At 46.4% G+C, this 132,643-nt stretch overlaps 2 protein-coding genes across 2 annotated transcripts; both read left to right on the plus strand.

Annotated features, from left to right (window-relative positions):
- The first annotated feature begins 17,795 nt into the window (after positions 1-17,795).
- LOC142774476 (negative elongation factor B-like) lies at positions 17,796-71,885 on the plus strand. Its single transcript, XM_075874814.1, has 12 exons — positions 17,796-18,174; positions 46,198-46,314; positions 47,264-47,584; positions 48,671-48,816; positions 50,526-50,628; positions 55,856-55,951; positions 57,444-57,503; positions 58,625-58,778; positions 60,837-61,075; positions 62,671-62,781; positions 63,408-63,574; positions 71,632-71,885. Exons 1-11 carry the CDS (start codon positions 17,866-17,868, stop codon positions 63,534-63,536), a joined length of 1,785 nt encoding a protein of 594 aa, XP_075730929.1. The 5' UTR covers positions 17,796-17,865; the 3' UTR covers positions 63,537-63,574; positions 71,632-71,885.
- An 8,437-nt stretch (positions 71,886-80,322) lies between these two features.
- LOC142774477 (NADH-cytochrome b5 reductase 3-like) lies at positions 80,323-88,938 on the plus strand. Its single transcript, XM_075874815.1, has 3 exons — positions 80,323-80,767; positions 87,245-87,507; positions 88,258-88,938. The coding sequence occupies exons 1-3, from the start codon at positions 80,615-80,617 to the stop codon at positions 88,469-88,471; spliced, it is 630 nt and encodes a 209-aa protein (XP_075730930.1). The 5' UTR covers positions 80,323-80,614; the 3' UTR covers positions 88,472-88,938.
- Positions 88,939-132,643: the final 43,705 nt, after the last annotated feature.

Raw genomic sequence — 132,643 nt, forward strand, 5'->3', positions numbered from 1 at the left:
GGCCATGGTAAGACCAATTAAAGATAACCAAGGTGCACTAACCATCGGAAAGTGGGCATTTTTGCGCTTCTCCTCTGTTAAAATTAGGCTGCCACAACACGGAATCCAATCCTAGTCTCACAGTTCAGCACCACTCTATAGTAGTCATGTCATGGAGACCTTATGGTAATTGAAAAACGTAGTGTCGCCTTTGGCACAGCTGCTTCTTACAGCCGGAGTGTAAGGTTACAGTCGACGCTCGTTTGACACTCAGGCGTTGGACTCTCACTTAACAATTAACCCGCTCTTCTAAGTTGCGCGATTCATCGGTATGTGCAATGTTTAGGCTTCGTTACAAGAGAGATTCCACATACACTACTGCATATCACTGCTTCATGTATACTATTGCCTTCTATATGTTTGTGGTGCGGGCTGAGGATTTCTTTTTCATACCTCACAAGAATGTCTAAACGCGGGAGCACGAGCAGCTTTTGCTCTGCTGGATGGATGGGCGAGTGTCAAACAATCAAACAGATAAATGGTGCCATGAAGGACTCTACTAGTCCTACTTAAGTTCTGTAGCTTGCTCTACCAAGTTGTGAATTCTCACAATCACCTTCTTTTTAATTTTAATCGTCACTGCAAGCTTCTTTTCAGTCAAAACTTTGCGTAATTTTTCGCATCCGTTCGATTATTTTTTTCTGGTCTCAAGTACAAATTCATTCCTCTTCACAAAACTGTCCTTGCAGCGGTTTACCTGGGGTGGACTTAATCGTCTTTCGGTTATTTTCTGCTATTTTCAATTTCTGCTACAGATACCTAGGCTTCAGTGAATTTACTAAAACAAAACCCTTCAAAAACACAAGTCATTCTATATACGCCTATAGGAAAAACCCTGATAAATAAGATGAGCTTATTTCTGGGATCTCAGCAGTTAGACATGGTTGATTCTGTTAGTATTCTTGGTGTATATTTTTCACGACACCTTACGTGGAATGTACATGTTTATGTTCTATACTCTAAGATGTCATTGGCCATTGGTGTCCTTGCACGCATGCGATCTCTTCTTCCCACTAAGGTCAAAATTATGATATACAATGCACTGGCATCATCTTTGTTACAGTACTGTAGCCTAGTGTGGTGCACAACCGGAGTGACGAATTTGCGCAAGTTGCACTTACTACAGAAAACGGCCGTACGGCATATTGCGGCTGAACACTATCTGTCCTCTACAAAACTTCTTTTTCTAAAATATTATATTCTTCCAGTTTCTTCTTGTACAATTACAGGCTGATGTTACGCTATAAATGGTTAGTCAAACATGGTACCAATACCACAATACATCATGCTAAACTTGGCGTAAACACAAGTGTTCGACTCACCAGGCACAAGGAAGTTTAGACTGTACCCACCCCAAGAACTTTTTATGACAAACAATCATTGTCCTACACACTACCTTCTTTGTTAAACGTTTTAAACTGCGAAGATTTCGATCTGTTCTTAAAACAAAACTGTCAGATTAAACACTTCGCCCAACTGATACATTATCCTCAATGATACATCTCTCAGAATTTATGCCCATTCTTTCCTTTTTATTATTGCTTTTCATGTTCATGCCACTTCATGACCATACATTTGAATTACTCTCTTTTTGTCTTAGCACGGTTTTCATAAACTTTTTGTATTACTTTTTTGTGATGTTATACCTGTATGTTTCTTTCTTATTTGTTGTGCATGATGGACTGCCATTCCTGCTGCTTTGCCAACTTGTGAACGGGGTCAGGACCTCGTCAAGCTCTTGAGCTTTTAGTACTGTACTCCACCTTAACTAAAGTAAATTGATTGATTGATTGATTGATTGATTGATTGATTGATTGATTGATTGATTGATTGATTATTGTGCGGATATATTGACATTCGCCTAGAGTACGCTTCATGCCATTTCGAGGTTGCTTAGCGTGCCGGCAGGTGGTAGCAATAGGAAACCAACTTCACTTTTGGTGAAGTCTCTTGGTGGCCAAAACAATTAGGCAAGACTGATACGATAGCGCTTGGTAGATTCCCTTCTCTCGATAAAAGTTTGTTCTAGCCGCCAATCTGGGTTGGCGATGGGTAGATACGAAAAAGAGCAAAAACTCACGCCACAAGTAGCCAAAGTGGCCATGACATTCAGCTGTAGCATGAAATTCGTAGCAATATAGAAGATAAGCGATATCTGGAGCAGAGTTTCGTTATTGAACAATAAATAATATGACTTTGAATAATGACTGGACAAGATACATAAAGAGCACAACATTTTCCCTTTGCTACCACTTGAAGCCTAAGGTTAGCGAATAACTTTAGGTGAGTTACATGCGCCTTAATGCAGCCCCGCGGCGGTGGTCTTGTGGCTAAGGTACTCTGTTGCTGACCCGCAGGTCACGGGATTGAATCCCGCTTGCGGCGGCTGCATTTCCGATGGAGGCGAAAATGTGCTCAGATTTGGGTGGATGTTATAGAACCCCAGGTAATCGAAATTTCCGGAGCCCTCCACTACGGCGTCTCTCGTAATCATATGGTGGTTTTGGGTCCCTAAACCCCATATATCAATCAATACGCCTGAATGCACCCTCTCAACAATAGATGGCGTTATTGGCAAAGTCGTTTTGGTTGAACCTAACTGAATCAACCTAACGGGTTGATTTTGACAATCCGGGACTCTTTAAGGCGCACCTAACTAATCTAAGTACACAGGTGTTCCTCAGTTTCACCTTCATTAAAACGCGACCACCGGGACCGGGAGTAGAACACACCGTCGAGCTTATCAGCACGACGCCTAACATGACAAGTTATCACGACGTTTAGATAACTCCAAAAGCGGGTGGGCCTTGTCTTTCAGCGACTGGCGAGCGCTCTCAGCAAGCGTCGCTGCTGGGGAACACAAGTCACGCTCCCGCATGCTCTATTTTAGGGGCTGGCTCTATATTGCAGTAGTCGCGTAAGGGCCGTTCAACGCGCTTCCCGCACAGCCGCAACGCACGTGCCGGGACCCCTACCGCACGCAAGCGGGGGACAAATGAGCCCATTGGCGACACTGCGGAGGGTGAAAAAGCGTCGCCAATTGGCTTATTTATCCCCCGCTTGCTTGCGGTAGGGATTGTGGCACGTGCGTTGCGGCTGTGCGGGAAGTGCGTGGAACGGCCCTAATACTGCCCCGAGCCGCATGCGGTCCGCAAGCCAGTATTATGCAGCTCCCGGCACCATGTCGTAGCGCCACCCTTGTCAGGTTCTATCTGAGGTCTGACATGTCAGTTTTGAGCTCCAATACAGATAGACAAGCAGATCGCTTCCTGTTGCATCTTTCACCGTCTCCACAATTTGCGATTGTTGTCATGTGTATTATTGCTAAATCACCCCTTTCGCTGATAATAGATAACGAGACTCATCTAGTTACAACTATAATTATAACAGCTACCTATATCTTTTGATTAAAGATGACGGTTCCCGTCGATTCATTGAACTTTGCCTCATACCATGCAAAGCCCTCTTTCTCCTTTCCCTCCTCCCATGCGGCAGTAGGCTTCGCTGCTCCCGCTCTTCCGGCCGCGACGCTGGAATGTGTCAGCGTATTCGATCATTCCAACGACTATTCACGGCGAGATTGGGCTATAGGTGGCACCACCGTCCCACGCAAGTGTGGATAGGCGGTCGGCGGCGCGGATACAAATACACGCAGTGGCGTTTGGTGCGTGCGGTCTGCGCCGATTGTCGGCAGATCAAATGGGTTGACTGTGTCTTACTGTTAATTGGATTGGATTCGATAAACTTTTATTTGGTCCTCCAAAACACAGATCACTGTGTTGCGGGCAGCTCCCACGTGGGGACTGAGATGCCAAGCTCCTCAGCCGCCTCGCGGGCTTGGTGGACAGCCCAGAGCTGATCTGCCAAGGACGAGCTGCGGATTGCCGCCTCCCATCTGGCAGAGGTGATGTGCAATAAATGAGCGAATTTGGTGCACTGCCAGAGCATAGCTTACTGTTAATGCCTACGCTCTTCTCTACTGAATCGGTTCACGACGCCTATGCAACGTTAACATTACCCACGAGTAAAGTGTATTCAGCCTGTCATAGGGGTGCTCGCCCTGGGTGACTCTCTTCACGCTTTCGCACTATATCACGCCTTTGCTGTGTTGTTTGTACGGGGTTAGTTTGTAGTCCGCCCGCGACGCACTGCTGTATCGTGACTGAATTACTTGCTTACATCTTTGTCATCTGCATACTACAGAAAAAGATAGACATATCGTAGAAAGCCCGCATATCTGTGCGATTCGTTCAGTACCGCCGTTCCCACCTATACGCATCTGATTTTTTCTCTCATTCTGTTCACCATGAAATGTGGGACAGTCGATAAGTCTAGTCGGGAAAGCTAAGTGGCTGACAGCGCTTTGCTCTACACTGCGTTTATCACGTGTACGCACATGTTATTGCACCAGTAAAAATCTTATATAGGAGTTCAGCAGAAAGCTTTCATCGACGGGTTACGTGCATGACAGTGCTACAACAAAGGTCTGGTTAATAGGACAAGCATATTTTTTAGACAAAATATTACCCTTGCCTTCGATTTATATGCCGGGTTTATCGTCCCAAAACCACTATATGATTATGAGAGGCACCATAGTGGAGAGCTCCGGAAATTTCGACCACCTGGGGTTCTTTAAAGTGCACCAAAATCTGAGCACACGGGCCTACAACATATACGCCTCCATCGGAAATGCAGCCACCGCAGCCGGGATTCGATCTCGTGACCTGCGGGTCAGCAACCGAGTACCGTAGCCTCTACCACTGCCTACCACTGCCTTCCGTCGGTCACTAACAATGCCACACAAACGCCGAAAGCAATGTAAAAAAGATGAATTCTTCAGTGAAAATAAACATTATACAATAGGCGTGGCGTCTGAACTAATTTTAAATGTGTGGGCTCATTAAAACATTCCAAAATTTTGAAATTTGAATAAAGTTATTTTTTGATATTTTTAAAAGAAATAAACTTATTATAAAAATAAATACGAAAATTTTAATCCTTTTGTTTTAATTAAAAAATAAATTTATTACCTTTTAGATTATCCCCCAAAAAATTTCTGTATAAGCACACGGCTGCGCACGACCACTCTGTTTTAAGTACAGTGTAAGTACCGAAGTCTCAGAGTTCATCCGATAGTAATATTTACATAAAATAGTAGTAATATTTCTATGTAGTGGTACAACAGCCAGATAAACACAACTAAGGCTCCTGGCATGATCAATAAACTACAGTGCCATAGTTGTACACCTACCAACTGCGCGCAAGTGCATTGCCTAAAGCATGTTATTTAGTCTTTTTTTTTACAATGGAGTTGTCTTGAAACGCTGCGTTCACATAGCGTTTATTATTCCTCATGTTTGGGAGGATGCCAAGAGCATTTTGAGATGTGCTTGAAACAGAAAGCGGAACCCACACGGTTGCGCACAGTAACTGTTTTAAGTGCAGTGTAAGTGCCGAAGTCTCACAGTTTATGTAATAGTCATTTTTTCCTTAGAAATATAGTAATATTTATATGTAGTAATACCACGGCCAGATAAACACCACTAAGGCTCCTGGCATGATCGATAAACTACAGTGTCGTCGTTGTAGTACACCTACCAACTGCACGCAAAACCGTGGCCTAAAGCCTGCTTTTTTTTTAACAACCGAGTTTCCATAAAACGTTGCGTTTACACAGCATTTAATATTCCTGAATTTTGGGAGGACGCCAAGAGCATTTCGCGATGGGCTTGAAACAGAAAGCGGCACCCACATTGTGAATATTCTGGTGAATGAAGGGTACGACAACAATAAACAGCACTCTGGAAAGTCGCACTCGCCGATCTTACTACAATGTATTAGCAGCCGAGCAAGACCAAATGTTTCAGGCATACGTAGAAACAGTTACGCTTGCGCTGGCATGACAGCACAAACCACACTTGCAGAACGCGTATGACGTACGCCAACATATAACACGACGTGGCTAGCAGATGGCGCAAGCAACAATCCACACTTAACCGTTTCGGCCAGTTGCCGCTAGGCGGTGACTCTGCTCGATCTCGTGGTCAATAGGCGGCGCAGCGGAAGGTCGAAATGGTGGGCGAAACGGTGATGTCGCGATCATTTGCGTCAGCGTCGCAGAGCGTGAAAACGCATTCATTTGTTTACGACTACTGAGAGACCGAACTGCGTCTCAGTTTTATCACCGTGTGGCAGCTTCGGAGCACGGCTACATGGCACCGCCTGCGTCTCTGTAATGACCGAATTGGAAATTTCTGAGTGGTGTAGAAGGCTTAGTGAAGTTTGAGAACTCGGGTTGGACGCTAAGTGTGAAAAAGCGGCTTTGTTTTTCGAGGATGGTGAATACTACCCATACATGATGATAAGCTTCCGTCGTCACCTAACCACCCAAGTAGTCATGCTTCAAAATAAATGCCAAATCATAGACTACCCTACAAGATCCACACGAGCCATACTCGGTCTGGATCTCAAGAAAGCATTTGGCAATGCGGCGCTTGAAACAATTCTCAGCCGCATATAGAGCTTAAACATGGGTGAGCGAGCCTACAATTACGTCAGAAACTTCCTAAACGACAGGAAAACAACACGCAGCTTAGGAGGCTTTACACCTTTAAGAATTGGGCTGCAGAGGCACTCCACATGGCTCCGTAATATTTCCAATGCTCTTTAATCTAATCATGGTTGGACTACCGAGGTAGATAAATAAAATCAAAGGAATACATCACTCTATATACGCGGATGACATTACAATATGGGTCAATGACGGCAGCGACGGCTACATAGAACAGAGACTCCAAGAAGCACTAGGAAAAGTTGAGCGATACTTGGAATGGCACAGGACTCACATTGTCCCCGGAGAAATATAAAGTTATTCTCTACAGGCCAGCAATCACAGACAGACCACCCAAGTCAGAGGAAAACAAGCGGCAATATGAGGAAATTAGGATTCATACACAGGATTGCACAGCTATACTGATGATCCCAAAAATAAGGGTACTGGGATTAGTCACCGAAGATAACGGTGAGACCATATGCAGACTAAATGCCAAAGTCACGAAGGCGATGAGACTCATTCGCGGGGTCATGAATAAACATCAAGGAATGAAAGAAGCCCATGCAATTTGTCTAATCCAGGCTTTCATCATAAGCCACATAACGTACGTAGCAGCATACTACAACTGGGAAAACTATGAAACTAACAAAATAAATGCACTCATCCAGAAAGTCTACAAACGAGTTATAGGAATACCTGAGTATACTAATACAGACCTACTTCTTCAGATAGGACTGTACAGTACGCTTGAAGAGATTATAGAAACTCAGCGCATATCCCAGCTTGAACGGCTCACTACAACTTAAACAGGGAGAAAAATGACGAGTAAATGAGGAATCATCTACCATGCACAGCATGTTATCAAACATGACATCCCCAATAGAATCAGAGCTAACATCGTCTCAAACCCGATACCGAAAAACATGAAACCAATTATCAACACGTATCGCAGAAGACATCGAGCAAACACACGGCACGAGCAGTAAATCTCTTTTCATAGATGCTAGCCCATGCCCTTAACGAGAGGCTCACACTGCTGTCGTGATCGACACGTCGGGCATGTTTAATGAGTGCTCTGTCATGACAAACATTATAGTGGAGGCTGAGGAGGTGACCATAACTATGGCTATCACCTCCGACAAACACACATGCATACTAAGCGATTCGCAACTAGCCATCAGAAATTGTTCGCAAGGACGCATTTCACAAAGAGAGTTCCGAATCATTGCTAATAGCCAAGACTTACACAAAGTAGATGAACCCAAATACCTCGTATGGTTCCCAGCGAACACGGAGACGGATACATCCGATCTGAACGAGCTGGCTCACAAGTTGCCACGAGAACTAACTTGGGCGCAACCCGACCACAACGCTCGGTGATCATCCCCGGCGCCACCGACGTACCACACAAACACCAATTTCCAAGTTATACACAGAATGCACGCCAGACTACAGAAAAGCGAGGCGCGTCTTTCCCGCACCTCACGCGAGTCTAAACAGGCAACAAGCATCTAAATACCGACAGCTGCAGGCAAACTCCTTCCCAAACCCTGTGCACCTCTACAGGAGCTACTCACACTTAAACCCGGACAATTAATGCAAAATATGTGTAACGAAAAGGGCATAAACATATATTATGGGAATGCCCCAGCTTATCGATATGATCATCTGAGGCGCTCCGGGAGCGGTGGCGGCTAGTGCTGCTCAGCTCTGAGGTACAACACCGAAAAATTGGCAGATCTTGCGTACAGTGGCAATCGATGATATTCCAAGCATGAATGATAAATGTTGATATGTCACTTTAAAATCAGCACAGCATTACGAGGTGGCGGTAAATGATGCCGTAGATGACTTCCATGTCATGATTATCATGTTTGGATGTCTCGCTTACCTTCGTCATCTGTTCACGTCACGTAATACCAAACTTAGTATATGTGAAGCTAGCGAAACGGCCGCGAGCATGCTATGAGCGTGTTATGTTGTCATGCTCTTACATAACACGCGCATCGTGATTACAATGCTTGCACCAGTCATATACTTTTGTCATACATTCACGTCACGTAACACCAAGTTTGGTATATGTGGCGCGAGCAAAACAGCCGCGAGTGCATCATGAACAGACCAATATGCTCCAATGTAGCATTGACGCGCGTGCACGCTGGGCACAACAACGCAACGTTAGCAATACGCGAGCACTCTATAGTCTGATGCCAGGCGCGACCAGCGTCCGTCGGGAAACGGCGCGAAATGCGACATACTGCATTTCGCGCCGGTGCGTTACACCAACGCCTCCTCTAGGAAGATGCCTGCCGAATGAGAAAAAAAAACAGCTGCCCCACCCTTTCTCTCCTTCATTTTGAAAATGTTCTCGGTCGTTAGCGTCACCTGTGCCGGACGGTATAACAACGCAACACTTTGCATAGCCTCAGAAACAGTGATGCACAGTTGCAGGTCTCGAACAACTCTCGACTGACGCACCCCTATGGGCCGCAGATAAAAAACACTTAGCTGGTACCACCAGTCACCATAATGATGGATGGATGGATGGATGGATGGATGGATGGATGGATGGATGGATGGATGGATGGATGGATGGATGGATGGATGGATGGATGGATGGATGGATGGATGGATGGATGGATGGATGGATGGATGGATGGATGGATGGATGGATGGATGGATGGATGGATGGATGGATGGATGGATGGATGGATGGATGGATGGATGGATGGATGGATGGATGGATGGATGGATGGATGGATGGATGGATGGATGGATGGATGGATGGATGGATGGATGGATGGATGGATGGATGGATGGATGGATGGATGGATGGATGGATGGATGGATGGATGGATGGATGGATGGATGGATGGATGGATGGATGGATGGATGGATGGATGGATGGATGGATGGATGGATGGATGGATGGATGGATGGATGGATGGATGGATGGATGGATGGATGGATGGATGGATGGATGGATGGATGGATGGATGGATGGATGGATGGATGGATGGATGGATGGATGGATGGATGGATGGATGGATGGATGGATGGATGGATGGATGGATGGATGGATGGATGGATGGATGGATGGATGGATGGATGGATGGATGGATGGATGGATGGATGGATGGATGGATGGATGGATGGATGGATGGATGGATGGATGGATGGATGGATGGATGGATGGATGGATGGATGGATGGATGGATGGATGGATGGATGGATGGATGGATGGATGGATGGATGGATGGATGGATGGATGGATGGATGGATGGATGGATGGATGGATGGATGGATGGATGGATGGATGGATGGATGGATGGATGGATGGATGGATGGATGGATGGATGGATGGATGGATGGATGGATGGATGGATGGATGGATGGATGGATGGATGGATGGATGGATGGATGGATGGATGGATGGATGGATGGATGGATGGATGGATGGATGGATGGATGGATGGATGGATGGATGGATGGATGGATGGATGGATGGATGGATGGATGGATGGATGGATGGATGGATGGATGGATGGATGGATGGATGGATGGATGGATGGATGGATGGATGGATGGATGGATGGATGGATGGATGGATGGATGGATGGATGGATGGATGGATGGATGGATGGATGGATGGATGGATGGATGGATGGATGGATGGATGGATGGATGGATGGATGGATGGATGGATGGATGGATGGATGGATGGATGGATGGATGGATGGATGGATGGATGGATGGATGGATGGATGGATGGATGGATGGATGGATGGATGGATGGATGGATGGATGGATGGATGGATGGATGGATGGATGGATGGATGGATGGATGGATGGATGGATGGATGGATGGATGGATGGATGGATGGATGGATGGATGGATGGATGGATGGATGGATGGATGGATGGATGGATGGATGGATGGATGGATGGATGGATGGATGGATGGATGGATGGATGGATGGATGGATGGATGGATGGATGGATGGATGGATGGATGGATGGATGGATGGATGGATGGATGGATGGATGGATGGATGGATGGATGGATGGATGGATGGATGGATGGATGGATGGATGGATGGATGGATGGATGGATGGATGGATGGATGGATGGATGGATGGATGGATGGATGGATGGATGGATGGATGGATGGATGGATGGATGGATGGATGGATGGATGGATGGATGGATGGATGGATGGATGGATGGATGGATGGATGGATGGATGGATGGATGGATGGATGGATGGATGGATGGATGGATGGATGGATGGATGGATGGATGGATGGATGGATGGATGGATGGATGGATGGATGGATGGATGGATGGATGGATGGATGGATGGATGGATGGATGGATGGATGGATGGATGGATGGATGGATGGATGGATGGATGGATGGATGGATGGATGGATGGATGGATGGATGGATGGATGGATGGATGGATGGATGGATGGATGGATGGATGGATGGATGGATGGATGGATGGATGGATGGATGGATGGATGGATGGATGGATGGATGGATGGATGGATGGATGGATGGATGGATGGATGGATGGATGGATTGGACGGACGGACGGACGGACGGACGGACGGACGGACGGACGGACGGACGGACGGACGGACGGATGGATGGATATGGCTATACCTTTGAGATCGGGCGGTGGCTACCGCCACCAAGCCGTAATACTTAATGAACCAAAAACTATATTTTTTTTCCTTAGAAAGTGAGTTTGAAGATTCGTACTTTGCAGTGAAGAGTTTAATTTTCACTCGTGCCTTGACTTTAGCCACCAATCAGATAACCTCCTTCTAGTTAAGTCTACCCGCTTGAAGTCTATTTTGCCCTCCCGGTCCCTAAACCCCAGTGCTTTGAAAAACTCTGCGCCATCATCCTGAACTATAGGGCGAAGCCCTTTACAGAACATTATCAAGTGTTCGGCAGTTTCTTCTTCCTCTCCACATGCACTGCATACTGTGTCTACCCCTTCGTATTTGGCCCGATATGTCTTGGTTCGCAGTACTCCCGTCCTGGCCTCAAACAGTAGAGAACTACCCCGAGTATTATCATACATCCTTTTCTTGGCAATTTCCTGCTTAAAAGTTCAATAGATCTCTAGTGCGGACTTCTTAATCATGCCCATTCTCCACATGTCAGTCTATTTTGCCCTCCCGGTCCCTAAACCCCAGTGCTTTGAAAAACTCTGCGCCATCATCCTGAAGTTTCCTTCACTTTCTTCTTAACCGATAGTTCTTTTTGGCTCAGCCACCTGCTGCTTTCTAAGTATTTACCAGTCAACTTCCTCGTTCGCTTCCTGCAATTTATATCGACATGCTTCATATACAAGTAGCTGAATACCTTCCTAGCCCAACGCTCCTCCCCCATTACTCTCAATCGCTTCTCAAATTTTATCTTGCTGCTTGCTTCCCTGCCCTCAAATGATGTCCATCCCATATCACCTTGTACTCCCTGATTTGGTGTATTCCCGTGAGCTCCTAAAGCAAGCCTAACTATTCAACGTTGCTTAATTTCTAATCTTGCTTGAACTTCTGATCTCATGCACAAGACCACATTGCCGAACGTCAGCCCAGAAACCATGACCCCTTTCCATATTCCTCTCACAACATCATACCTATTGTAGTTCCACAGTGCCCTATTTTTCATGACTGCTGCATTCCTGTTACCTTTAGTCATCACGTATATTTCGTGTTACCTCAGATACTCGGTCCCATTGCTTATCCATACGCCCAGAGTTTTGTATTTATCTGTTATCTCTAGCGTGACCTCCTGTATTCTAAGCTTACTACCTTCGTTGTCATTGAAAATCATGACTGCTGTTTTTTCCATACTGAATCTAAAATCTAACCTATCTCCCTCATTACCGCAGATGTCCATCAATCTCTGCAAATCTTCCTTGTTGTTGGCCATTAGCACTATATCATCTGCATACATTAATGCTGGTAGTGCCTGATCAATAAGCTTTCCTTGTTTGACTAAAGAGAGGTTGAAACCCAGTCCACTTCCCTCTAATTTTGCCTCTAATCCTTGCAGGTACATCATGAATAATAAGGGTGACAGGGGACACTCCTGCCTAAGCCCCCGTTTTAGCTCTGCAGGCTTGGATACCTGTTTTTCTCACTTTATAACTACCTTGTTACCTTTATAGATACCCTTTAAAAGATTAGTGACCTGTTCCACGTTTAGTGTGTCCAGTATTCCCCACAATTACTCTTGAACCACACTATCGTACGCTCCCTTGATATCCAAAAATGCTAGCCACAGGGGCCTGTGTTCCTTTTCCGCTATTTCGATGCACTGCGACAGTGAGAACAGATTGCCTTCCAACCTCCTGTATTTCCGAAACCCATTCTGCAGTTTCCCCATCACCCCCTCATCCTCTATCCATGCCTGCAGTCTTTCCTTAATAATCTGCATCGCCAGCCTGTAGACCACTGATGTCACTGTTATTGGACGGTAGTTGTTTATGTCAGCTTTGTCCCCCTTTCCTTTATAGATCATGCTCATCCTGCTAAGTTTCCATCCATATCCATCGGGAACTTCACCATCGATAATTATTGTGCTCACTGCCTCTCTCAAAGCCTGCTTAGACTTCGGACCTAATGTCTTTATCAGCCTAATTGGAATGCCATCTGGGCCTGTTGATGTACTACTAGGAACCCTTTTCTCAGCCCTTTCCCACTCTCGTTGTGAAAATGGAGCCATTGCACCACTTGATTCGTCCTTGTCTATTGTGGTGCATAAAGTAGTTCTTTGTTGAAATTTTTCTGTCACCCTTGTTCTTATATATTCAATAGCTTCGTCCCCTTCTAGGCTAGCACCTTGGGCTGTAGTTATAAAGCTCTGCTCTAGGCTCGTCTCATTTCTTAGGGAGTTTAGATGGTTCCAACATTTCGCAGCTGCCCTTCTATCTTTTTTATGTACTTCTGCCAGCCACTGAGCTCCCTTTATTCTAATCTTTTCATTGACCAGAAGGAATGCATCCCTTCTACAGCTTAGAAAGGTTTCCCATTTTCTTTAAAGGTTTCCCATTTTCTTTCAACATCATCTCTCGGTTCACCCCGCTGCTTAGCATGTCTGTGTTTCCTAGAGGCTTCCTGACGTTTTGCTATGGCTCTCTTAACTTCCTCATCCCAATAACTTTTGGGTTTGTGTCTTCTTTTCCGGGGTGACTTATCACGCGTCTTAGCAAGCTCTAGCTCAAAGAGTCTAATTAGATTCGTGTATGTCCACACTATCTTATTATCCTCCGTGATTACTTTCTGAATTTGTTTAGTAGCAATTTCAATTTGCCTTTCTGGATAAAAATTTTCCTGTAGTTGCTCATCTTGTCTCCTTCCCACTTTCACTGCTCTTCCAAAACTTAGGTTGATACGTTTGTGATCATTACACAGACTTCTGGAGCCATCTTCATCTATGTGGATTCCCCTGAGCTTATCATACATCCTATGTGACATCAGTGCATAATCTGTTGTCGACTGCAGCCTTCCTACCTCCCATGTTATTTGCCCTTCACACTTCTCGGTACTGTTGCAAATGATCAAATCAAGCTTTTCACACATATCCATGATCAATTTGCCTGTCGGGTCGGTATACCCATCTATATCTTCTATGTGCGCATTCATGTCTCCTAGTATAATTATCTGGCACTCTCTTCCTAACTCCTGAATGTCCTTTGATATACACTCTACCATTGCCTGGTTTTCCTCTCTGGCCTTTGCTTCCATCCACAGGTACACGAAACCAAGGAGTGTCATTTGCCCTGCCACTTCCCCTTTCAGCCGTAAATGTTCCTTGCACTCCTGCTTGACCCTTTGCCAGTCTGTACTTTTAAGAATGAATGCCCCAATACCACCCCCTTTTTGCTGCCTTCTGTTCTATTACAATATTCCCACGCGTAGTCCGGATTGTTCGGAGGTTGTTCCATGTCCCTGAGATGTGTTTCTTCAAAACCGTATACCATCAGCCTCTCTTCCCTTAGCTGTTCTTCTATCTCTTCCCACTTCAGCCTGTTCCTACCACCCTGCATATTAATATACCTTATGTCTGAATTGGCGCGGCGCTCGTGGCTACGTCTATGTATGCCGCGGACTCTACCTATCTTAGATATTGGTGCCACTTTGGAATCGTGTCTGTCCATACCACCTGTCGAAGAGTCTCCCTGGTTTTTTTCCTCGTTACTAGCTATCCTGCACCCCGAAGGGCTCGCTTGCCCCCCAAAAAAGCTACTGCGCGTCCTGAAAGTCGCCAACCCACCTCATGACCTAGCCGCCCATCGAAGTGAATTCTGTCTCGTTGAGAACCATCCCCCCTATGCACCTCTCTGTTTATTTCCACCACCTCAAAGACTTTCTCTCGACTTATCTGCCATATCTCTTGGTATGCGTTGACAACCGCTCTTTCAGGTTGCTATCACGCACCGGTACCTCCGGTATCGTGCATATCACTACCTGTACCTTAGGAGAAGTGGCGCGCATGTCATCGACGCCTTTCGCCAGTGTGGCTGCTAGTCCTGCTGTATCTTCATTTAAGACATCGTTTAAACCGCCTGAAATTATCACGAGATTTCGTCTATCAGCTGTTGTTTTGAGTTTTGCGCTCGCTTGCCTCATGACTGCTTCAAGCTTGCGTCCTGGGAACGCCCCTACTGCAACCCTCTTGTCACCTCTTACCCTGTCTTTGATGGCTTCTGTGCATCGATTTAAATTCGAGTCCCCGGCGATTATCACATGCTGTGACTTTTCAGCTGGAGCGTCCTGCACCTGGGGCCTACTTGCAGCTGTGACGCTGGCTGCTTTGTTCTCTCCCAGCCCCACCACTACCTCGCTGAAGCTGGGCCTTGCGACAGTTGAACCGGCTAAACCTGTTTTTTCCAAACTTGCTAGATCTTCCTTCTCCACCGTTCTGGTAGCCGGTTCCCTGCTGTTCTCTCCGTAGGCCGCTTCTTTGTTCAGCTTCGCTAGTGCTTCCTCGGCGGACTTCAGTCTTTCTCCCATTGCCCTCGTTTTCTCTTGCTCTGTCGCCAAAGCAGTCTCGAGCTCGGCGATTCTCATCAGCAGTTCACTCTGGGCAACCATCATTTTCTCCATTTTTTCCTCGACCTCACATTGCCTACACTTCGCGTCAGCCTCTTCTCCATCCGCTTCTACGCTTGCGTCCACTTTCAAACCCACTCCACATCCTGAACATCCTGAACATAGTGTCGGTCGCGAGCACCACCGCGCGGAGCTTGTTTAAAACTGAAGGCAGGCCAACTCCGCTGGGAGCGCGAACCCTTCCTCAGGCATCTTCCTAGAGGAGGCGTTGGCTACAAAGACATCGAGTCTCCCTCTTATCGTGATGGAGGGACGCCGGACGCGCTGAGACGCGCATGTGTCAAAGCGGCACCTGGCAGGACCGGCGCCTGGCATGGCAACGCCGGCTTGGCGCGACGAAATGAACGCCGGCGAGCGCGTGCACCGCGTCACGTCAAAATGTATTGGCCTTATGACACGCATCTTTTGATTATCATGTTTGCACCAATCGCATAAGTTCGTCATCTATTTGCGTCAAGTAATACCAAATTTGGCATATGTGAAGCTAGCGAAACGGCCGTGAGAGCATCATCATTGTGGCATGTAGTCATGTTCTTGCATAACACGCATGGCGAGATTATTATGTTTGGACGTGTCATTTACCTATTTCGTCCGTTCGAGTCGCGTAGTACCGAGTTTAGTACACGTGAAGCTAGCGAAATGGCCGCGAGCCCATCATGAGTGTAGCATGTAGTCATGTTGTCACATGATACGCATCTCATGTTTATCATGTTTGCACCAGTATCATACTTCGTCATCCATTCACGTACCGCAATACTAAACTTGGTATATGTGACGCTAGCGAAACTGCCGCGAGCGCATCATGAATGTGGCGTGTAGTCATGTTGTTACATGACACGCACGTCATGATTTTCATGTTAGGTTCTATCGCTTCTGTTCGCCATGCAATTATGTCATACCGTATCAGTTTTTCAACATGCAATGTGAACGAAACCACCGCAAGAGAGCTTCACGACCATGAAATGTAAATCGTGACACTCATGACATACATGACATGACTTTCATGTTATGACTAGCCAAATATGTCCATCGTACAGTCATGATATGCCATGCCAAGTTTGCTGTCGATACCGTTATCGAAACGGCCAGGAGAGCTAAAAGTAGTACGCGGCTAGATATATAGATAGATGGATACTCTCAAAGTCGCCGAAGTTCGCTAAGAAATGCTTCGCATTTAAAACGTCACAGCTTTGCTGCAAAGGCGAAGCAATGAACGCGAGAGCAACAAATCGGAAGGTCATTGCCGAATGGCAAGCAGATCAAAACATGCCCGCGTTTCTCACGCAAAATGAGGCACGAAACGTACTCACAGGTACAGATGAACGCGAATAAGTGTCTCAGTTGTTACTTCGTTGTGTCTAAAAACGCGCCCTTTTCGCAAACGATGACTGTGCAACGATTGCAGTGACCTTTGTGCGTCCAGTAACTACAACACAAATGCTCTAGTCAAAGCCCAACGCCAGCCAAGACGTACACATGCACATCCTATGAACGCCGCTGCCCCAACGCTACTCCAATACTCTTTCAAAAAATTACGCCAGCAGCCGCGGAGCGACGTGACAGTCTGCGGAACTTGCGAATAACCATGTGACAGTTTCGGAGCACGGCTACATGGCGCCTCCGTCGCTGGAATGATCGAATCGAGAAGGGGTTACACGCGTTTTCGATACATATCATTCAACGCTGTGTTAAGCTACACAAAGAGCTCTATCTGCAAATTGTGTAACTCCACGCGTCTCGTGGCAGCGTTTCGTCGTTGAAAGTGCTCGTGCGAGCAGAGTGAGAGCAAGCGCGCCATGCGTCACAACGTTTCGAATGAAAACAAAAATAGAAAGCGAACACCAGGAAACGCTACGACATATAGAACCATAGATGCCTAGAACACCACACTCACAGCCGTACAACGGAGTGGCTTATCCCTAAGCCGCAAACACTTCTGGTAATTTGCGTATAGGTGAAATAAATTATAGGGGTGCGAATCAACAACGAACTATTTCTTTGTGCGAACGCATCTTCTGCAAAAGGTGTTGCTAGCCTTCACAGCGTTCATTCCAGCGTATGGAACAGAGTGAAGCTGATCAGCCCGACTGTTGCTGCGCACGCGCTCCCCGCTTTCGTCTTCGTTGAGAGCGTCATCCATGAACAGACGCGAACAGGCCTGCCTTCCCGGGCGGGAGGCCCTCCGCGTGGCTCTGACCAACTGCGTGAACCCTCTGCAAGCCATCCAAGAATTTCAAGAGGAGAACGGCGTACTCCTGCCTTCCTTGCGTCCCGCGCTGTCGCTGCTCGACTTGCACGGTGTCCGGCGACTGGACTTCCACACGTCCCTGCGGGAGGAGCTCAAGGGACGCCTCATGCAACAGATCGAGACCCTGGCCAACGAAAAGGGTCGCGAGCAACAGAAAAAACTCGAGGAGATGCTGGAGAGGAGTTTTCACTTTATCAAGGTAGGAAGACGATGATTTGAGCGAAAGCACCGCTAACTGTATGCTTAGTGAGCACGCTTACGGAGCATAGTACACTTCAAGTGCACCGTATTTATTGGCAATCACTATCATTGCATCCGCCAGGTCTATTCGCAATGTATATAGACTGTCGTGCTGCCTAGCGGAACTCATGAGCGTCCACTCAAGGCTGATCAGTAGGCTGACGCTCCGAATGCTGCCTTGTACGGCTGTGCCGGCCGCAATGTTAACGCGTTAGCAAGAAACGGACACAAGCTACCTTGTTTGTTTCGTGCATCAGTGAATATACTAGATGGTCCGTGACACGATAAATCTGATTCGTTCTTGCGAGACACGAAGTTGTCGCGAAAATGCATGTCAACTCACGGTTTCGATTATAGCCCGCAGAGTACACGTATAAGCTTCGCGAAATTTTCTGCAGCCATTTTGTAAAGTTAAATGTTAACTTTCGACCATTCCAGTTTAAACTCGACTTGTTTTACGTGCGTAAAAAATTCGTCGGTGCTTTTATAGTACATGAATCTCATAACATTCATTTTATGCGAAAAGTAGCGCAGGCTCGCGATTTGCGCTTTCAAACTTTGGCGTACGCTGCGCCATTTGTTTTTTAGGTTCGTGTATAGATGGTAGCACACTGCAAACAATTCCCCCCCCCCTTTTTTTTTGCCAGGTAGCGGGTTTCTGTATCATATCTCATGAGATGTATGGGAAAATTGCGGCGCCAATATTGGCTGAAGTTATCATTTGTTTTCAACAAGCTTTTGTGTTTTTTTTGTTTCTTTTTTAAGCACGATGGCGGCGCCCACAGAATGGTTTTGCGAAACTGGTTTAAGCCGCACGCCGTAGAAATTTGTGTTTCTTACTGACTTGTCTTATGCGCGACTCCACAGATCGTTTTACGATGGACGCAGTGGTGTTTAACATTAATCCGGGAGTGTGTAGTACATGCCCTCTTGGCGTGCGATCATGTGTTTGAAGCCCCGAACGCACGATGGACCGCAGTGGTGTTTAACATTAATCCGGGAGTGTGTAGTACATGCCCTCTTGGCGTGCGATCATGTGTTTGAAGCCCCGAACGCACGAAGCCCCCCTCCGTACAGCCGTCCGTGCGCCGCAGACATGACGTCGACGGAATGTTCGGGCTTTTTGCTGCCAAATGTTTTTGCTGCTGCTGGCAATGTATACGCGGATCATTTTACAATGTACGCCATGGTGTATGTACGGATTGTGTCGCGACGGACGAAGTGGTGCACAACGTAAATCCGGAAGGCGTATGATGGGGGGCTTGTTGGTAAGACATTTACGAAAATTAAACTGCGCTAAAAACTAGACACTTGAACGAATTGGGTCTGCGATCGTCCTCTGCATTTCGTTCTCGTGCCTCGTCTGTAACGCAGCTTAATTTTCCTGAAAGTAAATCCGAGAGCGTGTGCATGCCCCTTGGGTGTGATAGTTATCCTGAGATCGTGTGTTTGTCATGACGCAAAAAACACTAGGACTTGATCTTGCTCGCGTATGAGTGCAGTTCAACTATGGTAAAAAAAAGACGGGAGGTGATTCGTTCATTTATTTTTTTCAGCCATCACAACTCGGCTCGATGCCATTACAATTAAACTTCATGCTATAGAAATGTAAAAAAAAAAGGAATATGTTTTGGGAATAGCGTCATTATAAACTTGTAAGCTGCTTTTGGCAAGTGTACCTCAAAAGGCAGGGAACACAATCTCCCAGCTTTTCAGATGACCTATTTTAATGTTAATCGGTGCTGTGACTTGAGCATGTGGTTGAACACCTTACATGTCTGCGTGCAATGCATCCGTCACAGTGAATGAGGCATCCATAATCAAGTACTAACATCAACAGATTGCCCATCAGGACCATAGTGTCGAAAGGAAACAAAAAGGGGGATAGTAGTACATTTAAGGGCTTGTTTTCTTTGTTAGAGGCAATATTAATGATATCGAACAGACAATCATGCCAAGCAAAACATTTAAGGGCTCTTTTTTTTGTTAGACACAATAAAATCTAATGTACAATCATGCAAAATGGCATGGTGTGGTTGTCTCTTATATTTTCATTAGATTGTCCAATAGATAAGTTATATGGATGCTATAGTAATTTTTTTCAGAAAAATGTTGACTAATTTTGAACAAAATGTACCAGGATGATTCAGAGGTCAGGTAAGCTCTCCTTTGAATAAATTATAATACATTTGGCAATACTTGGCACTAAACAGTGTACTTAGGAGACATATGTATATGAAGGGGGGGGGGTGTCAAAATATGGATTACTCATATCATGCTTTTTAAAAGGCATTTGTATTTCACACAGATAACAAGGTCCTCTATAATTCTCATGGCATGATGAACAATCAGTATGCTTAAGAATGCTTCCAGATTTCATGTTTTTATGTTACCTGTAAAGAATTGGACAATATTATTTCAGGAGAGACGAGTCGGCATTATCCCTAAAATAACAGAGCTGAGCTAGTTTGTTTGTATTGTTATTAAAAAACAGGGCATGCAAACATGGACACCAGAGAAAAATAAAAGTCCCACGAATGCCAACTAACAACTGAAAAGATGCACAGCAGCAGAAAAGAAAGCAGACATGCGAACTTGTCTGTGCATATCTCACGTGTCCGTGTTTGTATGTCGCATATTTTAACTTCGTGCTTCTGATGACTATGAGCCAGTGGTAAAGATTCTAACCTACGCAGTTCAGTTCAAGCACTTAGACATATCTCATTTGATTCAGTGCTAAAATGCTGCTCAAGTTTTTTTTTTTTTTTTGCTAAGAACTATGGAATATGGAAGCATCTCTTAAGAAACATTTGTTGATAAACTGCAAGTAATTCATTACTTCTTACATTTCTTGAGAGCCCTTACCAGGTAAAATGTTAAGCATGAAACTAAGTGCACTTTAATAAAAAAAACAAAGCTTTCATAAGTCTCATTTATACTGCTAGATTCACATACTTGTATAAACTTACTGGAGAATTTGTGTTTATATATAGTCCTATGTATCAATAGATATTGTCAATAGTTATCTATGTCTCAAAAGACAAAAACTTAGTACTTTTCAGCAACTCTATTGTCAGCTAGCGTATCTTCAGGTGCATAGTCGTGTACTTTGTCTTTTTGTAAACTTCATGCTCTTATTACTGCTGTGGTTGCTAATTAACTGAGACATTCTTACGGGTTGGACCAATTCATCTGGTAGTAGCCTTGCTGTGAATAATGGTGGGTGTTGGGCAAAGCAGTATAAATTTGCTGTAACTAGATGAAAAATACATTTAATCTATTACAATAAAAACTGTTAAGTGTGACATCATTATTTATTGCAATCGGGAAAACAGCATTAAAAGACACTTGTGGGAAGAGAAGGGGGGGGGGGCTTGGTGGTACATCGTGGTATGTTCTGCAATCTAATGTTAAATGGAATTCACAGTGGAGTCTACTGGCTCTCTTCTGAACATGAAAATAGGAGCAAGACAAAGGCAATTCAAAGAAAACAGCAGACTGCAGGGTCTTTCCAAGCTTTCACGGCATCAAAAACTTTGTAAGATATTCTTCTTTGAGCATCTTTACAATAAAGCCAATTTCTTTTTTCATGTCATTGCTGACAGTGGCCTTTACACCTAGCGATCCGAAGGGCACATGTTTCCTTCTGAACTATTTTTATTGAAAAGTAAACCCCTACGTGCAAAGTGGAGCACATCGTAACTTGCAGTTTCAAAAATTTCATGAGGCAAGGCCTACAGCAGGCATTATACTAGTGGTAATGATCAAAACCAGACTATTCATAACTTTATCAAACTGTAAATACAGACTGTAAAATTATACCCTAATTTTTAAATGTGTGTTCACTTTGACTATGCAATATTTTCATAGTTAAGTGGTACACTACAGTCACACAGCATAGGGCCCTTCAGGTTGGTTCAACAGAAAGCAACAGATGCCTGCTGTTATCTCTAATGAGATTAGAGATAACAGCAGGCAGTGAGGTATGGTAACATCGACAACATATAAGCCCTTGAGAGGTCTCTTTCTATCGGTACATTTTGTTGAACTGACAAAATGTCAAGATGTGGTTGAAAAAAATCGCCATAAAAAATCACTCACACAAAAACAAGTGGGCTAAAGATGTCATGCCTGTGTGCACGATGCAGCACAATCACAGCATAAGCTGGAGGAGTGTCCTTCCATAAAGCGCTCAGTAAATTCTCATGGGGTGCCTACTTCTGGCACGCTAGCTAGGTACCCACTACACCAATCGCCATCATTTTGCATATTAACAAAGTACCCAAAGTGCCTCGGTAAGGTCTTTATGTAACTTGCACACTTTGTTGACGCTGCGGCTGATAATGATGAGTATGCGAATTATGGTTCAGCCCTTCGTAACGAGTGGGAAGCTTTCGACCATCATCTCATTAAGTAGTTCATATGGAGTGATGTCTTGTAGAAATCTACTCATCTTCCAATAATTAATGTGATTCATCACTTAACATAATACCTACAAAGGGTTTTTTGCAAAGAATATTCAAGCATTTCCACGACTTTATGGGGCAGGATGAATGATCACCATCTAGATTCCAGCTTAGATTTCTCAAACACTGAGCTTCCTTTCTTAGTAAGGATGACAGCTGCAGACCATATTGCCACTAAAACTGGCTATTGTGAGCTCATATCTTACACTGCAAACAGTTTTTTTTTTGTTTTGTGTACAGAAATTATATAGCCCCACCAACGAAGAACAGCTGTGTGATAAGATTGTACGCTCATTGTGAAAGAAATCGCAACTTGGACAGTGATTACAGCACAGTTTCTAGCAAAAGCACATAATCTTCGGTCAAATCAGTCATTTGTTGAAATCAAGTTAGGCCTTAAGGCCATTCTTAAATTGTGTACTTTTGAGCAACAATAAGCCTCACATTGTACGCTGTGACCTTCATGCACGACTTTAAATTGCCAACTTCCTCACGACCCACACAGAGCAGTAGGTTTTAAGAGGCTTGCTGGATGACGAGGAGAATCGAATAAGACTTGACAGAATCAGAGCTGGCTGCTGTCTCTGCAATTATGCACAATACATGCATTCAACACTTTTTCTATAGCCCACGATGAGCATATGTCAATTTCAGTTCATCTCAGCTGGATACCCTTTTCGATTGGGGTGCACTCTTTTAAATTATAAAGTATTCATTATAAATTAAAATATAAATTATAAAGTTAAAAATTCCTAACTTTTTTAAAACCTTGTGTGAGAAGCATCACTTGGATGTTTCTTTGAGTCTCCCATCATCTTACTGGTTAATTTTGGAACTCGTTCTGGAACCGCATTCACTGCTGCTTTTCACTCTTTTGTTTACAGTCTTCAACTAATGCAAGTGTATTCTGGATGAAAGACAGGTGTGGTTGGACACTCTGCATTCTAATTTGAAATTCAGATTTTATGTAAAGCCTTAAGTTCTGTAGCAGTATAGTAATTTCTGGGGCAGTCAGGCCTAATAGTATAGTTCAATATACTATTAGGCCTTGGGGTTTATTCATCACCCTTCATTATTAATAATAAGAGAATTATGCAACACACCAGGCAAGGCTCGGCAAAACCCCAAGGCATGCATAACTCGTCTTAAAACACTTTGCATAATAATATTTTGGACCAACTAGTGCACAGAAGATCCCGGAATTCAGCATAGTGTGCCTGGCAGTGCCACTGCAGGTGCTGGAGCAGTGTAGAAATTTTGGTTAGTTGGTGTTGGTTCATCTTCGTCAAGCTCCATGTTTGGGCAGGACACTAAAAAGAAGTGATAAAAACAAGTGCAAAATTACAAGTTTTTATGAGACACCATTCTGTTTTGTGTGGAGTGATTGCATTATCTTCAGAAAGAAGTACACATATGTCATTAGAACATGTCGCATGTGTTAAGTAATTTTAGAAAACTTAAGATTTCTATTTATTCTTACTTCTATCAGATTTATGCAGGTCACTTAAGTTGTCTTTATCAGACTGCATGGGCTGCATATATAGACAATGCCAGCCACTACAGCGGCCAGAAGATTTTGCTGCTGTAACACAGTGAAACGCTACCCTTGCATATTGTTCCTGCATCTTTGGCATGAGTGCAAGTTGAAACAAAACTGTCTAAATAAAATGCAAAGCCTAGCCTTTCTTTCTAGCGAATATCATATTGCATATTGTTGGATTTTACAATATACCAATTCTTCATTAAGTGCAAAAGAACCAAAAGCTTAATGAGTCTGCCCGTAAAGTGCAACAGCACGTACTGCTTCACGTAACTCATTGTTCTGGTTGCATTGAAAGCACAGACGTCATCACATGGCTAGTTATTTCTGATAGTAAACGTAATATGCGTGAAAATGTATGCCCTTGGAAGCATCAGGGAAAGTTGTACTGATTATCAGATGAAATGTGTATCACAAGAAAATGTCAAGAAGCCTGATGTGAAGACTATACAGAAATCTAGGGCTGTCGGCAAGAAACCGAGAAGCTGTGGGTTAACTTGACTTTTTGTAGCATCATATACAAGTGTGCATGCATATATTTGTTTTATTAAACATGGTAAACTACTCACACTTAGAGACCTGAAATGTGTGTTTGAAAATGTGTGACTGTCAAGTGCTAAAAGAGGCTAATTTGCTGCTCAAAACTGAGGTTTTAGCTGCTCGAGATTGTGCGCCAAATTGCTTAGGATCGATTGCATCACTAAGTGCGCAATAAACCCCAGCATTTGAAATCATCTCATGCGGGGCGTGTGCCCGTTCGTAATTTCATTTTTTTAAATAAGTAATACAAGAGAATTTTATTGTACTACAGAACCTGCCTAATTTTTTTGACATTTCAGCGACTAACACACCGAAATTCAGAGTTACATTGTTGACGTAGATACTCGAAGTAGATAAGAAACAGAACAAGGAGCAGATTAGAAACAATGATTTTCATCACTATAGAAGTAGCAAATCTGGGCCTTTTTTCCAATGAAGGTTAACGAATATCAGCATAAAAGATGTTGATTTGCAGCAGTGCCCATATTTAAAAGGATCCGCTTGTCGAGTTGGTTCAATGCCAGAATAGTTTGCCTCTATTGAGTGCACTTGATCATTCATAATAATTGGTTTTAAGCCTTGTATACGCTTGTCATGCATATTCAATATAGAGTAATTCTATACTGTTTGCTTTAACTAGCCGTAATTTTCTTTGTCTTTACTTGACATACGCAAGGACATTAAGATGCTGTATATGTCAATTATTGACATGCAATATCACACTGCTTGCTGTAATTTATTTGCTCATATCTTTTTACCTGGTTTATGATCAACCAGCTGCATAATTGTATTTTTTGCTTGCTTTTGATTAACTAGCAATGTAATTTAAAAATTATTTTGCCGTGTGCAGTGTTGAATGTTGTCACATGCAGTACTAAGGTTGCGTATACAGTAACTTCTCAGATGAAATCGCATGTTGTTTCATTTATTTTTACATCGTTTTAAATTCACTCCTGCTAAAGACCAGCAGTGTGTACGAGATAACTAAAAAAACAAATTCATCATTAAATAAATCACATATTCAGGCTCAAGTATGTGCTCACCAAGTGGTATCGTACGCCTAGTGCTACTTTTAAGGCAACACTAATGTTTATGAGCAATTTCTAAGGAAAATTTATACTTGCTGAATAACATGATATCATTCAAAAAATCACTAGGAGAAAGATTAAAACTAGCTAAGTTGTGGACAAACTGTAAAGAAAGCTACATTGGGTGAACTGTGCATTCGCATGAACTGAACAAAGGAAGAGACTATTTCAGCAAAAGGTATTGATTGATTAATACGTGGAGTTTAACATCCCAAAACCAAAGTATGATAATGAGAGACGCCTTATTGGAAAGCTCTGGAAATTTCGACCACCTGGGGTTCTTTAACGTGCACCGAAATCTGCCCGCACCTGCCTATAGAGTTTTCACCTCCGTCGACAATGCAGCCGCCGCAGCCGGCATTCGATCCTGCAACCTGTGGGTCAGCAGCCGAGTGTTTCAGCCACTAGAACCACCACGGTGAGGCTTGATGACAGGGTAGGAGCACATATCTTTCTGTGAATGGTGTTCTGGTGCAATTTTATGGCATTTGTGCAAAGAATTAGAACACGCAATTTGCTCCAAAATTCAACACCGCTTCGCATATTGTGGTGTTTTATTCCTGCTTCCAGTAAAATATCATCTAGGTTTGGCTGCTGCATGGTATGTTAAATTGAGAACAGAACAGTCACTTTATTGAGATCATGACATTATGTCTCTCGTAGATAACATGCATCGTGAAGTACTCTTCTTTCACATAGTCATTATTTTTTCAAAACATGTCACAGTCTAGGAATCCTATTTGCAGTGAATGGGTTTGTGGACTAATTGGTTATGAAACACAGTGAAGTGATAAATGGCATGAAAAGACAAAGACAAAAGGAGAGAGAAATCTTCAGTGACTCAAAATTTATTTCATTTTCAGAAGTGCATCAAACATAAACCAGTTTATATTCAACGAGTGAACACATTTGTGTCCTTTTGTCTGTTTTCATACTGTGTATTATTTCACTAATTTCTTTGTAGTTCTTCTTTCTTGCAAAGAAAGAAAATTTACTGCAGTTCATTTATCAATATTTGTATCAACAACATTTTTTGTGTATATATATTCCGTGACAGTAAAAAAATCTGTACAATATTTCCAATAACTGTGTCTGCAAATACCCTGTCTGTATTGTACAGCTTTGTTTCTGAATTCAGTAGCCATGTTTTTGTATCACTATATACTTTTTTTAAATATTCAGATTGCATGGACAACAGTGGACACTACTACTTGACCTGCATGTTTTATTAAACATGATAGAGATATGCATTAGGTGACATGTACCGTTCCCCACCCCCTTCATATTTCAAATTTTTTCAAAACAGCCCAAAACATTTTGAACGTTTGATTACCCATCAGTCTGGCACAACTGCACTATCTACTTTTTATAGTGGAAAGGCCCACGTTATGCGCATTTCAGTATCCTTCTTAAATGCGGAGTTGCATCTGGAAAATGCCTAGCCTCCAACCGCTCTACTCTACTACATGAGTTTCATGAGCACTGTGTGCGTTAACAACGCGCAAGCTGGCAATGCGTCGCGTGATATAAACAGAAATAAGATGGCAAAGAATGGATGCATGGATTGATGTGGCTGTACCCTTTAGATTGGGCGGCGGCTAACACCACCTAGCCGTAATACTTAATGAACCAAAGACTAGTTTTATCTTTTTTTTATTTTACATATAGATGTTGAGGACTGGTACTTTGCAGTGAATGGTTTTATTTTCACTCATGCTTTGACTTTAGCCACCAACCAGATAACCTCCTTCTAGTTAATTCTACCCGCTTAGCTCTATTTCGCCCTCCCTGTCCCTAAACCCCAGTGCTTTGAAAAACTTTGTGCCATCATGCTGAACTATAGGGTGAAGCCCTTTACAGAACATTATTAAAAGTTCGGCAGTTTCTTCTTCCTTTCCACATGCACTGCATACCGTGTCTACCCCTTTGTATTTGGCCCGATATGTCTTCGTTCGCAATACTCCCGTCCTGCCCTCAAATAGTAGAGAACTACCCCGAGTACTATCATAGATCCTTTCCTTGCGAATTCCTGCTTAATAGTTCGATAGATCTCCATTGCGGACTTCTTAATCATGCCTATTCTCCACATGACGGTCTCCGTTTCCTTCACCTTCTTCTTAACCGATAGTTCTTTTTGGTTTGGCCCCCTACTCTTTTCGAAGTATTTACCCGTCAATTTTCTGGTTCGCTTCTTCCATTTTGTATCTACACTCTTTATGTACAAGTAGCTGAAAACCTTCCTAGTCCAACACTCCTCCCCCATTTCTCTCAATCGCTTCTCAAACTTCATCTTGCTGCTAGCTTCCCTGCCCTCAAATGATGTTCATCCCATATCACCTTGTACTCCCTGATTTGGTGTATTCCGGTGAGCTGCTAAAGCAAGCATACCTATTCCACGTTGCTTAATTTCTAATCTGGCTTGAACTTCTGATCTCATGCACAAGACCGCATTGCCGAACGTCAGACCGGGAACTATGACCCCTTTCCGTATTCCTCTGACAACATCATACCTATTGTAATTCCACAGTGCCCTGTTTTTTGTTACCGCTGCATTCCTGTAGCCTTTAGTCGTCACGTATATTTTGTGTTCCCTTAGGTACTCCGCCCCATTGCTTATCCTTACGCCCAGATATTTGTATTTTTCTGTTATTCCTAGCGTGACCTCCTTTATTCTAAGCTCACTACCTTCATTGTCATCAAAAAACATGACTGCTGATTTTTCTTTACTGAATCTGAAATCTAACCTATCTCCCTCATTACCGCAGATATCCATCAATCTCTGCAAATCTTTAATGTTGTCGGCCATTAGCACTACATCATCTGCGTACATCAATGCGGGTAGTGCCTGTTCAACGAGTTTTCCTTCTTTGATGAAAGAGAGGTTGAAGCCAAGTCTAATTCCCTCTGATTTGGCCTCCAATCCTTGTAGGTACATCATGAATAACAAGGGTGACAGAGGACAGCCTTTCCTAAGCATGGAGAGCCTGAATATTTCTAAAAAACTGTATTCTGTGAGCTTGGATACCTGTTTTCCCCACTTTATACCTACCTTGTTACTTTCATAGATATCCTTTAAAAGATTAGTGACTCAATCTTTTACACCTAGTGTGTCTAGTATTTCCCACAAGTCCTCTTGAACCACGCTATCGTACGCTCTCTTGATATCAAAAAATGCTAGACACAGGGGCCTGTTTTCCTCTTCTGCTATTTCGATGCACTGCGTCAGTGAGAACAGATTGTTTTTTAACCTCCCGTGTTTCAGAAACCGATTCTGCAGTTCCCCCAGCACCCCTTCATCCTCTAAACGTGCCTGCAGTCTTTCCTTCATAATCTGCAACGCCAGCCTGAAGACCACTGATGTCAGTGTTATAGGATGGTAGTGGTTAATGTCAGCTTGTCCCCCTTTCCTTTATAGATAATGCTCATCCTGCTAAGTTTCCATCTATTGGGGACTTCACCATCGATTATTATTTTGCTCACTGCATCTCTCCAAATCTGCTTAGTCTTCGGACCCAATGTCTTTATATCAGCATAATTGTAATGCTATGTGGGCATGTTCCAATGTCTTTATATCAGCATAATTGTAATGCTATGTGGGCATGTTGATGTACTACTAGGAGCTTTCTTCTCAGCCCTTTCTCACTCTCGTTGGGAAAATGGAGCCATTGTTCCACTTGATCTATCCTTGTCTATTGTAGCACATAAGGTACTTCTTTGTTGAAATTTTTCTCTCACCCTTGGTATATATTCAATAGCTTCGTCACCTTCTAGCCTAGCACCTTGAGCTGTAGTTATAAACCTCTGCGGTAGGCTTGCCTCATTTCTTAGGGAGTTTAGATGGTTCCAAAATTTTGCAGCTGCCTTTCTATCATTTTTATGTACTTCTACAAGCCACTGAGCCCCCTTTCTTCTAATCTTTTCATTGATCAGAAGGAATGCTTCCCTTCTACAGCCTATAAATGTGTCCCATTTTCCCTTATCATCATCTGTCGGTTCACCCCGCTGCTTAGCATGTCTGTGTTTCCTAGAGGCTTCCTGGCGTTTTGCTATGGCTCTCTTAACTTCCTCATCCCACCAACTCTTTGGTTTGTGTCTTCTTTTCCAAGGTGACCTTTCACGTGCCTTAGCAAGCTGTAGCTCAAACAGTCTAATTAGTTTCGTGTATATCCACACTGTCTTGTTATCCCCTGTGATTACTTTCTCAATTTGTTTAGTAGCTATTTCTATTTGCCTTTCTGAATAAACATTTTCCTGTTGTTGCTCATCTTGTCTCCTTCCCACTTTATCTGCTCGTCCAAAACTTAGCTTGATACGTTTGTGATCACTACCTAGACTTCTGGAGCCATATTAATCTATTTACGTTCCCCTGAGCCTATCATATATCCTATGTGACATCAGTGCATAATCTATCGTCGACTGCAGCCTTCCTACCTTCCATGTTTTTTGCCCTTCACACTTCGAAGTACTGTTGCAAATGATCAAATTATGTCTTTCACACATATCCACGATCATTTTGCCTGTTGGGTCAGTATACTCATCTATAGCTTCTATGTGCGCATTTATACCCCCTAGTATAATGATCTCGCACTCTCCTTCTAATTCCTTAATGTCCTTTCATATACACTCCACCATTGCCTGTTTTAGGAGCGAAGCTCCTTAAGGCGTGGGCTGTGCGTCCCCTGTATATAGCCACCTCTCGTTCAGTTCTAAGTATTACGCTAGCCACCGCCCGATCTAAAGGGTACAGCCATATCCATCCGTCCATCCGTCCGTCCATCCGTCCATCCGTCCATCCGTCCGTCCATCCATCCATCCGTCCGTCCGTCCGTCCGTCCGTCCGTCCAAAAGATGCAAGATGTTATAAACTAGACGGCGGTACGTGTAGTTGATTATGAAAGATGCAAGGTGTTATAAAATAGGAATGATGCCACATATGGCGCGTGTCATCGTTCGATATAGTGCGGCGACGTACGCTAGGGGGAGCGTTGCAATAAAATCGAGTGGGCAAAATGTACGCAGGATTCATGGTTTACCAGGTTTACCTCCGGAGCTTCGCCCACTCATCATCATTCACTTCGTAGATATGGCGGCATTTTTTTCTTTGTGGCCTTTGCTTCCGTCTACAAGTACACCAAACCAAGGAGTGTAACCTGCCCAGCTACTTTCCCTTTTAACCACAAATGTTCCATGCATCCCTGCTTGACTCTTTGCCAACCCATACTATTATGTATGAATGCACTAATTCAACCCCCCTTTATGCTGCCCTTTGTTCAATCGCAATACTCCCATTCGTAGTAGGGATTGCAAGATGGTTGCTCCATGTCCCGAAGATGTGTCTCCACAACCCCATATATCATCAGCTCCTCGTGCCTCCACTTGTCTTCTATCTCTTCAAACTGTAACCTGATAGCTCAGCCCTTGTGCTTACGTCGATTTCTTCTCTCGCGGACTCCATGTGGCTTGAATATTTGTGCCCCTTTAGAACCGTCTTTGGCTATGCTGTTGGCCCAAGGGCTCTGGGTCCCCCTAAAAAAAGCTGTGGCTTGACGACCCGTCCTATAACGAGCCCTCCTGCCCGTCGCGTCACTGTAGTGAATGCCGTCCTGTGCAAAAGGGAGAGCGCCGGGCTCGTAAGCGTCTTGGTTCACCTCCATTACGCTGTATCCGCGTTGCCGGCTCATACCCTTGATCAAACAGTTGGCCTCCACTACCCTCGTTTCAATCCTACGAGACTGTCCCCAGACCTCTGGGACTGTGCATATGGTCACATGCACACTCCCAGAGACTTCTCGGAGCTTACGCATCCCATGCTCTAACTGTATCTGTAGGTTCTGATCCTTGCCCTTCAACACATCATTGAGCCCAGCATGAATAATGACGAGATTTTCGCCCTCCATGCTGTCCTCTCCTACCTCCTGAGCTTTGGCCAGTGCATCCACCATGCTCTTGCCTGACTGGTCTTCCACCCTCACTCTCCCATCTTCCTTTACTGTCGTGAAGACGCTATTTGTAACCCTGGCCACGTTAGAGTCTCCCACCAATAGGAGGGTTCTACGCTCCAATCGCTGGCTTCCTGTTTGTGATGCCGCCCCTGTTTGCTTCACCTGTTTCTCTGCCATCTGTCTTGCGTTCCTGCCCTGCTCGAAGACTGCCGCGCCACCGAGCTGTGTGTTGTCGGAGCCTCCGTGTTGTGGCCAGAATCTGTGGCCTCCTGACCTCTCTTCTCGCCTGTTCCTTCCCGCCTGTCGCCTTCTCCGCTACCCTCGCCTTCCGTCTTCTACCGCTCAAGGCAAAGGCAAAGCGCCATTCGCTCTTTTACCCGCTGCTCGAGCTCGGTCCGCCCTTTCCGTTCTTTTTGAACGACGCCCTTCGTTTTCTCTAATAGGCTAGCATTAGCCTCCTCCCGCTCACGCGGCGCTCCGAACTGTTTTTAGAGTTCTATCCTCTGCTCCCGTTCCGCCCTAAGCTCCCCCTGAAGCCCCTCGATGCTAGCCTCCATGTGCTGCACGGCCGCCTTCAGTGCTTCGCACAGCCTGCACACGAAGCTCGTCTTCTGCGCGTCGGCCTAACTCGCGAATGCTGTCTCGTCCAAGTAGCACCAGCGCTTGCATTTTTCACACTGCACCAGCTCACTTTCGCCCGTGGATTTCCTAGCCTTTTTAGCCATCGCCCGCCCGACAATTGGACCGAGCATTTGACAGCGCTAAGTTCAACCCTTATCCCGCTATCCAGCCGCCACCGCTAACTCTCCTACCTCAACCAGTGTTTGAAGCTGCCGCCTACACCGCACACACACACGTGTTCAATTTCGCTAGTACCCTCTCACTATGTCCACTTCGTGTTCGGCTCTAGCTGTTTAACAACTACCCTGGCGCACCGAACTTCTTCAATACAGCCGCCTACCCCGTTCACGTACGTGGTCAACATCACTGCAACGTTGCCCGTGTCCCGCACCCACAGTGCTCGCAACGCAAGTTATTTATTAGGAGAGAAAAAATAATAATGGTGTTCACAAACACAAACAATTAAAGGAAAACTTATCTCCCGTTGCGCGCTGCTCGTGCACCAACCGACCTGCTCGACTTTGCACGACCTTTTGTTCCAGCCGGTCACTCAAAGGACCCTCGAACGAACGCGTGGCGTAGCAAGAAACAGCACACCGTCACAAAACAACTAACATTGATACAAATTCGTCTTGTCTTAGTTTACGCGAGGAGCACATAAGTACACAGCGTGAATTCCGAGTGATACAACCCACTTACTTTAAAACAACTGACATCCGGAGTAGTTCAAACAGCGTGTCTTCTTCGCCGGCTGGCAGCCCAAATGAACGCGTAATAAATTTTAAAAAAATATCAGAGCACACCAGCTGTGTAAGAACGCAACTCGTTTCAGCGATACTGTTAGCGGAAAGCCCACATGTTTCGGTGTAATTTCTACGGCGTATTGTTTCAACAAGCTTCACCGGGTGTATTGCAAAACTAGCGTTATGCTAACGTCTATGCGTGCCGTCATTTTGCATAAAAAAACAAAAAAGACCCGAAGTACGTTTAGATCACGTGATTGCCTTCAGCCAGTAGCGGTGCCGCATTTTTCCCATACACCTCCAGGGATATGATACGGAAACACGCATCCGGATGTTGGAGTGAAATGATCTCCGCACACCGGGAGTGCCCGGTGAGTGACGCCGTGTGGGTGTTGTGCGTGGTGAATGACGCCTTCTTGGTGATATCAAAATCCTTTGGCGGAGAGAATTCATCAGATTACTTTCAGTAGTGATGTTCAAAGAAACCATCTGGACGTCGAGGATTTTTCGCTGGACGTAGGTGGTTGTCAACGCGCTGAGAGTGACAGCGACGATGAACGATCAGCTGCTAGCACACAAGCAGAGAGTTGCACTTCACGTCCCGTCGTGCGTTAATGTTTTTTTCACGCTCGTAAGTCACTTTGTATACTTTTTCTTTGTATACTTTGTATACTTTGCATACTTTTTCTTGTGCATTGAATGAATCCCAATTACAGTGGATATTACAAAGCACCGCATGCCGCCAAGACGCCCGAGCTCGACCAGCGAAGCAAAATGGTTAGAGCCATGAAATATGCAGTTACGACTACAGTCCACGCTAACTTCTCCTGCACTTCACTGGTGCCATCCGAACGATGTTGTCCTTCGAGAAGTTTTTGGCAATTTTGACGTTGCGAAAAGCGTACGCGTGTATTCGTTTCGATATCCCTCTTTCATAGTCGTATCAGCTGGGGGGGGGGGGGGGTTGAAGGGAGGGGGGTGAGCCTTCCCACTTTCGACAGTGGTCACTCTTGGCTGCACGCTGGGGAAACCAAGTGAGGTTTAGGTTTCCATCACAACAGTAGTCACTTAATTATGTTCCTACGAGAGAATAGAATTTTTACGAGGCTATGTTACAACATAGTGAAATTTTGCCACCAACATTGCCGCATTGATGACTTTCCCTATATAAATATATATATATATATATATATATATATATATATATATATATATATATATATATATATATATATATATATATATATGAGAGCAAAGAGACAATAATGCCAAGGAATAATGCCTTGGCATTATTGTCTGTTAGCTCTCATATATATATATATATATATATATATATATATATATATATATATATATATATATATATATATATGTATAGGGGAACTTATTAGAACGAATGTTATATGAACAAGAAGAAAGAACAGTGGGTGAAAAATAACCTACCTTGTGCAGTAGGTTATTCCTGCTCACGGTAGGTTATTTTTCACCCACTTTTCTTTCTTCTTATTTACATTACATTCGTTATAATAACTTCCCCTATACCTTCCTTGGTATTATTGTCTCTTAGATCGCATTATTATTGTGTCAAAACACGGAAAAACGAGCCCTTAGGTAAACACGTCTTTCTCATATTATATATATATATATATATATATATATATATATATATATATATATATATATATATATATATATATATATATATATATATTGTGAGCGCTTGCACTATATATGTGAGCGCAATATATATATATTGAAACTGCTTGTCGTCGGAACGCTACAACTCCTCCGTCTCGTCCAGCTAATTTACTGCCTGTTTCTGTGGAAGGTGTTTTTGTTGACGCCCTTATAGACACTGGAGCCGCAATTTCAGTAATTGATCGTGAATTGTGTTTTCGCCTGCGTAAAGTGCAAACTCCTTATGCCGGTCCCATGTTATGCGGTGCTAATGACAGTCCAATTCGCCCGACCGGGTTGTGCACTGCTCGTATTCTCATCGATGGAATCCGTCATCACATACAATTGGCTGTGCTGTCTTCGTGCGCTCATCAGATAATCTTAGGCTGGGACTTCTTGTCAGCGGCGTCTGCTGTAATTTCGTGTGGTCGGCCCCTCATTCGTATTACGGACACTGAGCTTTCTTCTGCTGCCGACCTTTCGTCGCCCAACCTTGTGACAGCTGCGGATTTCCTCCTGCCTCCCGGACGAGAACGTGTCCTTACGATCAAGTCACGTGACATTCTAGATGGTGACGCTCTGGTTGCTCCTTGCCAGCGCTGCATTTTTCGAGGGATCACCATCGCATCTTGTTTAGTGCGGTTCTCCCGTGGTTATGCAAGCATCACGGCCTGCAACACGACGCCAGAACCGCTTCTTTTGCCTGAGGGGACCACTGTTGCCAGCATTACCGAAGAAGCACCGCTTTGTGTCGTCACTGGTTCATCTGCTTCGTCATTCTCAAAGTGTATGCCAGCGGAAGATGCATTTCCTGCTCTCAAGGCCACTTTGTGTGAACATCTCAACCCAACGCAAACGGATGCCTTGCTAGCGTTATTAATGAAGCACAAAACTTGCTTTGACGTTTGTTCCGAAGGTCTGGGTCAAACAACAGTGACCGCCCATCGTATCGACACCGACGGATCCCCTGTGATTCGCCGCCGCCCTTACCGTGTGTCGGCTTCTGAGCGCAAGCTTATAGAAGAACAAGTCAACGACATGCTCGCGCGCAACGTCATCAGGCCTTCGACAAGCGCATGGTCTTCTCCTGTCGTACTAGTGAAAAAAAAGGATGGCTCGGTACGGTTTTGCATTGATTACAGGTCACTCAACAAAATCACTCGTAAGGACGTCTACCCAATGCCTCGCATTGACGACGCTCTTGATACTTTACAAGGTGCCGAGTACTTTTCAAGCCTCGACTTGCGCTCCGGTTATTGGCAGATTCCAATGCACGAGTCTGATAAAGAGAAGACTGTGTTTGCTACGCCAGATGGGCTCTTTGAATTCAATGTAATGCCTTTCGGCCTGTGCAATGCCCCAGCCACATTCGAACGGATGATAGACACGGTACTGCGGGGATTAAAATGGAAGACCTGCCTTTGCTACCTGGACGACATTGTCATTTTTTCGTCGAGCTTCTCACAGCACCTGGAACGGCTAGACGAAGTCCTCACGTGCTTAGCTAAGGCCGGTCTCCAGCTCAACACTAAGAAGTGTCGGTTTGCCAGTCACAGCATCAAGGTATTAGGTCATGTCGTCAGTAAACATGGCGTTGAGCCCGATCCCGACAAGGTTGCCGCGGTGCTGCACTTTCCTACACCAACCACACAGAAAGACCTCCGCAGCTTCCTTGGCTTAGCGTCGTATTTCCGCCGCTTTGTACGTGATTTCGCTACTATTGCGGCTCCTCTGCACAAACTTCTGACCACGAGCGCACCCTTTGTCTGGTCGGATGACTGCGAAGCCGCTTTTCACACCCTCAAGCGATGCCTCACATCACGGCCAGTGCTTCGCCATTTCGACCCTGCAGCACCTACTGTGCTACACACTGACGCAAGTGGACTTGGCATCGGTGCTGTCCTTCTTCAGTGGAACCAAGCTTCCGAAGAACAAGTCGTGGCCTACGCGAGCCGTACTCTGTCACATGCTGAGCGAAACTACAGCATCACTGAGCAAGAATGTCTCGCCATCGTGTGGTCCATCCAAAAGTTTCGTCCTTACTTATACGGCCGGCATTTCACAATAGTGACTGACCATCATGCTCTGTGTTGGTTATCGTCTCTCAAAAATTTGTCGGGACGCCTTGGCCGTTGGGTACTACGATTGCAAGAGTATGACTACAGCGTCACATATAGGTCGGGCCGAGAGCACCAAGATGCCGACGCTTTGTCCTGTTGCCCGCTCTCGCAAAGCGCCGAAGTGTCCCCTTCCATCTGTTCGTCACCGCCCGCCAAAGTGACCAAACAGACGGCTGCTCCTTCGAAACAGTTAGTTGCCTCGGCGGACCTTCTTTCGTCCACAGATCTCGCCTCGCTCCAACATGCCGATACCTACTGCCGCACAATCATCGATCGGCTCACTGGCTTATCGCGTGCTCCAAACAGCCGCCTAAGACGACAACTTGCCCGCTTCAAGCTTCAAGAGGGAACATTATGTCGGCAAATTTACCATCCTCTCGGTAACCAATGGGTTCCCGTCATTCCTCGCTCACTTCGTCTGGAAGTTCTACAAGCGTTTCATGACGATGCGACAGCTGGCCACTTAGGGTTCCAGAAGACCTACGACCGCCTCAGGACTCGCTGCTTTTGGCCTGGCCTCTCCACTTCTGTCGCCAAGTACGTCGCTTCCTGCGCGTCATGCCAGCACCGAAAACGTACCACGTCTCTTCCCGCAGGGCCACTGCAACCACTGCCGTGCCCGTCCACTCCCTTTGAATTTGTGGGCATAGACTTATACGGACCTCTTCCGCTTACGTCAGCCGGTCACCGCTGGATTGTTACTGCCGTAGACCACCTTACTCGCTACGTGGAGACGGCAGCTCTTTCATCTGGTGCTACCTCTGAAGTAGCCGATTTTTTCCTTCACGCTATTATTTTACGACATGGCGCACCGCGTGTGCTCCTTAGTGACCGTGGCAAGACATTTCTTTCACATGTCCTTGCTGAAGTCTTAAAGGCCTCTAACACTATCCACAAGACCACATCAGCGTATCACCCAGAAACTAATGGTCTGACTGAGCGTTTTCACCGAACTTTGTCCGACATGATCTCTATGTACGTGCAACCAGATCACAAAAACTGGGACACAATACTTCCTTTTGTCACGTTCGCATATAACACTGCCATACAGCGTACAACGAATTTTAGCCCTTTTTTTCTCGTGTATGGCCGTGTACCGACTTTTGTTCTGGACACCGCCTTTTTGTCCACATCTTCCAATCCATCTTCATCTCTCCCGGAAGAGTTCGCCGCTCGCGTCGCCCGCTGCCGTGAAATCGCCCGTGCCAACACTGCTACCATTCAGGACAAGAGAAAAATCGACATTGATGCGAAGCGTCGAGTTGTTGTGTTCCGCCCAGGCGACGAAGTCCTTTTGTGGACACCTGTTCGTGTACCTGGGCTCTGCGAAAAATTCCTTCACCGGTATCTCGGTCCATACACCGTCCTGGAACGAACATCTGAAGTCAACTATCGCGTTGCTCCTGTCAACGCGGCTTCTGATCGTCGTCGCCGCCACACCGAGATCGCCCACGTCTCTCGACTGAAACGATATATTCGGCGTCCCAACCCTTTCTAACTTGCTGCCCTCTTTCGCGAAGGGGGGGAAAATAGTGTGAGCGCTGACTATGTACTTCATCTTCATCTGCATGACCAAACCATTGTAGTGATCATCATCGTATGTCACGCGGGCTGGCTCTCTGGCTCGTGCGCCTGGATTAAAGAAGGATAACCTGGTCGCTGCCGTACCGGACGTGGTCTCATAATATATATATATATATATATATATATATATATATATATATATATATATATATATATATATATATATATATATATATATATATATACACCATTCTACGTGCAAGTCATACCGCGAAATGGGCATCGAAGCCGCAGACAGTATAAAAGTCGCTTAGTTCATTGCGATGGTTGTCTGTTTTTACGGCAGCTGTTTTATTAATTACGCCAGGTTAAATACTGCACGAATTATTTGCGAGCCACTTTGTTCTACGTTCCATTTGCTGTCTCGTATATTACGTCGCCCTTGCGGTGAAACAGTGGCTTACATGCCAGCATTGTGCTAAGATTCCTACTCGCCTGCAATATATCCTCGCAAGAGGGGACGCATCTTTACTTCTTTCAGAGGCAGTTTCAGCACCATCGTGGCTCGATTGTAAAGGCCACCACACAGATTTCCCAATTGTCACCAATGGTGGCGGGCAATGTTGCCATTGAAATCGGATCTTGGAATATTCCCATCAGAGCCTACGCTGTGAAGAGATTAAGTTTGAATTGTTTGTGTTTGATGAAAGGGTTCAAAACTTCCACATTATATATGCTGATAGAAATATTTGTGATGACTTCAATGGACCTACTCATTTTCGATGTTCGCCTGTAAAGTGTTCCTTGCGTAACCAGGTCTGCTTGTAGGAGAAATAAGTAGATGTGTGACGCCCTGGGTCATCATTGTTTCTGATGATTCTTTTGGAGCTTAAGACTCAAGCTTCAGTAAACATTACCACTTCGTTTTGCGAACAAAAGGCTTACTGTTGAAAGCGCTGTGAGCAATTGAGGAAATGTAAGAACGATTGCGTTCACCTCTCAGTGATGTGGCGATGGCGTCAAAAAGGCAATGAGCAGAAAGATGGCAAGAGGTGTGTCAAGGTAAACGGAGTGAGTCTTCATTACGAGTGTATGTGTACAAATGCCCTAGGATCAGTCATGACCACTGGCTTTTACAAATGCCTCTAAGTTCACTATGATCGGCGCACACGAGTACGCATTTATTATATCTCTCTCTGCCTGGCATTCCCCTTTTCATGAAGGTTAATGAAGCCAATCAAACTTCTTCCTTTTTTCAGGTTCACATTACTCTCTCCTTAATTGTTATCTCTACTTGTCGTGGCATTGTTCAAGAATATCTGCAATGAGTGTTTAGGTATATGATCTCTCCTTACAAGAGTTGTCGTAGCATATGAAGTGCTGCTTACAATTTCTTTCATAAGTTTTGTTATTGAAAAAAAAACTTCGGATCTCTCATACAACGCGAAAATCGGCATCTCGCGTTGGCGGCATCAACACGAGTGGTGCGAAAAGACAACGGCACGTGGTTACGTCATCCTATAACGTCACAGATCGCCCAAATGTGTGACATTATTGTGACGTCATCTGGCGCGATGACGCAGTCGCATGCCGTCGTAGCATTGTAAGAGGTTCGACGATTATGGAGGCATTGCATGACACGAGGTGTCTTCAATCTTGGGGGCAGTAAAAAATCACATGGGACTCACAGGTTTGGTTTGGTTTGGTTTTTGTGGTACATAGGCAGCTTAGGCCATCATGCACCAAACGCATGACCGGCATGATTATTTTAAAATGTTGGGATGCCTCGCCGAGTCCTTGCCTAGGCAAGGGCCTTGAGGATACCAACCAGGTCTAAAAAAACATCGATCGTCTTCTCAAAAGTGGGAAGCTCTACGAGTTGTCCCTGTGTATTTAGACATGCAGTGTATAAGTTTAGAGTTTGTCTAAAACACCTGCTTCTTTTAGGAAGCTAAAAACTTCTGAGTTATCAACAAGCGCGTCTTCACTTAAAAGCAGTGCAGGATGAAGAGGTATATGTTGATTGTAAAATACGATAAAATGTTTTTTCTGTAATTCTTCCAGTTTAGTGCATGACATTAAAATATGATATGCTGATAGCTCGCCTTCACATTTCGGACACGGAGGTTTGTCCTGTTTTGCTAGTAAGTAACTGTGGGTGAGGTGTGTGTGTCCAATGCGTAAACAACATAAAAATACTTCTATGAACCGTTCTTGGTGTGCGCAGGACTTCTATTCTTCTAAGCTGGGTTTCACTAGGTGGAGCTTGTTTTCTGTTTCTGAGTGCATTCTAGCCTGCCATGCATTTATGAGTTTGTGGTGTACGGATTTTACGACATCTTTGTAGGGAATGCTGACGTTCTTAATTTCTTTACGTCGTGCTTTTGCTGCACTTTCATTTGCTTTCTCGTTTCGACAGATTCCGACGTGGCTCGGTACCCAGCAAAGCTTTGTGTTGTGTGCCTGTTCTATAACTGTTATGTTGTGTAGGATGTCGCCTATCATTGGTACACACGCATTTCTCGGATGAAGGGCTCTTAGTACACTTAATGAGTCTGTGTATATTATACTGTTTTCGATGTTTTCATTTTTTATTTTTTCCACCGCTATTGATACAGCGTAGCATTTTGCGGTAAATACGGATGCACTTTGCGGTAACTGAACTGTATGTTCGCAGTGATTGTGTATTACCGCACTTCCAACATATGTGTCGATTTGAAACTATCGGTGTAAAATGCTGTGTGTCTCGCATGTTTTGCCTGAATTGCTAGAAATTCTTGTAGTATATGCTCATTCGGGGTTTCCTTTTTTTGAAATTGAGTCAGCGTGAAGTCGCACACAGAGGGGAGGCAGTACCAAGGAGGGAGTGCATTGGGTCTCTGGGCAATCAGCGGTAACGTGTCCTTTATATTTAAATCTTGGCACATCTCTTCAAATCTGAGGAGGGGCGGCCTAATTGCTTGGTGTATGTTAATAAATAATGTTCTGGATGGGCACTGATTTACTACAGCGTGGCAAGGGTGGTTGGTCATTGATCGAATCTTTAGAACGTATGAGCATGTGAGCATGATTATTCTGTCTCCCAGTGGTGGTTCATTTGCTTCTACATACAGACTTTTTACTAGTGGCGTCCTAAATGCACCGGTTTCGAGGTGCAGACCTTGGTTGTGTACCGGGACCAGCTGTTTCAGATAAGATTTTCTCGCTGATCCATATACTATACTACCATAATCTAGGCAGGATCGTACAAGAGAGCGATAAATTTGTAGAAGGCCTGTACTCTCTGAACCCCAGCGTTTGCGTGACAAAACCTTCAGTATGTTCAGAGATTGGGCGGCTTTTTTCTTTAACGCTTTTATGTGTGGAAGGAATGTAAGCCTTTTATCAAATACTATACCCAAAAACTTGTGTTCTTTATTTACTGGTAGTTCGGTTTGATTTAGGCGTAAGGTAGGGTCTGTCTGTATGCTTCGTTTGAGAGAGAAGAGAATGGCCATGGTTTTTTGTGCAGAAAAGCGGAAACCATTTCTGTCTGCCAATGTTGTTAGTTTCGCTAACTGCACTTGTCTTTCACATGTCGATGTGTTGCAAGATGTGATAGCTATTTGGAGGTCGTCAACGTAGAGTGAGTAAATGATAGACTTGGGTATTACTTTGCTGATCGAGTTCATTTTTATGACAAATAGGGTTGTGCTTAGAATGCACCCTTGTGGTACTCCATTTTCTTGAGTGAAACTTTTCGATAGTGTTGAACCTAGGCGTACCTGGAAAGAACGGTTAGATAGGGATTCTTTGAGGCAGTTCAACATCCTTCCGCGGATTCCTAGCTCATCCAGATCCTGGAGGATTCCGAATCTACAGGTAGTGCACATGTCGTATGCTCTTTCTAATTCAAAAAAGACGGCCAGACAATTTTGTTTGTGTACGAAGGCTTCACGGACGGTGTGTTTGAGTCGTGCTAGGTGATCGGATGTGCAGCATAGTTTTTTAAAACCGCACTGATGAATATCGAGGAGTTTGCGTGATTTTAAGACGAATGACAGTCTCATATTAACAACACTTTCGAAGGACTTTGCGAGACAGCTGGTGAGAGCTATCGGTTTGTAGCTACTAGCACTGGTTGGTGGCTTTCCCGGTGTCAAAAAAGGGATGATGATGACCTTCTTCCAGGCCTCAGGTAATTTTTAGATATCTAAACTTGGTTGAATGATGTTAAAAGTATTTCCACGCCGCGTTTGGAGAGATGGGCTAACATTTCTTAGTGTATCTCGTCGGGTCCCGGTGCTGTTTTCTTGCCTGCTGTCAATACTGTGCGTATTTCTTGATAAGTAATTAAGCAGTTGTATGGTTCGCTTATGTTCCCACTTGTTGGAAGTCTTTGTTTTTCTGCTGCATGTTTGTGTTTAAGAAATGATTGTGTATAATGTGACGAGCTGGAAACAGCACAGAAGAATTCACCTAGAATATTCGCCTGTTCTTCAATACTTGTCTGTACGCCAGGAGGCGTCAGCAACGGTACAGTGAACGGAGAAAACTTGCCGTCTATCTTCCGGACCCGTTCCCACATTTCCTTTGATGTGGTGCTGTTTATGGAGGAGATCTACTTTTGCCACGATGCTTTTTCAGCATTGCGACGGATGTACCTGGCCTTGGGACTAGCTTTTTTAAAACTTAAAGTTTTCCTGTGTTGGGTACCTGCGAAAGGTCTCCCAGGCTTTATTTTGCTTCATTTTAGCTTCTCTGCATTCGTATGTATACCATGTTTTGCGATTTTTTTTTGCGAGTCCGGATGTCTGAGGGATAGATAGCCGGGAAGCTGTTACGATGCAGTTTGTAATACATTCGTTTTGTTCATCTATGTTGAGGCCTTCTGTCTCTAGTTTTTCCAGGCAAGCCTTTTCTTGGAATAGGACCCAGTTGGCTAAATGTAGCTTCCAACGTTGTGGTTTTTGTTGAATGACTTGAGGTGTTGTTGTTTGGCTGATTAGTATGGGCAGATGGTCGCTTCCATATGGGTCGTTTAGTACAACCCACTTAAAATCCATAAAAACAGATAGTGAACAAAATTATAAGTTTATTCAGCTCATTTTTCTTGAGCTAGGAGAGCATTAGGTTGCTTTTCCTGTATTAAGTGGGAATATGTTATTGCTCAATAAAAAATATTCAATGATTTGGCCTCTAGTGTCAGTTTTTTTCACAACCCCAAAAAAACGGAGTGTACGTTAAAATTTCCAACCACCAAAAATGGCTCTGGCAGCTGTTCTATAAAGTGTTCTAAATCAGAAATGGATATTTTAAGATGTGGCTCCAAGTATGCGCTGCACAATGTAATCGATTTAAATGTATGTATGGTGGCCACCACGGCTTCTATTCTGCTTGTAAGTTTGTGTTCTCGCGCTGTTATTCCGCTCTTGACTATATTTGCAACACCACCTGAGAGCCTACTTGCCTGCTCTCGGTCGTGCCGGAATACACTGTAATTTTTCAAGATGTTTCTATGTTCAGGACCTAGATTAGTTTCTTGGAAACACAAAGCTACTGGTGAGAAAGTGGCTCGTATGTCCTTTATGTCGTTTAAGTTATGTAGGACCACCCTACAGTTCCAGTGTATAAAAGCCATGTTGTATGTTACGGGTAGTGTAAAACTTAAGTTTTGTTATCAGGCCTAGTGATTCTGGGCTTGTCTTTTTTCCGATCTAAGGAGTCCCGCCGTCTTTCTAACGTCGACGGTCCAGGACTACCCTGACTTGTGTCCATCGCATCGCCTGATACGATCGACGGCCGTCCTGATTGTACAGATTTTTTCTCGTTTAGGCTAACCGCATGGAGAGAGCCTTTGAGGCTCGCTGACTCTAGGGTTCGCACAGCCTGAGTTGGAGGTAGTGGTGCAGCGGGAGCTGCGTCCACTTTGGGCGCTGGGTGCCCTGCCCTGACGTCACTAGGTGTGCCCTGGGCAGGCTCTGAAGGCCGCTGTGTTGCCGCACCGTGTTGCAACACAACGGAGTAGTTTCTGCTTTTGATCAACGAAAGACGCTTCCGCGCTTCTGTGAAGCTGATGTTTTTCTTAACTCTAAGAGTAACAATGCTTTTTTCTTGTTTCCATATTGGGCAAACACGCGAGTACGCAGGATGACTACCCTCGCAGTTCACTCTGCCGTGTGGTTCGACTTCGCAATTTTTAGAAGTGTGTTTGTGAGAGGCACACTTAGCACATGTGTTTGGCCTCTGCAGCTCTGTGAGCCGTGGCCGTATCGTTGACATTTAAAGCATCGTCGCGGGTTTGGTATGTATGAGCGTAGTTTGAGTTTGGTGTATCCAACCTCCACAGTTTATGGTAGTATGCTCGATGTGAAAGTGAGAACGAAGTGTTTTGTTTGTATTTCCTTTTTTTCTCGTTTGATTTTCATTCTATACAGATTTGTGACGTTTTGGACCTTCAGTCCATCCAGGAGTTCTTCTTCACTTACATATTTGAGGTCATCATCAGAAATGACGCCTCGGACAGTGTTTAGTGATCGGTGAGTTGTAATACACACCGGAATGTCTTCGAACGCAGTGAGTTATTTTTGAAAGGTTCTCATACTGGTGCTTGTACAGTACTTCCAAAAGAAGGTCACCGTTGGCTAGTTTCTTGATTTTACACCCTTGCCCTAAGGTGTCGGTTAGGGTTCTGGATACTTTGAAAAGGGACACATGTCTCGCTGTTCTTTCTGCGTGCTCGCTGTGAATAACATGAAATCTTGGGAATGTGCATTGGTTCTTAGTGAAAAATTTTGATGTTACATCGGTGCGCGTCCTCTTTTGAGGGTGGCGATCAGGTTAAAAGACTGGAGAGTCCATCTAGTTTGTGTGTGCTTCAGCAGCAGTAGCAGCCGCCCAGCATGGAGCCCAACGAGGGGACGGGACAGGGTCTCACGAGCAAGACCTGCCCACGCCAGCTTTATACCACGACTATAACCGAATATGGCTTAACTCAGGGTGGTTAGCCACACAAGGTTAACCCTTGCCGCCAGAGAACAAGGAAGCAAATAGAAGAGAGGAGTAGACAGGACAGACAAAAATTGGGGGGAAAGACGAAGATGTAGGGAGAGAGAGATAGAAAAAGGCGAATGCCCATTTCCCTTGGGTGGGTCAGCCTAGGAGTGCCGTCTACGTGAAGTCGGGGACAAAGGGGTGTGTTGCCTCTGGCGGGGGGCCTTAAAGGTCCATGCACCCGGCGTCGGCTCAACCCCTAGGATTCCCTTTTCCCCGGACACAACAAAGTCACGCACGGCTAGGTGTGGGAGGGAGTCGAAACCCCCCCATTAGCTCGGGTTCGTGGTGTCGCTACACACCAAACGCCTGCTTGCACAGGCGCCCCTGCGGGAATGGGACTCATAGCCTTCGGAAGGTTGCTGAACAGGATCAACACATCGGGTGAGATGAAAGAGAAGAAGGCGTTCGCCTTTCAGTCGAATTAATCGAAGTTTGGACTTTTTTCCATAATTTTTTAATACTAACCGGTCCTTGGCCAATACCGGCTGTGGGCATGAGCCACAGTTTATCGAGTCCTCTCTACTCTACTTAGGTGAGTACATTAGAGGCCCTGTGGAGTTTTTCCTTCGCAAGTAGTTCTTAGGTAATGTCACTAGCATATCGCGGTGCTACAGGAATTGCCAATATTCCAGTAATGGGGTGAATGAATCATTGTTCTGCATCAATTGTTTCTTTTTTAATAAAAGGTCCCGACTCTTCGTCCAGTAGTAATGTGCCTACTGAGAAACACGAAGTGCATTGACCAAAAGTACATGAGGCTGCTGGTCAGTGACAAGTCGCTCTACCGAGAATGCGACATTGAGGTAAGCAACTTTCAAGTATTCTGACTATTACCCGTTGAATCGCTCGGGGCGAGTTCGCACTAGTGTGTGTTCGTCCGAGAAGTGCATTACGAGTGCTTTACTACAACTGAACAGTGTCTCGACTAAAAACTACACCATAGCGGCAACCACAAGGTTCTCGCATCTTTGGATTTGGCGCTGTTTGCACGTTGCTGACCGGAAAATTATAGAATTATCATCACCGCGGTCGTGCAAGCGTTCCTTCAAAGCGAGAAAGAAGTTAGAGAATGAAAGGCAGAGAATGTAGCCAGCGTATGTAAATCGTCCACTTGCTACTCTTCGTGGGGAGGGGGATTGGGGACTGAAAGACAGGAAGAGAGGTACGTAGAAAAAAATATAAGATAATAAAATGAAGAATGAAGAAAAAAGTAAATACCCTCTCCGAGGTTTTACCTCTTGGGCGGGTACGTGTGCTAACATAGAGGCTTATTACGCGTTTTAAAGGTGCCACTACAGCTTTTCGAGCTGACCGATACTCCTTAAATGTCACAATAGTAGTTTTATCGCATGCATCTGTTGCGTAAAGCCGTTCAAAGGGCCGAAGACACAGTCAATTGTTAAAGTAGTTCGGGTTAGAAAACGCATGCAATGTTCATGAACGCACGCTCGGCACCCTCGGCTGCTGACCCGCAGGTCGTGGGATCGAATCCCGGCTGCGGCGGTTGCATTTTCGTTGGACGCGAAAATCCTGCAGGTCCATGTGTTCAGATGTGGATGCACGTTAAGCAACCCCAGGTAGTCCCGATTTCCGAAGTCCTCCACTACGGCGTCTCTCATAACCATATGACGGTTTTGAGATGTTAAACCCCACATATCAATCTATCGTACTCTCGGCACCAACCGTTTCTTGAGTGGAGCACTTTATACCACTCGCACAACTAAATACGGTGAACCTGAAATTTCTGTCCAGGTGAGACGACAAATCTGGCTTGACAACAAGGAGCTCTTCGCCGAAGAAGTGCTCCCCCTGCTCTCGGAGTACGTGAGCGAGAGAGAAGAAGCCCTGTGGGGGCTGACGGTGACGGCCGAGTCGCCCTTCGCCTTTTTCAAGCCCACGCCCAAGCAGCGGCGCCAGAGGGGCATGTTGCAGCGCCTCTTGGCCATGGTGAACCGTAACCTGGTCCTGTACGACATGCTGGTGGAGATCCTTCGTGCCGCGTTCCGACAAACGCGCAACGTCCACTACTGCACTCTGCGCGTCGAGCTACTCATGGCCTTGCACGATTTGGAGGTCAGTGATTCCGCTTTAACAGCGGATCTGTTCTAAAGTGACGCGTCCGACGACGGATGCGCGTCCGCGCCGCCATGTTAGAGTTTCTCGATACACCCATAGATGGCGCAACTGCCTCGGTCACAGACACTCGTTTTTATTTCGAGCATATGCCCTCGAGCCGGTTTTAATAATACATGTATAGCGTAAAAATAAAAATCAATGGCTTTAGCATAAGCTTCATACTGGCACGCGTGTTTGTTGTCTGATTGGGGCGTATTCGTGTTTCACCCACACACACAAATTATTATCATTGCTAAGCACAGACTATGCTGTAATGTCGGATAACCTGCACGATTGTTTGAGCTCCTGTTAGGATCACGCGTGGGACACGAACACTAGAGTTTATTCTAGAGATTATGCGAGTATGTTGGATAAGGCTCGCATGTTCTATGCCGCATAAATGCAAACCGCCCCGCCTCACCGTGGATCAGTTTATCGACGGCTGGCTCTCTGTTCGCAGCTGTCAGTGTACAGCGTGTATTGCAATAGTTTGGCTTCCGTCTGCCGAGCACAGGTTGGCCTGAACAGAGAATATCGTCTTTAATACACCGACGGCTGTCTTCGTGAACGTTACGACCACGTGATAATATCATAGATACTTATGATATCGGAACGTAACTTGATATTGGAGTATCTTTTATATTTATCTAATACTGCCCACTCAAGGAGGAAGGGCAATAAAAATGAAACATAGATCGAACACATTTAGAAGGGCCAATCACCTGCAATTCTAATTATTTAAAAGAAACTATATAGGCTCATTGAAAAATTGTGAGCGGCTAGAATCTTTGCGGCACCTGGCGGAACGAATCTAAACAACGCGCATCTTCCTCCGAGGTCTTTGAGATCCACTTTGCGACGAAACATGAATAGAGGAATACATCATGACACACGAATGCTGAGGTGCGGGTGCCAATATTATACACCTAACCCAAGGATTAAGGCAGCCTCCAGAATTTTACTCGTGTTTGTTATCTGCGCAGCGAATGTTGTTTTATGTGATTGCTGGTGAGCTGTACAACCTTCCTATACTTTATAATGCAGGCACAAGAAATCACAGCCGTAGACCGCACCCACAAGTTCACGTGGTGCCTAGATGCTTGCATCCGGGAGAAGAACATGGACGAGAAACGGTGTCGCGAGCTGCAATCCATCCTTGAAGTCAAGCGTGGTCAAGAGGAACTGCTTTGGTAAGCGCACGGCATCAGCCACGACAATGCTGTCTGACTCGGCAGTTATTAAATACGCTATAGTCTCTCTCGCGACACTTTAAACGAATATATTTTGGTCTTTTCTTTTTCATCTGAGTCCGGTTGTCACACAATTCAGTCGCCCGGCCAAAGTTTAAGCACTTGCTTAACATACAGCGATCTCAAACTGGTGGCTGCGTTCGTGCTTGTGAACATTGTAGATGGAGAAAGCAAATATTACGCATATCAAAGGCGCAAGGTCAATACGCAATTATCGTGTTTGGTTTGGTTTGGGAGAACTTTATTTTCGAAAATACCAAGACGTGTGCCCTAGCGCACGGCGGGTCGCTCCCACGATGGGACAGTAAGGCCGAGACCTATCGCCGCATCGTGGACCCACTGGACAGCCCAAAGTTGTGATTTTACGTCCAGAATTCTCAGAGCGGAGTCCCATGTGCTGGACGATGCTGTATCAGTGCCGCGCACCAAGGGCCACTCCCAGAGCATGTGATGTAATGCGGCTAAACGGCCTCATTTCGTACACGAGCTAGTTAAATAGCCGCCGAATAAAGCTTGTGGAGAAAGGCACGGTTAGGGTACGTCTCCGTTTTAAGTATTCGAAGTGTCAACGCCTGCGCTCTATTTAGCTTTCTATGTGGATGTGGAAAGTTTCTCCTATTCATAGAGAAATGCTGGGTGATTTTATCGCATGTAGTTGGCGGATTCCTGTTTACCAAATCTCGAGATCGACCTAGAGGTACTGCGTGGCCACGGACAGTTGATGTGTTTCTTTGCTAGAACATACGTGGATACCTAATTCTAAAGACCCTATAGTGTTTCATAGGCAGCGCTGAAACTGCGACGCTATGCACTAAATTAGGCCTGCCGAAGACTATCGTTTTTCGACGACATTTGCAGCGAAGCGCGCGGATACGCGGCCAATATTTTTGTAAGTATAGTCGGGTACAACTTCAAAATTCTGTGGCATTGTCTTCTCCAAGGTGGATGTACACAAGCTTGGCCCAATCGGCGCGCCCTCCTGACTGACGTCATGAGCAGGGCGGCCAGTAACCCCTCCTTCGGAGAACATGATCGGGACTATTTCTTTACTGGAGGAGGTGATGGACTGGCGCACTTCGGTTACCTGGGCGGGGCTGCTCCGGAATTCTTAAGTTGTGCCCGACTATGGTGTGGACCTGGTACTGTTCAGGCACGGTATTTTACTATAGTGCGCTTGTGCAGTTGAGGAAAACTTGGCAAGTGTTCAATCAATCAATCAACCATAATAAGCGATCAGTCTCATACTGACGCTCGTATGCGCTGACATCCAATACTTTATAACGGAGTTTGTGTGTACTCGTAAGAATTGCTCACGAGGGGTACCCTTTCGACTGCACATGAATAGTAAGCAAATAAAAAAAATTAAAGAAGTAACAGGATTAGTTGGTGCACGTCCATTAAGTTTGCTCGTGCTGTGCTATTGGACACGGAGATGAACTATTCAAAATGGTTGGTTGTTTCTTTCTACAATTTGTCTTTTATATAGCTCAAAAGAACTATGAACACGAGTTACACATTATACCGTATCATTGCACAACGTAAAGCGACGAACGTCTCATGAGGCTGTTTAAAATGAGGTTGATCAAGTACGAATATATAACACAATGTAAAAAAGATGCAAATACCAACTAATTTATTTAACGTTTCAGCGATCTTGGCTTGGCACTCTGTGACCCGCATGCCATCAACTTTCTCGGCCACTCGGCAGTGAAGGCCATGATTCACCTCGTTAACCTTGAAGCTATGCCGAGGGTCAGGGTAAGAATGATTTTTAAAATCTCCATAATAATAATAATAATAATAATAATAACTACATTCACTGCAGGACAAAGGCCTATCCCATGATTCGCCAGTTAACTGGGTCCTGTGCTTGCTGCTGCCATTTTGTACCCGCAGACTTCCTAATCTCATCGGCGCACCTAACTTTCTGTCCCCCCTTCGTGTGTTTGCCTCCTCTAGGAATCCAGTCACAGTTACCCTTAAGGATCAATGGTCATCCTGCCTACATGCCCGGCCCATGTCCATTTATTCTTCTTGATTTAAACTATGATACCCTTAAACCTGGTTTGTTCCATGACCCACTCTGCCCTCTTCTTGTTTCTTAAGATTACACGCATTATTTTCCTTTCCATCGCTCGCTGCGTCGTCCTCAATTTAGGCTGAATGCTCTTTTTAAGCCTCCAGGTTACTGCTCCGTAGGTATACGTAGTGGCAAGATAAAGCTTCTTCCTCTTGAGGGTTAGTGTCAGATTACCATTCATGATTTCAGAACGCTTGCCAAACCTGTTCCACCCGATCTTTATTCTTCTAGTTATTTCACTCTCATGATTCGGCTGCACAGTTACTACCTGTCCCTAAGCAGAAATACTCCTTTACAACTTCCAGCGTCTCTCCACCTACCACAAAGCAATGTTTTGTGCCCGGCGATGCTCTCTGGATTTCGTGCCGACCGGTTGTGCCCCCGACAACGCAGCTCTGGCCGCTGTCGTAGTGTCGTAGTGTCCTACGACAGCGCAGCTCTGGCTGACTGGCTCGCCCTACGCGATCTCCTGACGCCGGTACCCCGTTTTCGAACTCCTGCGACTGGGTCCATTTTTCTTATCTCCTCCTTATTTCCGTATGTGGGTCTCTCTGTCCCGGCACCATATCTATTCCTATCTTATCTGTTTTAGTCCTTTCTATCCCTTTTAATCCCTAATTACTTCCATCCCTCGTGAGCCACTGTTGAGGTGTCGCACTATGATGCAGGCAGTTACGTGGCTCTTTTTTATGTTCTTTACTCTCCTTAAATTTAAGAATCACCTACATTTTTTTTCCGAGACCGTTGCCCATTATTTTAGTTTTGTGCATATTAATTTTCAGATCTACTTTTCTACTTTACGTGTCCAGTTCTGTAATCATGAGTTGCCATTCATCCCCTGAGTTACTCATCAAGGCAACGTCATCAGCAAATCGCAAATTACTAAGATACTCTCCATGAGCTGTTATTCCTAACCCTTCCCAATTTAGGACCCTGAAAACTTCCTGTAACCACGCAGTGAATAGCATTGAACCAAGAAATCATGTCTCCCTGCCTTACACCCTTCTTCATCGAAATTCTGTCGCTTTCTTTATGGTGGACTATGGTGGCTGTGGATCCACTGTAGATTTCTTCCAGTATGTTTACGTAAGGCGTGCACTCCGGACTGACGTGACAAGCTTCAGATCTCCAGATATATCTAATGTTGCATCTAGGCCCCTGATTTCATGGCCAACAGCGATGCAAATACCTTAATGGTATATCGTAAACATATACTTCAGAATGTAAATTGCGTAGTTTTTTTTTTTAAATTGACAAGTGCACTTTCACCGAAACTGAAAAAAAAACGCTTTTTTTTTTCGCTGCTGACAATGTGGCGGTGCCTCGCCCATTAATCTTTTTCCAGTGTACCTACGTTACCAAAACGCCTCAGCTCTATACTGCAGCTATAATCTGTCGTCGATATTTAGGAATAAAAATCCAATTTGGCTGTTATAAATTGTGACACTTCACTAGGGCCCGAATTAGTTCGTAAAAGTAGCCTGAATCACCGTCAATGAATGACACAGAAATATTTTACGACAAAATTAACACCACCCTCGCACTTCTACAAGTAGCTTCCTTTCCAGCACATGTGTTATGGCTATACGCGTATGATTAGACCTGTAGTGTGACTAGTCGTTCCGGGCAAAAGGTGCACGGTTCTGGACTTTAGGCAGCGTTTTCTTGCTCCTGTCATCTGTCCATTGCCTTCAAAAGAGCTTCGGCTCTTCTTTCTAGCTTTTTTTTATGCCATGTGCACGTCGCTTCGGACCACTTATTTTCTAATAGAATATATTGGTTGCCAATATCTCCATTTCATCTGATAATATCGGTGGTTTAACGTCCCAAGACCAGGATATGGTTATGAGAGACGACGTAGTGGAGGGCTCTGGTAGTTTCGAACACCAGGGGATCTTTAACGCGTATACCCAAACTTAAGTACATTGACCTCGAACATTTCCGCCTCCATCGAAAATGCAGCCGCCGCCGCCGGGATTTGATCCCGCGACCTTCGGGTTATCAGTTAAGTGCCATTACCACTAGACCGCCGCGGCGCCTTCATTTCAGTTGTCGTCTATTTCTCGTATACCGTCTTGGGACGCAATAAGAACGTAATGCTGTAGCGCTAAATTTAAAACGAGAAACACTAAAAGACAAAGATAAATTAGAAAATTGGGCTCTTTCTCTTCACATTCGAGTTTTGCCTTACGACACCATGTCCTTCTGTAAGAACCGACTCGCCCGAAAAAAAAAATAACTAATTAAGGAACAAAACACGGTAGGAAAGCAACTATGACATAAAACAGATTGGATGGCGGCCACGTTGGTTGTTTTGAGTCACAATTATTGATGCACTGCTAGCTTATGTACCTGGCTCAGTTTATTTAAACAGGTGAAAAATATGGCATATTTGTTTCTTCGTTAATTGATTTATTTGTGGGGTTTAACGTCCCAAAACCACCATATGATTATGACAGACGCCGTAGTGGAGGGCCCCGGAAATTTTGAGCACCTGGGGTTCTTTAACGTCCACCCAAATCTGAGTACACGGGCCTACAACATTTCCGCCTCCATCGGAAATACAGCCGCCACAGCCGGAATAAGATCCCGTGACCTGCGGGTCAGCAGCCGAGTACCTTAGCCACTAGACCACCGTGGCGGGGCTATTTCTTCTTCGTAACTATTTTTTTAAGTTGACGGGACAATTGGAGATAACCTCTTTTTGATTGCAAGTGCTCTGAAATTGAGAAATACTGTAACATGCTTCACGCTAGCGTGAAATTCGGCATAGTTCACGTTTCTGCATTTTGCTCCTTTACACACACAAAAAAAACGTCACACTTTGTATGCACAAATTACACAAGAGGACGATCTTACAAAAAAACATGGCCATGCGCAAACTTTCAACGGCCTTGATGCTTCGCCATTCTTCAATACATACGCTTTATCATGCATGTGTAAACAAGAGTGGCCAAATTGTTACCGAGCACATAAAATAGCAAGTCACTCAAAAAAGACAAAAAAAAAACATCTTACTCACGAATAAAGAAATCGAAGTGTCACAGACGCAAGCGTTGCCTTGCGTCTGTGACAGGCAATGTATAAAAAGCGTTGTCTGCATTTCGCTTTCAATATTCGATAGAGAAACAAATTTTAAATGTGAAGCTTTTTTTTTTGCGGACCAAATCGTTTTGAGTGTTTATACATGTCTCTATCTGGCGTCTGGCAGCCTACGTCTAGGTGCTCTCGTGATCGACTCCTTAACTTGCTTTAGACTAAAGTTTGTATAGGAGGGCACGAGGGTTTAACGAATACAACTTGCTGCTCGTGACATGAATAACATGAAAATCCTGTCGTGTACGTCGTCAAACCTTCTCCTCCAGACGTGTGTCACATATTCCACGAGCCGCGGTTGAGGATATCTGCCACAGGTGATTGACAGTTTACATCTGCCCATGAATGACGAGAACAGACATTGCAAAATTAGATGCGAGTGCAAGAAAAAAAGGCTTACAGCGGCAGCGTTAACCCGATGAATGCGGAGAATAAGAATCATGGTCCCAGCAGAAGTCAAACCCAAGCATGCTGCGTAGAAGTCGGGTATTCGCACACCAGGCCTTGAAATCAATTTGAAGATAAAACACCTTATGAAGGCGTAATGCCGGCTGAATGTCCATTGTATTCGCAGTGCTGGCTATCTAATGTAATAACAAGTCAATAAACATTGTATATGTATACTCCTGTACACAGAGCTCATGTCAGGTTAAGGGCAGTAATCGCCCCAGTAGGCTCCGCTTCTATAGCAGTCAGATAAACATTACTTTTGTATTTCCACGATTCAGAAAGATATATATTCAAACGTTGCCCCGCCACGGTGGTCTAGTGGCTAAGGTATTCGGCTGCTGACCCGCAGGTAGTTCAGCTGGTAGAGCGTCAGACGCGTCATTAGAAGGTCTCAGGTTCGCTGTCACTACCCACGGCATCTTTTCGTCCACTTTTCTTTCTTTACATTTACATTACATTTACTTCTAATAATATGCCCTACAGCTTCCCTAGTATTACAGTCTGTTAGTTCTTGTTAATATTGTCTCTAACAAAAAAATCGAGTCCTTAATCGTGCATTTCGTTCCTTAAAGGGGCCCTGCAACACTTTTTGAGCATGATCAGAAAATGCTGCCGATTAATAGTAGACGCTCCCGACAACACGCGAGCCAAATATTATAGCGCAGCACGCGGTCCGGAATTCACAATAAATTATGAAAATTAGTTAAAAATTGCTTCCTCTTCTCCCTACAAATAACGCAATAAGCACAAGAATCACTCGTAGTAAGCCCATCTATTAGCCATTGGCTGATTGGAACATGGCACGCTCGGTCGTTACAGAGATCGCCGTGGGAGGCCGTCACTAGTCCACGCGTGCGCGCGCGATCTACTGAAAAAGCCGCGTATTTGAAGGAGAAAAAAAAAGAAAAAAACTGCTTAAGGTCACGAGGCACGCGTGAAATTTTTTGTTTGCCACTCCGATCCTTCCCTGCTCAGCTTCCAGCGCTTTCGTCGGGACGAGAGCACAGAGAGTGCGATCGCAGCATGTGACAAATCTTTGTAACTCCGCTCGTTCTGGACGGATTCTTAAAATTTCTGCGGCGTTGAATATGTGAGACAACACGCTTTTCCGGTGAGTTAATTCCATAGTTACTGCAAAAAGTGTTTCAGCGCCCTTTTATGGGTATATTACCGGGTGACGAAAACTAAAATCACATTCAAATGTATGCTTGTCCACGTTTTTCTATCACTGGGTCCTTAGGTACAATTTGCGCGTACCAGTTTGTCCTTCAAGCACGAACCCACTCGCCCAGCAGCAAGTGTTGGCGAACGTGACGCTGCAATCACAAACATTCACCTTATTCACGTATGCAGGGCAACCATGTCTTGGTGCTGTTGCTGCGTATGCTGGCTTTGGGAATTGAGGCATGGAAAATGCTGAGCACCGAAGTCTACGCAGAGCCAGCGCTGGTGAGTCGAGCATTAAGCCTTTTCATAGAAATGTGACATCTGATTATTAGATGAGGCTGTGAGCAGCAAGAATACGGGCAGTTTTGGTAGGCCAAAGTTACCGTTACAAAATTCGTGTTTCGTTGACATAAGCGAGAGACTATGTTGGATATACACCGAATAATGTCAGGCAATACTTTTTTTCTGAAACTTCATGTAACACGTTAAAATTTGTTTGCTAAGGCACGTTGCGGGGCTAGTTGATTGGGATTCATCATTTATAAGGGTATACTTAGCGCACCATGACAAGGACACAAAAAGAGACACTAGCGCTGTGTATGTGCGCGTGTCTCTTTTTTTCTGTGTCCTTGTCGTGGTGCGCTATGTATACCCTTACTTATACATGATAAAATTTGTTATTCCAATTTTTATTGGCAGTTTTAATAAGTTTCGTTTTTCATGGTTGATGATAATGCCGAAGGTGGGCCAAATTGCATTTATATTGTAATAAAATAGTTCGCCATCATCATCTTGGAAGCAGTATATAAGGTCTATACCAGTATTGATATCGAGCTATTGAAATATAAAAAAAGGTATATGCAGCAAAGTACCGGACACAGCAAGCAAAAACGACAGCCCCAAGAAAGCAAACAGTCTTTGCACAGTTACACTTTATATGACAGAAATATAACCATCCTGAGCAGTATCGCACAGCACGTGTACCGAGTATCCTTAGCATACGCCAACAAGAAAAGGTAAATTTCGAGTCATACATTCACCATATAATGTACACTATAATTATTTTCTTAGAAACAAGCTCGAACAGCAAAGAGTTTACGAAGTGGAATTTTTTTGGTGTCTTAAGGCCTTGTAACCTAACACTTAGATCAGGGGTCCTCAAAGGTGGTTCCCCGGTACATAAGGTTCTCAAGGCCCCTCCTCGGGGTTCCACGAGCCGCTGATAAATTTTCCTTGGTTCCGCACTCACCCACTCGACTCACTTAGATGGTGACCCCCAGGAGTGATTCATCTAGGGAACCTCCTTATTGACGCCTGAGCGTCAACAGGCACATCTCATAGCGTAAGAGAAACGCCCGACTTGCACAATAAATCTCGCCAGCAGTTTGTAGCTGGCCAGAGTCCGCAAACGGGACGCATAGTGGCTTAAATTTTGGGGGCCCTCAATTATCATATTACCACAATGCCCATATCGGTTGTTCGAAAATAGGTGCCGCTAACGAGCGCGGAAAGTCAGAAGGCTGCATGTTGGTGCCTAAACTTCTTATATACCCTTGCATTTGAATTTATTGAAAATAATGAAAAAAAGCTCGCTGGGAGGGGGTTCCTTCGCACTTTATGTAGCTTAGCAGGGTTCTTTGACACTAACATGCTTCAGAGCCGCTGGCTTAGATTAAAGTCGCTGTATGGGTAGACCTATTTCACGGGTACAATAGTTCTATGCACATGGTTGAAGATTCTCAGTGCCTAATTTTAGTGGTACTTTTGGCTGCAGGACGTGCAGCTGTTCACCAGGTTTATTCCAGCGCTGATGTGCCTCATGATTGATGACCAGGTGAGATTGGTTACTGCTTTAGAGTTGCGCCGCACACAGGCTGCGCAAGATATGCGCATTACTTGTTTGCAGCTATGCGTGAGACACATCTACGTTTTACGTAGATGTGTCTCACCTCCCGCATAACCCTGATGCAAACAGCCGATGGTCGACAAATGGGTGCCTTCTGCTCACCAGTCTGCTTGCATACCATGTAGTAGATTAAATGAACGCAAAAGAGGAAAACGATTTCACTGCTATTACTAAATTACCTTTTCACAATTCCTGCGCGATCACACACACACAAAAAGAGATGCGAATGGCGACGCCATCTTGAAATTCCTGCACCGAGCTCCGTGACGCCCTGAATTTTTGACGGTGTTTACAAGGACCTACGTAGTTCTCAATAAGTGAATGTGAACTTACCAAGTTTCGGGAAATTTCGTCGAGCCCATGTCGGCGAAATGCGACAAACGCACTTTGAAATTCGAAACATCACACGTGCAGGTTTCGGCACTATGCATAAAAATGGTACTTTGACCTTGGATAATACCTAATAATGAGCGTGTGGTTGTACAATTCACGGCTTTAGAGTCTTCGGAAAACATTATCAATCTAAACCGAATAGGTTCCCTTCAGTGTTCTTTAAATTTTGGCGTACGTCGTAACATTACAGAAACTGATCATTTTTACATGCATGCAGCACACGGTGACATATAAAGTGCTTAAGCAGTAAGTAAGCAAATAGCGACAAATTTTGTTATATGGAACGCCGCAAATTATACAATGAAGTATTGCTAATTCTAACTATCAGCTAGCGACCACAATTCATGTGCGAAGAACTTAACAGAAAATCTGCGCTCACTGAAAGCACTCACCGCAGCTGTCAGAAGTGGCCAGACGACGCGAGCTGATTGAATTACATTTAAAAAAAAATGCGTCACGTTGGGCTTGCAACATTATGTATGGTTCAGACGAGTTATTTGTTATACGTCTGTATGAACGTGGAGTATACTGTTACACACACAGTTCCAATAAGACTTCACCGCAAACGTACCGCTTCACAGGAACCTGGTCTTGGGTATGAAATTCCATTACCCCAATTCAAATGCCCGATTTGTTGTTTTTTCATTATTTTTTAGATGCGACTTCTGAGTTCCCGGCTGAAAGAGAATGATGAGGGTTCACCCAGCGCAACTGCCGATCCCTCGGAACCCATTCCTGACGCATTCCAAGAGTACGTTAAGGGGAACGCCCTTGCCAGTACGCTGGCATTATTCTACGTTTTACATCTCGGTTAGTATTCACGAGACTATAATAATAAAAATCACCACAAGTATAATAGGTTTCGAAACTTTAAGTACCAAAAAAACGCAGTATTATAATACGTACGCTGTATTTAAGGGCAGACAAAATTTCGACCACCTGTAGTACATTCATCTTCATCTAAGCCCGAGAAATTGGCCTTTAGCGGTCGTCTATGATTTCAGTTTTGAAAGTTCACTGAGGTTCATCATTAATTCTTGGTAACCACCAACTTGCGTTGCTGTTATGTACTTGTGTGTAATCGTGGAAGCTGGCTACTTCAGTCAAGAACGCCTCTTTTTAAACTACTTTTATTAAAAGCATGACCGAATTACAAAAACTCTTTCTAGGCCAAAGCGTTCTAATGTGTCATGTGTATAACAAATAGCCGAATACAGCTAGTCAAGTACTCCTGTCACAGTGTTATCTTCCGCGTATGTGTTAATGACTATTCTTAAATGCTTCTATACAGTACCCTTAATGCTAGCTGTGCATATGTACGCATTTACATCACCAATCAGCTATTTATCTGGCCTCAACAATCTTCGAAGGCCATTTATAAGACGAATACCTTTTTATTATTCAAGCTGGTAAAGTTAGAACGTTCATGCCACTTCGCGAGGGTAAAGTGCGTCGTAGTACGTTAAATAATGGTGTCGATAAACTATTTGTTGAACATCAGCTTTTATGAGGTCTTGAATGTTATTCAGCTTTTCACGTTATATGGGCTCAACACTGTATAAAACATTGGTTTTTCGCCGTCTAAGTCAAATGGCAGCAGTTCATTTCCAAGAACGTATTTATTTAACAATGGGAAGGAAATTGTTGCGCTTTTGGCGTGTGTCATCATTACGTCGTGTGATGCCAGATTGTTCTGCGGTAGCGAATATACGGACACCCAGGTGCATTTGTGCCGTTTCTGTTGCCGTCATGTTACATATATGCTCCGAAATAATAACATCTCCCTTCACCACCGCGTGTTGTGTTTTGTGTATGCGAGCAAAACCTGCAGACAGGCGTGGCTCGAGCAAAGAGGCACCGACCAACTCCGTTGAGAGAAGGAGCGTGAAAGGATGCCGATGTGTGTAGTGAGGAGGCTGCGTCGCTCAGGCTGCAAGAGGGAACTTTGCTCAAAAGGGCGCGGCCACGCGCACTATCTAGGGGCAAATAGGTAGGCGACTCACACTCTTGAGTATGCTGTGCTTTCGCCGCTTACACAATTAGTGCTGGAGCGACAATTGTCACCGAAATAAATTCGCTCCCTAGAGTCGCCGTGATTCCTTACGTCAGTCTTTCGTAGAGTTACGCCAGGTAGAATCCTGACGGTGTGAGCTACCAGGTCAAGTCAAGACCTCCGACAATTTAAAGTCGGAGGTCCTCAAGCGAAAAGATGTCGGAGACACGTTGAGAGATCCCAAAGACCCGTTCAAGAGTATTCGGCATTTTAAAAATGAAAACTATCGCGTAATCCACTGTACATAGGCCAACAGGAGAGCTTATTTTTATTTTTAGTAACCAAAGTAAACACACGCATGTACATGGGTCACATAAATCTTGTACGCACACGCATGAAAACAAACAATTTTATACAAATATAAAATGTAAAAAACATGATTTCAAAAGACAGATGGTGCCATTTGAGCACTTGCTATATGTTGAACAACAGATTTCGCACATGTCTCTTTAATTTACGTTAAGGCATTTCGAAGTCGATACCATACGTAAAAACTTGCGCAATATTGTTGGTATCTTGTACTTTAAAAGGCATTTTTCGTAGCGTGTGCGAAAAGGGGAACTGGTCTGGAATATTTCGGAGAGTGTATTGGCACGAGCCGTTTGTGAGGTTATGTTTCGGTCCCTAACCACGAAAACATGTCTAACCACGAAGAAATGTCTCTAACCACGAAAAAACACTAAAACATACCATTGCATTGAACTCGACTGCAGAGGCCATAAGACGAAATGCTTGCGCGCCTTTACAGCTCGGTCATGGCTGGCCTTGCTTAAACGAGCCCGATCAAACCTAACAGCATACGCACTGCCACGCAGCACGACAGCGTGACCATACAGGCCTGGTGCGCGTGCTGTGCAAGCTGGCAGAAACGGAAGGCCGCCGCGCCTACAAGGACCCGTTCCTGCACAGCCTGGTTGGCCACTTGACAAACATGGCTCACCATTTTGCAAGAGAAGACTTCTGCATGGTCGTATTCGACGACTTCTTACTCCGCGGACTGAAAAGCAGTGCTCTGAAAGGCGACACACAGAAAAGCAACAGGCATGCCAAAAAGGTAATGATAATTGCTGGTGTTTTGTGCCCAAAACTAGCAAATGATGGTTCGCGAGAGACGGTGTAGTGGACGGCCACGAAAACTTCGACCTCCTGGCATCATTAACTACGGACCAAAGGGTTAGGCCTGTCATGTGCTGTAATCGTATGCAGTCGTAGCTTGGCATGATGCACGCAGAACTGCGTTATACAAATGGGTAAAAAATGCGCCTTCCACTGCGCTCCGCGTTCGCTGTCTTTCGTCCTCGTTCGCTCTGCCGGTTTCAACGACGGCGACGCCGCTCGACGTAGGAACGGTCACCTTATAGCTACGCTCTACAAAGCTAAAAGAGAGCAAAAAGTAATAGATGTTATAGTACAGCAATCGGGTTGGGAAAAGTTGAGCGGGTAAAATATAGCCGAGCCGACGCCAGCTGTGTAGCTTTCCATCAGTTTACCTGTGACCTAGCCTTCCGTACTTAGTGCAAGCCACGCTAATTTTTGTATAACTTATATCGGTGCTTGCTTCGGCGAGTTGATGGCAATTCATCATTACGTTATTGTGCACTACTTAAAAGTCTCGTCCTTCATCTCAAAGAAGTTCGTCTTTTACGCAGTGCGCGGTATGTAGATACAATTTTTGTAGCGTAAGCAGTTTAAGCCGAGGTTGAGCAGTTTCGCGAGAACCTACGGTGTGCAGTTCGGCGCAAGTGCCAGGAGTACTGACGTCACATGGCGCACAGCTGGCGCGCCGAAGGCCTGGAAGCTCATGGAGTGACTTGGGCTGGAGCTTGACACACGTGAGATCACTCACTACTCCGTTCGTACATCCATCCGTCCGTTCGTCCGTGGTTCGTTCGTTCGTCACCTTTCCAGCCAACCGTAGCTCACGCTACGTACATCCTGGCATAGCCGAGCTGGGTCACTGCTATATTTTTTTTTCTCAATGTCTTCTCAGCCGATGTATTGATCATTGCCCGCACCACACCCAAAGCTCTCTGAATCTAAGGTGGTTTTTTTCACAGCCTCCGGTATTGGAGACATCCAAAGCTTTCTGCAATTCACTTGATTTTTGCGCTGCCTCGGAGATCTACACACCTCTGATCAAGCAACAATGTCAAGTGATGCGATGACGTCATCCTCTGACGTCACGCTATGTGATAAAACAGACGTCCATATGACATGACGATAGTTATAGCGCAAGAACAAAACGATGACACAGAGACAAGGACACGAAGGACACATGTCCTTCTTGTCTCTGTGTCGTCGTTTTGTCCTCGCGCTATAACTATCGTCATGCCATACCAACTAGCCCAAGCTGCCACACTTCTAAGTCCATATGACGTCACGAATTTCCGCCACATATGAAATCATTTTTTTGCTTTTTTTTTGCCTTGCTCGTGTTGGTGCCGGCGTTGATGCCGATTTCTCAGTTTGAGGATGCATATGAGACTTTCGCGTAAATGTGCGACATATTAACTGCTTCATATACCAAGGCATACTTCGGAAATGAAAAGCAAGTTATTGAGTTGAATTCAAAAACTAGACTTTTTCGCCCAATGTGAATTTTATTTATAACACTGCTTTCCGAACACCGCTTTCTTTTTTTTTTTACAGATGACTAAGACCCCAGCAAGACATTTGATGCGCCTATTATGGCAAGTGCATGGTAGCCTGCCCCCGGCAAGGTTGAACAACCTAATGAACAAACTCCAACCTTTTGCTGAGGTGAGTCGGCCTTTCACCGGTGTTCCTTGCAACGCCGAAATGCCCCGGTAAGCAACGTGTTTTTCTTCATATGAAGGAACCTCTAGGTGACCTCAATGCCATACTTAAGTGTCTTTATTGACACAAGTGCCGAGAGCAGGGTTCTTAACATCGCTGTCTTGTGCACGCATCTCCGTTGCGAATATGAGCCACACATGACGGCTTGATTAATTAATTGGCAATCACTTTATCAGTGTATTTTTACGTGTGCTTCGTTCTCGAATATACGACGCCATAAATAACTTTAAGAAGGATACAACTGACGAGCATGTCACGTTATTGAGGTCAGAACCTACTAGTCATACACTGAGAAAGATGGTTCAAGCTCGACTTTAAGAGCTCCGCTCTAGAAGTCTGTTTCTACCAGGCAAGAAAATCGTTCAATTTTTGTGACGAAAGGTCTTACAAGATCAATAAAACAGCCGACTTTGGTTGCATGGATGAGCACTGCCGCCGCCACCACCGATATGCGTAAACACTTACGAGTGCAGTGAGAAGAAAACATCAAGGATCTAGCCGGGTTTGAACGTGATAAATGCACGCTATAGTTGCATTGAATTATGGACGGATAAACTATTTTGTTTCAGGTTATTGAAGAACTGAAAGCACCCTTCCAGGCCTTGGAAGAAAAAATAGACCGTGTGAACCTGCAAGCAGCCGCCCCTGGTTCAGCAGACATCCCACTGCCACGTTCGCCAGCGATGGTACCAATGTGATTACAGTCTCCACCTTTGAAATCGGCTAATCTTATTTGGTAAGTTAGCGCTTGGATACATCAGCACCCTAACCCTAATTTCTTGCAGGTGCCTATTGGCGCTGTGGTATCGGTTGAATCACTAGTCGTCTTGTGTACGCTGGTAAAGATAGAGTTTCACAGCAGTTCAGTACATGGAAATCTGGCGTTAATTTCTGTGTAAGCTTCAACGCATGGAGCTTCAGCCAGCGTGGGAGTGATGGGTAGTACATATTTATTTGAATAAACTTCGTTCTTTCAGCTCCGTGTGGCCTATAGCTAATATAGCTAACAAAAGGTCTGAAACCACATTTTACCACATTTATTGCCGGCCAATTGAAATCGGCTCACACGGTTCCCAACATGTCATTTTTTTCTGAAATGAAATCCAAAACAACAATAAACAAAGCCATATGTGCGTTTGAAGCCACAAGCGTGAAGACTAGAAAAATTCATGGACTATATACTCATGCTTTCCACCAAAGTTCCAACCCTGTTAAATGTCGGTCGCACATACATCGTCGCACGGTGATTGTAAACAAGAACATCTTCAGGCGTCTGTGATTCATACGAGGAGTCAGCGATACGCCAATAATTGGACGATATTCCCAGACGACTTAAGTGCAGATTAATACACGCATGGACTTGCACAGATTAAAATACATATAGCGCGTGCTCGCGTACTTGTATGTAGTCGTGCTCAGTACGATTTGTAAGTTGCAACGCAGGGAGGCGTGGCCTTACACGCTCCAAAAGCACTAAATGATGTTGGAACTTATTTCAAACTAGAAAGCTTTAATGAGCAAAATTTAAATGTGGAAATGAAAATAGGTTGAAGTGATGAGCAATTCTTCAGCATGCGAGGCCACGTGCTCACGTGTTGCAAGTTATACTGACCACGACTGTAGATTACAAGTCTATGTGGGTCACAGGGTATATATACCTGAGCCGCGGCCGCTGGATAAAAAGAACCAGCCGCGGCCGCTGGATAAATACTATGTAGCGGCCATGCCTGAACTGAAGTTGCGCAGCCAAATGAAATCCCCACAGAAAGCGCTCGAGTTACATGCATCTGGTAGGAAAGAACAGTGTTGTTCATTCTTAGGATGAACACGGCTCAGCGTGGCCTCGTTCTGCGGAGCGCCATTACATCCACCGCGGCCGCGCATCGAGTCCAAGGAGCGCAGGCCACGGCCGGGCTATAATGGCTAGAAGATAGCCGGGCTATAGACTGCACCTGCGCGCGCTTCATTCGCGAGCGCAGGTGCAGACTAGTGCGCAGGCACACACCCCGCGCATGCCCCGCTACAGTCTCACGCACGGTCACGCGGGGAGTGCTGCCACGTTGCACGATGGTGATCCTAAATGTGGACGGCAGTCGAAAAATCTGTCCAGGATTGTAAGTCTGACGCAGTCCTTCGAATCCTGGACATAGATGATGTCTGCCTGCACGCCTGTGTACAGTCACTTTGATTAGGATTGAAGGTATTTCGGGTGAGGCAGCTAGCTATACCTCCACGAGCTGAACTACCACAACACGCACTTTCGCTGTGCGCCATGCTGCGTGTTCCGATAAATAGGGAGAGCTTTCATGTTAATCAATCCAGACAGGCTGTCTCTTGATGAGCGTATTGCGCACACTTTGAAGAACACCACTTCCGTTCTATTTCTTTTTTTTTTTGTAGCGTAACGTACACTGGTCGAAGTTGAGCAGCTTCGCGTGGCTCGTCGAGAGCAGTTCTGCGCATGCCCGAGGAGCAGTGATGATAACACAAAGCTCACAGCTGGCGCGCCTGAGAAGACCTGGAAGCTCCTGATGTGACGTGTCACTTGTGGGCTGGCACTTGATTCGCGTGAGCCCACCCGCCAGTTCGTCCATCCGTTTGTCCATATATAGCTCACGCTACGTATATACTGACACAGTCGAGATAAACCTCTCCTGACGTTTTCGCCGTTTACCTATTCATTCTGTGCATGGTCTCTTGCACAGAGGAAACCCCTTGGCACACCTCTCTTTCTCTGTAGATCCTTCCCGCAAAGATCGCTGTCGATGTTTTCCAAACAGGGAATTAAATCAACTCCGAAGATGCTGCCCTTCGCATTACATAAATATTGTCTCAAGCTGAATTATCGATTAACCGGCTAAATCACCATCATATTATGTACAGCGGCGTCTGAACGCTTCTGTAAACAGCTTTCACTAGTCTAGGATTCTATTTCTGCCCACCATATAGCAACCGCGCTGAGCTTGACGAGTGGCGTGAATTTCAGCCGTGGCTGTGGTCTTTCGTTTGTGAGCAAGTTCACTCACGGATTTCAATACAGTTCAATTTATTTTCCACTATACACATGCTGAATTGTTGTGTTGGGGTAAAACCTACATTTGTATTGTGACGAGACCCCAATTTCGGGCACAGGCTCCACCGCCATCTTATTTGAAACGTCACTTGGGCGGAAGAGAACTTTGTAATACCCAGAAAGTGTTTATTCCTAAACATCACTAATTAGAGCTATAAAATCGCCACATGAATATGCAGCACCAAGAGAACAACGAAGAACACGCGCAGCGAGCGAAGACGAGGTTCTCTTCCGATCAGTTTGCCAGTGTTCTGGTACAATTAAAGTGAGTTTCCTGGATTCGACTGCTGCTGTTTCTGCATTGTGACACTGGTGGAGGCGCTGGGTACATGTTCGGGACGCCTGACAACAGCCCCGCATCTGGTCAAGAAAGGCTTCCGCGCATCGACACCCTCGTTCACCGCAGCAGCCGGCGCCTGTTAGGCCTCAGCCCAGAGTTTGGTCCATTGCCGGAAAGCGTGGCTGTGCCAGAAAGCATGACGGCGCCTGGAAGCACTGGCCCCAACATGTCCAGCTCAACCACGACACAGGTGACTGTTTTGAACCCTCGACTTCCGGTTGACTTACACGGAAACACATATGAGGATGCACATGACTGACTCGAGGAATTCGAGCACACAGTGAATGTTAACGGTTGGAACACCACACAGAAATTGGGCTACGTTTATTTTCCGCTTCAAGACGGAGCCCAAACGTGGTTCACGAATCGCGTGTGGTCGTCTTGGGACGAGTTCCGGCAGAAGTTCCTCGACACGTTCGCGAGCACTGAAAGACGAGAAATCGCACAGCGTCTCCTCGAGTCACGGATTCAGAAACCAATTGAATCCGTTACGATGTTTGTTGAAGACATGACGCGGCTATTTCGTCGAGCAGATCCTAATATGCCCGAAGCCAAAAAGGTTAGCCACCTCATGCAGGGCATTAAGGAGCAGCTGTTCGCTGGTCTCGTACGAAACCCGCCTACAAGTGTGGATGAATTCTCCAAGGAGGCGACATCTATCGAACGCGCACTGCATCTACGTTATCGCCAGTATGACCGCCCAACCCACAGTGCACCGATTAGCGTGGCAGCCACTACCACAGCAACAACACCCGACGAAGGTTCTTTGCGCCAACTAATACAAGAAATCATACAAGAAGAGGTCAAGAAACTCGTCGCCAAACCGAATGACTGCGCGATCGCCTCAGTAACGGAAGTTGTACGCCAGGAGATCAGGCAAGCGCTCTCGCTTCCTGAGCCGAACACGAGCACTCCCAGGGCAAGCTATGCAGACGTAGTCCGCCGACAGCCAGCGAACGTGCCGACACCACATCAGTACCACCAGCAACATCCGCCAACAGCGCCTTGGTGCTACAGAGAAACTTCGACGCCGAGGCGGCCACCACTTCGCAAAACTGACATCTGGCGTACCCCTGATCATAGGCCCCTGTGCTTTCACTGTGGCGAAGCAGGCCACATCGTTCGGTATCGCCCGTATCGCGCCGCAGGGTACCAAGGGTTTCCTTCTACGGTTCCTCGGCGCCATTTCAACGGAACACCTGACGTCGACACGAGTGCCATGACCCCGCGGGATGTTCCTCCTGGGTTTCGATCACGCTCACCCTCTCCTGGGCGTTATTCTCCATCCTCTAGACGGAGCACCACTGACATGCCAAGAGGGAGATCTCCTAGTCCACGCCGGGGAAACTAAAAGCAGCGACCTCAGGGGGGAAGGTTGCGAATCGTCGAAGTGCTGAAAATCCCTCATTACTGTCGAGCGAAGAGAGACACATTTTCAATGAATCGACGAAAGATGGGGTTGTTACTGCCGAAGTTGCAATTACGATTGACGGACATGACGTTATGGCATTGGTCGGCACTGGCGCGGACTTCTCAATAATGAGTGAGAGTCTGGCAGACACGCTCAGGAAGGTTAGAATGGAATGGACAGGACCGAAGATTAGAGGAGCTGGAGGGCAGCTACTCACACCTACCGGAAAGTGCACCGCAAGAATGAAGATAGGGAATGCATCCTTCGTCGCAACTTTTGTTACCCTTTTTGAGTGTTGCAAACAGGCAATCTTGGGGATGGATTTCTTGCGTGAATAAGGTGCCATCATCAATCTTCCGAACGGTGTACTGATCTTTTCAGTGGATCAAAGTGCAGCGCTACACCGAAAATCTCTACGAGTAATTGGCGATGTGACCGTACTTCCGTTATCGTGCCGCCTTGTTTCGGTCACGTGCAGCGAGCAGAATATTGGAGAAGGAATCGCTGAACAAGTATTGACGCTCCTACTCTCTCGCGGTGTTGCAATTGCCAGAAGTATCGTCAATGTTGTGTGCGGTGAAGTAGAGGTTCTGTTGACGAATTTTACCAACGAGCGACGACACATTACACAAGGCACTACAGTTGCCTACTTCAACGAGATCACCGAAATTCGCGAGTGCTGAGTAGTACAACAGGACGAGCTGCAAGCCACGTCAGCCCCACCACCTATTGACGTAAGCTCGGATTTGTCACCAGCGCAGAGACAGCGTCTAGTAGATCTTCTTCACCAGTTCAAAGACTGTTTTTCATCGACCTAGAGGGTCAGTCAAACGCCGCTGACGAAGCATCGGATAATAACGGAGGAGACGGCAAGGCCAATACGACAGAACCCATACCGCGTAGCACCGAAAGAGCGTGAAGCAATCCAGGAACAAGTGAAGAAAATGCTCGATGATGACGTCATCCAGCCGTCAAGAAGTCCTTGGGCATCGCCGGTAGTGCTGGTTAAAAAAAAAGACGGAAGCTTGCGATTTTATGTCGACTACCGCAAGCTGAACCGTGTGACAAAGAAAGACGTATACCCATTACCGCGCATCGATGATTCACTCGACAGGCTGAGGTATGCACGCTACTTTTCGTCAACGGACCTCTAAAGTGGGTATTGGCAAATCGAGGTCGACGAGCGAGATAGAGAAACAACGGCTTTTGTAACGCCTGACGGGCTTTATGAATTTAAAGTCTTGCCATTCGGATTGTGCTCAGCCCCCGCAACATTTCAGAGACTAATGGATACCGTTCTGTCAGGCCTTAAGTGGCAGACATGTCTGGTCTATCTGGACGACGTCATTGTTTTTTCAAAAACATTTGAGGAACACCTGAGCAGGCTGCTATCGGTATTCAGGGCAATAAGGTCTGCGGGCCTGACACTGAAACCCGAGGAGTGTCATTTCGGTTTCAAGGAGCTTCAATTTTCAGGCCATGTGGTGAGCCATGAAGGTGTTCGACCTGATCTCGATAAGATTGTGGCCGTCAGAAAATTTCCGGTACCAAAAGACAAAAAAGCAGTCAGGCGTTTCCTTGGCCTATGCGCATACTACCGAAAGTTTATTGCCAATTTCTCCCACATAGCCATGCCGTTAACACGACTCACAAGAGAAGACGTTTCGTTCACATGGGGCGACGAACAACAGGTGGCATTTGACGATCTCCGACAGCGCCTGCAGACTCCGCCTGTGCTTGCTCACTTTGGTGAGGATGCTCCTACCATGGTCCATACAGATGCCAGCAACGTGGGTTTAGGCGCTGTATTCGTCCAGTGGCAAGACTCACCCGAGCGTGTGATCGCATATGCTAGTAGGACGCTTTCCCGCGCCGAGTCCAACTACTCCACCACGGAAAAAGAGTGTCTTGCTGTCGTATGGGTGGTTATGAAGTTTCGTCCATACCTCTATGGTCGTTCCTTCCACGTAGTCAGCGACCATCATTCCCTCTGCTGGCTGACCAACTTGAAAGACCCGTCTGGTCGGCTCGCACGGTGGAGCTTACGCCTTCAAGAGTTTGATATGACGGTCGTGCATAAGTCCGGACGGCAGCACGCCGACGCCAATTGCTTATCAAGGTCACCGATAAAGCACGACGATGACACAGAAGATGACAGCATGGCGTTTGTAGGAGTCGTTGACACCACTACGATTTCGTGCAAGCAGAAAGAAGACAGTGAGTTGCTTCCTCTTATTGAATTTTTGAATGGCCGGACAACAACCATCCCTAGAAGATTTGCAACGAGCCTGCCGTCATTCTGCTTACGTAGTGGTGTTCTCTATAAGAAGAACTTTTCTCCCAGAGGAAGCACCCACCTACTTGTTCCGACGTCACTTCGTGAGGAGATACTTTGTACTTGCCACGATGAGCCAACGTCTGGTCATCTCGGATACACACGCACATTGGCCAGAATCCAACAGAAATACTACTGGCCAAGACTTCAAGCTATTGTGAAGCAATACGTGCGCACGTGCCTCGATTGCCAACGACGAAAATTGCCACTGTTAAAACCAGCTGGACTATCACAACCAATTCAAGTGCCCACGGTACCTTTTGCCCAAAGTGGAATGGATCTCCTTGGACCATATCCGACTTCCCATGCTGGCAACAAGTGGGTAATAGTCACCACTGATTATGTTACGCGCTATGCGGAAACAAAGGCTTTGTCAAGTGGCACCGCCGTTGAAACCGCACGATTCTTCGTAGAAAATATTGTCCTGAGGTACGGTGCTCCAAGAATCATAATAGCGGATCGAGGTGCCGCTTTCACGGCCGCGCTCCTGAAGGCAGGGCTTAAGCTCAGTGTAACAGCCCATCGGAAAATCACTTCCTATCATCCACAAACCAACGGCTTAACAGAGCGCCTCAACAAGACTATTGCCGACATGTTCAGTATGTACGTTGACGTGGATCACAAGAACTGGGACGACATTCTACCGTACATCACGTTCGCCTATAATACAGCGCAGCAAGAAACTACACGAAGAACACCGTTCAGTCTACTTCATGGCCGTGAAGTGACGACGATGCTTGACGCCATGTTACTGCACGACTGAAATGACATCGATTTGGACGTTGTATCTTTTACCCAACGAGCAGAAGAAGCGAGGCAGCTTTCGCGCGTCCGAATCACCCAGCAGCAAAATTATGACGCCCAACGTTATAATCTGTGACACCGACGTGTCGTCTATCAGGCCGGGGACAAAGTATGGGTATGGAGTCCTATCCGCCGCTGGGGACTGTCTGAAAAGTTGCTGAAGAAGTATTTTGGCCCCTACACAGTTTTACAACGCCTGAGCGACGTTAATTACGTGGTCGTTCCTGACAGCCTCTCGACAACTCGCCAGCAAAAACCAGAAATCGTGCACGTTGTGCGAATGAAGCCCTACTTTTCGGACTGATTTACACCATACATTTACTACACCATCTTTTGTAGAAGACCATCGGGACGCTGCTCTCTGGAGAGGGGCAAATGCCACATTGAATATACAGCACCAAGAGAACAACGAAGAACACGCGCAGCGAGAGAAGAAGACGAGGTTCTCTTCCGATCAGTTTGCCAGTGTTCTGGTACAATTAAAGTGAGTTTTCTGGATTCGACTGCTGTTGTTTCGGCATTGTGACAATATGACATATGTTAAACGGAATTTAAGCGAGACGTAATGAACATCTTGCCAGATAAAAGGCACGTTCATTGTCCTGTCCTTACCTCTGTGAAACGGTTCCTTGGCACTCGTAGTACTATATACACTAGGCAAAACTTTTTTAGGAGTTGAAGCTTCCGTCGAGAATGATATCTCTTTACGTTTTGAGCTGGCACATTCGCGACTTGTACCTATATTCCCAATCTATATTCATGAATGCATGCTATGTCACCGTCTTGTGCTAAAAAATGGCGTTAGACGTCCCTCTCTATTTTTTTTTCAGATTGTCATTCATCAACGCTTCAAGTTGACGCTGTGTTACGAATTTGTAACTATTTACCGGACCAATGGTTTGAAAATCACGTCTACAATCAAGGCACGCCTGCTCTGCAGAGGCATCTGTACACATTTTTTTAGGTATACTTCAACTATTTCTAATAAACAGTTTTTGTTACAAAACGAGGCTTCATTTCACTTACCACCCATTCAGCAGCGTGGTTTGCTGGACGTGTTGGTGCACAATGTGTAGTGAAGGGTGTCTGCAAGCTTCAAACGCGAGCACAAGAAGAAAGTAACGCAGGACGAGACAGGACTTAAGACTGAAGTTTATTTGAAAAAGAGGCGGTATTCTCTACAACACCACCGCGCATGCGTTAAAAGCGAGCAGCAGAATCATGAACATTCTATTTGACACGCTCCACGCACACCCGCACCCTCTTTCTTTATCTTAACAGCACACGCGTGCTACGGGACGAATAATCGATTATCCATGTACTGAAATTCTTTATCGGTGATATGAACTGAAGGTTCACTGAAACATAGTTCAGCGCCCAACTTCCTGACGGGGAAAGCTTCGCATATTTATATTTCCAGTCTATTGATTTCCCTCCCCTCAATCGAGGCACTGCCAAAACGGGGTGTGCATCCGCGCCGCTTGCAATGCGAGGGCAAGTGTCCTCCTGTGCCAGCTGGCAGCAAATTACGGTGTTCCCGCATGTGCTAATTGAGGCATCGGCCTGTCTTTGCCGATGCCTAAGCCAGAGCCTAAGATGACCAAGCGGAGGAGTTTAAGCCACAGTTTTCAATTGTGAGTTCCGGTAGCCTGCTGCATGGAGTTAACCTGGCCTTTTGGGCATCCGTTTGGGACAAAACACCACTGCTTTGACAGAATGCATGGTCCCCGGGGTAACGAGCTCGCACATGGAACTGTGCGCGTCCCTACTTCCTGGGAGAACCCCGTTGCCCTGATAGGCCTGAACGTCCCACACCTTTAACACTGTTCTGAGAAATCAGATATACTACTACACTGAACAACGCCGTTTTGTTTCCCGCGTCAGCGGGAAGTAAAACGGCGTTGGAACTCTCAAAGCGAAGGGACTCTCGAAAACGGAGCAGGGCTTCGTGCCTCGGTTAGATACAAACATGCTGCTCTGTCCAGCCGCGCCCCAAAAATACGTGGGAAGTGCCAGTACTGTGGTGAAGTGTCCAGTACTTACTATATATGGGTTGCACCTGCCAAATTAACCCAAAATTTACACCACTTTCCAACCCCAGCGAACACGACTGGGAGGCGACCCAGCTGCAGTTGCCCTGTACCAGAAAAACAGCGAACTCTGGTCTAGCGGGCTCGAGCGGCGACTTCGACTAATAACGTCTCGGACTAGGGATGTCGACCAGCCCGGTGGAGATAAAAGTTATCTGGTATGGCCAGTTTAAATAAAGATGTTTTTGCTGGTTCTCGACCAGACGAGCCAATGTCTCAATGAGCGCATGTGGGAACATCATAATTTGCTGCCAACTGCGCAAGAGGGCACTACAGCCCTTGCATACAAAAGGCGTGAATGCGCACCCCATTTTTACCGTGTCTCCACTGTGAAAAGGGAACAAAATACACTGGAGAAATACGCGAAGCTTTCCACGTCAGAGAGTTCGGTGCTGTCAGCGAATCTTTGCTGCAGTTGAAATAAAGAATTTGGGTGCATTGAGGACCCATCATTCCCTATGCTTTGTCCTGTGCGTTACCTTCTTTTTGTGCTCGCGTTTGAATCTCGCTGAAACCCTTCGCTACACACTTACCACTAATTTGTTGCGCGTATTAGTTATTCTACGGAAAGGTGCTCGTGCCAAGGCTCCTACGCAATACTTTGTTGGGAGTAAAACTGATAATGTGAGAACAGAAAGAAAGGGTTTGGGAAATTAGAAAGCATGCAGACTGGATGAATTTTTTTCAGGCGACGACGGATTTGGTGATGTACAAAAGTCGTTCAGCAAGTACGCTGTTCAGTATGACCATTAACAAAAACTTCACGGGGGCAGGTGTTTTTCCATCCAGTAACAATGAACTGGGCCACAGTATTATTCCTTTTCAATATGGGCGCAAGTGGAAGTCCTAACGGTAACTCCCACATGCCACCCCCGCAAAGTCACTTCATTCCGAAGCGTGAGACCAGCTGGTGGTGTGGTTCACGCCCAATGCCCTGTTCATGTGATGATGTGCCAGAGTTTTTTTTTTTGCCACAGCAAGAACGAGGGTCCCCAAGAGCCTCTCGACCAGTTCAAGTAAGAGTGAATAGAACAGTGCAGTTACTTGAGCTCGGACTCGAAGCTCTCTTTCTGAATTTTATTACAAAGCGTAATTTATGTCTTATGCGAATAAAATTATGACCCATATTTTTAAAAAAACCATAGTGGGGCCGCCATGGTTCATGCCCCCCCCCCCCTTGTGATTTTTCTGCACTTACGCAGCTGATTTGGTCTCCATTGAAATGCGACCGCCACTGCCTGGATCGAACCTCAAACCTTGTGGTAAAAAAAGCCATCAGTAACAAATTGAACAACGATGAAAATTGATTCCTTCACCCCCATGGTTGATCACAGTCATGGTCATCTTTGTGAAGTCATTGTCTCCGCCAAACACCCTACCACCATTATCATCATCTTGAAATTTAGAAACCGAGAAGAGTGAAGAAGAAAAGTAATCCCGCCTCGACGTGTTCCGACCCTCAGCGCACCAAGAGTGTACATGCAACTGCCTCGGCGTCCCGTCCTGGCATGCCTTGCCTCCGCAGTGGCAGCGGTAGGTGTCTTTGCCCTGGCCGTGATGCTTGTGCGCAAGATGCGCGTCGTGCTCGCGGGCGAAGTCCTGCTGACCAAGCAGCGTGCGTCGTACACGGTTCAACTACAGAAGCGCTTCTCGGTCACACACGACGTGCGCCTGTTCCGGTTTGCCCTGAAGAGCCCCCAGCAGGTGGGTTAAACATATTTAGTGGCGAAGCTCCTCTTAGTCTAACCATGTCATGCGTCACGCGTAACCGAGAGAACAATGCCCCGCCGCGTGGTCTAGTGGCTAAGGTACTCGGCTGCTGACCCGCAGGTCGCGTGATCTAATCCCGGCTGCGGCGGCTGCATTCCCGATGGAGGCGGAAATGTTGTAGGCCCGTGTGCTCAGATTTGGGTGCACGTTAAAGAACCCCAGGTGGTCGAAATTTCCGGAGCCCTCCGCTACGGCGTCTCACATAATCATTTGGAGGTTTTGGGACGTTAAACCTCGCATATCTATCATATCAGCAGTTTAGAGAGGATATTCTAGATGGCGCTGTACCGCTACTCTCCAATAGGCTGCCACGCAGGCTGTGTCTGGGTACGAGGAGAACGAGGGCCTCTTTCATTCTCTTGGATAGTTGCCGTAGTACGTGGCGAATCGTTGGTGGGACATGGACGAAGCATTATGGCGGGCGCATAGATGACGCTTGCGCTCGGCTTCCTTGTCTCGCGTGTTGCTGGTTAATCGTGCGCCATCTGCTTTTTCGAACGCGATCGGATGTGTGGATGCATGCACAAACGGACGGACACATGAACGAATGGACGGAAGGACGCTTCGCCCTGTGGTGTAGTATAGTGACGTGGTAGTGTTTGTGAAGTGTGGTGGCACCGTGTTGTTATGTACTACGTGCTCGGAGGCGACGGCAGCGGTGCTTCTCTTTTGAGCGGCGGAAAGACGATGATGACTTTGGCGCGAAACGTCACGCATGAAATTGCGGCCCGCCAAAAGGAAGAGGAAGTTTGCGCGAAAGGTTGCGCTGCGAATGCACGAGAGGGAAGAAGAGGAAGACCAGTCGGTGGCAGAACGAGATCCTAGGAGACAAGACAAGACAAGACAAGATCGAGTGGGCTGGAGTGCAGATCCTGGGTGTCGCGTGACTGCGGTGTTGGGTTCCGGACCCGACCACGTGAAGTCAGGCAAGGCCGGGACGCTCCAGCTGCCCACGGTGTACTCGGAGGTACGCGGCCTTCCAGAGTTCCGGCCGTGACTGTCCAAGGTCACGTCCCAGGTGTTCGTTCCCGTCGGGACTGTTCAGGGTCACCTTCCAGGTGTCCGGGCTTCGACTCCAATCTCAAACCACCCGTGGAGGGTGGAACCTTCCACGTGGTGATCAGCTACTCGAAACGAGCCAGCATCGGCAAGCGGCCGCAGTTCTTGCTAAGGCAAGGGCTACCTCGTCTGCTGCCAAGCGTCGCCGTGCTGGTCAGCGCGTGACTCCAGCTGCTGAGACATCGCCAGCCTCCGCCGCCTGAACCCACCAAGCCACCGCCACCATCAACGCCACCGGTGACTGTTGATTCTCATAAACAATATAGCTGGATAGCTTACAGGACATACTTTAGTTTCTCGCGTTTCTACATTGCAACATCATTCTTTTTTTTTCTTAATTAGGCTTAAAGTTTCTACTTTTCTTTTCACACCTTAAACGACTTCGTCATTTTTTAGCTCCGAAGCTTTGCCTCCGAGCAACAATTTATTAAACAGTAAACCTGCATCACACGCCCCACTCATCATCATTCACCCCGTGAATGTGCTGTGATTTTTTTTGTCTCCATACGCACCTTCCTTTCATAGTGTCCTATGCGCGAGGGCCTCGCTATTCCAACACTGAGGAAGAGAAAGATATTGCGCTAATTCTGCTCTAATGCAGCACTATAGTACTGTGGTTAATGTAGGGCTAACGTAGTTCTTGGGTAGGGCGCCATGTAGTGCTAAATACTACGCTGAATTCTGTGGTAAAAATATTTGTTCTGCAGATCTTGGTGTAGTTCGTAATGTTGCACTTCCTCGGACTTCACCGCTACCACGAAACCTGGGGAAGTGCATAGCATGGGTAACCTTGCGATTTTACTGGTGATCGCGTGCTTTCCATCGCTTCGGCAATCGCGCGCTTCACGAGGTGAGGGCGCCCTTTGTCGTGCAGCACGGTTATAGGCTGGATGTTTCGGAGATGTTTTTTCGCAATTTTGATGCGTATAATTCTTGGTTCAATCTGTATAGTGTATATTATTTTATACCCTGTTAGTTTGGAGAGCATTGTTCAAGCCTTCTTTTAGGCTTCTATTGTCAACAGCATGACCAAGTGACATGAGACCGTGCATGGAGGCCCCTGAAGTGTTCTGCACTTGAAAACAAACAGTAATAGAGTTCGCTGTCTACTAATCTCGTCTGAAGTCTGCTCATCTGGTCTGAAATGTATATTTAATGTGATTCGCCTGTGAGCGGGCAGGGCGATCAAATAATCAAATGAAAGGCAGCAAGGGAAAGATCATTATGACCCATTTTCTTCATCTGATTCCACTACTTCCAGTCGGTTACAGCCTAAGAATAAATGTAAGCTCCACCTACAGCGGTCACCAACCCATCCAAGTATAATTTTCTAAACTTTTCCACTAATTTCATTCGCTTATTTACGTGACGTCAGGACCATTCACGTATTTCAGGCATATAACGGGGCCTTACAGGCACATGTTGATTTCGATAGTTTTAAGTCGAAAATTGTTACTTCTTGGCAAATTTCATCAAAAACTCTAACTTCACTTCTCAGCCAAACGTAACATTTTAACAAAAAACGACGAACGTTTAATTCTTAATATGCGCAGTATTTGCGTGATCAGCTAATAGTGCTTATGGTTCGAACGGAAATCGTCAATCATTGCTGCGCTGCAGTATGGGGGCGGAGTTCGTTTTTTTTTTATTGTAACCGACTGTAGTGTTTCTTTACTTGACATGTAAAGGTTTGTAATTTCTTTGTTATGTGAAAGTCAACAGACTACACGCTGTTAATATCAAGCCTGATATAATTAAACAATCAAGTTTACAAGGCTGTCGTGACAGCTTTCTGCAAATGTTAACCAGTAACTGAACGAGTAAAAGAACTCATAGGTGCGTGGTTCAGAAACTGGTGCCCTCACACAATGTTCTATGGTGTTATCTTCCAGTACTGCATCCCCAATTACATCAGCCCTCCTCACATTTCTACCCCATTTCCCTTTCCCCAGTGCAGTTTAGCGAACCGGAAATTTTTTTCTGGTTAACTTCTCTGCTTTTCACTCAACCTTATGCTCTTTCACCCTCTCTACATCAGCCCGCCCTTTCGGAGATTCAAAGTGTTGCTGTATGTTTGCAACAAAAGTAAAGGATCTGTTGTAATTTTCATCAATTGAAATCAATAATCAATTTTATATAATCTGCAATAACAGTTTCTAAAATGAAATGTGGGTCCAATCGCAATTTACTTGTTTCATATTCGAATAAGTTTCATAATACCTTCATTTTCACAATAGTGGCTAAGAGGCCTGAACATTCTTTGCTGCACATGTTCCAATATTGAGAACAGTTCTGAAAAGTTCAAGCACACAGAACTACAAAAGTCATGGCAGCACACAGCCAACAAAACACAGCACCTGGGCGCAAACAGTCATTGATCCTAGCAGAACGCAGAACAGAGATCTGGTTAGCGTCATGGCCAAGCCGCGTCCTTCGTGCCCACGGGAGTGTATTAGGGCCATTGTTGTTCTTGATATACATTAATGATATCGTTACAGTCATTGATCCTAGCATTGAAATTAGATTGTTTGCAGATGACTGCGTGTTGTTCCATGAAATCACTTCACCTAACGATCAGCACCTCCTTAACACTGCTCTTGCTAACATTTCCGAATGGTGTAACACATGGGACATGAAACTTAATATTGGTAAGACAGTATATCTTCGTTTCTCTCGCAGAAAAGCTCCACTTTCCTTTGAATATAGGCTAGGCTCATTACCATTGCATGAGGAAACGGCATACAAGTACTTAGGTGTAACTCTTACTAATACTTTGTCGTGGAATACACATATAAATAGCATTTGTTCTTCTGCATACCGCAAGTTATATTTTTTAAGACATAAGCTCAAACAGTCTCCTCCAGCTGTTAAATTACTTGCTTATAACACACTAATTAGGCCAAAACTCGAATATGCATGTGTAGTATGGGACCCCTTTACTAAAACCAACATTAATCACCTAGAAAATGTGCAAAGAAAAGCAGTCAGGTTTATTTATTCCAAATTTTCACCGTATGACTCACCCACTGAACTGATGCAGGCTAACAACATTCCATACCTTGCACTGAGACGGAAAGCTGCACGTTTGGAATTTCTTTACCTCCTTTGGAATCATAAACTAGCGATTAACCCCTCACCATATCTTTCATCTTCTACATCAAGACTTACTCGCCACCATCATCCTAATTCTTTGACACCTTATTTTTCGAGAACAGATTTATTCAAATTTTCTTTTTTTCCCCGCACCGTAACAGACTGGAATGATTCATTGTAGCATTTAAGCGCATTGGGATCATTGCTCATTGCTAATTATACTTGTTTGCTCCGTTTTGTTGTTGTTTTATTCTTCCCCCACCCTGCTTGGATCTGTACAAGGTCTGCAGTATTGAATAAAGAAAGAAAGAAAGAAAACCTTTAGGCTCGCAAACTTCGTAGTTTTATCACGCCCACCTAATTGCCTGCCATCCTCGACTACAACCGCCCTCCTGAAGCCGTTCATGCCTGAACAAAAAGATACTAAAATATAAGACGGGTCAACTATAACCCAGTTTACTTTAAGAGTGCAGTCGACGCACACAGAAACGAAGTGGTTGATTGACATATGCCTAAAACAGTATTACGGCGCCGTCCTAGTCTGACCTATTGATTGATTGATTGATTTAATGATTGATTGATTGATTGATTGATTGATTGATTGATTGATTGATTGATTGATTGATTGATTGATTGATTGATTGATTGATTGATTGATTGATTGATTGATTGATTGATTGATTGTGGTTGATCGACATATTCCTAAAACAGTGTTACGGTTTCATTCCTCACCGACATTGATTTACTGATTGATTGATCGATTGAGTTCGTAGCACGCAGAAGAAGCGAACTAATCGGAAGGTGGTTTAAGCAGCTCAAGAGAGGTCGACAGGAATCCCTCGTGATTCCGCGGCCTCCAGGGCGCTTGAGGTGATTCAGTGTTGTTGTGCTGTGCCAGTTAGAGTTACTGTATATGCTACCTTTAGGCAGCATACAAAGGAACTTTAGCGTCAGTGGCGCACGAGACTCACGGGTCTACTGTGCGTGAAGCGTCATCGTATTGTGGGCACGTCCACGTCACGTGTACGACGGTGGCTGACCACCAGCAGTGTGTGCAGTCTGGTGGCACGAGATGGCAAAGACGCCCGTCAAACGCTTAAGGCTTGACCAACTTGCGCGTTGCAGCGTGTCAACGCATGAGGGGGGATTGACGCGAAGACGCTTCATCTCTTTGTGGAACGAGACGCGCGCGGCCACGCAACGCCGACTAAATTTCAAGGCCGAAAGGCTGCCGCAGTGACGTCAGAGGTTGGGGGCCCAGTTGCCCAACTGAGCATGCTCAGTAAGACTTTTTTTTTTCACATCTTTTATTCGGCCCAATCAAGCCGCAGCACCTGCGAAAGCGGGAGCGTTGGTTGTCCTAAAACATGAACGAAACACAGGCTTTCCGCCGCGTTCGCGGCGTAACTGAGCCCCCACCCTCTGACGTCACTGCGGCAGCCTTTCGGCCTTGAAATTTAGTCGGCGTTGGGCCACGTGAATCTGCGCGCTTTCTCTCTTCAATCAGGAGAGGGTGCGACGCCGCGTCAGAAAGCAACCAAAAATTCACGCGCTGTCACGCTACAACGCGTACTTGTGTTCAGACTATTACTGATTAGGACGGCATCGAGTCGTGAGAAATCATTATTGGCTGGGTAAAAGTACAAACTCCAATTTCTGTAGTTCTGAAGTTCTGTGCAAGTATACCTAGAGTGTTTGGACCGTACCCGTGGCTAACGTCATGGCTTCCTCGTCGTAGAGACTGGGCTTCCGCGTGGGCGAGCACGTCCTGCTGTACGCGCGCATCGGTGGCCGGACTGTGATGAGGCCGTACACGCCCGTCAGCCGCGTTGACCATCGCGGCACCTTCGACATCATGGTCAAGATATACCCAGCGGGCGTGTCCAGGAAGCACCCAAACGGGGGCCTTATGAGCCAGTACCTGGATGGCCTCAAGCCGGGAGATAAAATAGAGGTACGTGTACCTACTCAAGCTTCGTGGCTGTATTCGAGCAGAACGTTGGTAAAAGCTACGAGCTGTTAAAAAAAGAAAAAAAACGTCTCAGCTTCACCGCAAGGGAGGGAGCAATGATTACGATAGCACCAAATGATAATGTTATACGAAGTGAGGATGGCAGCCCACTATTTTGGATCTTATCTCAAGCAACTCTACGAAACACTGGTGTAAGAGAATACGGCTGCTCCAGTGACGCCTTTCGCACAGTCTCTTCGCGTTGAGAGCGCAGCACGTAGAAGGGTATAGGAACCACCCGCTGATGGCTGCGAAATAGCCAGATAGTGCAGCAATGGCGACCATGTTCTTAAATTTAAGTATCACAGTTGCTGCTCGAGCGATATCTCCCCCCCCCCCCACCACTTCATTCTCGGCTTTTCATGTTCGTTAAAGACGGGCAGGGCGTTTCGTTTGTTTTGATTGCAGGCCCCCCGAGCGGGATGATGCTATCGAATGTGCCCTCTGACAATTGGAGATGGGCCGGCTTGTTTGATCTATGCTTAGGCTGAGTTCGTCGCCCCCGCTCACGCGCTAATACCCGCTGGTAGACGTATGATGCGCGGTGAAGTTTTATCAATTTATACTTTATACGGAGCGTGACGGCCGCAGCGACGGCAAAAACCCGTTGAGAGTGCCATATCATTGCTATAACAATAAAATCAGAGCACCTACTGCTTCCCTACAATTGAGTTTCAACGCTAGACAGCTTTGTATCTTGGGAACAGATATCTATTACAACGAAATTGATTACATGAAGCAGGGGCCATTTTACGTTGTCGTAGGTATTCGTTGGTCAGTTTTCCTTTATAATACCAAGACTAAGTTAAAATGACGTATACCCGTTAGCATGTCGATAAAATGTCCTTTATATATATATATATATATATATATATATATATATATATATATATATATATATATATATATATATATATATATATATATATATATATATATATATATATATATATATATATATAAGCAATACCTTTCCAGCTTGTTATTCAATCTGTTTTGAAGACTCTCGTTCAAAATCCCGGCTTCCTCTTGATGTCACGTTTCACCTGCATCATGCCTGTCTAGGCTAATACCACTTCCTGTTCTTGAAGTGACTTTTGAGTGCTGGGTGCCAATTTTCATTCCCGATTTCATTTCTAGTTCATCTTCATTTTCAAGGCTACTAAATTCCGCATTCCCTACCATAACCTACTCGTGGCGTTAATGACTACTGCCAGACCAGCTGACTTATTGTTAAGTGATTTAAATTTCATAATGAGCCTCCTTTCATTCTAAACTCGTACATAATATGTCTACATTGGACAGACCCCACAACCTACGTCCAATCTCAGACAGCAATATCGAGCTCCTGACGCATCTGTCTTCGAACATGGCAGGCCATGCTCCAACCATGAGGCCATGGACCACCACACACCACCCAAAACATACATGACAAAAAAATGAAGCATGTCTCTATGAGCAGACGTGACACAACTTTTGAATACTTGAATACCCTTTTAGTAGTTTGCGGCATTTGCACCACCTTCGAAGTATTTTGCCGAGTGAATGAGTCGGACTGTTTCGTTAGTTGCAGAAACTGTTGCAAATAAAGGAGGAAGTAGGGGCGGTGGGCACGAGCCATGGACACTGGCTCACTCAGTTGATCCCTGGACCTTCAACGCAGCCAGGCGGTCGGGTCCGGGTCCCCTTCTTCATTTCTCACACTTCGTTCTGGTGCCGAAACCCACCCGGTCGTCTGGCCTTCGACTTCTACAATGGATCAACTCCGAGTACAGCGTGGCTTCTACCGGACAGCCATCACGAAGGCAATATCGGCTCTCGACACCCTACTGGCAGACTCGATGACCCCTGCTCACAGGCTCCAGGAGCTCATCGAAATCATTGTGGCGAAAAAAGCTTACCTCATCACCTTCGACAATGATATTCCAGCTGCGCTACACGGTGAGGACTTCGAGGCAGACTTGACTACAGCAAGTTAATACGAAGATCGGGTCATCTGTGCTAAAGCAAGGGTTCAACGCGCAATCGAGCCGCAGTCGCCAACCCCACCCACGTACGTCGGCATTACAACCGCTCCACTCAGTGACCCCATCGCAGGCACATCGCAGCCAACCGCAACCTTACCTTCGCCTTGCCTTCCAACTCCCACGACGCCGTACCGCCTGGCACTGCCCAAGCTGCACATACCGAGTTTCTCAGGCGAACCACGTGACTGACAAGAATTTTTGGGAACAGTTTCAAGTCAGTATCCACAACGACTGGATACTGAAAATTGACGAATTTCAATACCTATTGACATACCTAAATAGGGCAGCGAAGGCAGCCATTCAAGGCATTCGCCTGGTCGAAACGAACTACGACGTCGCCATTCAGATTCTGTCGGACCGCTTCAGTCGTCGCGACATGCTAGTCAACGACCATCTCGACAGTTTGCTATCAATCGCACCAGTCCGAAGTTCCGCAGGCGTAACTCTGTTAAGAAATCTACATGATGAAGCCACATTCCGAATCAACGCCCTGGAATGTCTCGGAGTATTTATAGGCGAGTACCCCACGGTGCTGCGGCATGTTCTCCTAAAAGCGTTACCTCCGGACCTCAGTATACGCTATCGCCAACGGCAAAAGAAAGCCATGCTAACTGAGAACGCTACAGCGTCGCAGGAAGCCCAGTCACAAGTGAAAGACCTTCTGAACTTCATCAAAGTACAAGCAGAGGTACGGGAGGAAAGCGGTCTCCAGCAACCGATATCAGCTACAAGCCGGAGGCCTCCGCAGCAAGGCTTGCCGATCCGTCCCCCACCCTTGCCCTCCGCTGTGGGCTCATCAGCTGAACTTCGACCCCCATACTCGCACCCCTGCGTCCTGTGCACCTCTCCCGAACACACTCTTCAAGATTGCTCACAACATTTTTCTCGGGAACAGATGCGGAAGAGGCTTCACGAAGAGAACCTATGTTTTTGCTGCGGCAAACGCAACCATTTCGCCAATGATTGCTGCTCCGCCAAAACCCTGCAATGCCACCGATGCATGGGACAGCATCTAACATCTTTGTGCGACATTAACAATACAACGAACCACTTACAGCGTGCCAACAACACGTCGGTGCGACAAGATTCCGCACCAGCGTCCACAACCACTCCTCGGGTGACGTCCGTCTCAACTATACCGGCGCTGGTCTGACGCCCGTAGTGCTGCAGACTGGCAGAGCGTGGGCTTTTGCACCGGCAAAAACAGTTATGGTTCAGTTGCTGCTCGACACAGGAAGTCAGCGTTCGTTCATTCGGCAGGGCATTGCTCAAGATTTGAAATGTCCTGTTCGAGGCACTGAGCGCCTCACCTTGCTTACCTTCGGGCAAACGAAACAGCCCGCAACTTTCACTTGTCAGCGCGTTGCGTTGACGTTGCAGAGTCAACCCAACAGCAAAGAGATAACAATAGAAGCTCTGGTAATACCAGAAATCAGCCCGGTGACAAGTGCGCCATCTGACGGCGAAATCGTCACCACTATGATACGGAAAGGGATGCTCACTGCCGATGCACGTCCAGACGCAATGACACTCCACGAGGATGACATAAGTGTACTAATAGGATCGGACTTCTACTAGGACGTTGCAACCGGATCTGTAACACGCCTGACTCCTCACATAACTGCGGTGGAACTCTCATCGGATGGACCATTCAGGGTTCTCTACGCAACCTAAACCAAGGCTCGGGCGAGCATGCAACTTCCCTTTTTATTGCTATCGAAGACGCCTCCGAACGCGATGCCGCCTTAACGGCGGGAGTCACTAACTTCTGGCGACTCGACTCTCTCGGAATTCAGGATGATCCTGACGGCAGCCAAGACAACAGCATGGCCCTCAAACAATTCGAAAGGGCCATTTCTAAAGTAGGAGAACGCTACGAAGTTCCTCTCCTTATTCAGGAGCCTGGTTTAGACAATGGACAGGGCAACTATATCCTAGCCTAACAGCAGCTCCTGATTCAGCTGCACAGCTTTCGTCAGCAAACTGCATGCCGCATCATAGAGTAATTCGTCGGGGTGCCGTCACCACCAAGCTGCGGGTCGTCTTTGACGCGTCATCTCACGCTCCCGATCAACCATCCCTGAACAACGTGCTCATGAACGGGCCTAAGGTGGACGTCGACTTGCTTAAGCTTCTACTCAACTTCAGAATGCATCCAATCATCATGGTAGCTGCCATCAAGGCCTACCTTCACATTAGTATTCGCTCAGACGATAGATATCCACTGCGTTTCGTATGGGTCGATCATCTTCCGACAGAACATGACCCGTTTCCACCAATTGTTTACTGGCGAACGACCTGCGTGCCCTTCGGCGCCAAATCGAGTCCTGCTCACAGCGACGTTGCATCACCATTTCCGACGCTTCAAAAAGCGATTCTCCGAAACAGTGGACTGTCTCAGACAGTCATTTTACGTCGACGATTTAGTGGTTGGGGCGGATAACCTGCAGACAGCCCAACAAATTTACTCGGAACCAAAGACCATCCTAGCAGACGCCGGTATGGAGATTCGTAAGTGGGCATCGAACAGCTCCTTGCTAGCAGGACAGTTCCGAACGGATCAGTTATCGTTGGAAGATGACGGTGGTGATCCGCATACAACGAAGGTACTCGGTCGCAACGGGTCGCAACTTCGATTTCGACTGGCTTCTCGACCGCTCGCGCATCCACATCGCAGGCCGCGATTTCGTCCTCGACCGGCCTCCTGAACCCTTTCGCCTCAACGCCGGAGCAGGCTGCAACTTCGCCTTCGACTGGCTTCTCGACTCCTCTCGCTTACCAAGCCGCGACTTCGCCCTCAACCACCCTCACGATTCGTCTCGCCTCCTCGTCACTCCAGGCGGTCACTTCGCTTTCGACGCGCGTCATGACTTCAACGCCAACTACAAAACCAGTAAGTTTTTGGTGCACGCTGAAAAACCCGTCACTTTCAACGTGATCTACGGCGCTTCAGTGCGAGGATTCGCCCGCAAGGCACGCCGTGGAGAGTTCAATGGCCAAAGGAAGCCCCGAGTGCGCAATCGGTCACGATGCCGGGATAGACGCCGGCGATCAGCTACCAGCCACAGAGCACGTAGACGAATCTCAACTGCCTCCGAACACGGCCGAGATTCTTACTCTTGGCGACGTCACTGCCCGACGGAACCAGAATGCTTCGGCGTCATCGTCATCCTTGTCAAACAAGGAAGAAGAAAAATCGTCATTCACCTCGGTGTCTTCATCCAGCTTGGATGCACCTGAGAGCGAGACATCTCCTGAGGACTACCTGACAACAGAAGTGGTCAAGCAGCGAATGATTGCACAGCTATTACAAAGTCTTCTGAAGCGATATCAACAACGGCTGGTGTACAAGACTCTGAATAAGTACACGAATTATCAAAAAGCCTCGCGAGTCCACGAAACCATGCCGAAAGCCGATTCTTCTTACTACAGGAGACGCAGAAAGAGCCCCTATTATAACCTCAAGATGGCTAACAGCATGAGCACGAAGTATTCTGCACATCATAGCGAAATCGGACGACTTCTCCCGCAGGACAAGCCACCGCCTCCCCAAGCATTACCGCCTCCTTAAAGTCCCCGCATCGTCGCCGTCCAACAATCCCACCTTTTCTATCATTCGCGTCTTGCTCACTAATGTGCGCTTCAACTTTCCCCGTTGTGCACCAGAACATTGCCACGAGTTTGCTAGCCGCGGGAGTGTGTTGCAAATAAAGGAGGATGAAGGGGCGGTGGGCATGAGCACAAGCCACGGGTGGTGGCTCGCTCAGTTGATCCCTGAATCTTCAACGCAGCCAGAGGATTGGGTCTGGGTCCCTTTCTTCGTTTCTCACAGAAAGATCAGATGCCACGCTTCAGTCGTCTGGGTAGGCCTCTACCCCGCCACGGTGGTCTAGTGGTTAAGGTACTCGGCTGCTGACCCGCAGGTTGCGGGATCAAATCCCGGCTGTGGTGGCAGCATTTCCGATGGAGGCGGAAATGTTGTAGGCCCGTGTACTCAGATATAAGTGCACGTTAAAGAACCCCAGGTGGTCAAAATTTCCGCAGCCCTCCACTACGGCGTCTCTCATAATCATATGGTGGTTTCGGGACGTTAAACTCCACAAATCAATCAATCAATCTGGGTAGGCCTCTCAACCACAGTTGCATTCACATCCGCATTCAATTCTTCATAAATATGCGGTCTAAACAAAAAATAACCAAGCAGTGGAAAGTGAAACAAAAGACCCGAGTTCGTCGGGAGAAAAGAACCTCTATAAGTTGTGAAAGTAAACCACAACTCTATTTAAATTGATACAGGCAACGATGAACACATGTTAGACATTTTTACACTTTGTCGTTCATATAAATAAAATTGATCTCCACACTTTTATAAGGCACTACTCCACGGTTGCAGATCCAGGGACCCAAAGGTCGCTTTGTATACGAAGGGCACGGCCAGTTTGCCACCGCCGAAGGACGTCGGCTGCCTCTCGTCACTCGACTGGGGCTCGTGGCGGCAGGGAGCGGCGTTACGCCGATGCTGCAACTGCTGAGACACCTTCTCGCTGACAACGCAGACCAGACGACGGTCATGATGATCGACGTCAACTCCAGCGAGCAAGATATCATCGCTCGCCAGGAACTGGAGGAGTACGCCCAGCACCACAGTACTTTCAGGTTGGTACACACTAAAACGCCTGATGGTCTTAATTCTACAGTCACGTTCTGTACGCTCGCCGCAGCCTGGTTTTTTACGCGTACGACGCCACCGCCCCCAAAACCTACCACCTAACAAGTTTTCACTTAAAAAAAAAAGAAGGGCATGCAGCTTGCACTAGCATTGCGACGTGTCAACAGCAAAGTTTTGTAATCGACTTATAGCTTCTACTGGTATTCGTAGGCTTTGCTAAGTTAGGCTAGACTTGGCCTAATTAGTCTTAACTAAATTAGCCATGTATTCATTAGACTTGACGTGCGGTTTATTAGTATCACCTAATTAGTCCTCGTTCAGTTAACTGACATTTAGTACACCTTCATTAATAAGTAGGACTAGGCTTAATTAGCTTGACTAAGCTCACCACATTTATGTGAAGTGACGTCATAGCTAGGCGTAGTTTTTTTGCATGCTATGGCCTAACAAACGGCCTAAATAGTTTTCTCTCTCTCTGTATTTGTTCCCTCGTCCATAAGTTATGACATCCCACACCGAACAAATAAGCACAAATATTCCGAGAAAGATACAGAGGATGAAGAGGACGAAGAGGCACACGAGCCTGTTCAAGATGATAATTTATGTTCGCAATACGCGGAGCAACGAAAATCTTGAAGAGATAATAGACATTATGCTCTACTTGACTTTATGTACGGAAAAATAATTAGCGTCACGAGCATATTTTTTCTTCAGCACGGTTCGTTCTCTACACGCAGCATACGCCATGTGCTGAGCAGGCCACCTACGAGTGAAGATATGGTGGATTACGTGCCAGGTCCCTTAAACCTGGAGGTTATGACCGAGCATCTTCCACCACCGAACTCTGGCACGATGGTGCTGTGTTGCGGTCCACCTCGGTTCATCGCCGGAATATGCGAGCCGGTGCTCAGGAAGATTGGACACAAGCCCAACCATGTGCTCTGCTTTTGAACGACCACGCTCAATTGTTCATGATGAGCTTTACGCCTTAGCTTGATGGCGAAGTATTATATTTGAATAGCCCAACTTTGTTAATCTATGTGGCTTGTTTCCGCACACCCGAGTAGAACGCGGGGCGATACAGACCATATATGATAATAAAATAGTGTTAAAAAGCTATAAATGGCTTGCACTGATGTCAGTTTATCGCCATGCTTAGGTCACTGTAACCGCCATGCAGGGTGAACTATATAAATACGAGCTAAATAGGCCCTGTGACACTTTTTTTTAGGTCGCCATGGATTGGATTTAAGGAGCTTATTGCCTCACAGATTCACTGCCGCAATTTTTCTTTAGAATCCGTCCACTACGAGCGGAGCTACAAAAATTTGTCGAATCACTCACTCTTATGCGCTCCCGAACAGCATGATGTAGTCTGCTGGGTGTCAGAGAACCGCGAGACCCAAAGCCATGTGATGGTGGACCAAAAAGCCGCATCTACCTAATAAAGCACTGGCAATGCATGCATATCTGTGTTTGACGGTACATACATATTTGTGCTTGACTGTACAGCCGCGGCGCCGTGAGCAGCCGGCTTTGCTCTGCGGCGCGTCACCTTGCGGTCGTTGTGAGTTGTGACGTCACGTGCGCAGTAGCATTAGTGGTCTTTAAAAACGTGTAGGCCTGCTTTGCGCAGGTGACAATGTTGGAAGGTGTGTTTGTTTAATCGAATATCCGTGCTCGCCCAGGGCGCTTTCGTCGTATCTCTTTCATAAGACGAAGCACGTTTCGACAGATAACACACGCCTGCACAAAAGACGCGCTCTTTGTGGCCGTCTTGATTTTGTTTACAAAGATGTTGGCATAGTCATATTGTCACGGGCTAAGTAGATGCCTGAGGGATGACTGCGACGAAGTGCTGAGGGGAACGTGCTCGGACTGCAGCAGCGTTGTACGTTTTTACTCGCCAGTATACTCATCGTGTATACTTTATTACCCGTAGCATCATTGGTGGAAGGTGCGGGGTACAACTCGCTATACAGCCCCACGAGCTGCATCTTCGCAGCGGACAGCGCATTGCAGCTACCACGATGACTGACCAGGCTACTCAATGTCAACAAGGTCCGTCAGCCCCGCAACCGATCGTTGTGGTGGAACCTTGTGACCCAGGCCCATTCAATGGCACAAGTGGCATAGACGTCGATGACTGGCTGGTTCTATATGAGCGCGTCAGCTGCAGCAACCATTGGGATCCGACGCTTATGTTGGCGAACATCATCTTCTACTTGCATGGCACGGCAAAACTCTAATACGAGACATTTCAAGAATAGTTGACCAGCTGGGACGTCTGTAAGCATAAATTGTGCTATCTATTTGGGAAACCCATCGGACGTCAAGTGGCCGCAAAGAAAGAGCTTGCGACTCGTACCCAGACATCCACAGAGCCGTACTACGCGTACATCCAGGACGCGTTGGCTTTGTGCCACAAGGTCGACAAGGACATGCTCGACGAGGACAAAGTCGGACACATCCTGAAAGGAATTGCCGCTGACGCCTTCAATTTTCTGCTGTGCAAGGACTGCTTGACGGTGGAGTCGGTCATTGAAGCATGTCGTCGCTTCAAACAGGCGAAAAGTAGGCGCATAGTTCACCGATTCGACCGCCTTCCCAACACGGCGGCTACGTCCTCTTGCAAAGATTTGCCCACACTACATCAACCACCAGCGCCGAAAACGTCACCAGAATAGTCCGTCGGGAACTCGAGGCTTTGGCACCCACTATGTTAGCGTCAGACCGCCAGGACACAAACTCGATGCTGTTTCAATGATACAGCCCGGGGTTCGCCAAGAGATCGCGAATATGGGCATTTCGCCACCTCATCAAAATGCTTCTGCTACTTCCAACTTGGCTCCAGTCGTTGCGGCTGCCACTCCGAACCGCACGTTCGCGCCACCACGAAACCCAGCTGAATGGCGCACTCATGATGATCGGCCCATATGTTTCTCGTGCCATCGGATAGGACACATCGCTCGCCATTGCCGCAGCCGTTGGACCTCATCACCTCGACCGAGCTTCTATGATTGGGGACCTCGCTCCGAACGTGCACCTTATGCCCCGTCCTACCGTGCTGAGACAGGTGCAGAGCATAATTCAGAACGTCGGACCAGCCACTCGCAATCGCCCGTGCGTCGTGAGTCCCGCTCGCCCCAAACCCGTCGTTCTCGGTCTCCCTACGACCGTCGCTCGGAAAACTAGCCGGTGCAGCCCCCGGAGGTGATGCTGCATACACGACTCGGACTGAAAATCCTCTGATTACTCCCGACCAGCGGTGCAACCTTCTTACAATTCTCGTTGATGGTTTACCTGTAACTGCTCCTATTGATACCGGCGCAAAATATCTGTGATGAGCTCGGACCTCCGCCACCGCCTCCAAAAAGTTCTGACGCCGGCGATTGCACCTACCGTTCGTACAGCGAGTGGGAGTACTCCTGCTGTCCTTGGAATGTGCACTACGTGATTAACAATATCTGAGCATGAAACTTCAGTTCTGTTTGCTGTACTGCAAAATTGCCCTCATGACCTCACCTTGGACTCGACTTTCTGACTTCACACGCTGCGCTCATTGACTGTTCCAAAGGTCTTCTTCGGCTCGAACTACCATCCTTTTCAGAGACCGTCTCTACCAGCCCACCTCGTCTACGCTCTGTCGATTTCCTCAGACTTCCGCCGCAAGCCGCAGTCAAAGTCCAACTCTGGCCATATCCTCCAGTACCCGATGGTGATTATGTTGCTGCCCCAATTTCTGACGTGGCCATGACACATAATGTTGCACTCCCTCCCCAACACGGTGGTTACCGTTAAGGACAACCGAACTTCATTTTTCGTCCTCAATTTTGGCTTCTCAGCACAAGTTATTCCTCGGCGGCATGTCACTTGCGCATCTGACACCACTGGTCGACCACACAGTTTTCGCCCTAACCACCGATTCGTCACCCGATTTTTCATCAACGTCGCTCTCGTCACGTTCCTGTTCCGACCTCTTCAAGCCAATGCTATCTGACAAGCTCACCTCTGAACAAGTCTCTGCTCTCAGAACGCGAGTGCTTATCTCTCGTCTGGGTCATTGCGAAATTCTGACCGTACCTTTATGGCCGACCATTCTCAGTTATTACGGACCACCATGCGCTTTGCTGGCTCTCCTCACTCAAGGACCTTACGGGACGCCTTGGTCGCTGGGCGCTGCGCTTACAAGAGTACACTTTTTCCGTATCCTATAAATCCGGACAACTTCACAATGATGCCGACTGCTTGTCCCGTTACCCAGTCGATCCCCCTGACATGATGTAAGATGGACAAGAGCCCTCGTTGTTGGTCTCTGCGAAAAACTGATGTCCCGTTACGTTGGCCCCTACCGCGTCATACGCAAGGTCACCAGCGTGACTTATGAGATAGCTCCACTCCATACCACGTCAGTACCAGCTTCAGACCCGACCGATATAGTGCACGTCTCACGGCTTAAACCATACTACTCACGCCCCGAAAATTGATCGCACCAGGACGGTGCTTCTGCCGCCAGCGGGTAATGTCACGGGCTAAGTGGATGCCTGAGGATGACGGCGACGAAGTGCTGAGGGGAACGTGCTCGGACTGCAGCAGCGTTGTACGCTTTTGCTTGCCAGTATATTCATCGTGTATACTTTAATCCCCGTAACAATATTTTCATATAACCGCATGCCTCAAAACAGCCACAAAGCGTGCATTGTTGATTTAGGCGCGTGTTTATCAGTCGAAATGCGCTTCATGTTATGAAATGGATGTTACGTAAGCGCCCTGAGGGAGCGCGGATCTTCGGCTAAACTAGCACAACTTCCACCGTTGCCGCCCGTGCAGAGCATGCCTGCATGTCTGTAAGGCCACGCATGCTCCTGTGCACGCGACATCACAACCCGCAACGGTCGCAAGGCGTCATGCCGCAGACCAAGGCCAGCGGCGTGGCTGCGGCTGTATACATATCTGTAGACGGATCATTCAGCATGCAAGATGAAAGCCAAGATAAAGAAAAAAAGCGAGTAAGAAAAATTGCATTTGTAAGTCAAGAATTAGTAAGTCCGGATTGAGTCCGAATATTAGGTTAGACAGTTTTGTGCAGTATATGCAGTTTTGTGCAGTTTTCGCTCGTTTTCTACGAGGTTGTGGGCAAGGTGATGGTACTCTATACTTCTTTTTTTGTTTCTCTCTCTCTCTTCTTAAATCAACATTTGGAACTTGTCTTATTCATTTTTTTTAATTTGGTAGCCTGTAATACTTCGGTGCAGCGGGCAGGGCATTGTTTGTTGTTTTATTTTCATTATTTTAAGAATACATTTTGCCCACACAAACCTGTCTGTCTGTACGTATCTGTGCGGACAATACATGCACCCTCTGCTTGATGAAAGCTCAGAGCTTACAAGCAGAGAAACTGAGATAGGCGCATCCAAAATGAACTGCGCATTATCAAGCCGTACCTTGGTAACTGGCCGCTAGTATCAAAATCACGCCACACAATAAGTGACACTGTCAAGGCTATGAATAGGACACACGTATACTACACATGCGTGCTTTCTGTCCGGGGATGACCCACACATGTGTGGATGATGGGGAGAACCACTTCCACGCTTCGCATCCTGATCTAATGCAATTAATTGGACCATCTTAGAAAGAAGCACTTTACATTACCCTACCGACAATCTCCACTGAATCTTGCAATGTTTATCAGTTGGGACCCGCTTTTCACACATCAGCCACTTTCTGCTTTTTAAATGATATAGATGTTTTTCATATCATATACCGAGGAGATCCGTATATAGCACGACCTCTGAGCAGAGGTCGCGGCTGTGCACATGGTGACTGCTATAAAGAAAGCCCCTTTATACCTCGTGGCCCTTAGACGTTGCATTCGTGATGTTTCCACGGTTTTGTAACCGCGACCACATGTTATTGATCTTGGCTGCACGCAAGTCACGTCAGTTTTATATGTTTAATATTTATACGCTCTACCCGCCTTTAGGGCGAGCAATTTTAAGCCTATATACATGCAGCCACTTAACACGACCATTACTGTTCACTACACATCAATGATTTCATTGTATATAACTGATCATCATTATCGTTACATCATCTTTCATGGCGCTCTTTTGGTCTAGCATGTCTTTTTTTTGCGCCACTAGGATCCATATCTAATCAAGGATTTGTCGCACGCTGCAAAGCATTCTCTCCTCTAATAAGGTAGGATGGCACGAGCAAAAAAAAATACGTCCCACGCACCTAGATCGTGTATTGAGTACCTTTTTTTTAGTAGAACTCTCTGTTGGGCTAGTTGGTACATGTCTGAGTTAAATAGTCAACTTCGCGGCAAGCCCCGCCGTGGTGGTCTAGTGGCTAAGGTACTCGGCTGCTGACCCGCAGGGCGCGGGTTCGAATCCCGGCTGCGGCGGCTGCATTTCCGATGGAGGCGGAAATGTTGTAGGCCCGTGTGCTCAGATTTGGGTGCACGTTAAAGAACCCCAGGTGGTCTAAATTTCCGGAGCCCTCCACTACGGCGTCTCTCATAATCATGTAGTGGTTTTGGGACGTTAAACCCCACATATCAATCAATCAATCAACTTCGCGGCAAATTCACAACCACACAGCAGTAGAAAACAAAGACAGGACGGGCGCTCGCTTACAACTGCTTATTCCCTGAGGAAACAGGCTATTATAAACCCACTTCTCGTCAACGCATGTGCAACATGATTGGGCCGTCGCTTACCTAATCACGCTATCGAGCACGATCTCTAGATAACGTGCTTCAGACTTATACAGGTCGAGTAACGTTTCACTAACACAATAATTAACCCGTGTGTGTGTGTGTGTGTGTGTTTGTGTGTGTTTGTGTGTGTGTGTGTGTGTGTGTGTGTGTGCGTGCGTGCGTGCGTGCGTGTGAGATCAAGGATCCAAACCTGCATGAAGCATGGTGTGCATCTACATAAAGTGACATGCGTGCTTAAATGCGCAACCTCCTTATTATTTACCTTGAGAGCATGTTCCCCGTACGCCCCGTGTGGCTCTACACGCATGATGGGGAGGGGGGGCGGAGGAGAGGGGGGGTTCGTAAACCACTCCAGTGGCATACTTCATGAACGGCCACGGATGCTTTCTTTTGCAGCCTTTCGGCTGTGGAGCATGACTTCCATTCATGCTTGGGCACAACTACACCAGTTTGTTTGGGGCGATGAACACCAGCGGTACACCATGCCGACTCGCCCACATTTTCACAGCGAAAGTTGTTATGAGATCACAACTCGGGTCACGCGCCATGGTCCGCCGCCTTTGCCGGTGTCTGTAACCACGTACATCGCGCGAAATTAGAAAAAAATCTAGCACTAAAACACAGTGCGGCTCGAAACCCGGGTCTGCTGCAGGCGCCAGCCCATTATTCTACCACTGAGCTATGCTGTTTTTTGTTCTTTGTTGACTGAGCTACGCTGGTGCTTGGGATTTGTTGGCAAACTTGCCTTAGGAAGGCTTCATGTCGGGAAAGCAATCGCGTTTATACGACTTATAAAGCGTTTTAAAACAGCGAAAGAACAACCAGTCGTCGCGCAATGCGAATAACGAAACGAGTGGGCCGTCCAATGCTCCAATCCATTACAAAAGCTTGCTCTTGTTTTGTTTTTTATTAACTGTGGCACATATACCCACTTCCACCGGCTTCGGGAGGCTTTGGCGAAGCAACGGAGCCGACGGCCCGTCTAACGGGCGTGGAGGCACCCGAGTAACTGTCGCCTAGTCGGAGCACAACGTCCTCGAGGTCTAGGGTCTGAGATTATCGGATTCTGATAGCCGTAATCTTAAGATAGGGAACATCCGCGCCCTGCGATGCCGGAAACTTCCTACATGCCGGATGTATAAATAAATGTTAGTTCTCTCTCTAATCACTTCAGCCATCATTCGTAATGGTCGTTAGCCACTGTATGAACAATTAGCACGAAATTCCTTGCCGGTGTTAAGCGGATACCACGTTTCTCAGAATAATGACGAAAAATAGCATAGCGAATGCCAGCCTACTACCCAAAAGTTTATAGTTAATGCCTAGTGGGTACCAAGCAAGTGTTCTTGCAGCAGTTACCCAATGAGTGTTTTGAAAAGGCCGCTCTTCTAGCTTTCGCTGTGACTGTGCTGCGCCTTCCGTGCAGGCCTGGCGTTTTTTTCTTTAAGTTGTGTGCAACCTTATGAGTATTAAGTACCACCCCCGGCCGTTCTTCATTGTTTCGTGCTTCAGCGGGGTCTTCTGCAGCAGGCAATCCGCAACCGCACATAAGATCGAGCAAAAAAACTACAAAAGCGACCATCAAACGGTCTAATTGTGCATTAAAAGTGATGCGAACACAACTTCCGAAGTGCGGATTCCAGGGAAATATTGCAATGCCCCTCTTCACGGTTTTCGAGTGGGTCGAACCAAAGGGTAAGTTCCTTCTTTGCATGGGGAAGGGGGAAACCAGCAAACGTGATAGTCACAAAGGGTCACTTTTAAATCTAAAAACTACAGGACCCCATTGTCAGGCAGCTAATGCGTAACGGACAATTCCTTGATCACTTTGCCGAGAAGTCTCCAAAACATTTTCCACCATTACAATTCGTTCACCACTCGAACCTCTTTGAACCTTTGACGAACTCCTGCAATGTGTCAGCAATCTCCCCGTCGCTGTGGGCAGGAGGGAAAACGTCGAAAGAAAGTTGATAAGGTGCTGCGCCGTGCTCCCCATTTGTTCTTCCCTTCTCATGGCTCATACCCAATGCAGTGAATTGGCCGATTGTCATGTGAACTTTCTCTTTTTCAGTGTTTCTTCGCAACACTTCTCGTATAAGCTAGGAATAATTATTACAACAAACTTAATATACGGAATATTAGTATTGAAATGTTTAAAACGAATAATCGGGCTGCAGAGATTAGGCACCTTCTTTTTCTTCTAACCACTACCACCACCAGTTGACGTTTGGGATCCACGCCACATGGTCGTGTCTGCTTCTCCCGCGCGTACACGCGTCCCAACAACCCAAATAGTCTGCCTGGACACTCCGTCGGGCGCTCTTCACTAATTTTGTCTACTGCTTATGCCGAATATTCAGTCCACAACTCGCACGAGCAAAATATGCCTGTTGCACAGTTATTACGACAAGCTTGGCTGGCATAAAAAGCATTGATGTTGCTGGAGCTGGACAATGAGTCAACATAAATCGCACAAGCAATATATTCCTCTAAAATACCCTGCAAGTACTGTTACACGTAACTGTCCCTGGTTGGCTGCCAAAAAATATGGCAGTGACGATATGACATCATCAATGGCGTAGCCAGAAAAAAAACATATTTGAGGCGTGGGAGAGGGGGCAGGGGACTGGCACTTCAACATATATACATATAGCCCTTTCCGACCCCAACTCCAGTAAACTGGACATAGGAAAAAAGCGATTACTACAACTAAAAATCCGCCAAAGCGAAACCGAATCCAATTTTCAAGCTTTCCCCAGACCATGAGAAATATCTCAATTAAACTAGTTCCTGCCTTGGCCGCATAGGCTTGAGGGGGCAGCACAGAGTAATGGCGTCTTACAGCGGCAGGCCGCCACGTGCAACGCGCTCAATTAAGTGGTTTTTTAGAAAGAGTCATGTTTGTTTAATTGATGTAGCAAAATTTTGTCTTGTTAAATAAACTCAACTCGAAATGATGTTATTTAAAGATCGCCTCAAATAAGGGTAGTTTGTGCACAACGCGACAATATTTTTATGTCCAGTGCACTGGACACTGGGATTCGATGCTTGCGTTTCGTTGAAAAATATCCGTGAACGGAGTATTACGTTTGATTTTTAATACGTGACCCAGAAAATAATAGTTTCTAACTTAAAATCGACACATTTCTAAAATTTATTGTTTTCTCTTGCAAACTAAGTTTGAACACACTTTGGTTGTTTTGTTTGCAGAAAAAGCGCTGACTGATGACGAAATCCAAGAACTATTGTTTGGAGACGAGTTAGATCTTGATGTGGATTCAGACTCGGGCGACGAAGCGGAAAAATTTTAACCGGAGTCCGCGCTTCATAGCGAAGAAAGCGACGAAAACGAAGATAGTTCCAGTGAAGATGAAAATGTCAAAAACAAGAAGTTTGAGAAAACACTTCTAGAGGAACGTACACGCCAAAAAGCTGCACAGTCCTGGAAAGTGCAAGCATTTTTGGCTCCAACTGACATCGAAAAAGCTACAGCTTCACTAGCCTGTCAGGAGCCTCAGACGCCTTTGACATATTTTAAGGAGTAGTTTGAGGACGACTTTTGGGAATTTGTAGCGACAAGAACTAACTTGTACTGGGTCCAGACAAATGGAACCACGCTAGGTATGACAGCTAAGGAGGCCAAAGCTCTCTTCGGCATCCACATCGTAATGGGCAGCCTGAAGTTTCCTCAAGCGCGTATGTATTGGGCAGCAGCGACCCGAGTATCATTGATTGCTGATGCCATGCCGCGAGATTGATTCTTCCGACTCAGAAACGCCTTGCACGTCTGCAACAATGACAGCGACCAAGATGACAACAACCGATGCTGGAAGGTTCAACCGCTTTTAGATCTTGTGAGGAAAGCCTGCCTGAAAATTTCGAGGTCGCATGCAGCCTGTGTGGATGAACAAATGGTTCCGTTTACAGGAAGAACACAAATGCGTCAGTACGTTAGGGGCAAGCCAAACCCGACTGGACTGAAGAACTTTGTGCTTGATTGATTTGTGGGGTTTAACGTCCCAAAACCACCATATGATTATGAGAGACGCCGTAGTGGAGGGCTCCGGAAATTTTGACCACCTGGGGTTCTTTGACGTGCACCCAAATCTGAGCACACGGGCCTACAACATTTCCGCCTCCATCGGAAATGCAGCCGCCGCAGCCGGGATACGAACCCGCGACCTGCGGGTCAGCAGCCGAGTACCTTAGCCACTAGACCACCACGGCGGGGCGAACTTTGTGCTTGCCGACTGTCTAGTGAGGGTACTGGACTTTGAAATTTACCAGGGTGCCACGACACCAATTCCCTCAGAGCACAAGGACCTCGGAATCAGCGGAGGAATTGTCATGCGGCTTGCTGAAACGATGCCTCCTTGGGAGGACTGCGTGTTGTGTTTTGACAGGTTTTTCACGTCGGTGCCGCTAATTGAGCGTCTTCTGAAGCAAGGAATGTTCGGTCACGGTACTGTTATGACGAACCGAATAAGGACAACCTTGAAGTCTGATAAAGAGCTGCTTGCTGATGGGCGCGGATCAAGCCACGAGAAGGTGAGTGCTGACGGCAAAATGGTTGTGGTTAAATGAATGGACACGAGGTCAGTTACGCTGCTGTCCTCGTGTTGTGGAACCGAACCAGTGGACACCACAAAGCGATACGACAAGAAGCAAAAAAAAATATGTTGAAGTAGAAAGGCCAGCGTGCGTCCGTTTCTACAACAATCACAAGGGTGGAGTAGACCTGAACGACTTCCTGATCAGCCTCTACCGCATAAGAATGAAGACTAAAAAATGGTCTGTTAAGGTCATTTTTCACTTCACTGATCTCGCTTTGGTGAGCAGTTCGCTCAATTACAAGGAAGACACCGAAGAGGCAGGCTACACAAAGAGCCAAGTGCTGCATCTGCTAGACTTCAGGATGCAGGTAGCAGAAGCTCTTATCAGAGGCTCCGAAGAAAGAAAACGCCGTGGACGGCCATCTGCAGATGCTAGTGGTCATTCTGAACACCACCACAAGGCTGCCGTCCAAATTCCCGGACCGGACGTTCGTTTTGAACAAGAAGGTCATTGGCCGGATCCGCAAGTAATGACCAACTCTCCTAGGTGCCGGCTTTCCGGTTGCAGGGCCAAGTCGCAAATTCAATGCTCTAAGTGCAAGATGTTTCTCTGTCTGAAAGCAGGCAAGAACTGTTTTCGTGATTTCCATCACAAGTGAACGCCAGAATTGACCAAAAGTTTGCATGTTTTCACCAGCAGAAAGACAATGATGCAAGACCTTGCAGCAAATTGCGTGCTTCAAGTACAAATGTTTTTATATGAAGCCGGGTGACAACTATTTTGTGACTTTAAAGCGAACTGAGATCCCAAGATTCCCCAAAGCAATATTTTTCAATCAGCATTGTTCGTTACATTCAACTTCCTTTGGAATAAATAAGTCCCAGTGTCCAGTACACTGGACGTGGTTCTCATGGGTAATCTGTTGTACGTGGTGCCTTCATAATTTTTTGCATGAATTCTGACAGCTTCTAAGCCAGAAAACATCCCCACCAATTTTTTTGGTTGGCCATAAAAAATTCGGGATTGAAACGGATAGGAGATCTAACAGACAATAATGCCAAGGAATGTATAGGGGAAGTTATTAGAACCAATGTAATGTAAATAGGAAGAAAGAAAAGTGGGTGAAAATATAACTTGCCGTGAGCAGGAATTGAACCTACGACCTTCGAATAACGCCTTCGATGCTCAACCACTGAGCTATCACGGCGGCTATCCCCCCAGCCACTTTATTTGGTTTATATGTAAATTTAAACCTGCTAGTGTCAGTCAGCACCATCTGTAGCCATGACGGCGAGTGTGGCACACTCTAAGTTTATGAGCCTGTGTGATGTCATGTAGCAATCTCGTTTTGGCGTGCTTATAATGAAACCTACTCATTGTACTTCGTACTTTGACAAATATATATATATATATATATATATATATATATATATATATATATATATATATATATATATATATATATATATATATATATATATATATATATATATATATATATATATATATATATATATATATATATAGTGTGGGTGTGTGTGTGTGTCTGTGACATAAGAAGGCAGGGATGGTTAGGAGAAGTAAATGAGGAAGAAGTGACAATAGAATAAACATGGCGTATGAGCCAGGTCACGTCTCCTATTCATCATAACGTCACACGAGTCAACAGGATGAAGACCTGCCAGCCCTTTCATCAGTCGCTCATCATCGATACAGTTCCCCACAAGACGCCCTGACCATACATTGACTATGAAATCATCTCCTAGCAGCACACAGCGACCAGCATCATGACAGAACCATCGGCCGACCTTGACATCCCCAAGTACACCGGATCAGCGGATGATGGACCCGTACAGTACTGGTTCAACCTATTCGAGCTCCATCCTGCCGCGGCATCATGGCGGTAACGGGGGATGATCACCATCTTCACTGACTACATCTCCGGTGAGGCTTTCAAGTTTTACTTGACACATATTCGAAAACGAATCGCGGCAAAAGATAAAAGAAGAGATGATTGCTCGTTTTCCAGACTATGATGAAGACTTTCTTGTTGCCAACCATCTGGAAACAATCGCACTCGGTCGCCACAGTCAAAAGCACTGCTCACGTATTGGGACATCAAGAATGAATCGGCCTTTGAAACAAGACCAATTAAAGCACCCGTTCAGTGAAAGGCAGCCCGATCTGTTTGCAGGAAGAGTGTGCCCTCCACTGCACCGCGTTTTGCAACTGCCCGATCGAAAACCAACCTTTACGTCATCACAGCATCATAACACTCTTGTTAGGAAGCCACACTGTGCACTCTACTCTAAGCCTCGCGCACTTCGACCACCTCCTGCTTTTCCGTCGCTTGGCTCTTCAGTTGCTCACAACGCTCACCTCGCATCTCACATTCTCACTACAGTTGATATAGAGGTGAGGAACTACTCAGCCAGGCTTTGGCCCTTTTGTGCAGATGCATGTGTCAGAACAGCTTAACTCGTTAGTTACACAGAAAGACAAACATTTCCCAACTGAAATCTGACCAAACCACGCCTACCGCGGTGTAACCATCCAGTGCACAGTCACCTGAGAGTCTTAACAACACAGGAAACTCAGAAGCATTAGATCGCACACATTGCCGAGAGACAGAAACGGCGTCACAAGAGCCTCCGAAGATCCTCCAGTAAATTCTGGGGCACAACCTTCATTACCCGAAATGCAGCATAACAGTCCACAGACTGCCATCTGCCTACTGGACACCACATTAAATTGCCGAGAAGATCAGTGCCATGGTCAAAAACGGCTGCCACCTCAGCTCTTTCCGCAGCAACACCATCAATGCCAGCAAAAGCAATACCAAGAACAACAAAGTCTCCTAGGGCTACACTAGCAAGGACGACGACGAAAAAAAATATCTTTGGAAGAACACTCAAGAATTAAACAAAAGTGTCTACAAGCGGATAAAGTGAAGCGACGACAAATTCAATATGTCTCGCTTAAAACAAACAAGTGATCTAATTCAAGACTTTTTCGCAAAAAGGAACATCGCACAAGTTTTCCCCAGAAGGGATGAAGACTCAGTCTACAATCAAAGCTGCTGAGACAACAGGACACAAAGTGAGGATTAAGGCACAAAACCCCACCCGGTATTCCGGAAGGACGTAGAAATCACCGCATCAGTCTTGGTCAACAAACACGCTGACGGGTGGCACTGCATGTGTACCAACCAAGGCAAAGAGCACGACACCTACGCACATCATGCTGCTGGTGCTCCAAAGCCTTTACACCTCGTTCATTCCTCGTAACAATACAAGCATTTTTATCATCTGCAGTTTCCACGTTCAAGGTGTACTTGTGTTTTCCAGTGTGCAACAGTTGGCCTCCCCCACCAGAACTCCAGCACTTACCGGACTGCTGCACTCTCCTGTGAAGCTATAGTGTGTTTACGGAAACTTCCTGGGACATGAAACGATCTTCCCTTTTTGACAGTGTTCACTTCTAAGCCATGCATGTTCAGTTTTCGTTTCTGTTCCTCTCACGCTACTTCTTTCAAGGGGAGGGGGGAGAATACCGTGCCGTAAGAAGGACAGAATGGTTAGGAGAAGTAGATGGGGAAGAAGTGACAATAGAATAAACATGGCGTATGAGCCAGGCCACATTTTCCATTCATTATAAAATCACACACACACACACACACACACACACATATAAATATATATATATATATATATATATATATATATATATATATATATATATATATATATATATAGGATATGGCACAACGGGAGCGTTGTCAACAAGGATAAATATATTTATTTCCCAACAGTTTCGGGAGGGGTCCTTCCTTCATCAGGGGATGAGTTATACTGACATGAGCTCCCAAACTTCGTTGCTGCCGCGTCCCTCTCGCCTTGAAAGACGTTTGCGAGAGTGAGAGGGAACTAGAAAAAGGAAAAAAAACAAAAAAGGGGAGAAAAAAGACGAAAAAAAGAAAGAAAAGAAAGAAAGTGAAAAAGAGGAAGAACCACTGTCAACACTGAGAACCAATCCCCTTCTTTGGGTACGAGCCATTTCTACAGGGAAACAACAACAACAACAACACTGAGAACGAAGCCAACTGTCCGTCTACATCCACATACGGTTCATATCACGTGCTGTTCAGTTCTTGACGTGTGTCGGGCCACCCAAGATCGTCGCCGCGGTGCCGGGAGGGTCCGTGACGGCTCGCGTAAAGAAAGGGGTTTTCCCGTAATGGGTCGTTCGGCGGGCGGCGGGCGTAAAGGAAAGGTTTCTCGTTAATGGGTAGGTCGACTATTTACCTTTATTCTTCGTCCATTTCCCTTCAATGGTCATGAAGTGGTAGGCGAACGTAAACACTTTGTATGTGCATGTGGAAAAAAACACAAGAAAGGACAGTGTACACGTACGAGTCAGTCAGAAAAAAGCATGGTCTCCAGCTATCAATCTTTGTCACCAATTTTCTCCTGGCTTACTTCTCGGAGGAAGTTGAGTTTTCCGGGGTCCTCGTTGATGCGGGCTACTAATGTATGAAATTTGAAGATAAAATATGCCTCACGCTGTTCGCGCTCGCGTCTGTTTGAGAAACTGGGCTGCAAAAGAGTTACGCTGATATTTTCAAAACTGTGGTTTGGCAGGCGCAGATGTCTAGATAAAGGTAGCTTCGGCAGTGAAGTGGCGTGGTACCGGTGATTATTGAACCGCAGCCGAAATGGCGTGTCTGTTTGGCCGATATATTCTTGTCCGCAGATGTTGCAATGTAGCATGTATATTACGTTACTGGAGTCACAATTAAGGCTTTCAGTTATGCAGAATTTGAAATCCGAGAAGTTCGATTTGGATTCACGTGTTGTGACCATCTGTGGGCATACCTTGCATCGAGCTTTTCCGCAGGGATGGCACCCTGATTGAATTTTGGGGGTGTTTGTTTTTGCTCTGACAAGAATGTCCTTCAGATTTTTATCCCGGTGGTACACCACGTGAGGTGGCTTTGCGAAAATAGAAGTTAGTCGTTTGCTTTGCCTGATTATGTTGAAATGGCGGGAAAGTATGTTGTTGATTCGTGGCGCTGATGAAGAGTAAGTTAGTACAAGGTTCGTTTGGGAAGTCGTTTTAGATACTCTGTCATCAGCGCCACGAATCAACAACATACTTTCCCGCCATTTCAACATAATCAGGCAAAGCAAACGACTAACTTCTATTTTCGCAAAGCCACCTCACGTGGTGTACCACCGGGATAAAAATCTGAAGGACATTCTTGTCAGAGCAAAAACAAACACCCCCAAAATTCAATCAGGGTGCCATTCCTGCGGAAAAGCTCGATGCAAGGTATGCCCACAGATGGTCACAACACGTGAATACAAAGCGAACTTCTCGGATTTCAAATTCTGCATAACTGAAAGCCTTAATTGTGACTCCAGTAACGTAATATACATGCTACATTGCAACATCTGCGGACAAGAATATATCGGCCAAACAGACACGCCATTTCGGCTGCGGTTCAATGATCACCGGTACCACGCCACTTCACTGCCGAAGCTACCTTTATCTAGACATCTGCGCCTGCCAAACCACAGTTTTGAAAATATCAGCGTAACTCTTTTGCAGTCCGGTTTCTCAAACAGACGCGAGCGCGAACAGCGTGAGGCATATTTTATTTTCAAATTTTGTACATTAGTAGCCGGCATCAACGAGGACCCCGGAAAACTCAACTTCCTCCGAGAAGTAAGCCAGGAGAAAACTGGTGACAAAGATTGATAGCTGGAGACCATGCTTTTTTCTGACTGACTCGTACGTGTACACTGCCCTTTCTTGTGTTTTTTTTTCCACATGCACATACAAAGTGTTTACGTTCGCCTACCACTTCATGACCATTGAAGGGAAACAGACGAAGATTAAAGGTAAATAGCCGACAGACCCATTAACGAGAAACCTTTCCTTTACGCACGCCGCCCGCCGCCCGCCGAACGACCCATTACGGGGAAACCCCTTTCTTTACGCGCGCCGTCACGGACCCTCCCGGCACCGCGGCGACGATCTTGGGTGGCCTGACACACGTCAAGAACTGAACAGCACGTGATATGAACCGTATGTGGATGTAGACGGACAGTTGGCTTCGTTCTCAGTGTTGACAGTGGTCCTTCCTCTTTTTCACTTTCTTTTCTTTCTTTTTTTCGTCTTTTTTCTCCCCCTTTTTGTTTTTTTTTCCTTTTTCTAGTTCCCTCTCACTCTCGCAAACGTCTTTCAAGGCGAGAGGGACGCGGCAGCAACGAAGTTTGGAAGCTCATGTCAGTATAACTCATCCCCTGATGAAGGGAGGACTTCTACCGAAACTGTTGGGAAATAAATATATTTATCCTCGTTGACAATGCTCCCGTTGTGCCATATCCCATACCTTCACGAAGACTAACTGGCCCATTTAATTATTACTCCCACTATATATATATATATATATATATATATATATATATATATATATATATATATATATATATATATATATATATATATATATATATATTGTGAGCGCGACAAGCGAATGACTCTTTATTCTCTTTGTAATCATCATCACCTGTACATCTTCTTCATCTAAGAATATCATCACCGGCGTGATTGAGCTCGAGCCTGGCCGAATAAACCGGTTCCTCACAAGTGGTGGACTGTGCTTTTCGTTCCCTCAAGTCCTCTCGCCCGTTCTCGCTGGAGCTCCGCTCGGGTCGTCACATACAACCCCCTACCATGGCGGCCCAAGAAAACCCTGGCCCATCCAACGTCGCCGTCCTACTGCAGCCACCACCCCCCGCTCCGCCCAACAACACTCGCCTGCGTGATCCACCTGTGTTTTCCGGTCTCCGAGGCGATGATGTCGAAGACTGGATCAAGAACTACGACCTCGTCAGCGATTTGAACAGGTGGGACAATCCACACAAGTTGCGCAGCGTCCCATTTTACTTGTCCGATGTTGCGAAAACTTGCTTCTGGAACCACCACCCGGATCTTCCCGACTGGGACACTTTCGAGCAGCAAATTCGTCAGGTATTTGGTGCCCCTGCTGTTTGCACTGAGGCAGCAAAGAAGAAACTCGCTCAACGCACGCAGCTGCCGGGTGAATCTTATACCTCTTATATTGAGGATGTCCTTGCATTGTGCAAGCGCGTTAACACCGGCATGTCTCAAAACGACCAAATACGCCACATTATTAAAGGCATTAACACCGTCGCCTTTAACGCCCTCGCCACGCAAAATCCTGCCACCACCCAGGATGTGATAACCATCTGTCAGCGACTTGACGACCTTCAGTCTCTTCGCCTTTGCTACGATGCCACCGACGTTCGTTTGCCTGCACCCCTCGACTTGCGTGCGCTTATTCGCGACATCGTTCGTGAAGAGCTGCACGGGCGCTGCTCTTCCTGTGCTGCGGAAGTTACTTCACCTCCTGAAAAAGATAGCTTGCGAGACCTGATTAAACAAGAGATCGCCTCCGCATCGCGTGCGACGTGTTCCAACAGTCCCTGCGTGCGCCAGACGCGCACGTACGCCGAAGTTGCCGCGCTCTCTGCCGCACCCACCGTTTCTGTGCCGACAACAGCAGACCATACGCCTGTGGCTTCGTTATCACCGCCAGTGCGTGCACCACCTTACTACGCACCTCAACGCCCACCTCGACCAATCTGTTACTACTGCGGCTATCGGGGACATATCGCTCGGTTTTGTCGAAGGCGCCAACAAGACGAGCAACGCGGCTACGCTCCCGAAGAACATCGAAGCTTCCGTCCGACCATGAACTACTTACGGCCACCCCCCCCCCCCCCCCGATCGTCCTATTACCGTTCACCGTCACCTACTTATTATACGGACATGCCTGGGAATTCCCGTACGTCTCGCCGCAGGTCGCCTTCGCCAGGTCGCCGTTCAGTGTCGCCTCTACGGCCCGCCTCCCATTCCACGAACGCCCACGCGGAAAACTCCCCGATGCAGTTTTAGGAGGGGAAACTGCATCCCTTGGACAGCTAACAATTCCTCCAGAGCGGCCATCGAATTTGATAGTAGTGTTTGTAGAAGGTGTACGTGTTGAGGCTCTTGTAGGCACTGGCGCTGCCGTTTCGATTATTCGTGCTGATTTTTGTTCCCGCCTTCGAAAAGTCACCACACCTTATGGCGGCCCACCTCTACGTGCGGTGACCAACGCTCTCATTCGTCCACTTGCACAGTCTACCGTTCGTGTCTGCATAGAAGGCATTCGTCATCACATTGTTTTCGCGGTATTTCGTGAGTGCACCCACGCTCTCATTCTTGGGTGGGATTTCTTGTCTTCTGCGTCCGCTTTCATATCATGTGATCAGCGCCTCCTGCATCTAAACGCCACTGACTCTTCTCCGCTTGAACAAGATGGACGCATCCGCCTTGTCACCAAGTCAAATTATGTACTTCGGCCATACATCGAAGAAATTATAAGTGTTAATTGCACCGACATTGTGAATGGCGACGTACTAATTCTCCCTTACGGTCATACCCTACGTAGGGGCATTGTGATCACACCGGGGCTTATTCGCTTCTTCGATGGGTGTACGTACCTAACCGCCATAAATCAAACGCCCGAGTGTGTACTGCTCCCCTGTGGCTCAACAGTATCTTGCGCGGTCGACAGTGAGCCTGTCGCGATTGTTACTCTTCCGAACAACAACCACAACGATGTTCCGAAGTCGCAATCATTGCCATTCAATGCCTCTGCCACACCTGTGTCGGCGACAATAAGCAATGACTTAACACCTGATCAAACTGAAGATTTGTTCACCCTGTTAATTAGACACCGTTCTCTATTTGACGTGAACTCGCCCGCCCTCAGCATGACTACCACCGCTACTCACAGCATGCAGACTGACGGCTCTCGTATTGTACATCGGCGTCCATATCGCGTGTCTCAGGCAGAACGCAAGATCATCAAGGAAAACGTCTCAGACATGCTACGATGCAACATCATACGTCCTTCCTCGAGTCCCTGGTCATCCCCAGTTGTTCTCGTTCAAAAGAAAGATGGGACAGTGCGTTTCTGCGTCGATTACCGTGCGCTAAACAAAATAACGCGCAAAGATGTTTATCCCCTCCCTCGGATCGACGATGCACTGGATTTATTACAGGGCGCAGAGTATTTTTCCAGCCTCGACCTTAGGTCAGGCTACTGGCAGATACCAATGTCGGAGTCTGATAAAGAGAAGACCGCCTTTTCAATGCCAGATGGGTTGTACGAGTTCAATGTGATGCCTTTTGGACTCTGTAATGCGCCCGCCACCTTCGAACGCATGATAGACGGCGTATTGCGTGGTTTGAAATGGAAAACATGTCTGTGCTATCTCGATGACATAGTAGTGTTTTCATCCACGTTCTCGCAGCATCTACAACGTCTTGACGAAGTCCTCACATGCCTTGCAAAAGCCGGTCTACAGCTTAACACCAAGAAATGTACCTTTGCTAGCAAGACAATCAAGGTTCTCGGCCACCTTGTCAGCAAAGAAGGAATACGGCCCGACCCCGAGAAGCTTGCCGCTGTTCTCGATTTTCCTCGTCCACTACGTCAGAAGGACCTGCGCAGCTTTCTTGGGTTATCTTCTTACTTCCGGCGCTTCATACGTGGTTTCGCGGAACTTGCGTCTCTACTCCATCAACTCCTCGACAAGAACGTCCCCTTCATTTGGTCCGAAGACTGCGAAAGCGCTTTCACGGCATTGAAGCAAGCCCTCACGTCGGATCCGGTACTGTGCCACTTCGATTCCACCGCACCCACCATCCTTCACACCGACGCAAGTAGTCATGGTCTCGGTGCGGTACTCTTGCAGCGTGACAAAAACTCACGCGAACGCGTCGTTGCTTACGCAAGTCGTGCTCTTACCGCTCCAGAAAAAACTACACTATCACAGAGCAGGAGTGCCTTGCTGTTGTTTGGGCAGTCCAAAGATTCCGACCATATCTTCACGGCCGTCATTTTACCGTCGTGACCGACCATAACGCCCTATGCTGGCTTTCATCGCTGAAAAACTTATCGGGTCGCCTTGGTCGCTGGGCGCTTCGCTTACAGGAGTATGATTTCGATGTCACCTACAGATCTGGGAAGAAGCATCAAGATGCTGATGCTCTATCGCGCTGTCATTTGCCCAGCGGAAGCGATTCACCATCGATACTCCAAAACAACAGCACCTCTCCAATCGCAGCGCTAAGTTCATAGCCTGCCACCCTATCCGTCCTTGTTTCACAACAACGTGTCGACCCATACTGCCGCACCATTGTTGACCGCTTGACCGGCTCTACTACTCCTCCAAACGCCAGACTCCGTCGACAACTTAAACAATTTAAGCTTGTCGGTGATGCTTTATGTCGCTACGTTTACCACATCGATGGCAACAAGTGGGTACCCGTCATCCCACGTTCTCTGCAACGTGAAGTTCTGGAAGCCTTTCATGATGATCCAACCGCTGCTCATCTAGGCTACCACAAGACTTACGACAAAATACGAAGTCGTTGTTTTTGGCCTGGCCTCTCTTCAGCCGTCGCTAAGTACGTCGCCTCCTGTGTCCATTGCCAACGGCGAAAACGACCGACAACTGCTCCGGCTGGCTTAATGCAACCTCTTCCTTGTCCCGCCTCACCTTTTGAAGTCGTTGGAATCGACTTGTATGGCCCTCTTCCTATATCATCCAATGGGAATCGCTGGATTGTCACGGCAGTCGACCACCTTACCCGCTACGCAGAAACAGCTTCTATACCATCTGGGACTGCCACTGAGATCGCCGATTTCTCTCTTCGCCACATCTTTTTGCGTCATGGAGCTCCACGCATTCTCCTCAGTGATCGTGGCAAAGTCTTCCTATCTTCCATTGTCGAGCAAGTTTTGCGTGCCTCGAACACTGTTCACAAGACCACTTCTAGCTACCACCCGCAGACCAACGGATTGACTGAACGGTTTCATCGGACCCTATCGGACATGATCGCCATGTACATTCACCCCAACCACACGAACTGGGATGCAATTCTACCCTTCGTGACATTCGCCTATAATACGGCTGCTCAACGCACTACCGGCTTTTCTCCATTTTTTCTCGTCCATGGTCGCTCGCCGAGTTTCGCTCTGGATGTCTCTTTCCTTTCGGCCCCTGCACCCTCGACGGCTTCTTTCTCTGAAGAATTCCTATCTCGTCTCGCACACTGCCGTCACCAGGCCCGTGTTAACACCGGCCTCTCTCAAGACACTCGAAAATCTCGCTACGACTCGTCTCGCCGTGTTGTGAGTTTTTCCCCTGGTGACGAAGTTCTTCTATGGACTCCACTATGCGTCCCCGGCCTATGCGACAAATTCATCAGTCGCCTCATTGGGCCATACACGGTGGTCGAACAGACATCTCCTGTCAATTACCGCGTTTCTCCTCTTAGCGCTAGTCCTGATCATCGTTGCCGAGGAACAAAGATAGTGCACGTATCTCGTTTAAAGCCTTATGCGCGACGCATTTCATAATACTGTCAAGCGACCAGGCGGCCGCTTTCACCGCGCGGGGGAATTAGTGTGAGCGCGACAAGCGAATGACTCTTTATTCTCTTTGTAATCATCATCACCTGTACATCTTCATCTAAGAATATCATCACCGGCGTGATTGAGCTCGAGCCTGGCCGAATAAACCGGTTCCTCACAATATATATATATATATATATATATATATATATATATATATATATATATATATATATATATATATATATATATATATATATATATATATATATATATATATATATATATTGACTAGTGGGACAATCGCTGAGTGCGAAGCGCGAGCGGGTGCACGAGCTGTAGACGCTGGGCTGCCTGAGCATTTGTTTCCGTACCGACTGTCTGCGTATTACCTGGCATCGCTATTAAACCCTCTAGCAAAGTGGTGGAAGTGTGCTGGGTACGCAAACCTGGAACTTCGAAGCCGGAAGCTGCCCACTGCATCAGCAATGCCTGATCAGACGACCGAGCAAGGCACCACCCAGCAAAGCACGGCCCAATCTCAGCTGGTCATCGTGCCTACCACTCTGCGCCAACGAGATCCGCCCTTCTTCAGCGGCACCGAGGACCACGATGTGGAGGACTGGTTGCAGCTGTTTGAGAAGGTGAGCGCCGCCAACAAGTGGGACGACCCCTCGAAATTGGAGTATGTCCCATTTTATCTCAAAGACGTCGCCAGTCTGTGGTTCACAAACCACCGTACTGAATTTATCACTTGGGCCGGTTTGAAGACCACCCTCGCAGCTGTGTTCGATCGCACCGCAGTGCGCAAGCTGCGTGCTTAGCAGCGCCTACGCGGACGTGCACAAAGGCAAGGCGAAAACTTCACAAGCTATTTTGAAGATGTAATCGATTTATGTCGGCGCTTTAACCCTGAGATGACCGAACATGACAAGATCAGGCATATCTTGAAAGGCATAGACGATGATGCCTATCAAATGTTACTGGCAAAGGGCCCAAGTACCGTATCCGAACTTGTGATCATGTGCCAGAGCTTGGAAGAGATTCGGAAACAATGTTCAGCAGTTCGGAGGTCGACGACAGTAGACGACTCTCCCGCTGTCCTGGCCGTCGGTGGTGACAGCTCCTTGCTGGAGCAGATAAAAGAATATGTACGCGAAGAGGTCGCGCGACAGCTTTCGTGTCTCTCGTATCTGCCGACCACCGAAGCACCAATGAACCGACTAACGCCGACAATCAGACAGGCTATTCAGGAGCAGGTCTCCGAGGCGTTGCCATTACCTACGCCTGCCTCTCCACCAACGCCTGTTGCCGCGCCACTGACTTATGCGGCCGTCGCGGCAATGCCTCCTCCATCTCGTCTGCCAATGTATACGCCACAACCTGTGCGACCGTCCACCGCGCCGTTTCCAGCTACACAGCAGCACGCCGGAAATCCATGGCGCACTGCTGAGAACCGGCCCATATATTACTTTTGCGCAATTCCAGGTCACGTTGCACGTCTATGTCGTCGGCGCTTCACAGTTAACGCACCAAGATATCCTGACTATGCGTTTTGGCCTCCATACCACGCGCCTCACGTACCACCTGAAGTTCACGAACGCGATGCGCAAACTGCTTCCAGCGCCCGAACATTCGCTTCTAGACGTTCTACTTCTCGCTCGCCTTCACCTTCAACAACAAGTCGTCGTTCTGTATCGCCTATGCGTCGACGACCCACCTCCATTGAGACGGAAAACTAACTGCTGCAGCTCCGGAGGCACGAGCTGCGTCATCGTCTAATCGTTTAAGTTCTCGCCTGTCTCCCGCCAATCTTATCGATGTAATCGTCGAGGTGTACGAACACTCGCACTGATCGATACCGGTGCTGCGATATCTGTGATTAGTCAAAGACTCTGCCGCTCTCTTCGTAAAGTGACGATGCTTTCTCCCGTGGTTTCTCTTAGTACTGCGAGCGCCCAACAAATTGAGCCCGTCGCGGCATGTACAGCAAAAGTGGTTATTCGAGACGTGTTGTACACCATTGAATTTCACGTGGCTTCATGTTCCCACGATGTCATCCTAGGGTGGGATTTCTTATCACGTCATCACGCCGTCGTGGACTGCGCTCGGGCCGAAGTGGAGCTGTTACCGTTTCGTGATGCGCCTTCTGTTGATGCGGCCGTATCTAGTGTGGCTAACCTTGTCGTCGCGACGGACATAGACCTTCCTCCTTTCAGCGCCCAGTTTGTCCCTGCCTGCTGTGCTTCACTTTCTGGCGCTACCGTTCTATTCACGCCATCTGACATCTTCGGTAGCCGCCACCACACATCGCTGCCATTCGCCGTTCTTGAGCTTTGTCAAGACACTACCGGGATATTTATTTCCAATCCCAACTCGTGCCCCCTCAGTTTGCGCCGCAACGATACGCTCGACCACATTCAGCTTATCGATGAAGGTACTATCGTGCCGGCCGATTTCTTCGACACCAAGCCGAATATAGAGCTGAACGCGTTCGTTCCTCACTTTGCCTCGAACAGCGTGTCTACCGATGCATTTCACCATTCTATTGACAGCCATCTCGCCCCGGCTCAACGAGAGCAGCTTGTTACCCTGTTGCGCGAATTCAAGCGTTCGTTTGACTTTCCCCAAGCGGTGCTAGGAAGAACGAACACCGTTGTGCACACAATTGACACAGTAAAGAGTACTCCTTTGCGCCAGCGCCCTTATCGTGTGTCACCAGCGGAGCGTCGGGTAATTGCAGAACAAGTAGACGACATGCTACAGCGTAGAGTCATCAAGCCTTCTTGTAGTCCTTGGTCTTCCCCAGTTGTATTCGTCAAAAAAAGGATGGTTCAATCCGGTTCTGCGTAGACTACAGGCGCCTAAACAAGATTACGAGGAAAGATGTTTACCCTCTTCCCCGCATAGACGACGCTCTCGATTGTCTCCAAGGTGCAGAATTCTTTTTCTCGCTTGACCTTCGCTCGGGCTATTGGCAGGTCCCAATGGCTGAGTCTGATCGTCCAAAAACGGCGTTTGTCACACCGGATGGCCTCTATGAATTTACCGTAATGCCATTCGGACTCTGCAATGCACCTGCCACATTCGAGCGAATGATGGACAGCATTTTACGCGGTCTCAAATGGAACACATGCTTGTGCTATCTTGATGACGTTGTGGTTTTTTCCCCCGATTTCACTTCGCATCTCACTCGTCTGCGCAAGATTCTACAGTGCCTTACAAACGCCAGGCTTCAGCTTAACCTGAAGAAGTGTCACTTCGGGGCTAAACAACTCACCATACTTGGTCATGTCGTCGCGAAAGCCAGCATCTTTCCCGACCCTTACAAGCTTCGTGCTGTTGCCGAATTCCCTAAGCCGACTACAGTTAAGAAACTATGGAGTTTTTGTGGACCTGTGCTCTTATTTTCGTCGGTTTGTCCGGAACTTTGCCTCCATCATCACTCCACTCACCAAACTTCTTGCCGGCCCTGCAGATCTTTCGCATTGGACAGCAGCCTGTGACGAATCCTTCGCAACACTGCGCCAACTTCTTACCTCACCACCCGTACTGCGCCATTACGACCCTACTGCGCCAACCGAAGTACACACGGATGCAAGTGGCGTCGGCCTTGGTGCAGTACTCGCGCAACGCAAGCCAGGTTTTACGGAGTATGTGGTCGCCTATGCCAGCCGCGCCCTCACTAAGGCAGAAGCCAACTATTCTGTTACGGAAAAAGAGTGCCTCGCGATTGTGTGGGCGTTAAACAAGTTTCGCCCCTTATTTGTACGGCCAAACTTTTGATGTGGTAACTGACCATCACGCACTCTGTTGGTTGGCTTCACTGAAAAATCCTTCCGGCCGCCTCGGACGTTGGGCACTACGCCTCCAGGAATTCGACATACGCGTCGTCTACCGATCGGGGCGAAAGCACTCTGACGCATATGCGCTTTCACGATCACCCGTGAAATCTGATGATACGGATATATCAGCCCTGGACCTTCCCCTCTCTGCCATCAGCGTCACAGACATGCCATCCGAACAGCGGAAGGACCCTTGGATTGTCTCGCTCTTGAATATGCTTTCTGACGCATCAACTTCCGGTTACCCGCGTGCTCTTCGCCGCCAAGCAACGCATTTCGTCATACGGGATGGCCTGTTATACCGTCGCAACTATCAAGTGGCGGGTCGTAAATGGCTGCTAGTCATACCCATCCATATGCGGTCTGATATCTGCAAATATTTTCATGCTGAACCGCAACACGCACACGCCGGTGCGCTAAAGACGTATGAGCGGATCCGCCAACGTTACTACTGGCGGGGTATGTACACGTTTGTACGCAAACACATTTGCTCATGTTCCCAGTGTCAGCAGCGCAAGACATTCCCTCATTCACTCGGTTAACTGCAGCCTTTGCCATGTCCTGCACGCCCATTTGACCGTGTTGGGATTGACCTATACGGCCCGCTACCGTGCTCTGTTGGTGGTAATCGATGAGTGATTGTGGCTGCCGACCATCTGACAAGGTACGCCGAAACGGCAGCGCTACCTTCGGCTGGCGCTCGTGATGTTGCAACCTTCATCTTGCACCGGTTTGTTCTTCATCATGGTGCACCGCGGGAGCTCCTGAGTGACAGAGGACGCGTATTTTTGTCCGAAGTTCTGCAGCAGCTCCTACATTCATGCCGTACGGTACACCGCACATCAACAGCCTACCACCCTCAGACGAACGGCCTAACGGAACGTTTCAACAGAACCCTCGGAGACATGCTTGCTACGTATATTGATTCCGACCACTCCAACTGGGACGTTGTTCTTCCTTTCGTGACGTACGCCTACAATACGGCAATTCAATCAACAACAGGCTTTTCTCCAATTTTTCTTTTATATGGTCGTGACCCATGCAACACACTCGACACAATTCTGCCATACAATCCTGATGCCTCCGAGTTCAGCCCAGTTTCTGAAATGGCCGAACATGCCGAAGAGTGTCGTCAGCTTGCACGGTCCTTCACAGGCGATAACCAAGCCCTCCAAAAAGATCGCCATGACCATGATCTTGTACAGAATACCTTCCCCGTCGGTTCTCTCGTGTGGCTCCGACTGCCTTTCCACTCTCCTGGACTGACTCCCAAGTTTGCACCGAAGTACACGGGCCCTTACCGCGTCATACAGCACCCTTCTTCTGTCACCTATGTGATTGAACCGCTCAAGCCGTCCACGGACAAGCGCCGCCTTGGTCGTGAGACGGTCCACGTCAGTCGCCTCAAGCCCTGTTACGACCCTCCTGTTCTCTCGTCACCTTGAGTCGCCAGGATGGCTCGTCTTTGTCGCCGGGGCATTGTAGTGGGGAATTCGCAAGGCAATGACTAGTGGGACCATCGCTGAGTGCGAAGCGCGAGCGGGTGCACGAGCTGTAGACGCTGGACTGCCCGAGCATTTGTTTCCGTACCGGCTGTTTGCCTATTTCCTGGCGTCGCTATTAAACCCCCTTGCAATATATATATATATATATATATATATATATATATATATATATATATATATATATATATATATATATAAATATATATTCATCAGGGAGGTCTCCTCCTTGATGAAGGGAGGAGACCTCCCTTCATCAGGGGATGAGTTATAACTCATCCCCTGATGAAGGGAGGTCTCCTCCCGAAACTGTTGGGAAATAAATATATTTATCCTTGTTGACAACGCTCCCGTTGTGCCATATCCCATACATATATATATATATATATATATATATATATATATATATATATATATATATATATATATATATATATATATATATATATATATATATATATATATATATATATATATATATATATATATATATATATAGTTATAAAAGGTTTAATTTCGTTTAAGTGCGACCAGTCGGTAGCCCGAACATCTCTTCTGGGTCGCCCAGTTTCCCCACGCCGGTGGCTCTCTCCCCCCCTCTTCCCTTGAAAGCTCCCGCCCGTCATCAGGAGGTGGCGTAGGACCAACCCAGTCGGCCAGAGCTGCACTGTCGGCGAAGATCGCGAGGGCACAACCGGTCGGCACGGAATCCAGCGACCGAGAGTCGAAATATGTGTATATATATATATATATATATATATATATATATATATATATATATATATATATATATATATATATATATATATATATATATATATATATATATATATTGTTACGACCTCAGTAGGCGTCTGGGGGTTTATTGATACACGGTTCGAGGGACGAGCCGTATCGGCGCAGGCAGATGATGATCTTCTTCTTCCACACCCCTTGCTTCTTTTTTTCCTTCTTCGTCCGGCACATACGTGGCGTAACATTTCCCCCCTCGCAGACAAAGCGCGCCGCGCGTTTCATGCAGTGTCGCGTTGACTGAAAGGCTTCAGGCGAGCGACATGCGTGACCTCTGTCTTCCTGGAACGTCTCCCGCTAGCTGTAAGACGTGCGATGCGGTAGTCGACTGCGCTCAGGCGGTCAAGGATAACAAAAGGTCCGATGTAGTGCGCGAGCAGTTTTTGGCACAAGCCACGTTTGCGTAAAGGCTTCCACACCAACACGAGATCTCCCGGAATATATGTGGCCTGCCGGTGCTTGCTGTCATAACGAACTTTCGATCTGTCTTGCGAGGCTATTGTACGTAAACGAGCAAGACGACGAGCTTCTTCGGCGAGACAAAGAGTTTCTGCTAGGGAGATTTCTGATTGGTCCCGATCAGAGAAGGAAAATATTGTATCCAGAGTATAACGGGGGGGTCGAACATAGAGGAGGAAGAACGGGCTGTAGCCGGTGGTCTCATGTTGGGAAGTATTAAACGCGTATGTGACGAACGGCAAGACATCGTCCCAGTTCTTGTGGTTCGAGGCAACGTACATAGAAAGCATATTCACCAGTGTTCGAATTGTTCGCTCGACGAGACCATTCGTCTGCGGGTGATAAGGCGTCGAGTGTCTGAGCTCTGAGCCACACATACGGAGAAGTTGTTCGACAACGTCTGCCGTGAATTGACGTCCACGGTCACTTATGATGACGCGAGGGGGCCCATGACGCAGTATGATAGAATGGAGAAGGAAGGACGACACTTGACCAGCAGTCGCGGATGGCAGGGCAGCAGTCTCGCAGTACCGAGTAAGATGGTCAGCACATACCACAATCCATCTGTTGCCTTTCGATGAACGCGGAAAAGGGCCCACCAGGTCAATGCCAATTTGTTCGAACGGAGAACTGGGAGGCGTCACAGGTTGTAGATGTCCGGCCGGAGCTGCTGAGAGAGATTTGTGCGCCTGGCATTGCGCACAACTGGCCACGTACAACTCAACTGACTGGCGCATACGTGGCCAGTAGAAGCGTTCCTGGGTACGATGAAGAGTGCGCGTCGTTCCGAGGTGACCTGAAGTGGCGTCATCATGCATGGCGTACAAAACAGATGACCGTAGTGCCTCTGGAACCACCAGCAGGAAGCGGGAACCGGTGCCGGAGATGGATTTCTTGTACAGTAGACCATCACGGACGCAAAAGCGGCTTTCCGGAGTGGATGCTTGTGCGATCACGAATAACGGATTCAAACTCACGTCCTTCCGCTGCTCAGTTTCAAAGGTGGCCTTATCCGGGAACGCTGGTGCTACGGACGCAATCAGATGATCGAAATCGTCAGCGTCGCAAACTGTAGCATCAACTGGCATCCTTGAAAGGCAGTCCGCGTCCGCGTGTTTCCTGCCGCTCTTGTACGATACCGTGAAGTTGTACTCTTGCAGCCGGAGGGCCCAGCGTGCTAGACGGCCTGACGGATCCCGAAGGTTGATAAGCCAGCACAAAGAATGATGATCCGTAACTACTTGGAAAGGACGACCGTATAGGTATGAGCGGAATCGCTGCACAGCGAAGACGAGTGCAAGGCATTCTTGTTCGGTCACAGTGTAATTGCGTTCCGGCTTACTTAAAGTGCGACTGGCATATGCGATTACGTGTTCCACTTGATTACATCGCTGTATCAGGACTGCACCTATGCCAATGCCGCTTGCGTCGGTGTGAACTTCAGTCGCCGCAGAAGGATCGAAGTGCCGCAGGATAGGCTGCGACGTGAGCAAGAACTTCAGTTGGTTGAAAGAAGTTTCACAATCAGGAGTCCATTCAAAACTAGCACCTTGGCGGAGAAGACAGGTCAGTGGAAAGGCAACTTCTGCAAAGGCGGGAATAAATCGGCGAAAGTAAGAGCAGAGGCCCAAGAAGCTCCGAAGCTCCTTCACTGAGCCAGGTGGTTTAAAAGCTCTAACAGCCGCCGTCTTATTCGGGTCGGGCCTGATGCCATCCTTGTTGACGAGATGTCCCAGCACCAGTGTTTGTCGAGCTCCGAAATGACACTTCTTTGCATTAAGAACCAAGCCAGCATTTCGAATACATTTCAAAACCAGCTCTACCCTTTCGTTATGTTCACTGAATGTACGCCCGAAGATAACAACGTCGTCAAGATAACACATACAGATGTTCCACTTCAGGCCGCGCAGAATGGTGTCCATGAATCTTTCAAATGTAGCGGGCGCGTTACATAGACCAAAAGGCATCACGTTAAATTCATATAGTCCATCCGGAGTAACGAAAGCCGTCTTTTCTTTGTCCATTGAATGCACAGGTATTTGCCAATAGCCTGAGCGTAAGTCTATGGACGAAAAGTAGGATGCTGAATGGAGGCAGTCTAGAGCGTCATCAATGCGTGGGAGAGGGTAGACATCTCTCTTTGTGACGGAGTTTAGACGGCGATAGTCCACACAGAATCTCCAGGTACCATCCTTCTTTTTGACTAGAATCACGGGAGCCGCCCAAGGACTCGATGATTCTCGAATGACACCCTTCTGCAGCATATCACGCACTTGTTCATCAATTATCTTGCGCTCAGACGGCGACACTCGGTAGGGTTTCTGGCGGATGGGCTGTGCTGTTCCCGTGTTTATCCTGTGGAGAATCCGAGACGCGGGAATCGAGGGCGCATGGTCATGGGAAAAATCGAAAATCGCCACGTATTTTGACAAAACGTCCAGAAGCATGCGGCGTTTGTCAGTAGTAAGTGACTTGTCGATCATAGGTAAAAGTTTTGAATCGGCCGTAGAAGTATTGGCTGAGGCCCCACCTGGAGCATCACTGAGGGCAGCCACTGCCATCGGTGAGTATGTTTTGAACTTGGCAAGCTTCAGTCCTCCTGGTAGAACCACCGACTCAGCTGAACAGTTTACCGCCCATAGTCCTGTGCGTCCTTGAACGAGTGACACTATGCAATGCGGCACCAATGTGTTCTTCTTAATGCAACTGAGATGAAAGGGCTCCACTAATGCGTCGAACGCACTGTCACTGTTTTCAATGCGTGAAGAGTATACAGGAACACAGACTGCAGAGAATGCCGGCACAATGCTATCTTCACTGACCCGGAGCGCACCGTGCTCCCTGTCTGAATTCTCTAATAGTTCTCCAGGGGCAGCATCACATATGTACACCTCTCCATTTCTACAATCAACAGTGGCGCCACACATTCGAAGGAAGTCAATCCCCAGGATTATGTCGTGTGTGCTCCTTGGAAGAATCGTAAACTCTGTGACAAACACTTGATCACCCAAGCACACTTCTGCGGTACAGACACCAATGGGACACAGCGAGTTACCCCGCACCTCCACCACTCTGTTACGACCTCAGTAGGCGTCTGGGGGTTTATTGATACACGGTTCGAGGGACGAGCCGTATCGGCGCAGGCAGATGATGATCTTCTTCTTCCACACCCCTTGCTTCTTTTTTTCCTTCTTCGTCCGGCACATACAATATATATATATATATATATATATATATATATATATATATATATATATATATATATATATATATATATATATATATATATATATATATATATATATACTCTTTTAAAGCACCACAGACATGGTGCAGGTAGGCAGTATGCAGAGAAATCTGCCTCTGTACACACGCCTCCTGCTATTATCCAGGATAAACTTCAGCACAGATGCTTGCAAACTGCAGGAGTAGGCCACACGAATGCACAACCTGACTGAAGTACTTTAATAGCTCATAAAAGGCAGCTTTTCATCTACAATCAACTACACGAGCACGAAATATTGCTCGCAGCGTCACAAAGTTATGCTTAAGTCAAAATTAATATGCCGACGACCACTTGTGTAATAAAAGAGTGGTGCCTCAACATCACTGTTGAGGCAACACTCAACAGCGATGAGTCCAGACAATTTTAGCGAATTTTAGCAGTGGGTACAAAGTCTCAACCAGTTTGCTAATGTGTTGGGAAACAATTATGTAACACTCAAGCGGTTACACAACATAGACTTGTTCTTGATCTATCCAAACTTCTGCTGGGCTGCCTAAAATAGGTGGGAAGAAAAAAAAATCCCTGTTAGTCCGCGAGGTGCGAACACCACTGCTGTCGCTGAAACTAGCAACAGCAGGCCCCCAATCCGCCACCTGGGGACCGCGCTCTCTAGCAGGCAGGTTCTGCCAAGAGTGCCATTGCATGGTCTGGTATTACCAGCCATTGGAAACAGTACAGACACGATGTTGCCAAAGCACCAACAGACAAATATTAAACGGACCAACAAGCAGTCGTTATGGTACCCGTTTTCTTCAGCGCAACGGAAAACCAGTCAGACTCTCTCAGCCCCGAATGTTAACGTGGGCATTGCTGTGAAACATTTCTAATCCTAATTTTTCGGCAACTACAAAGTGATTTACATAGAACACATGCTGCAAACAGTGAGAGATCAGGTTGAGAGCAGCTTCCTAACATGCCTGCACTCTGTGTGCATGCCCCGTGCCTGAACATGCTTGACTATAGTTGTCGCAAGTGAACTACCGTTTCTCAATGTACAACTCCTTTGACCTTGTAAGCAGCGCAGAATTGAAATTAGATTGATCATAATATGTGTAGTCTGATTTTCAGCACTAATTACGATGGTCGAACATGAAAGCACCAGACTGCATACAGCAAAGTGAACGCCTCTGCAATGTGGTTTCAGGGCTCTTCTGCTAGACTCTGCCACAGGGCTCTCTCTCTCTCTTTTTTGTGGCCTTTCAATAAAATTTAAAAATATCAAAACAAATGAAATCGCAATAAAGGGTGCTCGATTCTGTCACTATTATTTATGGTCCTTTCACTCCCTAGCCGAATCTACGGACACGTTCTGGCCAGTTGACAGTCCCTTTAAAGTCTATAACGCTTCAAGGATACATGAGTCAACCAACAGTGCAGCTCCACTAACAGCAGGAACCTGTCCACTTGAAATTGCAACAACAAAAAACAAACAGAAAACACAGCAAAACACCGCACCGTGCCACCAGTACTGCTACGGAGGCCTCTAGATTGCCCAAAAAGAAACACATGCTAAAAAACCAATTAAAGTAGCAAATCATGTAAACAGAAGTGGTACGGCACTGCAGCTTTGCTAGGGCATGAAAAGGCTTGTGCTGGCCTGGAACAGCCCCAGTGCAGCTGCGCTCGAACTTCCAGCCACACGGATGCGGTCACAGAGTGCGACCCAAGCAGAGGCTGCAGAAAAGGCACCAATAGGAACTTCAGAATCCGAGGTCTCCAGCAGTGGCTGGCAGCAGCTATCGCGTCCTAGCGCCGTACCGCCAGTACCGCAACGGAGGCCTCTAGATTGCTCAAAGAGAAACACATGCTAAAGAACCAATTAAAATAGCAAATTATGTAAACAGAAGTAGTACGGCACTGCAGCTTTGCTAGGGCATGAAAAGGCTTGTGCTGGCCTGGAACAGCCCCAGTGCAGCTGCACTCGAACTTGCAGCCACACGGATGCGGTCACAGACTGCGACCCAAGCAGAGGCTGCAGAAAAGGCACCAATAGGAATTTTAGGATCCAGGGTCCCCAGCAGTGGCTGGCAGCAGCTATCGCGTCCTAGCGCCGTACCGCCAGTACCACAACGGAGGCCTCTAGATTGCCCAAAGAGAAACACACGCTAAAGAACCAACTAAAATAGAAAATTATGTAAACAGAAGTAGTACGGCACTGCAGCTTTGCTAGGGCATGAAAAGGCTTGTGCTGGCCTGGAACAGCCCCAGTGCAGCTGCACTCGAACTTGCAGCCACACGGATGCTGTCACAGAGTGCGACCCAAGCAGAGGCTGCAGAAAAGGCACCAATATGAACTTCAGAATCCGAGGTCTCCAGCAGTGGCTGGCAGCAGCTATCGCGTCCTAGCGCCGTACCGCCAGTACCGCAACGGAGGCCTCTAGATTGCTCAAAGAGAAACACATGCTAAAGAACCAATTAAAATAGCAAATTATGTAAACAGAAGTAGTACGGCACTGCAGCTTTGCTAGGGCATGAAAAGGCTTGTGCTGGCCTGGAACAGTTCCAGTGCAGCTGCACTCGAACTTGCAGCCACACGGATGCGGTCACAGACTGCGACCCAGGCAGAGGCTGCAGAAAGGGCACCAATAGGAATTTTAGGATCCGAAGTCCCCAGCAGTGACTGGAAGCAGCTATCGCGTCCTAGCGCCATACCGCCAGCACTTGATGGAAGGCCTGTAGCATTTTCAAGGCAATAGTGCAGCCTTTCAGCACCACTACAGTTATAACATGCACAAGTTAACGGATAGTGCCCATGAAATGAAACGCATCACTTTATGGCAATGTAATCCATACAAATTTGTTTCTGCCACCATCAGCCTGTGCAATAGTGTAATGCTGGCTTACGCACTCAGATGAGAGCAGTGCTTTGGTGACCAAATTGAATGTGACATAATGTGGTTATCTTTATGATTTGCACATATCACCCGTAATCATTGTTTGAATCTAGCGTTTCATTCTGTAAGCAGTATGCGTTACAGTGTGTTTGTGTCATGACAAGCAGAATGCGGTGTAAAGCCACACCTCCTTTTCCGGTCATAATTTTCTTGACAAGCAAATCAGAACTAAAACCAATGCAAGAATGCTGGAATGTTGTCACAAGTACTACTGAAGTTCTACTGATCAGAGCAACAGCAGGGGAACCTAGCCGCTTAGATGGTTCGGGGCAGCACTTTTTCTTGCCGTGGAACACGCCCTGCAGGTGTGTGTCGAAGTACGCTTTGAAAGCGTCTTATACTGCCTCGCCACAAGCAGTGATAACGCAACACCCAGGTGTGATGAGTGAAGAAAACGACAACGACGGAAGTGCGGGGCAAGGCGGGTGTAATGTGCGCGTGAGTGTCAGCGAATCAGCTGATGACCTGTGGTGGCCCATAGAGGTGGCGTGCCACGATTGGGCCACGGGCGACCATTACGTGGCAGTAGGCTGTGTGGCTGGGGACGAGCCGGAGCAGCGGCAGACGGGAGACAGCGGGCCGAAGCGGCGGACGCAGGCGATCCAGGTTCCGCCCAGGGAACGCGGCTGTCCACGCTACTGTCGTCCAATGACCAGCTGGGGCGGCATTGCCGGCACGAGTACTGCATCTCGGGGCGCGGCCTGGCCTGCTGTTCTCTTCCTTGCCGAGGGCATCGCGGATCTCGGCGAGGCGTCTCCATGGTCAGCCGTTCGACACAGCGATGATCATGGCCTGGCTAATGGTCACGGTTGCGTCGAGCATCGCGTCTCGGCGAACGCTCTTCGCTGGACGGGCTGACCATGCCCCGCATGGAGCATCGCGTCTACGATGCGGGTTGACTGCTCCGTGGTTGCACCCATGCCATCAAGCGCTGGTGTCACCAGAGCGTCGCACATCGGGGACGAGCGAGACGTTCTGCCGGGCGAGACGCGGGCGTGTGTACGGAGGACTACGGAGCCGGGCGAGGTTCAGGGTGGCCGAGGATCCAGGTGCCAGGGGAGTTCTGGCTGAATCTAGGATCGCCGAGTGGTGCCAAGCCGTACCGAGCGACGCGCTAGACTCGGACGTTGGCCGCGAGCTCATGAGCTGCAGTGTGCACCTGAGGGTACCTGGTGGTGCCCTGGCCAAGGCGAGGAACGCCGGTGACTGAGCTGCCTTACCGCAGCTGGGGCGAGCAGCATTTCAGTACGGCACAGACGGTGCTGTGCTGGCCCGAACCCGCAAGTGGAACCGCTACGCCCGGGCGGGGATAAAGAGCTCGAGGGTTGAGGCCAAGAAGGCAGAAGGAGCGGCGCGCCGCTCGAGAGGACGAGTTCCTGGCAGCGTTCCTGAGCCGGACGTGAGACCCGTACGTGTCGGCCAGGTCGAGCTCCGGTGTGTCTGTTCAAGGTCCAAGTCCGAGACCTGCCGAACGGCTCCTGCCTGGGTGCAGTGGCCGGGAGCAGGTTCGTGGGCGAGGCCTACCGGGTGGGGTCCTCGTGAGCCGTGGCCTGATCCTGGACCTCCGGAGTTGCGACCCTGACTGCTGGGTTGGCCGCGACGTCCAACTCAACGGCGCTGCACACGGTAGCGTATCCGTGCGCCGTCAGCCGTTCCACCCATGCTATGAAATAAAAAGTTCATGTTAATCCTTTCTCGTCCGCTATCAACAAACATAGTGACGAACGTTCCTTAACCATCACAATACCAGGATAAACTGCCATTTCGAGACCCGTAGTGCTGTTAACATGCACTCTCCAAGGCATCCCGGGCAACTCTTTCAATGCCAGTTTCAGCACAGTAGCTGAAGCAACTATCATCTTTCTCATCGAGCACCATCAGATAGTTGCAGAATCACTGTAGCCCAGACTATGGCATCAACAGCTTTTGCAGATGCTTTAGTGTCCTGCAGGAGGATTCTCCATCTGTCGGCAAGGATTCCGAAAGTGTTTTCAGTAGTACGCCTTGCTCAACTCAACCCGTAGTTGTACACCCTACGTTCATCATCATCAAGGCGGGAGCCAGGGTATTGTGGCGTGACGTTTTCTTGCAAAGTAAATGCTTCATTGCCAACAGACACATGGGGTAACTTCTCTGCAGCACCTGGTACGTCTTTTGGTGGCGGAATACCCTTTTGCAGCTCTTTTCCAATTTTACATTTGTCGGACAGGCCTGCATCACCTCGTGATCCACACTTCCCGAGGTCAACCTCTGTGAAACGATATTTGGCATCACAAACTGGAAGCAGGACGATGCTTAAACGACTCTTATAATTATAAAATATTGACGCAAAGTTCGGTGGCGCTTCTACATGCACTTGCTTACCGTTCATAGCACCAATGCAATCACGAAATTGCCAGATTTCCTGGAACTCGTTGTCTATCTTCTCCCACTCTGCTGGCCCTGGTGTTAAAAGGTAGATGGGCTCAAGGACGTGACGTAGAACCAGGCAGGTCTAAGTAACTATATCACTGGCTGCACTTTGGGACACACGGTAGGACTTGGCAACGATCATCATGTTGGACCCATGTGCAAAGTACCTGGAAAACAATATGTGCAGAAAGGCTTAACATTTAAAAGAGTAAAGCTTACATTAGACTTGACTTTGCTACAATTTAGACCATGCATGCATCCATAGCCAGAGTCGCCAACAAAGTTTACAATACACACGCCATCAATTAGTTTCAAGAATTCTTTTTTTTGTTGCACAACTTACATATCAATTGAGCACTTCAACAGCAGCACATGTTACCTTTCTCCCTGAGTTGTGACTGCACATGCATCTAACACTGGGTATACACTCCAACTGAAACTCACTTTCACAGAATTCAAGTGATCACCTGTACTGTGCATGCACATGAGCGTTGCATATCCTGCAAGTAAATGCAGTAACAGCCATGTCTGTACATTTACCTGCAAGTATGAAGCTTTAAGCTCCGAACCAAAAGGAATGAAATGAAAAAAAAATGTTGCCATGTACCAACTTTTGAGAAATATGCAGCAAAACCTACCGCAGTGTGAACGCCACTTTCTCTCCAGCCGATATAGTGCTGCTAGTGACCCTCTTAGGCCTGATCAGCGGTTCCGCCAGTGCCAGAAGGCCATCAAACCTGCGGTAATTATGAAGAAAGTTTGGAAACACAACCTAAGCGAAGCAGCACCACAGTAAATAAAAAACATATCATAAACGGGATGTTTGTCCATTGCATTTCGGAAGTGATGCTTGGGCAGTCTAAATGAACAGCATGTGTGGTTGAAAGTGCGAGAGAGGCTTTACATCTGCTAAGCGCATTTTATTCGCAGTCCTGGAATGTGGCGATCGACGCGTCAGACCTTCAAGACGCTCTCCAGTTTTATTGCACTGCACAGTACACTATGAATACAAAAGACAAGGAGAGCATATGGTACATTATTTGTAATTTTCAACTGCAATGTGGGCTCAAGAGTTTGTGGGTGCGGCCCCCACTGACGGCAAGGTGTTTGAGCTCACTAATTCATTTCCATAGAAGTCCTAATTACTACGCCACGGTAAGGAAACCTTAAATGTAGCCAATGTTCTTTTTTATTTAGCTTGACTGAATCATGTGGAAGAAAGAAACGAGAGTGCCTCGATCTATTCCCTGTTACTGTGCACTGTGTCGTCCATACGTGTATAACATGACACAAGGCCATGTGCTTCGTTCTGATATGTTGGCGTCCCGGACCAAGGTATATGTTCTTGCTTTAGATTGAGATGACTAAATGGATATTACGAATGAGGTAACTTTCAATGCGCGCAAGAACCTTTGAACACTTCCCTTCGATGTTTTACTCGATACCGCTATTTTACACAAGGAAAGCTGTACACAGGGAACAAAGCATACAAACGCAACACGTGTATTTACCTTTTCACTGACATCCGGAAGTACTCGAAGAAGTGTCTCCCATCTTCATGACGCATTTCACGGACGAGTGTAAAATATTTACCCAAACGACGCCGCTGCTTTAAGATTTCGCTCGTTCGTTGATCATGTCAGCCGCCACCATCACAGCAACTCTCGGCCAGTCCACCCGATGCGTGTGGGTCAAATACGATTGCAGAAAGTTCGCAGTCGCAGTGCTCATGTGGTAGTTGTCATGTTGCCACAGACAACATGAGGAGCTTGGTGAAAGTCCACGACATGGTCCTCGGCGAGTACTGCAAGCGTCTCGAGAAGACACTGGCAGCGCACGTGCGACGCAGCGTGCAAGGGTTTCTAGAAAGGCACAACAAATATCCGCGCCAGAAGGAGACGGATGGAATGTCAGCGATGGCGATGGCGATCTTGCCATACCACATACCACCTTTTTACCATTTGGATCGGGTCGCTTACGCTCAATGCGCGGTCAGGCGTGAATATTCAGAACAATTTTCAAAAGGAAAATGACAAAAACAAAAACTAAGAACACCTAACACACCATCATGATGGCTATCACTGAACTGTGCGACGGATCGCTGTACTTTCGCGTCAAAGTCGTGCGTTCGAAAAAACAAAGTACACAAATCAAATGAACTGCCCTAACAACTTTATCGGCAATCAGTTTTTCTTTTTTTTAATCAGATGATCTGGCGGCAACTCACAATTTTATGCCGGAGCCTCACGGTGCCTATGGCTAGCGAAACGCAGCGTCATTGATAAAAAAATTTCAGCCGTCGCAGGCCCGGTCACGGTCAAAAGTGACTGTGTGGCGACTATATCTTATTTAATTTTTTACAAACAAAATTTGCAAAGGTGTCTCATGCGCTTGTTTCACACCAGCAATTCTTTCCTTTTGGGGGGCTCAATGCTGTTCTTTCACCCCCACCTGGTCTCAGAAACTGTTTTCAAAAGAGGCTGTTGATGGTGATCGATCTGTTTGTTTCTGTATATTCACATGTTTCACACAAGAAAGTTCACGTTGAATGTGACAGGGCAGTACCGAAAAAATAGATATAATTTTGTGAAATCATCTGTCTCTCTTTTTATGGCGCAATTTAGCTATCACCGCTCTTTAGGCTGAGTTTACTTCAGGAGCTAATCATGACAAACAAAAGGTGTAATGCTTTCCTCTGACACAAAACTGAACGTGTGACTGCAGACACTACGACTTCAAAATCAGGCTATGGCTAAAATTTATCCAAATTTTAAACCTTCCTCTCAAGTAATAACTCAATAAACTTTCATACAAACCAAATGGCCTGTACTATATGCATGATGTAGCAATAACGACAGTGACACAGCAGTCATAACAGTCCAGTGCTTGAAAAGTGCAATTTTGCCGTGATCCTCTACATACACAAAGTGTCACACACTTTAATGACACATCTAACACTTGGTACAAAATCTCACGTTCGATCGATAAGTTACCAATATCAGTGCAGCATTTGCAAAGTGTAATGTTGGCGTGATCTCCTACATACAGGAACTGTCACACAATGTAAATGAAATCGCAGCACTAGCAAATATACAATATTTGATTTTGTGCCCAGTTAACTTTGAAGTGTCTGTTGGAAACTGTTCCATAAACTACAGTTGCCTAATGCAATAAGAAGTGCATGAGAAAGTTTGTTCTCATAAATCTAGCATCATCGATTGGATTCTCTATTTTTATAATTTTCATAAGTACTGTTTTATCAATATTAAGCTGCATATCCCAGTATATGGACCATGCTAAAATAATTTCAAGGCTAGAGTTTAGGGTAATGTCATTGGCAAACAATTTTATCTGTACAGGCTCACAAATAGAGTCAACAATGTCATTAATATATATGTTAAATAACAAAGGTCCAAGAACACTTGCTTAGAAAATGCCAGAAGCTACAGAAAGGTCAACGGAAAAGCAATCATCAACAATAACGAATTGCCTACAGTTAGTGAGGTAAGCAGAATAATAGATATGATTGATTTGATTGATTGATATCTAGGGTTTAACGTCCCAAAACCACTATATGATTATGAGAGACGCCGTAATGGAGGGCTCCGGAAATTTAGACCACCTGGGGTTCTTTAACGTGCACCCAAATCTGAGCACACGGGCCTACGACATTTCCGCCTCCACCGGAAATGCAGCCACCGCAGCCGGGATTCGAACCCGCGCCCTGCGGGTCAGCAGCCAAGTACCTTAGCCACTAAACCACCGCGGCGGGGCAATAGATATGAAAGAATATTCAGATTTACAAGCTTTACGAATAGTTTTGCGTGTGACACAAGATCAAGCGCCTTACTAAAATCCAGAAATGTGATGTCAGTTTGTCCTGATTTGTCGACAATGCTGGCAAGACTATGAATTGCAGTAGTTAATTGGGTTACAGTGGGAAGGCCCTTCCTATACCCATGCTGTGTACGAGTTTGAATGGCTCGATCATCAAAAAATGTAGTGTGTTCATTAGCGATAATGTTCTAAAAGTTAACAAGAAGAGGTTGGTGATGTTAGACGGTGATTTCGAGCTAATAGATTGCCTTTCTTTAGAGTTGGAATGACATGATCAGATAGCCAGTTTTTCAGAAGCACAGTTCAAAATAGTGATGCACGAAACATGAAAACAAAAAATTGCGACAGCATTTAGGCGTATCTGTGAAAAAACATGTTTGGTAAGTTGTCAGGTCCTGCTGATGATTTTGTTTTTATATTCAAGAGCATAGAAAATACACCTGGCAAAAAAATAAAACTAAAGTTATCTTTGACTGGAGGGTCATTCGGGTGATACTGAACAGGCGAGCTTGAGAAAATACTATTGAATAGGCACTGAAGTGAGTAGCGATCTTTTGTTTAGCCACAACAAGATTGCCCTTGTGCATAATATGGTCGAATGGTTTACTATATTCACTGAGAAAGGGGGGTTCAACTGAACTCTGAGTATGTTCATGCATATGTTTGTATGTGTGCATGTACATATAGCTGCAGAACTTACTGGGAGCAGTTTGGATGAAGTTAGGCAGGGTAAACTGGAAGTAACGAAGTTTGGCAGCCTTAACAGCCTTGTTTAATTTAATTTGGTATAGTACTATTACGTCACGGTATGGTACTATTACATCAGCATTTGGTGAATGAAATGCCTTTAGAGAGTTTTTTGTGATTCACAGAAGAAACTGCAAGTGTGTAACTTGAGCTCACGGAACTAATAATCGAAAGCGAGCACATCAACCCAGTGATGCATTGTATGTTAGCCAATCTTGCATTACCTTGTTTAAGAAAATCTTGCATTTCCTGCTCGTGCGAGATAACCCTCTACCCCTCGTGTATTATTTCTTTTGGGAAGAGCTCAGGCTTATTTTATAAAATGATACCTCGTAATTGGTGACATAACTCCAAAGGTACGTGTGGTTGATATGTGAAGGAATCAAACGTTGCTGCCAGAAGCACCCATGTGCCCATTGTGTCTATCGTAGGTCCTTGTCGTTCCTCGTGCTGAAAAAGCTCAGCTATTCCCTACGCATATGCTATGCTCTACTAGACACTGTACTGATAGAAACATTTAAAAACGAAACAGTTTAGTGATGGATAAATGCAGCAAAATGCACGACTAATACCATCCAACTCAATCCCAAGCATAGGTCGGCAATACAAGAGAAAGCTCGCTCACCCTGACATTTTTCAGGCTTCCAACTCACATTCATACTCGTGTCTACTGATGTTCACAGGTACCCCCTTGCCTTTAAGCTTGCATACACTAATACTCCATGCTTCTCCCTCACATGCTTACTCAGGCCTCCTTATTTTCATAAGTACTCACTCACAATCATACCCACGACTACTAACACTCGAGAGCACTAATCACTCGCATTCATACTTCTCCCATTCATTGGCACTCTCTCAGGTCCAGCTCGTCAGCACTGACTCGTGTTCGTGTATGCAATTTGCCCACCCGTCATGGAGAAATCAAGAGAGGCTGATATCACATGACTAAACTGCAGAAAAGAGAGCTCGTCTCTCTCGTAACTTTGAAGTCACTATGATCTTGAAAAAATTTTGGCTTATTCAACTGTTCATATCGGGATGTTCCCAGGTTATTATTTAGGGTGTGATACTCGCGGCCAACTACTTGGCACTTGTTTTCTGTTACACAGCTTGTTTCAGTGTGGAATCAAAATTTTTGTGCCTAGTTATTTTATTTTGACTCGATCTATGTAATAGCTGCTTGTAGGGAAGTAATATCAATATTGTTTTTTTTTGTTGAGTGTGATTAGTTCTATATATTATTGTGCGAATAACAATCATATTAGGATATTCCTGGATGCCGTATTCTGCTTAAGTTTTCTATTAGACAGATTCTAATAGTTGGTTTGAATCTTACGTAATGCAGTGCGAGACACACAATTCGGTTCTTTATCGTGTACGCATTGTTCCAGTATGCTACCTGCGAAATGCCAATTTATCTTTTTGTTTACCACGGTTCTATAGCTACTCCAACTTTTATTTTTCTTTCTTTTGTATGGGGCTGTGAAATAGTACAGTTCTTCGAAAGACAGCTTTTCGTCACAGTTGTTCTTTCTGTATTACAGGATGAAAATAAACTTGATTTGATTATTGCTTACGCCTACTCACGCTCGTGATTACTCACACCTCTTTACTAATGTATTTTGAATGAGTATGACTTATTGTGCTTAAGCTGCTAAGCTATGCTCACAACAAGTGGCCTGAACTGCCTACATGATACATATTTCATGTATTTTCTTTGTTATGAGACACATTTTGAAATCTTAGACCAACTAAAAAAAGACTATTAATTTCATACTCTCAGGAATATGTCATTGCATGGTAGTCGTTAACTAAAAAAAATGTGTACAGCTGTTAAACCAACAAACCCAACTTCTCATGGCTTAGCCAAATATATTGTACTTTCATGCCACAAATCAATGAAATAAGCTACTCATTTAAGTTGTACAACCTACATGTCACCCAGATTTTGTTTACACTGATTTGTCTGTGGATAATGTCATGGCAGAATATTTCTGTATTATATGTGCATTCGTTACCATATGCAAGATATCCATGTGTATTTTGTGTTTGTCAACACTAGTATGCAACATACATATTTGTTTTCCAAAGTAATCAGTAGCATTCAGACCATCTATGATGTTCGACAAACAATGTTTTTGGGTTTGTAACACCGCAATTCAAACCACTCTTCGTATCACTTAGTGAACCCAAATGTTGTTGTTGCTGGAAATCTCCTTCTGAAATGTCCTCAGGTGAAAGGTAGGTAATGAATGAAGAAGCAAATAAACAAGTATATAGCACATGAGTAATGTGACTTCATAACATGTTCTATATTGCATTCCTACTAATTAAGTGAAGCACATGTAGACACTTGTGCTAGTTTGACTGGTGAAGTGGGACCAACTCATTTTCCTTGGCAACTAAGACTGTGGTTGGACATGATACTAATTGTGGTTGGCTGTGATAATTACCAGGTTCTTTTATTCAAATGTAGTTCTGCAACAAAGTATGTACTTCATAAAACAATATTGGAACAAACGATAAATTGTACCCGATGTGCAATTCAAGTAGTTTTGTGAAAGAATA

This window comes from Rhipicephalus microplus, chromosome 10, assembly GCF_043290135.1.
Source record: "Rhipicephalus microplus isolate Deutch F79 chromosome 10, USDA_Rmic, whole genome shotgun sequence".
Lineage (NCBI taxonomy): Eukaryota > Metazoa > Arthropoda > Arachnida > Ixodida > Ixodidae > Rhipicephalus > Rhipicephalus microplus.

What these genes read in the sequence shown, in the direction of transcription:
- LOC142774476 (XM_075874814.1), top strand. Translation starts at nt 17,866, where the DNA reads ATGAACAGACGCGAACAGGCCTGCCTTCCCGGGCGGGAGGCCCTCCGC. An exon ending in TCTACGCAGAGCCAGCGCTG is followed by an intron (nt 55,952 to 57,443) that starts GTGAGTCGAGCA and finishes TTTTGGCTGCAG; the next exon opens with GACGTGCAGCTGTTCACCAG. An exon ending in AACTCCAACCTTTTGCTGAG is followed by an intron (nt 62,782 to 63,407) that starts GTGAGTCGGCCT and finishes ATTTTGTTTCAG; the next exon opens with GTTATTGAAGAACTGAAAGC.
- LOC142774477 (XM_075874815.1), top strand. Translation starts at nt 80,615, where the DNA reads ATGAGGCCGTACACGCCCGTCAGCCGCGTTGACCATCGCGGCACCTTC. An exon ending in AGCCGGGAGATAAAATAGAG is followed by an intron (nt 80,768 to 87,244) that starts GTACGTGTACCT and finishes CCACGGTTGCAG; the next exon opens with ATCCAGGGACCCAAAGGTCG. An exon ending in CAGCACCACAGTACTTTCAG is followed by an intron (nt 87,508 to 88,257) that starts GTTGGTACACAC and finishes CTCTACACGCAG; the next exon opens with CATACGCCATGTGCTGAGCA.